Source organism: Pinus tabuliformis, chromosome 9 (assembly GCF_031772625.1).
Source record: "Pinus tabuliformis cultivar Carrire ecotype Pingquan chromosome 9, CPIR1, whole genome shotgun sequence".
Lineage (NCBI taxonomy): Eukaryota > Viridiplantae > Streptophyta > Pinopsida > Pinales > Pinaceae > Pinus > Pinus tabuliformis.
Window position 1 is genome coordinate 1702957074 of NC_142307.1, and position 144179 is coordinate 1703101252.

The 144179-nt window shown below is 39.3% G+C and overlaps 3 long non-coding RNA genes across 4 annotated transcripts; all 3 read right to left on the reverse strand.

Annotated features, from left to right (window-relative positions):
• Positions 1 to 14470: 14470 nt before the first annotated feature.
• On the reverse strand, positions 14471 to 63962 carry LOC149155449 (uncharacterized). The gene is made up of 9 exons (XR_016263592.1): positions 63857 to 63962; positions 62764 to 62861; positions 21549 to 21830; positions 21307 to 21408; positions 20840 to 20918; positions 20547 to 20623; positions 19974 to 20299; positions 19752 to 19833; positions 14471 to 14544 (listed from the first exon to the last, which is right to left on the reverse strand). It is a non-coding gene; the product is annotated as an uncharacterized LOC149155449 (long non-coding RNA).
• An 80-nt stretch (positions 63963 to 64042) lies between these two features.
• Positions 64043 to 64817, reverse strand: LOC149155450 (uncharacterized). Its single transcript, XR_016263124.1, has 3 exons — positions 64692 to 64817; positions 64333 to 64361; positions 64043 to 64096 (listed from the first exon to the last, which is right to left on the reverse strand). It is a non-coding gene; the product is annotated as an uncharacterized LOC149155450 (long non-coding RNA).
• A 113-nt stretch (positions 64818 to 64930) lies between these two features.
• On the reverse strand, positions 64931 to 101233 carry LOC149155451 (uncharacterized). 2 transcript variants are annotated; one of them, XR_016263643.1, is made up of 9 exons: positions 101114 to 101233; positions 100791 to 100976; positions 100584 to 100661; positions 100293 to 100401; positions 87825 to 87901; positions 87658 to 87734; positions 87299 to 87557; positions 87082 to 87161; positions 64931 to 64988 (listed from the first exon to the last, which is right to left on the reverse strand). It is a non-coding gene; the product is annotated as an uncharacterized LOC149155451 (long non-coding RNA). The 2 variants fall into 2 exon arrangements; XR_016263644.1 differs by lacking the exons at positions 100791 to 100976; positions 101114 to 101233 and having other exon boundaries at positions 100584 to 100683.
• Positions 101234 to 144179: the final 42946 nt, after the last annotated feature.

The following is a 144179-nucleotide window of genomic DNA, read 5'->3' on the forward strand; positions in this document are numbered from 1 at the left end:
CTCCATGCTATATCTCAAAATATATAAATCTTCTAAAAAAGATGTAATTCTAATAGATGATTCTTTTTGTGAGAGGGATCTAAACATATTTAAACATATTGAACACCCAAAATCATAGGGGCCACAAGGCAATAGTGTTGTCTATTAGTACAATAGTTGATTGGTTGAACGGTCGGTATGCTCGACCTTGGTCGACCTTGCCATCCTCCTCTCCAGGCCACAATGCGTGGGGCTGTGTGTGCGATGTGGAGCAAGAAAGCATATAAATTTAAACATACCATTTGATGTATATGTCAAACCACTAATTAAGTGGTACTACCCCAAAACCATGCCAGAAGGAGAAAACATCGAGCAAACGAATAATAATAACACTATTTTGATGGAAAAGAACGTGACTCACCCATCCTTTGTGCTACATCTACAATGCCTAGGGTATCTTCCCCACTCAACCCTCCTAGACAGTACAATTGTAATCAATCAGTGCACAAAGTAATATATATATGATATCACAAATAAACCACAATATCTTAAATAGCATACATACAGAGCAATGAATTAACCATACACATACCTGCCCTCGCTTTGCTAATATTATCGCGGTGACAATCATGAATAATAAGCCCTGAACATGTAAATCCTAGTATAACTTTTCAATTGTTTCATATCAAAGTTCTGGAAAAAGTCTTGAACCTCACACCCATGAACAAGATCATACTACCTCGAAACCATGATAAAATGATAAATCATTGTGCAAACAACAAAATATTTCAGCTATTCAAGGAAAAATGTATTTTGTAGGAAAAAAGTATGTCTCACCCATCCTTTGTGCCACGTTTGTAGAATATTTAGTGCATCTTCACCATTTCACCTCTGTAGATTATACAATTGTAGTTTTTCACTACATAAAGAAGATATATACAGTTGATTATGAGAGCATCAGTAAAACATATAATAAATTGAATAGCAAACAAATGAAGCCACAAATTAGCAAAAGTTTCTTTTAACTGAAGTGCATTGCATAGAGGTATGTTGACTCACCTTCATTTATAAACAATAATCTACATTTTTCTTGTCTGCTTCATCTCCATTTCCACACCCAAGACCAAAGTTCTGGAAAAAGTCTTGAATCTCACACCCATGAACAAGATCATACTACCTCAAAACCATGACAAAATGATAAATCATTGTGCAAACAACAAAATATTTCAGCATATTAAAGGACAAAAGTATTTTGTAGGAGAAAAGTAAGTTTCACCCATCCTTTAGGCCACGTTTGTAGAATGTTTATTGCATCTTCACCACTTCACTTTTGTAGGCTATACAATTGTAGTTCTTCACTACATAAAGAAGATATATATAGTTGATTATGAGAGCATTGATAAAACATATTATAAATTCGATAGTAAACAAATGAAGCCACAAATTAGCAAAAGATTCTTTTAACTGAAGTGCATTGCATATAGGTATGTTGACTTACCTTCATTTATGAACAATAATCTCATTTTTCCATGTCTCGTCCATTTCTGTTTCTACACCCAACAAACAAAACCAAGACCAAAGTACAAAAAATGTGCAAAAAGAGGAAGAAAAAGAAAGGAAAACGAGTACAACACAACCAAAAAAACGAAACCTAAACCAAACTACAAAAAGCAAAAACAAAAAAAACAAAACAAAGGAAAATAAGTACAACACAAAGCATGGCCATGCTCAAATTCAACAAAACATGCAAACAAGAACAAAGGAAAAATTGCAAACATCCCCTTTACACATTATCTCTCCTACAATGTGCTCTCCTCCTCTGAAATGAAAAAAAGTGGGCTGAAAGGTTAAAATGCACACAGTTAGTAATGGTAAGCATGTTTAAAAACCAATAATTATACATAAAAGGAAATTCACCTCCCCTAGAGTTTGTTTTATAACGATGGACACTCTCTTTTGTATTCCATTTGCTAGTGCTCATCACAACAAGCCATATAAAACAGATAGAAAATAAGATATTACAATCATTATATAAGTTAAACTGGAGAGTTGAATGCAATAATTAAGCATAATAGCAAATACACCTTTCTTTGACATTGTTATATAAAAGGGGAGAGCCCATTTTGTATTGCACGAATTCATGCCCGCTAGAACAAGCCATCTACAATAGATACAAAAAAAAATATAAGATTTCTAAAATACGTTAAACGAGAGAGTTTGAATTCAAGAACTTGTCATGCAACTTAGTCTGATTCTAGTTATCTTCCATGCTATACCTCAAGAAAATATAGATTTTCTAAACTAGATGTACTTCTACTAGGAATAATACAATGTTTTCGTAAGACGTAATCTTTTTGAGAAAATGAAAACATGACTCACCAATCCCCTATGTTGCATCCGCTTTGCCTAAGGTATCTTCTCCACTAAACCATCCCAAACGCTACAATTTTAGTTACTCACTACACAAATCAATATTATGTATGAGATCACGAATAAACCATGAGAAAAATTAAATATTAGGCACTATATTTGTAGTCACTCACGGCAAAAAGTAATATTATATATGAGATCATAAATAAACCATGAGAGAAACTGAATAACAATTACACAAAGCAATGAATTAACCATACACATATTTGCTTGCCATTGGCTAACATTATAGCACCAACAAGCATGAGCAATAATCTCTAAAAATGTGAAACCAAATGTAACTTTTCCCTTTATTTTGTATCAAAGTTTTCAAAAAATCTCAAACCTCACATCCATTAACAAGATCATACTACTCTGAAGCCATGAAAAAAGGATAAATCGTTGCATAAACAACAAATATTTCAATGGCTTAAAGCACAATATTATCATACAAGAAAAAAATATGGATCGTCGATTGTTCGTTCTGCGTTTGTAGAATGTCTAGGGTAACTTCACCACTTGACCTTCATGGACTATAAAGTTGTAGTCACTTGCTACACAAAGCAGATCAATATAGTTGAGTATGAGACCACATATAAAACACATGATAAATTGAAAAACAAGTGAATGGTGTCACAAATGAGCTAAAGATAATAGTTAGTGAAGTGCATTATGTATAGTTAAGGTGACTCACCTTCATTTATGAATGATAACCTCCATCTCATCACTTTCATTTTCTCTCCTTTCTCTATTTCTTTCCCTTCGCTCCATTTCTTTCCTTTCGCACACCCAACGAATAAAACCAAATACAAAACTACAAGAAATCCGAAAAAAATACAAAACAAAGGAAAATTAGTACAACACAAAGCATGGCCATGTTCAAACTCAACAAAAACAAAACATGTAGGCAACAAAAAATAAAAAATTACAAACTTCCCCTTTGCACATTATCTCTACTGCAATGTCCTCTCCTCCACTACAAAGAAAACAAAACAATGGGGTGAAAAAGGTTAAAATATAGACACAAATAGTGAAGGCAAGCAAACTCCAAATCCAATAGTTATTCATAATAAGAAGCATATATCCTCTAGAGTTTGCTATATAATGATAGACACTTCATTTTATATTCCACTTACTTGTGCTCACTAAAACAAGCCATCTACAACAGATACATAATAAAGATATTAGAATCATTATACAAGTTAAAGTGGGGGCTTGAATGCAATAATCAATCATAGTATGAAACATTCTTGCCTTCGAGTTCTATTATATAAAGAGGGATAATCCATTTTGCATTTCACGTATTTGTGCCCACTAGAATCAATCATCTACAGTAGATACACAATAAAATATTAGAATTTTGATAAAAGTTAAACTCAACAGTTGAAGGGATGAAATTGTCATCCAAATTAATTCCAGTCCATTTATATTCCATGCTATATCTCAAAAATATATAAATCTTCTAAAAAAGATGTAATTCTACTAGGAATAAGGAAATCAATGTTATCCTAAGAGATGATTCTTTTTGTGAGAGGGATCTAAACATATTTAAACATATTGAACACCCAAAATCATAGGGGGCACAATGGTTGATTGGTTGAAGGGTCGGTATGCTTGCTTGCTCGACCTTCCCATCCTCCTCTCTAGGCCACAATCTGCAATAATAACATCTCTTGGTGGAAAGCCCACCAAGATAGCTCAATAATACAAAAAGAAGCCGCTCATCAGTGCAAAATAGTAAACATAATGAGTCGTTGGGCCATTGAGAAGACCAAGTGGAGTCCAAAGTGTGCCAAGGTGAGAGAATAGACTCCAAACATGGTGATTGAGGGGTTGGCCCTTGATATCCAAGCAAGTCTCATGCGGTGTCCCCAAGTGGGTGTGGGGGCACAATGACATCCTCATGGGTCTCCAAGTGGATTGATAATGCATGTAAACCATATGTAAGGGAAAGGATGATGACATAAGCCCTATCTTTGTCTCCCGCAGTGAAACACATTTTCATCTGGACCCTAGAACCTCTGCCAAGTGTGTGGTACAAGTGTGAAGTCGGTTGGGCATTGTGATCCACGTGCATCATCCTCATCCAAAAGGCGGAACACAAGCAATCACTGAATGGTAATGGAATTCCTAGATACAATGGTAGTGTCTAGAATGTCGATTTGGGTTAGACTGCATAATCTTCCCCTACATTTCTGGCATCATAAAGTACTAGAAGACATTGGGAATCTCTTAGGGCGATACATAAAGACAGATACACAAAGAGTTGAAGAACGAATCTTCACTTTCGCCAGAATATGTGTGGAGGTGGATCTCAGGAAAGGATTGTTGGATTGCATCATCTTGACTCACAACAACCAGTGTTGGACACAGTATCTAGATTTTGAAAACACACCATTCCGATGTTGAATATGCTGAAAGACTGGACATCTACAAAATACATGTCCCGACATTAAGAAAGAGCCACGAAGGAAGAAGAAACCAGGAAAACAACCCAAAGGATGGCAATTTCCACAGCATCTGCCTGAAGACGACGAGGAAGATGAAGAAATGAACCGCTTACAAAAGAAGAAGTCCAAAATCCACAATAAAATGCAGAAAAGAAGGAAACACAACATGAAGTCTCATCAACACCAGATCCCACAGCGTAGCCTAAGGGGAGGCCTAAGTCTAAGGAATTGGGAGGATACAAACGTCATCACGTCTCAGAAAGCTCGGATTCAGATAAGGAAATTCCGAAAATGAAAGAAGAGAACAAGATAGCTCTTGTATCCACCACTCCATCTCAAGGAGAATGGCGGAAAGTGGAAAAAAGAAATGGAGGAAAGGGTAACTTGTTTCTCTACATATTAAGATAGTTTTTTTGTTTTAGCTCAGTGAACACCAGTCTCGACTGGCTTGATGAATGTTCTTTAAAAGCATCTACAACATGTAATTTTGTTTTCATTAATAAAATTACGATTTTTCCTGGGGAAAAAAAGAGAAATAATTATTTTGTAGAGGGATCTAAGCATATTTATTGAACACCCAAAATCCTAGCGGCCACAAGGCAATAGTGTTTTCTATTAGCACAATGGTTGATTGGTTGAAGGGTCAGTATGCTTTCTTACTCAACCTAACCATCCTCCTCTCTACGCTGCATCTACAATCCCTAGGGTATCTTCTCCACTCAACCCTCCCAGAGAGTACAATTGTAGTCACTCACTGCACAAAATAATATTATATATGATATCACAAATAAACCACAAAAGCTTAAATAACGTACATACAAAGCAATGAATTAACCATACACATACATGTCCTCCCTTGGCTAATATTATAGCAGCAACAATCATGAACAACAAGCCCTGAACATGTAAACCCTAGTATAACTTTTCCATTTCTTTCATATCAAAGTTCTAGAAAAAATCTTGAATCTCACACCCATGAACAAGATCATACTACCTCGAAACCATGGCAAAATGATAAATCATTGTGCAAACATCAAATATTTCAATGTATTAAAGGACAAAAGTATCTTATAGGAGAAAAGTATGCCTCACCCATCCTTTGTGCCACGTTTATAGAATGTCTAGTGCATCTTCACCACTTCACCTTTGTAGACTGTACAATTGTAGTTCTTCACTACATAAAGAAGATCAATATAGTTGATTATGAGAGCATAGATAAAACATATAATAAATTGAATAGCAAACAAATGGAGCCACAAATTAGCAAAATATACTTTTAAGTGAAGCGCATTGCATATAGGTATGTTGACTCACCTTCATTTATGAACAATAATCTCCATTTTCCATGCCTGCTTCCTTTATTTCCGTTTCCACATCCAACAAACAAAGGCAAGACGAAAGGACAAAAAATGTGAACAAAAAAAGCAAAACAAAGGAAAACAAGTATAACTCACCCAAAAAAATGAAATTAAGACCAAGCTACAAAAAACAATTTAAAAAAAAAAAAACAAAACAAAGGAAAACGAGTACAACACAAAGCATGGCCATGCTCAAACTCAAAAAAAAATGCAAACAAGAACAAAAAAAAATTGCAAACATCCCCTCTGCACATCATCTCTCCTACTGTGTGCTCTCCTCCGCTGAAAGGAAAAAATGTGGTCTGGAAAAGGTTAAAATGCAAACACAGTTAGTAATGATAAGCACATTTCAGAACCAATAATTATTCATAATAAGAAACGCACCTCCTCTAGAGTTTACTTTATAACGATGGACAATCTTTTGTATTCCGCTTCCTCGTGCTCATCAGAACAAGCCATCTACAACAGATAGAAAATAAGATATTACAATTGTTGTATAAGTTAAACTGGAGAGTTAAATGCAATAATTAATTATAATAAGAAACACACCGTTCTTTGAGATTGTTATATAAAAGGGGAGAGTCCATTTTGTATTGCACGTATTCATGCTCCCTGGAAAAAGCCATCTGCAATAGATACACAAAAAAATATTATATTTCTAAAATATATTAAACTAGAGAGTTTCAATTCATGAACTTGTCATGCAACTTAGTCCAAGTCTACTTATATTCCATGCTATACCTCAAGAAAATATAGATTTTCTAAACTAGATGTACTTCTACTAGGAATAATACAAACAATGTTTTCATAAGAGGTAATCTTTTAAGAAAATGAAAACATGACTCACTCATCCTCTATGTTGCATTTGCATTGCCTAAGGTATCTTCTCCACTTGACCATCCCAGAACACTACAATTGTAGTCACTCACTACACAAATAAATATTATATATGAGATCACAAATAAACCATCAGAGAAATTAAATAATAGACACTATATTTGTAGTCACTCACGGCACAAAGATATATTATATATGAGATCATGAATAGACCATGAGGGAAACTGAATAACAATTGTACAAAGCAATGAATTAATAATACACATACTTGCTCTCCCTCGGCTAATGTTATAGCAGCAACAAGCATGAACAATAAGCTCTAAAAATGTGAACCCCAGTGTAACTTTTCCTTTTATTTCATATCAAAGTTCTCGGAAAATCTTGAATGAACAATAACCTCTAAAAATGTGAACCCCGGTGTAACTTTTCCTTTTATTTAATATCAAAGTTCTCGGAAAATCTTGAACCTCACACCGATTAACAAGATCGTACTACCCTGAAGCCATGACAAAAGGATAAATCGTTGCATAAACAAAAAAAATTTAGTGTCTTAAACCACAATATTATTATTAAAGAAAAAATTATGGCTCACCAATTGTCCGCGCTACTTTTGTAGAATGTCTACCGTATCTTCACCACTTGACCTTCATGGACTATACAGTCGTAATCACTTGCTACACAAAGTGTATCAATATATATTAGTATGAGACCACATATAAAACATATGATAAATTGAAAAACAAGTAAAAGGAATCACAAATGAGCAAAAGATAATTGTGAGTGAAGTGCATTGTGTATAGTTAAGGAGATTCACCTTTACTTATGAATGTTACCCTCCATTTCGTCACTTTCATTTTCTCTCCCTGCTCCCTTCCTTTCCTTTTGAACATCCAACAAACAAAACCAAATACCAAACTACAAGAAATGAGAAAAATACAAAACAAAGGAAAATCAGTACAACACAAAGCATGGTCATGTTCAAACTCAGCAATAACAAAACATGTACAAAACAACAAATAAAAAATCACTAACTTCCCATTTTCACATTATCTGTTAAATTTGGACAACTAGGTCCAAACTCCATGTTCTGATGCTCAGATTAAGAGGCTAATATTTTTGTTGGATTCCTCTTTCTGAGAGGTGTAAAATCCATATAAAAATTGTCTTAATCCGATGAGCAGAACTTATATTTTGAATTTATTATTCTTAATAAATTATATGTGCAAAGGTCAGCCAGTTTTGTAAAGTAGGCTCACATGCCCAACAGATGTGTCACACACCCTCATTGATGGATATATATATATACAGGAAAAGTTGGAGAGAATTCGATCACAAAAAAGAAACAACTCACATCTTCCTCTCTCATCCTAAAAAGTACGAGCTACCTGGAGGACGAATTTCAGCCACACGTGGGAAGGACGAAGAGGATTTTTCTGCTGCTAGGGTTTCGCAGAAGTTTGACCAGCGTTGACTTTGGTCAACGCTTGGTCCAAACAAGCTGAAAACTTGTGGGAGGTTCGATTTTTGAAGGCCATACTACCTGGCACAAAAATCGAGGTCAAAGGGTTGACCGTTTTGCTGCTGCGCTAACTTTTAGCTTGCTGCCCCTGCGTTGACTTTTCAGGACAGCGTTGACTTTTGTAGAACTGACTTGGGTTGACTCATCTACTGGTTGGAGGGTTGTTGTGACACATGCTGGGCTGGCTGACCAAAGGAGACTTTGCTGGTTGAAGCATCCTGTTGACCGCCGAAACAAACACATACATTTTTCTTGTTTCTGATTTGTCTTCTGTAAGATCTGCTTATATGTTCTATCTGCATTTTGCTTATCTACTTGTATGATTGCTGTGAGAAAAGTGAAATTGCTCTTAGCATAGAACATCTACAAAACTTTACATGGTATCAGAGCTGAGGTGAAGACAAACTCTATCTATAGCAATCATCATCGAAGGAAATGGATTCCTCTAAGCTTGAATTCAGGGAGAATGACAAGCTGACTGGAAGTGATGACTTCCATGCCTGGAAGATGTTATTAGATCTCAAATTAGAAGATCATGATCTCCTAGATCATGTGACAGGGAAGATTCAAGAACCTCCATCAAATGCCTCTGCTGCTGTTAAACACAAGTATAAGAAGGGAGAAATCAGAGCAAAACTGCTGATCAGGGAATCCATAAATAAGAGTCTGGTTGCCTACATATCTGAACTAGGCACATCCAAGGAGATGTATGACAAACTGATACTTATGTTCCGAGTAAACAATGTGAACCAAGTGCTATTCCTCAAGAACAAGTTGAAGAATATGAAGAAGGGCCGAGACGAGTCTATTCAAACTTTCTTTATGAAGTTGACCGAAACCAGGAACAATCTGCTAGCTATTGGGGAGACAATAGCTGATCGTGAGATGGTTCTCACCGCACTTGGAGGACTTCCATATGAATGGCAAGTATTCACAACTACCATTCTCAACAATAATACCATCCCTAACTTTGATGAGCTTCTGTCTAGATGTATGCAAGAAGAAACAAGGATGAAGGAATTTGATAATGAAAGAAATGCTGCCTATGTTGCTCATTCCCGAAAGAAGAACTTTGGTGGTTCCAAGGACAAAGGAAGGACTAAGAGTCAAAAGAAGAAGGGTAAATGTTTCACCTGCCATAGGACTGGACACTATGCTAGAGAATGCCCCTTCCAGAAGAATTCTCCCGATAGTGACGACAACAACAACAACCGAAGGAATGGGAATCAAAGAAATGACAAATCCAAAGGAAAGAGGAAGGCTCACTTTGAAGGAAACCATCCACCTTCTAAAAGGACCAGAAATACCAGGTATGAGGAGTCTAATATTGTTGATAAAAGAAATGAGTATATTCTAATATCTGCTCTCTCAGCTGCATCTCCGCCCGACACTATGGATGTCTGGCTAATCGATAGTGGTGCCTCAAGACACATCACCGGATTCAAGGAAGCACTTTCTGACATGGTTGAAAGGGATACTAATCTAGAAATTACCCTTGGGGATAATGCCACTTATCCTGTGAAAGGGACCGGGACTGTGACCCTCCACTTGTCTCAAGGACAAGTCCTCCATCTACAAGATGTACTCTATGTACCCAAATTGAAGAAGAACCTTGTGTCTGTATCTGCCATGGAAGACAAAGGATTCAATGTAACTTTCTCTGATGGTAAGGTACTCATGTGGAAGAAGAGCTTCAAGGAAGCTATCTCAATTGGTTTTAGAGTTGGTACACTCTACCAGGTTGGAGGGAGTCCGTTGGGAGCTATGACTTGTGATACTATCCGTCAAACCGAACTATGGCACCGAAGATTTGGACACCTTCATTACAAGGCTCTTCCCGAAGCAAGGAAGGTGGTGACAGGGATGCCTGATTTTGGAAATAATCATAAAGGTGTATGTAAGGGCTTGCTGAAGGAAAACATACAAGGGGACCTTTCCCCTCAAGTGTCACAAAGACATCTGAGATATTGCAACTGGTCCATTCTGATCTTTCCGGTATGTTGCCTGTAACATCCCTGGGGGGATGTTCTTACTATATGACATTTACTGATGACTTCTCTCGCAAAACCTGGATATACTTCTTGAAGAAGAAGGATGAGGCTTTCATGTGGTTCCGTACCTTCAAAGCCTTGGTAGAAAATATGACCGGAAAGAAGATCAAGATTTTGAGGACTGACAATGGCACTGAATATGAGTCAAATGAGTTCAAAGACTTTTGCAGAGAAGCTGGCATTAAGAGGGAGACTACCACTGCATATACTCCTGAGCAGAATGGTGTTGCTGAACGCAAGAATAGGACTATTGTGGAAGCTGCCCGTGCCATGCTATGTGACCAGGGTCTTCCAAAGTTTCTGTGGGGAGAAGCTGCAAATACTGCTGTGTACATTCAAAACCGATGCCCTCATTCCGCTTTGGACTCCAAAACTCCCGAAGAGGTTTTCTCTGGTAAAGAACCTGATGTCTCACATTTTAGAATTTTTGGATGTCCTGTCTATTTTCATGTGCCGAAAGAAAAGAGAAGTAAGCTGGACGCTACTGGGAAGAAAGGAATGTTTGTGGGTTACAGTGAGACTTCTAAGGCATATAGAGTCTATGTACCTGGTCAAAGGGAAGTAGAGATAAGCCATGATGTCACTTTTGACGAAGATGCTTCCCTGAAGAAAGTAGTAGATCTTCCTAGATCTGAAGAAAACCATGAAGAAAGACCTGGAAATCTGGAAGAACCCCAGGATGAGACTATGCCTGATGTTGAAGAGCCAATGGACCCTATTGATCCTTCCCCTTCTCTAGGAAAGAGGCCATCATGGCTCAGGGACACCCTCGAAGATGCTGAGGGTCATGCTGCCCCAAGGGGAACATTCCGAGAAAGCAAGAAGCCGTGTAGATACCAAGGGTATCTAGCTGCCATGAGTACTATTATACAATCTGAACCTGGATCTTTTGAAGAAGCCATCAAGCATCAAGTCTGGAAGGATGCTATGCATGAAGAATATGAGGCTATTATGAAGAATGATGTCTGGGATGTGGTCCCGAGACCGAAGGACAAATCTGTTGTCACCGCTAAATGGCTCTACAAGATTAAACATGGATCTGATGGGAGTGCTGAAAAGTTTAAGGCAAGATTTGTTGCCCGTGGCTTCTCTCAAAAGGAAGGAATTGACTATGACGATATATTTGCACCTGTGGCTCGATATACCACCATCCGATCCATCATAGCCCTTGCTGCTACGCAAGGATGGAGTCTTCATCAGATGGATGTCAAGACTGCTTTTCTGCATGGTGCAATAAAGGAAGAGGTGTATGTAGAACAACCTCTGGGATTTGAAGTTCAAGATCGAGACACTTATGTCTGCAGGTTGAAGAAAGCCCTCTATGGGTTAAAGCAAGCACCCAGAGCTTGGTATGAGAGGATGGATAGTTACTTGATGAAGCTGGGCTTCACTCGAAGCAATGCTGATCCAAACCTTTACTTTAAGGTTGAGGAAGGAAAGCCTCTCATTCTAGTGCTGTATGTGGACGACCTCTTCCTGACAGGTGATGACCCTCTCATTCATCAATGTAAGAGGGAGCTTGCTGCTGAGTTCGAGATGAAAGACCTAGGACTGATGCACTATTTCCTAGGCCTGGAGGTCTGGCAGAGACCTGGAGAGATTTTCCTTTCTCAAGGAAAGTATATTGTGAAGCTTCTGGAAAGATTTGGGATGGTGGACTGTAAGTCCGTGTCGACACCAATGGAACTCAACTTTAAGAAGTTGAGTGGCAGCGCTGCAGGGCCTATCTTGGCCAATCCTACTGAGTATCGTAAACTCATAGGAGCTTTGATGTTCTTAGTGAACACCCGTCCGGACATATGTTTTGCAGTGAATACTTTGAGTCAACAGATGGTTGAGCCTCATCATTTTCACTGGGTTGGTGCCAAGAATCTTTTGAGATATCTTCGAGGCACGATAAACCATGGGCTAAGATACACTGCCGGGAGTGTGATACTCCGGGGATATACTGATGCCGATTGGGCTGGCAGTGTGGTGGATCGTAAGAGCACATCTGGATGTTGTTTCAATCTTGGTTCTGCTTCGATCTCATGGATGAGCAGGACGCAGAAGTCGGTGGCTTTGAGCACCGCGGAGGCCGAATACATTGCTGCTAGTATGGCCTGTTGTGAAGCAGTTTGGTTGAGGAAGCTCTTTAGTGAGCTGTTCCAACATGTGCTAGATACCACTGTAATACTTTGTGATAATCAGAGTGGGATTCGTATGACTGAGAATCCTGTGTTCCACGACCGATCCAAGCATATTGATATCAGGTACCACTTTATCCGGGATATGGTACAGCGAGGCGCCGTAAGGCTCGATCATATAGGAACTGATGAGCAGGTCGCGGATATTCTCACTAAGCCCCTGGGGAAGGTCAAGTTCCTAACCTTCCGTGAGAGTCTTGGTGTCGTGGAAAGACCCTATGATGTGGGTCCTGTTGGACAATGAGCTCTGGGAGCTCTGGGGGGATTTGGGGATAGCTTCTCAGAGCTATAAGCACTCATAATGCTTCTGCCCCACCCTTGTGATTATTGAGCTGGTTCGCCACTCATTTAATCTGTGCCCCGTATGCATCCTACCCATTGAGTTCAGGGCTCATGGGAAGTACCTCTCATTTGGCCAATGAGGTGTGGAAAAGCTAGAGACTATTAGCAAAGACTGATGGACGCATCAGAGATTGCCGTACTCTCTATCTAGGATGGCATGGTCCAACCACTTGATCTGGGATCAAGATTTGTGAGGTTTGGGACCTCTGGACTGATTATGTCAGTCGGGGAATGATGTCTTTGTGACTGACCCACTTCTGTTCTGAAATAAAGAAGCCAGCAAAGCAAGTTTCGGCGGGATGACTCACGATGTTAATTGCACTAATAGATGGAGTTCTCCCTAGTTGAGAGGGAGTGTTAAATTTGGACAACTAGGTCCAAACTCCATGTTCTGATGCTCAGATTAAGAGGCTAATATTTTTGTTAGATTCCTCTTTCTGAGAGGTGTAAAATCCATATAAAAATAGTCTTAATCCGATGAGCAGAACTTATATTTTGAATTTATTATTCTTAATAAATTATATGTGCAAAGGTCAGCCAGTTTTGTAAAGTAGGCTCACATGCCCAACAGATGTGTCACACACCCTCATTGATGGATATATATATACAAGAAAAGTTGGAGAGAATTCGATCACAAAAAAGAAACAACTCACATCTTCCTCTCTCATCCTAAAAAGTACGAGCTACCCGGAGGACGAATTTCAGCCACACGTGGGAAGGACGAAGAGGATTTTTCTGCTGCTAGGGTTTCGCTGAAGTTTGACCAGCGTTGACTTTGGTCAACGCTTGGTCCAAACAAGCTGAAAACTTGTGGGAGGTTCGATTTTTGAAGGCCATACTACCTGGCACAAAAATCGAGGTCAAAGGGTTGACCGTTTTGCTGCTGCGTTAACTTTTAGCTTGCTGCCCCTGCGTTGACTTTTCAGGACAGCGTTGACTTTTGTAGAACTGACTTGGGTTGACTCATCTACTGGTTGGAGGGTTGTTGTGACACATGCTGGGCTGGCTGACCAAAGGAGACTTTGCTGGTTGAAACATCCTGTTGACCGCCGAAACAAACACATACATTTTTCTTGTTTCTGATTTGTCTTCTGTAAGATCTGCTTATATGTTCTATCTGCATTTTGCTTATCTACTTGTATGATTGCTGTGAGAAAAGTGAAATTGCTCTTAGCATAGAACATCTACAAAACTTTACATTATCTCTATTGCAGTGTCCTCTCTTCCTCTCCTCAACTGAAAGGGAAAAAAAGTTGGGTGAATAAGGTTAAAATATAAACACAGTAATTGGTAAACAAATTTCAAAACCAATAGTTATTCATAATAGGAAACATACCTCTTCTAGAGTTTGTTATATAATGATAGACACTCCATTCTATATTCCACTTACTCGTACTAAACAGAACAAGCCATCTACAATACATACATAATAAAGATATTAGAATCATTATACATGTTAAACTGGAGGGTTGAAAGTAATAATCATTCATAACATTAAACATTCTTGTTTTCAAGTTCTGTTATATAAAGGGGGATAATCCTTTATGTATTTCACGTATTTCTGCCCACTGGAATCAACCATCTACAATAGATACACAATAAAATGGTAAAATTCTAATAAAAGTCAAACTAGAGTTGAAGGGATGAAAACTTGTCATCCAACATAATTCCAGTCCATTTATATTCCATGCTATATCTAAAAATATATAAATCTTCTAAACAAGATGTAATCCTACTAGGAATACGGAAATCAATGTTATCATAACAGATGATTCTTTTCTTGAGAGGGATCTAAACATATTTAAACATATTGAACACCCAAAATCCAAGGGGCCACAATGCAATAGTGTTGTCTATAAGCACAATGAAGGGTCGGTATGCTTGCTTGCTCGACCTTCCCATCCTCCTCTCTAGGGCATGTTGTGTGGGGTTGTGTTTGTGATGTGGAGCAAGAAAGCATATAAATTTAAACATACCATTTGATGTATATGTCAAACCACTAATTGAGTGGTACTACCCGAGAACCACGCTAAAAGGAGAAAATGTTGAGCAAATGAATAATAATAACACTATTTTGTTGGAAACCAACATGACTCACCCATCCTCTGCATTGCATCTACAATGCCAAGGGCATCTTCTCTACTCAACCCAACCAAAAGTACAATTGTAGTCACACACTGCACAAAGTAATATTAATTACGGTATCACAAATAAATAAACCACAAGAGCTTAAATAACATACATATAGAGCGATGAATTAACCATACACATATCAGCCCTCCCTTGGCTAATATTATAGTTGTGACAATCATGAACAATAAGCCCGAAACATGTAAATCCTAGTATATATTTTCCATTTGTTTCATATCAAAGTTCTGGAAAAAGTCTTGAACCTCACACCCATGAACAAGATCATATTACCTCGAAACCATGACAAAATGATAAATCATTGTGCAAACAACAAAATATTTCAGCTATTAAAGGACAAAAGTATTTTGTAAGAAAAAGGTATGTCTCACCCATCGTTTATGCCATGTTTGTCGAATGTTTAGTGCATCTTCACCACTTCACCTTTGTAGATTATACAATTGTAGTTCTTCACTACATAAAGAAGATATATATAGTTGATTATGAGAGCATCGGTAAAACATATAATAAATTGAATAGCAAACTAATGAAGCCACAAATTAGCAAAAGTTTCTTTTACCTGAAGTGCATTGCATATAGGTATGTTGACTCACCTTCATTTATGAACAATAATCTACATTTTTCTTGTCAACTTCATTTCCGTTTCCACAACCAACAAACAAAACCAAGACCAAAGTTCTGGAAAATGTCTTGAATCTCACACCCATGAACAAGATCATACTACCTCAAAACCATGAAAAAATGATAAATCATTGTGCAAACAACAAAATATTTCAGCGTATTAAAGGAGAAAAGAATTTTATAGGAGAAAAGTACATCTCACCCATCCTTTAGGTCATGTTTGTAGAATGTTTATTGCATCTTCAACACTTCACTTTTGTAGACTATACAATTGTTGTTCTTCACTACATAAAGAAGATATATATAGTTGATTATGAGAGCATCGATAAAACATATAATAAATTGAATAGCAAACAAATGAAGCCACAAATTAGCAAAAGATTTTTTTAACAAAAGTGCATTGCATATAGGTATGTTGACTCACCTTCATTTATGAACAATAATCTCCATTTTCCTTGTCTGCTTCGTTTCTATTTCCACACCCAACAAACAAAACAAGGACCGAAGTATAAAAAATGTGAAAAAAAAAAGGAAAACGAGTACAACACACCCAAAAAAACAAAAGCTAAACCCAAATACAAAAAACAATAAAAAAAAAAAAAGGAAAACAAGTACAACACAAAGCATGGCCATGCTCAAACTCAACAAAACATGTAAACAAGAACAAAGGAAAATTTGCAAACATCCCCTCTGCACATCATTTCTCCTACAATGTGATCTCCTCTGCTGAAAAGTGGGCTGAAAAAGGTTAAAATGCACACAGTTAGTAATGGTAAACATGTTTAAAAACCAATAATTATACATAATAGGAAATGCACCTCCCCTAGAGTTTGTTTTATAACGATGGACACTCTCTTTTGTATTCCATTTGCTAGTGCTCATCACAACAAGCCATCTAAAACAGATAGAAAATAAGATATTACAATCATTATATAAGTTAAACTGGAGAGTTGAATGCAATAATTAATCATAATAACAAATAAACCTTTCTTTGACATTGTTATATAAAAGGGGAGAGCCCATTTTCTATTGCACGAATTCATGCCCGCTGGAACAAGCCATCTGCAATAGATACAAAAAAAATATTAGATTTCTAAAATACATTAAACTAGAGAAAGTTTGAATTCATGAACTTGTCATGCAACTTAGTCTGAGTCTAGTTATCTTCCATGCTATACCTCAAGAAAATACAGATTTTCTAAACTAGATGTACTTCTACTAGGAATAATACAATGTTTTCATAACAAGTGATCTTTTTGAGAAAATGAAAACAACATGACTCACCCATCCCCTATGTTGCATCCGCATTGCCTAAGGTATCTTCTCCACTAAACCATCCCAAACACTACAATTGTAGTCACTCACTACACAAATCAATATTATGTATGAGATCACGAATAAACCATGAGAGAAATTAAATATTAGGCGCTATATTTGTAGTCACTCACGGCACAAGGTAATATTATATATGAGATCATAAATAAACCACGAGAGAAGTTGAATAACAATTATACAAACCAATGAATTAACCATACACATACTTGCTTTCCCTTGGCTAACATTATAGCACCAACAAGCATGAACAATAAGCTCTAAAAATGTGAAACCAAATGTAACTTTTCCCTTTATTTCGTATCAAAGTTCTCGGAAAATCTCAAACCTCACACCCATTAACAAGATCATACTACCCTGAACCCACGAAAAAGCATAAACCGTTGCATAAACAACAAATATTTCAGTGGCTTAAAGCACAATATTATCATACAAGAAAAAATAATGGCTCACCGATTGTTCATGCTGCTTTTGTAGAATGTCTAGGGTATCTTCACCACTTGACCTTCATGGACTATACAGTTGTAGTCACTTGCTACACAAAGTAGATCAATATAGTTGAGTATGAGACCACATATAAAACATATGTTAAATTGAAAAACAAGTAAATCGTGTCACAAATGAGTGAAAGATAAGAGTGAGTGAAGCGCATTATGTATAGTTAAGGTGATTCACCTTCATTTATGAATGATAACCTCCATCTCATCACTTTCATTTTCACTCCCTGCTCCCTTTCCTTCCTTTCGCACACCCAACAAATAAAACTAAATACCAAACTACAAGAAATGAGAAAAAAATACAAAACAAAGGAAAATGAGTACCACACAAAGCATGGCCATTTTCTAACTCGACAAAAACAAAACATGTAGGCAACAACAAATAAAAAATTACAAACTTCCCCTTTGCACATTATCTCCACTGCAATGTCCTCTCCTCCACTACAAAGAAAAAAAAAATGGGTGAATAAGGTTAAAATATAGACACTAATATTAACCATAAGCAAACTCCAAAACCAATATTTATTCATAATAATAAACCTACCTCCTCTAGAGTTTTCTATATAATGATAGACACTTCATTTTATATTCCACTTACTCGTGCTCACTAAAACAAGCCATCTACAACAGATACATAATAAAGATATTAGAATCATTATACAAGTTAAACTGGAGGGTTGAATGCAATAATCAATCATAATATGAAACATTCTTGCCTTCGAGTTCTATTATATAAAGAGGGATAATCCATTTTGTATTTCACGTATTTGTGCCCACTAGAATCAACCATCTGCAGTAGATACATAATAAAATATTAGAATTCTAATAAAATTTAAACTCGACAGTTGAAGGGATGAACTTGTCATCCAACTTAATTCCGATCCATTTATATTCCATGCTGTATCTCAAAATATATAAATCTTCTAAAAAAGATGTAATTCTACTAGGAATAAGGAAATCAATGTTATCCTAATAGATGATTCTTTTTGTGAGAGGGATCTAAACATATTTAAACATATTGAACACCCAAAATCATAAGGGCCACAAGGCAATAGTGTTGTCTATTAGCACAATAGTTGATTGGTTGAAGGGTCGGTATGCTCAACCTTGGTCGACCTTGCCATCCTCCTCTCCAAGCCACAATGTGTGGGGTTGTGTGCGATGTGGAGCAAGAAAGCATATAAATTTAAACATACCATTTGATGTATATGTCAAACCACTAATTAAGTGGTACTACCCCAAAACCATGCTAGAAGGAGAAAACATCGAGCAAACAAATAATAATAACACCATTTTGATGGAAAACAATGTGACTCACCCATCCTCTGCGCTGCATCTACAATGCCTAGGGTATCTTCCCCACTCAACCCTCCTAGACAGTACAATTGTAATCAATCAGTGCACAAAGTAATATTATATATGATATCACAAATAAACCACAAGAGCTTAAATAGCATACATATAGAGCGATGAATTAACCATACACATACATGCCCTCGCTTTGCTAATATTATTGCTGTGACAATCATGAAAAATAAGCCCTGAACATGTAAATACTAGTATAACTTTTCCATTTGTTTCATATCAAAGTTCTGGAAAAAGTCTTGAACCTCACACCCATGAACAAGATCATACTACCTCGAAACCATGATAAAAAGAAAATATTTCAGCTATTCAAGGAAAAATGTATTTTGTAGGAAAAAAGTATTTCTCACCCATCGTATGTGCCACGTTTGTAGAATATTTGGTGCATCTTCACCATTTCTCCTCTGTAGATTATACAATTGTAGTTCTTCACTACATAAAGAAGATATATATAGTTGATTATGAGAGCATCAATAAAACATATAATAAATTGAATAGCAAACAAATGAAGCCACAAAGTAGCAAAAGTTTCTTTTAACTGAAGTGCATTGCATAGAGGTATGTTGACTCACCTTTATTTATGAACAATAATCTACATTTTTCTTGTCTACTTCATTTTCGTTTCCACGTATTTTGTAGGAGAAAAGTAGGTCTCACCCATCCTTTATGCCATGTTTGTAGAATGTTTATTGCATCTTCACCACTTCACTTTTGTAAAATATACAATTGTAGTTCTTCACTAGATAAAGAAGATATATATAGTTGATTATGAGAGCATCGATAAAACATATAATAAATTCGATAGCAAACAAATGAAGCCACAAATTAGCAAAAGATTATTTTAACTGAAGTGCATTGCATATAGGTATGTTGACTCACCTTCATTTATGAACAATAATCTCAGTTTCCCATGTCTGAATGATTTCTGTTTCCACACCCAACAAACAAAACCAAGACCAAAGTACAAAAAATGTGCAAAAAAAGGAAAACAAGTACAACACACCCAAAAAAATGAAACCTAAACCAAACTACAAAAAACAAAAAAATAAAAGCAAAACAAAGGAAAACAAGTACAGCACAAAGCATGGCCATGCTCAAATTCAACAAAACATGCAAACAAGAACAAAGGAAAAATTGCAAACATCCCCTTTGCACATCATCTCTCCTACAATGTGCTCTCCTCCTCTGAAAGGAAAAAAAGTGGGCTGAAAAAGGTTAAAATGCACACAGTTAGTAATGGTAAGCATGATTAAAAACCATTAATTATACATAAAAGGAAATCCACCTCCCCTAGAGTTTGTTTTATAACAATGGACACTCTCTTTTGTATTCCATTTGCTAGTGCTCATCACAACAAGCAATATAAAACAGATAGAAAATAAGATATTACAATCATTATATAAGTTAAACTGGAGAGTTGAATGCAATAATTAATCATAATAACAAATACACCTTTCTTTGACATTGTTATATAAAAGGGGAGAGCCCATTTTGTATTGCACGAATTAATGCGCGCTGGAACAAGCCATCTACAATAGATACAAAAAAATATTAGATTTCTAAAATACGTTCAATGAGAGAGTTTGAATTCATGAACTTGTCATGCAACTTAGTCTAATTCTAGTTATCTTCCATGCTATACCTCAAGAAAATATAGATTTTCTAAACTAGATGTACTTCTACGAGGAATAATACAATATTTTCATAAGAGGTGATCTTTTTGAGAAAATGAAAACATGACTCACCCATTCCCTATGTTGCATCCACATTGCTAAGGTATCTTCTCCACTAAACCATCCCAAACACTACAACTGTAGTTACTCACTACACAAATCAATATTATGTATGAGATCACGAATTAAATATTACGCAATATATTTGTAGTCACTCACGGCACAAAGTAATATTATATATGAGATCATAAATAAACCATGAGAGAAACTGAATAACAATTACACAAAGCAATGAATTAACCATACACATACTTGCTTGCCATTGGCTAACATTATAGCACCAACAAGCATGAACAATAATCTCTAAAAATGTGAAACCAAATGTAACTTTTCCCACTATTTCGTATCAAAGTTCTCAAAAAATCTCAAACCTCACATCCATTAACAAGATCATACTACCCTAAAGAGCCATGAAAAAAGGATAAATCGTTGCATAAACAACAAATATTTCAATGGCTTAAAGCACAATATTATCATACAAGAAAAAATTATGGATCACCAATTGTTCGTGCTGCTTTTGTAGAATGTCTAGGGTATCTTCACCACTTGACCTTCATGGACTATAAAGTTGTAGTCACTTGCTACACAAAGCAGATCAATATAGTTGAGTATGAGACCACATATAAAACACATGATAAATTGAAAAACAAGTAAATGGTGTCACAAATGAGCTAAAGATAATAGTTAGTGAAGTGCATTATGTATAGTTAAGGTGACTCACCTTCATTTATGAATGATAACCTCCATCTCATCACTTTCATTTTCTCTCCTTTCTCTATTTCTCTCCCTTCGCTCCATTTCTCTCCTTTCGCACACCCAACGAATAAAACCAAATACCAAACTACAAGAAATCGGAAAAAAATACAAAACAAAGGAAAATTAGTACAACACAAAGCATGGCCATGTTCAAACTCAACAAAAACAAAACATGTAGGCAACAACAAATAAAAAATTACAAACTTCCCCTTTGCACATTATCTCTACTGCAATGTCCTCTCCTCCACTACAAGGAAAACAAAACAATGGGGTGAATAAGGTTAAAATATAGATACAAATAGTAACGGTAAGCAAACTCCAAATCCAATTGTTATTCATAATAAGAAGCATATCTCCTCTAGAGTTTGCTATATAATGATAGACACTTCATTTTATATTCCACTTACTTGTGCTCACTAAAACAAGCCATCTACAACAGATACATAATAAAGATATTAGAATCATTATACAAGTTAAAGTGGGGGGTTGAATGCAATAAAAAATGATAGTATGAAACATTCTTGCCTTCGAGTTCTGTTTATAAAGAGGGATAATCCATGTTGTATTTCACGTATTTGTGCCCACTAGAATCAACCATCTACAATAGATACACAATAAAATATTAGAATTCTAATAAAAGTTAAACTCAACAGTTGAAGGGATGAACTTGTCATCCAACTTAATTCCAGTCCATTTATATTCCATGCTATATCTCAAAATATATAAATCTTCTAAAAAAGATGTAATTCTACTAGGAATAAGGAAATCAATGTTATCCTAAGAGATGATTCTTTTTGTCAGAGGGATCTAAACATATTTAAATATATTGAACACCCAAAATCATAAGGGGCACATGGTAATAGTGTTGTCTATTAGAACAATGGTTGATTGGTTGAAGGGTCGGTATGCTTGCTTGCTCGACCTTCCCATCCTCCTCTCTAGGCCACAATGTGCAATAATAACATCCCTTGGTGGCAAGCCCACCAAGATAGCTCAATAATATAAAAATAAGCCTCTCATCAATGCAAAATAGTAAACATAATGAGTCGTTGGGCCATTGAGAAGGCCTAGTGGAGTCCAACGTGTGCCAAGGTGAGAGAATAGACTCCAAACATGGTGAATGAGGGGTTGGCCCTTAACATCCAAGCAAGTCTCATGTGGTGTCCCCAAGTGGGTGTGGGGGCATAATGACATCCTCATGGTTCTCCAAGTGGATTGATAATGCCTGTAAACCGTATCTTTGTCTCCCGCAGTGAAACACATTTTCATCTGGACCCTGGAACCTCTGCCAAGTGTGTGGTACAAGTGTGAAGTCAGTTGGGCATGGTGATCCACGTGCATCATCCTCATCCAAAAGGTGGAACACAAGTAATCACTGAATGGTATTGGGATTCATGAAGTTCTCTCTTCTATGGTGGAGGCCCATGGCTCTCTACACTCACCCTACAAGTGTCAATGTGGCCCTCTGGAGGGTTTGGACCCCGTATAGGGAGACCAAACCCAAAATGGAGACCCACCTGCAATCCTGCATAAGATCCAATGCGTCCCCTTGCCCTCCAATACAACAAATCATTAGAGTAATCAAGTAAAAGAGCTTACAAATCATGGAATCAAATGGACATTTCATGGTGGCATGCCCTTCCATAGTGGGCTTTGGCATGTATATGTGTCTCCAAGCTCAATAAGGGGGTTAAACAAGGACCCTATTAGGTGGTTTCGGCTTTTAAAGAGGGTAACATGTCCATGGTACATCCGTCAAGTGGTAGGTGGCATGTGATATAATGATGGGATGGAGTGGGGATCAGGGGAAGGATTTAAGCCACATGCCATGGTACATGGGTAGCTATAATAGGGGAAGGCCACACTTGGGTATATGAGTGTAGGAGGGAGCAATCGTGGTACATAAGTTACTTCGACCTTTTTTTTTCCACCCTTCTTCATATGCCTTTTGGTTTTGATTGATTTTTCTTCATAATTGCTTCGGGCTCCAGGGGATGAGACCATGATGTGTAGGATATAGCAGTAGATACCCGCTTTAAGGTGGGGCAGTTCATTGCCCACCAGGGGTTGGGACAATCATGGGTTCCTTAATGTGGAGGGGGGGGTTCATCTTTGACACATAGGAACTAGGGTGATGGCCATAGATAAGGGGTAGAGCTCATGTTTGGCTTTTTCCCACGTGCTAAATTTGTATGTCCCGACCATCTTTTGTATTTTGTGGTAGATTTTGTGTTAAGAGTGGCCAAATTATGCTTTTTCCTTTCTTTTTAGCTGCATCAACCTCCAGGACATTGTTCTAGGCCCGACCCAAAGTGTGGACAAGGGGAGGGGGAAGCTAACCCTTTATGGACCCAGTGGACAAATGTGGACCCAAATGTATATAGTGTCGGGAAGTGGGACCACGCAACCCAAATCAAGATTTCCCATGTAGTGTTAGCTCTAAAGCTAATAGCAAGTAAAGGAGATCACATGGGACTAAGATACAAGGCTAACCACCAAATCGGGCAGAGGAGACAAGAGTACAGACCTAGCCCACTCTTTCCGTCGAATCCCCACACCAATCCATGCCCAAAAGCGTCCATGATAAGTAAAAAAAAGTAATCAACTATACCAATGAAAAGCCATACCTTCAGGGTCGGGAGGCCCACCTTCAAACATATGATCATAATAGATGGGCGGAGGACCACGTGGTTGGCCTAGGTGGCAAAGATAGTGGCACATCGAGCTATCTAGTGGCTACAAGGAGTTGTTGGCTACCGACTGAGGACCATCTAGGAGAATTTTTTCTCCTATGGATACTACCCACTGATTGTGAGTAACAGGCACTACGAAATGATTTCGTAGCGCTCTAAAAAACTCTGTATTTCGGATTTTGGGAAGGTGAAACGATCCGGCCTTGTCCTAAATGACTTCCCACAGCCTTAAATTGCATCTTGACACAAAGAATGACTTCATACACCTTCCTTCACCTCTTCTCCAAGGTTAACTCGAATTTACTAGACAAGGACAAATCTCAATGGGTTTTGACAACATTCAACAAAACAGGGTGCTCTATTTTGTTCTACAACAGCGCTCAATCACTAACAGAAATTCATGCAGCCACTATTCCAGGGCGTGCTTACGCATTTTTTTACAGACTTTACAACGGGAATCCAAAAAAGACAAAATGGGCAATTGCACCATACAACTTTGCCATTCGAAAATCAGTCAAAGAGGCATTTTAATAGTGTTTCCAAAACATAATGCTATGTTCTACAGTAATAGTATTTAGTTGTTGTAAATCTCACACAAACACTATGTCAGAACATAGGGAACACTTTCCCATGGGGATTTGAACCAAAATACAAAAGAACCGTGCACAACTACACAACGGTTGAGGCCACAATATTCAAGTTTCCTTTCAATATGATCTCAGCATACAATATACTAGCACCAACAACATATCAATAGCAGGTACTCAGCTATCCATGACAATATAAGGCCCAATAACAGTATACCATCAATACATAGCATCTACAACCACTACGCTTCTCAACACATTCAGATTCTTAACATAAATCGACTCAACAAGTGCAGACAAACAACTTCATTAACAATATACAGACAGAAAAACAAACACAGAGGAATATGAACATGTTGCTCATTAACCAAATTCAAATATACATTCAACTAGCCAAATATACAATGTGGGCATGTGCAGCCTAGGCCTCTCGACCTCTGCCTCTTCTCCTCGCGCTGGAGCTTCTCTTCTTCTCTCTTCCTCTTTTGCCTTTGTTGCACTGCTCTTCTCAAACACTCTTCCTCTTTAAAAATAAAGCTAACATGGGACAACCAAGAGTCACAAGATGAATCGTTTCCCCTTCTCCACAAAATAAGGGAAACTGAAACTACATTTACATTAGGAAATAATTCCTCCAATTTATTCTAAAAACAAAACTCACTTCTTAATGTAAATATCTACAATTTCTTACAAAAACATTTAAATTTCTCCTAGCATCATCATGTGACCATCCCATCACATTAGCAAGCTTTGGTCCAGTCTTCATCAAATTTAGTCCTCCATCTATGCACTTGCATCAATGCCTGAGACATAAAGATTAGCACCTGGGCAAAAGCCTAGCATGAGCTCTAACTACCTCATATGGCCATCACCCGATTCCTGAGCACATGACGCTCCATTAAATTAAAGAGGAACCGTTACATGTCCCAACACCAATTAGCGATAAACTAACTCATCTTAAAGGGCTAATGAAACTATTATATCATACAAAGCAAGCTCTAACCCTTGAGCTATAAGCGGTAATACAAGGAATAATCAAGAAGAAGTAAAAGGCATACTATAGGGGTGGAAAAATCAGGCGAGCCAGTAACTTATGCATCCAAGAATGCTCCCTCCTCACATCTATACACTCAAGATGCGAACACCCCCATTAGTTGGTTCTTTTGACCATGAAACTTGACCGTGAAGTCTTCTACCCTCCATTGCCACATTATTATACACTAACACCTATGAATTGAAGGGCAGACCAAGGAAATGCCACTTCCCCTTAGGGGCTGGAAGAACCTAATAGGGTTGACCATTAGCCAACCCTACCAAGGAAGAAAACATCTTTGTGAGAACTTGGTCGTGATTTCAGAAGGGGATCTCTGTGTTAAGTAATAATATTCCCTTAACATTCAAGTTTGGTTCACTTAAATGCATTATTGATCTTAGTCTCTGATGAATGGTTGCTTTCACTAAAATCATGTTTTCCTTTTTTCAGGTGGTTCACTGCAACGCAATCCTTGGGCAGCCACTCCATAAGCACCCAAGCCCTTCAGAGAAGTACATGGCTAAAGAAAGTGTAGCATCGAGAGACTGGAGCCTGCTAATAGGACTAGCATATGACACATGTGCTAGAGTACCTCCAAGACCCAAGACATTGGTTTACTTTTGCCTGGTTTTGAGGATTCTTCATGATGACACTACTGGACCCAATATGCCCCCAAGTTAGCCTTGATGCAACCTGATGGGCGGGAGTTGATTGAGAGCCCAGATGAGGATGGTCTCCCATTAAGAGACTAGGGAGGGCTTGTTGCACCAGATGAAGCCCTAACGTTGGAGAAAAGGAGGCCTTATTTGATAATTGTAGACCCATGGAGACCACTTGATGGTGCCCCAAGTACCCTTGAGACCCCACAGGAAATATTGAGGTGGATTAGAGGGCCATCCCTCAAATTTTGGATCTCCCAGGCATCTTAACACATTTTGACACCTCATCATACTTTGGCATGGCATTTAGAGCATTAATTATGGATGGCGTCAGCATTTAGAGCGGCTACAGCTCGCACTTGTGGGTTATTAGGAGATTTGATCCTCATATAAATGGACAATAGGCTCAAATCATTTTCATCATCAGTTATGGATCAATTGGGCCTCTCTAAAAGACTTCAACCTAGCTAAAATTCACCATGTGTCTTGTGGAGATGTGATCTATTGTGGATTTTTTCTTATGGAGTTATTCTTTGATATTGGAGATGTCATTGTGGAGCAATAATGGATTGGAACATGCATTCTATCTTGTAAGTGTTCCTTATATTTGATATGTCTTTATATTTTGTGGCTATTGCATGGAATGGTTAATTGTATAGGGTTTCTATGTGCATTGTTGAAACAACAATATTATATGCATACCCATTGACTTTGCTCCCTTTTGTTAATATATCTTTCAACTAGCTCTCCTCATTGACTTTGCTCCCTCACAAAAATGATAGCTAGGATTTGGAACCTAGGGTTTCATGTTCCCTTACTCGTTATTAGGGTTTAGTATTTTTCTCAAGAGTAGGCATCTCATAAACTCCATCACCCAAGGTTAAGTCACTGGCCTTCCACATAGATGATCAAAACAAAATCAAGAACATCAAAAATCTATTATTTTTCTCCTCTTCCTAAAACATTGGCCTTGAAAATTTCGAGCCCTAAATCTTTGGCTCTACAATTTTGGCCCTAAAAGTTTTCAGTCCTAAATTTTTGTCCCTAAAATTCCAAGCATTTGAGGCAAGCCACTCGAATTAGGGTTTGAAGCAAAATTGAACTAGGGCTTGGACGTTGAAATGATTTGAAGTCTTTTCACCTTGTTGAGCTTTAGGACATCAAAATGTAGCAATTTGCATGGTTGAAATAGTTTTCCTAGGGCTTAACATTATCAACCCTAGGCAATTCAAGGGCTAGAAAGCCCCAATTCTACACTAAGGCTTCAACTTAGGTTCACTTGAAGGCTTTTTACTCCTTTTGTCGATCATACCAATTTTCATACGCCTTTTCTTGGTATTTTGTGCCAGTGTAAGCTATTATCATTGCTTATCCCTTAAACCCTAGGCCATAAGTAATTTTTGACAAGTCCCTTGGAGAGCACATTATTCCTTGTTTCACTGGATTGGGCCTTGTTCTTAGTCAAACTGCTCTCCTTGAGCCTTTTGTAGGCTACTCCTAAGGTACACTATTCTTTGTCTAGTACGATTGAGCCTTGTCCTTAGTTGGATATCTCAAGTAAGCCTATTCAACCTCATTTATAGGTTCCCTAGAGGGTACACTTCTTAATACATAGAATTGAGCCTTGTTCTTAGTTTGAGTACCCCATCTAAGCCTATTCAATTGTCACCTTTGAACTCCATACAAAGAGTATCCTTTGAGGTTACGCTTCTTATTACATAGAATAGAGCCTTGTTCTTAGTTCAAGTACCTCGTATGAGCCTATTCAATTGTCACCTTTGAATCCTATACAAAGAATATCCTTTAGGTGACCTTAACTGGGAAGTATCCCTTGTGGTGAAAATCCACTAAAGAGTCTTAATTTTACTAGTATTGATTCATTGGTCAGAATTGTTGTTGAAAAGGGGTAAGAGCTTGTGTAGTTCTAGACTAAGTTTGAGGCATATAGAAGCCGGTCATAGGGCAGACCAAGGACGTGATTTTGCATGATTGCAATTTTAGTGATGATGATGCAATAAAACAACAGTTGATCAGCAGCAATAATTGAGAAAGAGGATAGTGACAAGATTGTATAATTGTTGAGTTTGTTCAGAGTTGTCGTAATTTGGTCACTATCCTTAGTATGGCAGCCCAAAATTCTTGTTCTATTTTTTATTATTAAGGGTGGTTGGGTGGTGCTAGGCAAGGAAGTTGTAGATTCGTTCAGGAGGTTGTCGCCTTCTTCCAATGGGCGTTGGTAAATAATCAGGGGGTGTAGCTCCTTCCAGTAGTGGTTGATGAAACTGGAAATTCTAGCTTCCTTCAAGATATAAATAAATTTTTAATATAGATCTTGTGTAGCTTTGAAGTGACGTGTTTGGTTAATGTTTTGTGGCACTAAATTGTAAGAAAAAAGTAAAATACTAATTCACCCCCCCCCTCCCCGCCAGTATTTCCAATAGAAGCAAACTCCACCCTTTTCATAGATGTTAAGTCGGATGAACTTTCCAAAGACTTTGAAATAGTTGATCTCACAAATTCCCTAGAGATTAACATTTGTGATTTTCTGCATATCGAAGAAGGGAAGTGGGATATGAGTAGCAATCATTTTGATAAGGATCCTATTTATGATATTGATGATGATGTCAACAATGACCTTGTCCTCTCTTGCACTTATATAATCAGGAAGGTATGATTGTTGATGTATTTGAGCCATCATTAGATCTTTCTGATGTCGTCCCTCAGTCACATTCAAGTCCCATAAATTTTGAACATGATGAGCTAGCATTGATTGACCCTTTTGAATTTGATTGTTGTGACAAGCAACCTGGTTGTCAAGATCTTGTCCACCAACCAACTCCCTCACTAATACACTCCCAACATGTCCCGAAGGACATCAATGAGAGTTGTATGCTTGAGATAGCTATTGGGCAAAAGTTCATGAAATTGATTACCGATTACTCCATACTTAGGTTGCAAGAAAGGATTAGCAGCAATTAGCAAAATTTGGATTCCCCTTTCTCATCCTCTGCCCTCTCTTATGGTAGCTAAACTAATCCATGGACATTTTATTTTCCCACCTCCCACCCATGTGACTCAATATGTGAGTTCTATGATATTGATGATTGTGATGTTTTCTTGTTCTATCTCATGATTAGCCATAGGGTCATGAGGTGTGATATTGATCTAATGATATGTTGCATATATTGGTTATATAACTATACTTAGCTCATGCATTGCATGCTAGCATAGGTTAGAGTAGTTGCATTGCATATTATCAAAGCTTTCTAATATCATGCATTTTCATATTATGTTTTCATCATAGAATAGATTGCATTTAGAATAGACTTTATTTTCTGTATGGATTTTTTATCATCATATAAAACATGGGCGATACCCTACACCCAGCGCACATGCTCCCAGACAAGCTGATTTGAATGCGCAAGGTACAGGTCTACGAGCCCAGAGATTGTTGGAGTTCTCATGAACTCCCTGTTCGAGCATACGAATCATGCACTCTACGATGAACTCATGTCATCAAGTTGGAGCTAGATGTTACCCACTAAAATGGGTGACCCCATAGAAATAGATTTTCCTATTGATTTTCTAGTAAGTAGATAGACTAGAACAATTTTCAATCTAATAACTACTTCCACTGATGCATTTTAACTTCTTATAACATTCAAACCATCAAGCAATTCTACTTAGAAAATTTCAACCATTAAAATCAGTAGAGCGGTAGAGATCGCGGTGAAACAATAATATAAGAGGCACAGGAATTTCTTGGGACAAAACCCCACAAGTGGGAAAACCTAGTAATTCTTTCTTTATGAGAGAATGTTCAATTCAACGAATTTTGTACATCTGATTTATTCAGTCAAAATAGAATTATTCAACCAGATATATAGGCATAAATTGACTAATAAGATAACCTCCCACAAGTGCCAAGCCAATCCTTCAATATGCCAAGACAAACTTCCTCAAATCTGGTCTCCAAGAGGGCCTCTTCCTCAGCCTCATAATTTCGGATCACCACATAATTACAACATCAAAACTTTGCATCCTTTCACGTATGATGAGCCTGAAAACTTTGCATGATGATGAGCCATAGAACTTCATACAAATCCACAGACTTTGCATGAGTATAGACCCTAGAAATTTGTATATCACAAAGACAAATCTCTGCATATCGCAAAGACAATGAGATGATTCGAAGTGCCTTTTGGTGGAGTGATCACCTATATATAATCTCCAAGAGCGGTCAAATGGGTGCCTCCAAGCAACCAAACCAACTTGATCTAAGAAGGTTGACTTGGACGCTTGGGTAAATATAAATTCAAGTTTTCTCTTTTGATTTTATTGATGAAAATAACGACCAAAGCTACCATTTTCCAACATTTCTTTCTACATTTGACAACCAATCGGTAAACCAAACAGCCTGCAACCCCTGTCAGCCACCATTAGATGACGATATGACATCTTCCTCCGCCATTTGCATCATCCATATGCTTCTCACCATCCAACATTAACATTTGGATGAAGGTGGACTAATAATCAAAAGGTACTTTGATCATTTTGCAATCGGGTGCTTATACTTGTTTGTTTTAGGCATTTAGTATGGATAACGAGGTGATTTGGAAGATTGATATACCTTGATCGTAATTTTGTTGTCTCACCTTACCCAAAGGTTGGTTGGCTTTCAAATGTAGGAGAAAATTTTTCTCCTATGGGGTTATCCATTTTGGTGGGTAACAAGACCCTCTTTCCCTAACTAAGATTGTTAACTTGTTCATCATAGCCATTTTCCCTTGCATCAACTAATTAGTAATCTTATCAAATTTTGGGCAAAGACTTGCGATGTGGGATCAACCTGGGTACTCGACTTAGCATTAAACACCAATTTGGCTCTGGGTATGAAAGAAATCACTCTTAGATGAGGTCAGATTACATTCTATAGTTACAAAAAAAGCCTTGGCTTGCTCAATGGTTTGAGAGACTTTATCCTTTAGTCCATAAGATATATATCAAGAAAAGCATCCACATAAGGCAATGGTAGTTTGATCAGTAGGCTTATACAAGTTAGGCACTTCTTTGAGCAATTTATCGAACCTTTAAGTGAAATCCTTAACACTTTCATTATTGGTTTTTTTGCTTCCTAGAACTTAGCCAAGAGTTGCATGCCTTCCTTCATTGTGACCCATATCTTGTTAAGTGCTTCATGGAGTTGGTCCTAGTTCTTAAGGCTTCCTGCAAGAAAATCTAGGTACCAATCTCTCGCATTCCCTTCTAAGGATAAGGAAAACAACATCATGACTATTTCCCATTCTTCAATTAGCCTTCCATCAACACGCTAGTAAAACTCACGCATATGTTTCTCAATTGCGATTGCATCAGTCCCATTGAACTTAGGCAACCATTCATCATACTTTTCAGGAAATTTATGACAAGTATCTAGGAAGTCACAAATATCCAAGGACTTGAATGTAGCATTAAGCAATGGTGTGGTTGTTATGGTTGAGGTAGGAGAACTACCAAAGAGGTTCGTGACTATAGGGGAAATTATGGAGGAAAACAAAGAGGCAATGGTCTTACAAGTAGTTCTTCTCTTTGTAGGAGCAATGGCTCCTTTGGACCTATTACTAGAGGATAAGGAAGGGAAACTAGCTACAGGAGTCTCCAGACAAGAGGTTCTTGTTCCCTGCCAAAATGGCTAATGCCATAGGAGAAAAAAAATTATCCTATCTTCGACAACCAACCAACCAGCAGCCCTACACATTTACTTATTGATGACGATATGCCAGTTCCTCGACCATCTGCACCAGTCATACACCTCTCAGCATCAAGAATTCCTCTTGGATGAAGGTGGGCTACCACTCACAGGTACTTTGGAAATTTTGCAATCGAGTGCTTTTACTTAATGTTTTGCGCATTTGGTATGGATAAACGGGTGATCTGGATGATTGACCGATCTTAACTGTAAAGTTGTTCTCTCACCTTACAAGGGGGGTTAATCTTTAGCCCTAGTCCACCAGGATCTCTCCTAAGGCCTTAGGGTTATAGGAGGGATACTACATCGAAGACTTGAATTGGAGTAGTGTGCCCATTCCCCTTTACAATACTATTGACGGTGTTGGACTTGCCAACATTCAAGGGATCTCCCCGATATGAAGCCCCAATTAGACCTCACACTATTTGGTGTAGGAATCCCATCCGGTACAATGGCCTAGTTTCCATTTACTTGGTGATTTGCCTTAGCTCTTGTTGTTCAGCATATGAGAGTGTTACATTGGTGTCTTCAAAAAGCGAGGTGAGTGTGCTTGGTCACTGGTGAGTGTGTAATTTAACTGTGTCTAGGTTCTCTTACTTGCAAAAAGGGGAAAGTAAAGTGAGCCTCTAAGTGAAAGGTAATAGTACAACCCAGGAAGAGACACACGCAAACAAGAAGGGTTTGTCCAGCATCCAACAGAATAGTCCACAACGGATGCGGCAATCGTTAAAACTGAAGTACAAGGGAAGACCCATCCACCATCCAGTAGAGTAGTCCACAACGGATGTGATGGTCATTATAACCAGTAAACAAGGAAGGTTTGTCTAGTATCTTATGGAGTAGTCCACAAGGACGAGACAGTAATGATAACCAATACAACACATTCCCAACAAAGTAAGTACTAAAATAACCGAAATAGTTCAACTATCTTAGTACATGTGAAACAAACATGAATTACAAATGCTAAAAAAATAGTCTTACAAACATCTACAAAACATGCATGAAAACGTGTTGGCCTTAACATGCTTCTGTATTAAGCAAAAGTTCCAAGACACATATGTACACCATACATCACTAGCCCCAGTAGTGGGACATTGGAGCCACTCCTCGCTCCTCAAAGAACTGTCTGAAAACTCTCAATGCTTCGTGGGAGGAGCCAAGGTGAAAAGTCCTTGCTCATACAATGGGAGGGGTATATATAGCCAAGGGTGATGCTTGACCCTTGTGACTCTTGGACTACCCTCATGACCGTTCAACTTCCTATGACTTTTCAACTGACATGACTCTTCATATTCTTGTGTGTCCGTTGGACTTTCACTTTACATTACATTTGAGTTACAACAGATATGGCCCATAATAGTGATGTGGCCTTTGACAGCTCATGACACAACTTGACATGACACTGCTGACATGGACTAGCTGGTTGTGGTGGCAATGTCAAGTTGTTGTTGTTGCTAAGTGATGGATGTGTTCTTGGATGTGTTGTCTTTTCTCCTCCGCATGGCTTGATGTTGTGGGGCCTTCAATGATCTTGGTCTTGAAAAGCAGTTGCATGCATGTGTTCCCTTCGCTTGTTCTCGATGAGCTTCTTCTGTCCATCCAACTGCAAGCAAGTCTTCTAGCATGTTTGCTCCTTCTTCATCTCCTTCATCGTCTCACCATGATCTAACAGTGTACATGTTCCTGCAATTCACTCATGACAGGACGACATCAAATCCAAAACCTCCTAGTCTAAGATGCATGCATTGCTATCCATGGACTGGGCCCAAGACAGATGACACACTGGGAAGAGGGCTCAGCAACTACGCATTGTGCAATTGCAGGTGACAGGGAGGGAGATCGGTCACTGAGACTGCGCAGTGCACAGCTCAAGCTTGACTGAGGAACTCTGAGCACAGTCTTCACTGTCGGGAAAAATTGCGCAGAGGCCACTGGGAGGCAGGATTGTGCAGTTGAGATCATCAGTGGCAGCTACAAGATGAGACCCGAGGAGGCAGGTCTGTGCAATTTTTTGAGGGAAGACAGGACAGGGCAGCAGAGGGACCAGATAGGACAGTTTTGCGCAATTTCTGGGAGCAGTGAGTCTCGGCTGAGGGAGGACACTAGGGGACACCTCTGCACAGTTTTGGGAGGCAAAGCAAGCTCAGGTATCTGCGCATTGCGGGGTTCCAGCAGACAGGGAGGAGGCTTGATGACTGATCCTGAGAAATGCGCAGTTCAGGTCAGGCTTGAGGCAACTTCTGCGCAATTCTGGGAAGGAAGGCAAGTTGCTCAACCCCGGGATTGCGCAGTGCAACTGTCCTGGAGGACAGTCTCTGCGCACTGCGCAGTTCCAGGTAGCAGAGTAGCATCACTGAGGGCTGAGACTGCGCAGTGCAGCTCAGTCGGGGTCCGATGAAGTGGGGTTGTCCGGTCAGAAGGATTTTCAGGAAAATGGCTAAGTGTGGGAGGTAAGTGAACTTGTGAGGAACTTGACATTGTGATCACACACTTAGCATACTTCGACGACATGACAACATAGACCACCAGAACAACAAGACAAAGCATTACCCTCTGTGAGATTGTCTAGATCCAAAAGTGACAAGTGCGACACTTGAGATAGACCTTAGGACGACTGTGACGACACTTGTGCGACAGTGCTTACAACTTTGTGTATGAGTGCGACCAATGTTTACATAGCTAGGACAACTCAAACACACAAAGACAAACCTTCGAAATCACCAGAACAAGACCGCAAGCATGATAAAGCAATCAACATGCCAAAAGACGACAGTTGGTCAAACAAGCAAAAGGGGTGAAAAGACTCTAAGGGAGCTCACAAAATGAGCTCAAGTGTTTGCAACCATAAAGAAAAAACCAAGGAAGGCTCTAAAATTTGAGTGCAAGCCAAATTTTGGAGGGTGTTGCACTCAAATTTTAGAGGGTGTTACATCCGCTACAACACGTACTTAACACTTTCCATGTCACATTATTGTCCTTGATATCATCTCTATTCTCAGGTTAACTGTCATTGGTTCATTGGGATTTGGCAATCGCTTATCTACATCCTCAAGTAGGGCCGAAAAACATTTCCCTAGAGGTTGATGCCACTAAAATAATGGAAAAGCATAAGATGGACACAAAGAAAGAAAAAGAAATTTTAAAATGCAAAAGATGGTCGGGACATAAGATATGTTATTTTTGCATTATATCAGTGTGTTTACATTACAATGAGCATAGTGCAGTCTCTCATGTATAATCTAAAATATTTATTTATGTTCTTCGATATATATATATATATATATATATATATATATATATATATAGATATATTAATATATATTTCATGGTGTGGAGTCTTTGTTTGGTTGACTCATGAGTCTTCACTGAATCCCAAGACAAGTTTGGCTCTCCAGTATATACAAGTCTCATCCCAAGTAAAGTCTTGTGACTTGGTAAGTATAGCCTAGTATTGATATTAGGAGAACGCTATATGAAATTCCATACAAAATTTTATGTTGTTGTTACTTGTAAGTCATCATAAGATGCCTATGAACAAGACGGAGTTCTAGTTTGTTATTGTTCTCTTAGGGGATGGCATGTTGAAATTTGGTACCGGAGGACAGGTGGTTCCCTTAGGCTTTGATCTTTGGCCTAAGGAAAAGTGTCCAAAAGAATTTAATTTTTCTCCTAAAGTAACTTTATAATTTTTATAAAGTTAAATCTAATTTAAAAGTGACTTTAAGTGATAAAGTTACTACGTCTAATTTTAAAGTGACTTTTATAAAATCAATGAAAAATTAGAAATGAAAAGTGACTTTGGAAATAAATGACTAAGTGGGTCTTTATTAAAGTGGGGTGAATTAAAAAATAAAAAGTGAGATTTAAATGAGCATTTAATCTCAGCCTTAGATCTCAATCTATTTCAGCGATTGGATTTAGGGATCACCCAAAAGTCAATTGGATCACCCAAAAGTCACTTGGGGTTAGATTAAAGGAGGAAAATGAGAAAAAGGTCATTCATTCTTTCATGAGCAGATTGGGAGAAGGAGAGCAAGAGAGCAAGAGATATTTCTGAGCAGGGAGGAGAAGGAGACAGCAGCTTGGCACACATTCCAAGGCCGCAGTTGAGCAGATTTGTACAGCTGGTTCAGCACACAGTGAAAGGCAGATTTTGGCACGATTTTCGAGGAGTGGTTTGCACAAAAATCGAGCAGTTTGCTGATTTTCCTGCACACAAAACGAGGGCCATACAGCGCATTTATTGCAGTCCGTACAACGCATTTAATGTTGGTCGTATAGCAGCATTTAATGCTGAAAGTGGGCACGAAAATCGAGGAGGCCGTACAACATTTTTTGCTGTCCTGTTTGCTGTAATTTCCAGTTTGCTGTGAGGCATGGGAAAAGAGATAAGTTGTAAATTTGCTTGCTGATTTTTTGTTGAATATTTCTCACTGTGAAAAAGGCAATTTTCATAAATAAAGAAGAGCTCTCAAACTGGTTTTCCCTAAGAGTTGTAGGGGGTTTTTCCAGGGTCAAGTTGACCAAAAAATCTCAGTGTTTAAATGTGTTTTAATGGCTGTTTATTACTGCTGATTTTTATTTCTGCAATTTCCAGCATTCTGTAAAATTTCCAAAATTTGTGTTTTTAGCAATATTTTTTTTTTTCAGCTTGTTAAATGTATGGTTATGGGAAAGGGCATTTAACTACATGGGAGAAATAAGGTGAAACTGAAAACCGGGGTGGGAAAACAGAAATTTCTACATGGTATCAGAGCTTGAGTGCTGAAGGGCAGTTTGGGACAGCAAAAGGAAAAATTACAGCTGCTGATTTTTCACTCAGAAAATTCCAGCAAGCTGATTTTTTCATAAACAGCAGTTTTATCTTTACTACAGCAGTGCTATTTTTCAGTTTTAGGACAGCAGGATGTCATTGGGATTGAGGGTGGAGGATAGGCTGGATGGGCATATAAATTACAGCGTTTGGAAGGAGAGAATGCAGAGTATCTTTGAGGAGGCAGAAGTCTGGGATATCATGGTGCATACCACACAGAACCCTGTTGTTGTGCCTACTGATGCTACTCAGTTGGCTGAGTATAATAAGAAGAACAATAAGGGTAAGAGGCTAATTCTAGACGGAATCAAAGACCATTGCATTCCTCATGTGAGAGGAAAGAGCAATGCCCATGAGATGTGGACAGCATTGTCCAATCTCTACCAGAGTACCAATGAGAACCGGAAGATGGTCCTGAAGGAGAAGCTAAAGAACATTAAGATGGGTAATGATAGTGCAGCTGGATATCTCACAAAGATTACTAATGTGAGAGATGAGTTGGCAGCGATTGGAGAGGCCATTCCACCCACTGAGTTGGTGCGGATTGCAGTGAATGGCCTCCCCCGTTCATGGTTGAACTTTGCTGATAGGGTTTGTGCATGTGAGACCCTTCCCACATGGGAGAGGTTTTGGGATGATTGCATTCAGAAAGAGATCAGGAAAGGTCAGCTTGGGGCAGCCAAGCCAGTTGAGCAGGATGAGGATGTAGCACTGGTGGCAGGAGGCAAGAAAGGCAAAGGGAAGAAGCAGGCTTCCACAAGCAGTGGTGGGGGTAAAGGCAAAGGTAAAGGTAAACAGGGGAACACACAGAAGGACTATTCCAAGGTGAAGTGTTGGAATTGTCAAAAGATGGGACATTATACAGTTGTGTGTCCGGAGAAGAAGAAGAAGAAGGGGAAGAACCAGGACATGGCAGCTTCAGCAGAGATTGAGGACTTTGCAGGTCGTTTTGACCGGGAGTTTGCGTTCACTACGTGTGAGTCCTCTAGTGCAAGATCACCTGCCACACAGGTTCAGAGGGAGCATGCTTTTCCCTCGATTAGCGGAGCATCTTCAGGTATCTGGTATGTGGACAGTGGGGCTTCACGTCACATGACAGGAGTCCGTGAGTACTTCTCAGAGCTTTCAGAGAGTGGCACTGATATAGAGGTAGTACTCGGTGATGACAGAGTTGTTAGAGCAATCGGGGTGGGGACACTAACATTTCAGAGGGAGTCCAAACCTCCCTTGAAAATGTCAGATGTTCTTTATGTGCCAGGGATGAGGAAGAACCTCATATCCGTCTCAGCTTTGGAGGACAGAGGATATGACGTATTGTTCAGGGGAGGACAGGTGTTGATGTATCCCAGGGGCACTCCAGCTGATTCAGCTAGAGTGATAGGTGTACGCCATGCAAAGGTGTACAAGTTTGCATTCCAGCCCCTTTTGGCATTGAGCAATAGTACCAACAGCAGAGCTAGCAGTTTTGAGTTGTGTGAGATTTGGCACCGCAGGATGGGACATATGTATCATGGAGTCTTGAGGACATTGCGGGAGATCACTACAGGTGTGCCAGATTTCAGTACTGATCACTTTGACACTTGCAGAGGTTGTGCGATGGGCAAGTTTGCCAAATCCCCTTTCCCCAGCAGTGACAGCAGAGCGACTGGGATACTTGATTTGATTCATTCCGATGTGAGTGGTCGGATGTCTCATGTTTCCTTGAGTGGATATGAGTACTATGTTTTATTCATTGATGATCACTCCAGGAGGACTTGGATTTATTTTTTGAAGACCAAGAGTGAGGTCTTCAAGCGGTTTCAGGAGTTCAGAGCTCTTGTGGAGACACAGACAGGTCGAAATATCAAGTCCCTGAGGTCGGGCAATGGAGGAGAGTACACCCTTGGAGAGTTTGTTGACTATTGTGCGGAGGCAGGCATTAGGAGGGAGTTCATTGTTCCTTACAACCCCCAGCAGAACGGGGTTGCAGAGAGGAAGAACAGATCCATCATAGGGGCTGTCAAAGCCATGTTACATGATCAGGGGTTGCCATTGTTCTTGTGGGCAAAGGCCTGCAACACAGCTGTTTACTTGCAAAACAGGAGTCTGCATCATGCCTTGGGGCACATGACTCCGGAGGAGGCTTTCTCTGGGAAGAAGCCTGATATTGGTCATCTTCATATCTTTGGATGCATTACATACTCCTATATACCCAAGGAGAAGAGGACCAAACTAGAGCCCACCGCAGAGAAGGGTATCTTTGTGGGCTACAGTGAGACCTCAAAGGCCTTTCGGATTTACATTCCTGCACAGAGGAGAGTTGTTGTCAGACGGGATGTGAAGTTCGAGGAGGACAGGGCCTTTAGGAGGTCACAGGAGTTAGAGTATCTGGATCAGCCAGACCCTCAGCAGCAGTTGAGTCAGTCGCAGGGATCCAATGGGCAGGGATCAGGAGGATCCGGAGGTACATCTATGAGGATGTCAGGTCCGTCAGTGAGCAGTGGCTCATCAAGCCAGAGGGGTGGTGCTCCGGGCAGCATGCAGAGCAGTTCACTAGGGAGTCCACTAATGGACAGTTCACACGGTACCTCAGCTTCTACATGTTCAGGTGCAGGCAGGAGGACAGCAGACAGACAGTCAGGAGTTCAGGCTCCTGATGATGATGAGGAGGAGGAGTTTCATTCTCCGGTGGGAGCAGTGCACTCAGGGAAGAGGAAGCCCAAGTGGCTTCATGACACCTTGAGAGATGCCTCATCTGTCGCTGAGCCGAAGAGGCCGGTTAGAGAGAATAGACCACCTGAGAGGTTTTGTAGCTATATGGCGATGGTTACCAGCATCCTTCACTCTTAGCCTTCTAGCTATGAGGAGGCAGCTAGCCAGCAGGTCTGGAGAGAGGCCATGCAGGAGGAGCATTCTTCTATCATGAAGAATGATGTTTGGGAGGTGGTGCCGAGGCCTGAGGGCAAATCCGTGGTTACTTCCAGATGGCTTTACAAGGTAAAGCATGCTGCAAATGGCAGCATTGAGAAATTCAAAGCAAGGTTTGTGGCTAGAGGGTTCTCCCAGGTAGAGGGAGTTGATTATGAGGAGACCTTCGCTCCCGTGGCTCGATATACTTCGATCCGCTCCATTATATCGATAGCAGCAGAGATGGGTTGGAAGATCCACCAGATGGATGTGAAGATTGCATTTCTCAATGGCTTCATACAAGAGGAGGTGTACATTGAGCAGCCACAGGGCTTTGAGGTGCATGGGAAGGAGTCCCATGTGTGTAGACTGAAGAAGGCCCTTTATGGCCTAAAGCAAGCTCCCAGAGCTTGGTACTCCAGGATAGATACATATTTGCAGCGGATGGGTTTCACAAAGAGTGAGGCAGATCCGAACCTTTAATTCATTGTGATTGGTGAGGAGCCTCTCATTCTGGTGTTGTATGTGGATGACTTGGTCATTACAGGTGCAGAGAGACTCATAGAGCACTGTAAGAGAGATCTTGCGACGGAGTTTGAGATGAAGGACATCGGCTTGATGCATTACTTTTTGGGCTTGGAGGTGTGGCAGGAGGAGGGGCATTTCTTCCTGGGGCAGGGGAAGTATATTGTGGACATCCTTAGCAGATTCCACATACAGGATTGTAGACCCATGTCGACACCGATGATCACCAACTAGAAGAAGCTTCATGCTTCGGATTCCGAGTTGGTGGATCCCACATTGTACAGGCAGCTGATTGGTTCCTTGATGTATTTGGTCAACACTAGACCAGATATCTGTTTTGCAGTCAACACGATGAGTCAGTTTATGTGTGAGCCTACGAAGGTTCACTGGGTGGCCGCAAAACACATTTTGCGGTACTTGCAGGGGACAGTGGATTATGGTCTGGACTACAGGCAGGGAGATGGAGTGAGATTGGCAGGATACACTGACTCTGATTGAGCAGGTTGTGCTTCTGATAGGAAGAGCACTTCGGGGTGTTGTTTTGGGTTGGGTTCAGCAGTAGTGTCATGGTTCAGCCGGAAGCAGCAGTCAGTAGCACTGAGTTCAGCGGAAGCAAAGTATATGGCAGCCAGTCTAGCTAGTTGTGAGGCTATCTGGCTTCGCAAGATGTTGTTTGGCTTATTTGGTCTGCCGTTGAGACCTTCAGTGATTTACTCTGATAATTAGAGTTGCATTAAACTCACGGAGAATCCAGTATTTCATGACAGGTCAAAGCATATCGGGATCAGCTATCATTTCATCAGAGACTATGTTCAGAAGGGAGCTGTGACGCTTGAGTATATTTCCACTGATGAGCAGGTTGCAGATATTCTTACCAAAGCCTTACCACGGGGCAAGCATGTCTACTTCAGAGACAAGATGGGTGTGGTGAGGAACACCTTCCTCAGTAAGAGGGAGTGTTGAAATTTGGTACCGGAGGACAAGTGGTTCCCTTAGGCTTTGATCTTTGGCCTAAGGAAAAGTGTCCAAAAGAATTTAATTTTTCTCCTAAAGTAACTTTATAATTTTTATAAAGTTAAATCAAATTTAAAAGTGACTTTAAGTGATAAAGTTACTAAGTCTAATTTTAAAGTGACTTTTATAAAGTCAAGGAAAAATTAGAAAGGAAAAGTGACTTTGGAAATAAATGACTAAGTGGGTCTTTATTAAAGTGGGGTGAATTAAAAAATAAAAAGTGAGATTTAAATGAGCATTTAATCTCAGCCTTAGATCTCAATCTATTTCAGCCATTGGATTTAGGGATCACCCAAAAGTCACTTGGGGTTAGATTAAAGGAGGAAAAGGTCATTCATTCTTTCATGAGCAGATTGGGAGAAGGAGAGCAAGAGAGCAAGAGAGATTTCTGAGCAGGGAGGAGAAGGAGACAGCAGCTTGGCACACATTCCAAGGCAACAGTTGAGCAGATTTGTACAGCTAGTTCAGCACACAGTGAAAGGCAGATTTTGGCACGATTTTCGAGGAGTGGTTTGCACAAAAATCGAGGAGCAGTTTGCTGATTTTTCTGCACGCAAAACGAGGGCCGTACAGCGCATTTATTGCAGTCCGTACAACGCATTTAATGTTGGTCGTACAGCAGCATTTAATGCTGAAAGTGGGCACGAAAATCGAGGAGGTCATACAACATTTATTGCTGTCCTGTTTGCTGTAATTTCTAGTTTGCTGTGAGGCATGGGAAAAGAGAAGAGTTGTAAATTTGCTTGCTGATTTTTTGCTGAATATTTCTCACTGTGAAAAAGGCAATTTTCATAAATAAAAAAGAGCTCTCAAACTGGTTTTCCCCAAGAGTTGTAGGGGGTTTTCCAGGGTCAAGTTGACCAAAAAATCTCAGTGTTTAAATGTGTTTTAATGGCTGTTTATTACTGCTGATTTTTATTTCTGCAATTTCCAGCATTCTGTAAAATTTCCAGAATTTGTGTTTTCAGCAATATTTATTTTTTTCAGCTTGTTAAATATATGGTTATGGGAAAGGGCATTTAACTACATGGAAGAAATAAGGTGAAACTGAAAACCGGGGTGGGAAAACGGAAATTTCTACATGGCATCTATGGGAGGGGATGTTTCCACTACAAATGAATTGAAACATACCTCCTTGTACTCTTATTGTGTAAAAAGATGGGGTGGACCTAATAGGAGGTTGTTGGTTGCACGCTATTGCTCTTTCTCAATCACACTCTATTACAATAGAGTGCATGTGTTGGTTGAATAACTTTGTCTTCATTATTGTGATTGTTTTTTATCCCATATGATTTGGAGAAATTGAGAAATATTGGCTTCCCCAGGATATTTGAAAGTGATTGGTGTTTTCTTACTTGTCAAGGAATTTGTTCTTCCTACTTTCTTGGCACACACCAATCACATTCAAAACATTGTCATACTTTATGTTAAATTTCCATGAAACTCTGCAACTACTTAGATGAATAATTGAACATTGAAAACTAGTTTACTTTCACCAAGATACAGAGTTTCTTAACAATTCATAAGCAGTGGAATAAAAGCACGGACATAAAAACACATGCACAAATTGACACGCTTGTTTTCTCAGGAAAACCAACAGTGAAACCCTGCTTGCTTGATGTGGCTATTTTATTGATTATTCTTCAACACTTGGATCTATGACAAAGCAATTAGTCTCTTTGAGAAAGCATTATGCTACTCACAAAATTCTCAACCGATACAATTTATCTTGGTTGGCCTTGATCCTACTTGATCTCAACCCTCTAGCACACAATTGTTCCTTTGCTGCCTCCTTGACTTTCTCTACAAAACCTGCTCTCTTCTACTTGATCTTTGCGCATTAGAGGCTCCTTAATCCTTGCACACATCAGCCCTTATTCTCTAGGGCAAATCAACCATTATTTTATAGGGAAAATACCTATATCCTTGCGCATTTCCTCCCTCCTATTTCTTATGACCCAACTCCTCTTCCCTACGCACAACCAGCTCCTAAATCCTAGCACACTTGTGCCTCCTTTTTCTTAGGACAATTCTTGCACTCTCCACAATCAAGGCTTTCTCACAAACTCGTGAGCTTTATCTTTTCACAAACCTTTGTGAACAAAACAATGAATTTCCTTGTGCCTTTGTCCTCTTTATAGGCCCAATTTGAACATGCAAGGAGACCTAATTCAAATTTGGAACTCGAGTTCTTGATTGATGAATTATCTAAGAGTGATACTCTTTCTCTCTCCAATCAACACTAGAGTTCTTAACTTGTCCTTCCTTCAATCAAGATTGAAGGCTACTTCACTCTAATTGAACTACTAACTTTAAACTACCACCTCGTTCTGTAGTCAAATTGATGCAGACTCCTATATAACTGAAGCTTCAACTCTACACATGTTAACCTGATGATTATTCTAGTAAATTGGAAATAACTCATCCTAATTGAAGTCTAACTCATAAGGACAATTCGAGGTCTTCACTGGCTAAGGCACAAGCTAGAAAAGACCTTGCTCGCTACAATTTCAACACTCCCTCTTAGCGAAGAAGTTACTTCTGGAAGAACCTCTTACACCTAGATTTGTCTTCAACACCACCACGTTATCTGTTGTTGCAGTTGCTCCCTCTAAACTAGAAGACTTCCCTGCTTGTTATTGCAAAATATGATCTGAAGACCCATTGCTTCCAACCATACTCCTATTTTGCGAGTCTATCACCTCAATCATAAATGCCATGTATCTTTCTGGTTTCTTACTCTGCCTAAAGGTGGGAGTAGGAGGTCCAACTCTCTTCTAATCCTCCCTAAACAACTCTTCTGCCCAATTGGCTCGAACTCTCCTTGTACTGGGAGTCACTAACGGAGTGGTCGCCTCCACTTGCCCTGGTCTTTGCTCCTTGTCATCCTGCTGGTCAGCCCACTTTCCAACTAGCCAAGACTCAAACAATGATACTGGCTGAGGCTCCTTCTTGAGAGCTCTACCTTGCTCTCGCTCTAAAGACTCCCACAGAGTTATGCTCTCCTCCTCCCTCGTGTCTCTACTCTATGCACTTCTTTCCTTGCTACTCAAGGTTGTGCCTGTCTCAACCTATAGCAGGTGCAGATTCTTCTTCCTCACACCTATCTGCTTCTTACATCCAAAAGCTAAGTGCTAGAGGTAAGCCATACCTCTGCTGAAGATGACATCATAAACCTTATCCTCAAGGGTAGCTATTGAAACAAGGTTCTGCTTCAAGCCCACAACATAGTAGACACCTTTGAGATGGAGAGAGCTACCTGAATCCCTCTCAAAAATGATAGTACCAACTCCGTTGGTTGCATACTTGCCATCATCTCCTAGCTTAATTTGAAACTGTATGGCCTTCTCCTTCAGGTGGCTGAAATACTCCTTGTTCCCAGTCATGTGGAAGGATGCGCCTGAATCAATATACCATATACTGTTGTCTGTTGAGCTTGCCATGCAAGCTATCAATGAGAAATATTTCTCGAACTAAGAAGAAAACGCATTTACCTCAGCTGATGCAACCACATGATCCTTACTAGACTCCTGATTAGGACACTTACAGGCATAGTGCCCGAACTCATGGCAATGGAAGCACTTTATCTTGCTCAGATCCTTCTTCTTCTCCTCACCCATCTAACTAGACTCGGCCTATCCTTGGCCCTTCTTTCTCTTGCCTCTACTACCTTTGTCTGCCAAGGCAAAGTTCTCCTTGTCCTCTACTAGAGCTTCTATACTAGCTCTCATCCCTATCCGGATTTCTTCTTGAACACAATCACTACATAACCTTTCCCACTTGGGAATATTCTCTCTACCACTTACTGCATCCTGAAAACTATACCAAGACTTATGAAGTCTCAGAAGCGCAAGACTCACAAAGTCATTGTCTATTATAGTCACACCCACTCCACCTAGCTCATCTCAAACCTGAGTGAACTTCGAAAGATACATGATGATGGGCTCTCCTTTGCTCATCTGGATACTTCTTAGCTTCTCCTTGGGAGCAAGCTTCCTAGCATCACTGCAACCCTGATACAGATCTAAGATGGCTTTAAACATCTCATATGTTATCTTCTTCTCATGGAGATGAGGGATAATATGATCTTTGATCCCCTCAAGAATGATCCTCCTCGCCTTGGTGTCATTCTTGTTATGTTGGATCAACTCTTGGGCATCTTGAGGTGGAGCTATTCCCTGCTTCACATACTCGAGCACTACATTATCTTATAGTACCACTGAGATTTGCTCCTTTCATGAGCAAGAGTTTGAGGCTTCCTCTAAATTATGATCTGACCATAGTCCTTGGAACGCCATACTAATATCCAAATATTTGCTCTACTCTTGAAACTCTAGCGCAAGCCTTCTGCTTGATTTGCGTTGTCCACTAACTGGTCAATCTGGTGCTAGTCTTTATACTAATCTCTGCTTTGATACCATGTTAAATTCCATAAAACTCTGCAACTACTTAGATGAATAACTTAACACTGAAAACCAATTTACTTTAAGATACAGAGATTCTTATCAATTCATAAGCAACGGAATAAAAACACAGAGATAAAAACACATGAACAAATTGACACACTTGTTTCCTCAGGAAACCCAACAGGGGAACTTGCTTGCTTGATGTGGCTATTTTATTGATTGTTCTTGAGCACTTGGATCTATTACAAAGCAATCTGTCTATTTGAGAAAGTGTTATGCTTCTCACACAATTCTTAGCTAATACAATTGATCTTGGCTGGCCTTGATCCTACTTGATCTCGACCCTCTAACACACAATTGTTCCTTTGTTGTCTCCTTGACTTGCTCTACAAAACCTGCTCTCTTATGCTTAATCTTGGAGCACAAGAGGCTCCTTAACCCTTGTGCACTAGGTCGTTATTTCCTAGCGCACATCAGCCCCTATTCTCTTGCACAGATCAACCCCTATTTTATAGGGAAAATCCCTATATCCTTGCGCACTTCCTGCCTCCTATTTCTTAGGACCCAGCTCCTCTTCTCTACACACAACCAGCTCCTAAATCCTAGCGCACTTGTGCCTCCTATTTCTTAGGACACAATTCCTGCACTCTCCACAATCAAGGCTCTCTCACAAACTCGTGAGCTCTGTCTTGTCACAAACCTTTGTGCACAAACAATGAATTCCCTTGTGCCTTCGTCCTCCTCTTTATAGGCCCAATTTGAACATGCAAGGAGACCCAGTTCAAATTTAGAACTCGAGTTCTTGATTGATGAGTTAACTAAGAGTGATACTCTTTCTCTCTCCAATCAACACTGGAGTTCTTAACTCATCCTTCCTTCAATCAAGACTGAAGGCTAACTTCTCTAACTGAACTGCTAACTGCCACCTCGTTCTATAGTCAAACTATTGAAGACTCCTATATAACTGACGCTTCAACTCTACGAGTGTTAGCTTGATGATTATTCTAATAAACTGGAAATTCAAATAACTCGTCCTAACTAAAGTCTAACTCATGAGGACAATTTGAGGTCTTCACTGGCTAAGGCTGTTAAAATTGGCAACCAGGGCAAAACTTCATGTGGGTCATCTTATTCATGGCTGATAATATTTTTATTAGATTCCTCTCGTCGAGAGGTGTAGGATTGATATAAAGATCATCCGATTCCGATAAGTATTCATGGAGATATGAATTTATTTTGATTATGGAATTATTATCAAGCCGACCTACAACTCATGTAGGCTCAGAAGCCCAACAGTCGCATCTATTCACCCACCAATGTTGTGTATAAATATAAGAGAACTTTTCCTCATTTGGTCTCACTCATCTCATCACATCTCTCTCTCTCTACTGCGCAGATATGAGTCTCTTCTCTACTGCGCTGAAATGGGTCTCTCTCTCTCACACATGTGAAGCCGGAAACTGCTGAAACTGAAGCTGCAACTGCAGAAGTAAAGATTGACTTGCATGGCCTAGAAGATCGCCTCTTTGGAACTGCGCTGTAGGTTCATCTGAATCTCCTTTGAAAGCCGCAACTTTTGGTGGTGGAATGAAATCAATCCGACGAACGGTTTGCAAGATATCGACTGCCCTAGTTTGAAGCCGGAAACTGCTGAAACTGAAGCTGCAACTGCAGAAGTAAAGATTGACTTCCGTGGCCTAGAAGATCTCCTCATCTGAACTGCGCTGTCGGTTTATCTGAACCTCCTCTGGAAGCCGAAACTTTTGGTGGTGGAATGAAGTCAATCCGACTGACGATTTGTGAGATATGGTCTGCCCTAATTTGATAATGAAGCCACTAATGCTGATGCTACTGATCTAGGGTTTGCTACTGCTGATATGAATCAGATTTATTGTACTATTTCTCTCTGCTGAATTATTGAAGATAAAAGAAGATTTGATCAAAGGGTTTCCCCACACATTGTGGGGTTTGTCCCTGGCTAGCCGCCACATCTTGTGTCTCTTGTCTTGGCTTGTTTTCTGTCAATCGTTTAATGTTCTATCTGCACTTTACTTTATGTACATGTGATTGCTAATCGGTGGAATATAATAAGAAAAAGAAGTAAACTATTATAAGCATAGAACATACCATAACTTAACATGGTATCAGAGCTGAGGTGAAGACAAAGCCCGAGCAAGAGCAAGAGCAATCATTGAAGAGAAGATTGGCAAGGCTATCCTAAAAGAACTATGGCGTCCTCAACACTCTTTCCTGCCGAAAACAAGCTCCGTGAGAACGCTGACTATCACGGATGGAAGATGTCTATCGATCTAACCCTTGAAGATCAAGGAGTGTTGGACCATGTAAGAGGCAATATTGTTGAGCCTCCATCAAATGCATCCGCTGCTGCCTGGAACAAATGAAAAAATGGAGAAGTCAAAACAATAGAAGATCATCTGGGATACTATCGACAAGCACTTGGTGGCCTACATCTCTGAACTGGACACCTCCAAAGAAATCTACGACAGACTGGTGAGTTTATTTAAAGTTAATGATGCAAATCAAGTTTTGTTTCTTAGAAATAAGTTGAGGAAAATCAAGAAGGGTAAAGATGAAAGTATGCAAGCATACTTCTTAAGAATCACCGAGATCAAGAACGATCTCCTATCTATTGGGGAAACCATTACTGACAGAGAAATGGCACTCACAACTCTCGGAGGATTACCATCTGAATGGTATGTGTTCAGGACTACTCTTCTGAACAATAATGTAATTCCTAGTTTCGAGGAATTAATGGCTAGATGCATTCAAGAACAAACAAGGGTAGAAGAGCAGGAAATGCCCTTGCCTAAAGGTCCTCCTGTTGCTTTTTCTTCTCATGCTAAGAAAAGAAATAATTCTGGGTCTAAATCGAAAAGAAAGGTTGGATTTAAGGGTGGAAGAAAAGGACGATGTTTCATTTGCAATAAAGCAGGTCACTATGCAAGGGAGTGCCCTGATAGAAAGGACTCACACCGGGACAATGATCAAAATCCCTCTGATGGCAAATCAAAGGAATGACAAATTCAACAGCAAAGGTAAGAGGAAAGCTGGGAATCAAGGAAGAGGACAAGCATTCAAGAAGGCTAGAAATTCTAGGATGTATTAAATGCACCTGACCTCAAAAGGAACCTAGTGTCCATCTTGGCAATGGAAGACAGAGGCTACAAGGTAACCTTCAGCAATGGCAAGGTATGTATATGGAAAAATAATGTTAAAGATGCCTTTACTCTTGGGTTTAGTGTTGATTCATTATATCAGGTCGATGGAAGTCCGCTAGGTGTCATGTCTTGTGACATAACTCTTTATTCCGAACTTTAGCATCGGAGGTTTGCCCACCTTCATTACAAAGCTCTACCCGATGTAAGACAGATGGTAACAGGGATGCCCGAATTCCAAGTAGAGAAAGAAGGTGTATGTCCGGGATGTGCCAAAGGAAAGCTCAAAAAGGGGACCATTCCCCTCAAGCCAAAACAAGACCTCCGATATATTACAATTGGTTTACTCAGGCATACCTGAGGTTGGCATTAAGAGGGAGACTACACCACATACTCCTGAGCAGAATGGTGTGGTGGGAAGGAAGAACCACACGATGATGGAAGCTGTCTGGGCCATGCTACATGATCAAAGACTTCCAAAGTTTCTATGGGCTGAAACTACAATCACCGCCATATATGTACAAAATCGATGCCCTCATCAAGCATTGGGTTCCTAAACTCCTGAAGAAATGTTCACCACCGGTCAAAGGGAAGTCGTGATTAGTCATGATGTCACCTTTGACAAAGATATGGCTCTCAGCAAGGTGGACAATCTGCTGACTTTGAGTAGCTCTCAAGAAGCCGACACCAGGGAACCGAAAGAAAAGGATGATGAATCAATGCCTGATGTAGAAGAACCCATGGATCCGATTGATCCTCATCCACATGAGCCTTCCTCTTCTAGGAAGAGGCCTTCATGGCTTAGGGGGATACTTGATGATGCTGAAGGACATGCTGCACCCTGAGGAACCTTCCATCAAAGTAAGAAACTTAACAGGTATCAGGGATACCTGACCATCATGAGCACGATCATACAAAATGAACCTTCATCATTCTCAGATGTCATCAAGCATTAACTATGGAAGGATGTTATGACCATAGAATATGAGTCTATTATGGAGAATAATGTCTGGGAAGTAGTTCCCAGACCCTGGACAAGAAAATTGTTACTTCAAAATGGCTTTACAAGATAAAGCATGCAGCAAATGGAAGTATGGAAAAGTATAAGGTTCATTTTGTTGCTCGTGGTTTATCCCAAAAGGAAGGTATAGACTATGATGAGATATTTGCACTTGTTGCCAGATATACGACCATCCACTCGATCATAGCCCTTGCCGCTTCACAAGGATGGAACCTACATCAGATGGATGTCAAGACTGCGTTCTTGCATGGCTCGATCAAAGAAGAGGTCTACATGGAGCAACCCGAAGAATTTGAGATTTATGATCGAAAATCTCATGTATGCAGGTTGAAGAAAGCTCTCTATGGGCTGAAGCAAGCACCCCGAGCATGGTATGAGAGGATCGATAGCTACTTGATGAAGCTGGGATTCACTAGGAGTGAAGCCGATCCTAACCTTTACTTTAAGGTTGAAGATGACAAGCCTCTCATACTGGTATTGTATGTGGATGACCTCTTTCTAACAGGTGCAGACCCTCTCATTCACAAATGTAAGAGGGAGCTGGCCTCTGAATTTGAAATGAAAGACCTAGGACTGATGCACTACTTCCTAGGACTTGAAGTGTGGCAAAAGCCACGAGAAATTTTCCTATCTCAAGGAAAATATGTGGTGAAGATATTGGAAAGATTCGGTATGATGGACTGCAAGCCTGTGACTACCTCGAGGATCTTAACTTTTAGAAGTTAAATGGTAGTGATGTCGGACCAGACTTGGGAAATGCCTCTGAGTTTCAAAAACTCATTCGCATTGATGTTCTTGGTGAACCTCCGTCCGAACATATGTTTTGCAGTTAGCATTGTGAGCTCATATTTGGTTGAGCCTCACTCGATTGATGCCAAGAATCTTCTGAGATGTCTTCAGGACACAATCTCTCATGGATTAAGATACACTGCCGGAGATGTGAGACTACTTGGATATACTAATGTTGATTGGGCAGGCAGTGTGGTGGACCATAAGAGCACTTCCGGGTACTGTTTCACCTTGGGATCTGCTTCGATATCCTGGATGAGCAGGAAGCAGAAGTCGGTGGCTTTGAGCACCGCCGAAGCAGGATATATTGTTGCTAGCATAACCTCGTGTGAGGCAGTCTAGTTGCGAAAGCTCTTCAGTGAGCTGTTTGGATTTACATTGGATACCACTGTGATTCTCTGTAACAACCAGAGGTGGGATTCGATTATTGAGGAATCCCGTATTCGTCAATTGCTCCAGCAGATAGACATCATCTGGGATATGGTAAGTCGATGAGCAAGGAAGCTCCATCACATTAAGATGATGTACAGGTTGATACACCTTGTCAAAGCCCTGAGGAAAGATCTAATCTGTGATTTTCCAAAACGACTTGGAGTCGGCAAGAAACCTTTGTACAAGGGTCCTGCATGTTGCATACATTGAGCTCTAGGAGCTCTAAGGGCTTGCGGTTCCTACTGGAGCAACATATGACCACAGGGTGACTCACCCTCCCCTGGTGGTGCACACTGGAACAAGATGATTCGCTCTCTTGTGGGACAAGATGATTCGCTCTCTTGTGGAACAGGATGATTCGCTCTCCTGTGTAGCAGGATGATTAGTTCTCCTGTGAGGCCTGGATTGATGTGTTCTCCATGGCAGCCTGGATTGATGTGTTCTCCACGGCGATTGTAGCAGGATTGATGTGTTCTCCTGTGAGGCCTGGATTGATGTGTTCTCCATGGCAATTGTAGCAGGATTGATGTGTTCTCCTGTGAGGACAGGATTGATTAGTTTTCCTGTCGTGGCATCCTACCCATGCAGTCTGGGACTCATGGGAAGTACCTCTCATCTGATCAATGAGCAGGGAAATGAAGTTAGGGACCATAGTAGTACCGATGGACGCATCGTTGTAACTACCGTACTCCCTACGCTAGGATGACCTCCATTGATCTGGGATCAATGATACTGGTCTAGGACCAGTGGTAGGAGTTGTACCATACTATGACGCTGACTTCGGGTCGGTTGAGACTGGTCTGGGATCAGTGGTACATACTCTAAGACTGACTTTGAGTCAGTGGACGATGATATTGGTCTGGGACCATTGGAGTTGTACTCACTATGACGCTGACTTTGGGTTGGTTGAGACTGGTCTGGGACCAGTGGTACATACTCTGAGACTGACTTTGAGTCAGTATGATACATCCTCGATCATTTCTTCTTCTTCATAATTCGGACAAAAGCAGAGCAGAATAGAACAATGCAAGAGCAGAGCAGAACAGAGCAAAACAGTACAGATCAGTGCAGGGCAGAACAAGACAAAGCAGAACAGGCAGAATAGAGCAGAGCAGGGCAAGGGTCAGGCTGTACAAGGCAGTGCATTTGATGGATGAATAGTAACGACCGATAGACAGATTGCAGATGAAGTTCTCCATGGTTGAGAGGGAGTGTTAAAATTGGCAACCAGGGCAAAACTTCATGTGGGTCATCTTATTCATGGCTGATAATATTTTTATTAGATTCCTCTCGTCAAGAGGTGTAGGATTGATATAAAGATCATCCGATTCCGATAAGTATTCATGGAGATATGAATTTATTTTGATTATGGAATTATTATCAAGCCGACCTACAACTCATGTAGGCTCAGAAGCCCAACAGTCGCATCTATTCACCCACCAATGTTGTGTATAAATATAAGAGAACTTTTCCTCATTTGGTCTCACTCATCTCATCACATCTCTCTCTCTCTACTGCGCAGATATGAGTCTCTTCTCTACTGCGCTGAAATGGGTCTCTCTCTCTCACACATGTGAAGCCGGAAACTGCTGAAACTGAAGCTGCAACTGCAGAAGTAAAGATTGACTTGCATGGCCTAGAAGATCGCCTCTTTGGAACTGCGCTGTAGGTTCATCTGAATCTCCTTTGAAAGCCGCAACTTTTGGTGGTGGAATGAAGTCAATCCGACGAACGGTTTGCAAGATATCGACTACCCTAGTTTGAAGCCGGAAACTGCTGAAACTAAAGCTGCAACTGCAGATGTAAAGATTGACTTGCGTGGCCTAGAAGATCTCCTCATCTGAACTGCGCTGTAGGTTCATCTGAACCTCCTCTGGAAGCCGAAACTTTTGGTGGTGGAATGAAGTCAATCCGACTGACGGTTTGTGAGATATGGTCTGCCCTAGTTTGATAATGAAGCCGCTAATGCTGATGCTACTGATCTAGGGTTTGCTACTGCTGATATGAATCAGATTTATTGTATTATTTCTCTCTGCTGAATTATTGAAGATAAAAGAAGATTTGATCAAAGGGTTTCCCCACACATTGTGGGGTTTGTCCCTGGCTAGCCGCCACATCTTGTGTCTCTTGTCTTGGCTTGTTTTCTGTCGATCGTTTAATGTTCTATCTGCACTTTACTTTATGTACATGTGATTGCTAATTGGTGGAATATAATAAGAAAAAGAAGTAAATTGTTATAAGCATAGAACATACCATAACTTAACAAAGGCACAAGCCAAAAGACCTTGCTCGCTACAATTTCAACACTTTATTATTGAATGACATGCGATGAGACTAATTTGTACATTTTAGATCAACATCTTAAAACCCGGACTCAGACTCAGAACAGGCCGAGGGTCAACTCCGAGTCTCCGACTAGGTATCGACTCAGACTAGTTGATTCCAATGACTCTGCCTTTGTAAAAGTACATTAAATATTTAATTTTAATGAAAAATCATATTTTTAAAGATTTTCATTCATGTTTCCAAACTCAAAGCATTAGAATAATAGAGAGAAGACAACAGTTGATCAAAGCATGCTCATGAATATATCTATTATATCAAAATGGCACCGCACCAAGCGCACTCTCCAATACATGTAATATATAGAGGTCAAAACAAAAACACATAACCAATACTGCACCAAAAACCAACTCAATGTTGCTCCAAAGATTGCCCAAGAACCTCCTCAATGTTGCTCCAAAAACCAACTCCAACTGCTCACAAACTCCTCACAAATGATCACATAAATGCAATGAGATAGTTGTGAGGAAATATGAGGGGCTTGGGTCACCTTTATAGGCATGGGAGAAGGGTAGAGGGGCTAGGAAATAGTTTAAACACAAAAAAATTGAATTCAAGTTTGTCTATCCCATTTTTTTCCAGCCGTCGACACTGATTGGTTTAAGTTGGGCTCAGTCAGTCCGACCGGTCAAATACCGAATCGGTGACCAACTCGGTCGGTTCAATAACGGACCGACCGTAGAACAGGATAATTGACCTAGTCAATTTGGGCAGGGGTATGGCTTGGTCAACCAAGCCGATTCCGAGCCAGACCAACCTAGTTTTAAAACTATGTTTTAGATGCTTCACTAAAATATCATTCCTTGACAGGTAAGATGTTAAAATTGGCAACTAGGGCCAAACTCCATGTGGGTCATCTTATTTATGGCAACAGATATTTTTCTTGGATCCCTCTCATCGAGAGGTATAGGATTGATCTAAAGATCATCCGATTCCGATAAGTATTCATGAAGATATGAATTTATTTGTGTTATGGGACAATTCGTCAAGGTCGGCCAGCAAACAAATAACCCCCACTTGTGCTCAATGTTTTAGTATAAAAGGAGGTGGCTTGATAGTTATTTGGACACACTTCACTCTTGATTTCTCTCCACTTGTTTTGGGTTTTAGTGGAAGAGAAGTCTAAGAGGAGGAAGCCCTAGATGTAGGAGGAAAGGGGACTAAACAAGAAGCCCTAGCCACAGTCTGGTTGCAGTCAAGAAGAGATCTAATACTGCCCTAGCCGCAGTCCTAAAGAAGGTGATCTAACCGCCATTCAAACAAGGAGACTTAGTCGCAGTTCATGATGCCTAGCCGCAGTTCAAGTGGGGAGATCTAGCACGGTGAAGGAGGCCTATACACGCTACCCTAATACGCAGTCCTATCCTGCCCTAGCCGCAGGTCCTTCATGCCTTGGCCACAGTTCTTGTCACCGTAGATAGAGACTCTTTCCCTGTCCTTAAAGAAGGCTCCTCAACGCAGCAAGGAGGCCTTAGTCCTGAAGACCAACCACGTTGAAGGGAGAAGTCCCTTCAAATGTTTTATGAGGAGATCCTATACACTGTCACAAGCGGTTCTAATCAGCAGTTTAGGAGGGCTCTACTACGCTAGCTAGAGGAACTGCTACAGCATGAGAAACCTCCATACCTTGATGAGAAGAAGCTCTAATAGCACACAGATCAGCATTGTATTTCAGTGGCCACATGTTGATGATAGCCTTGTGAGTATCCTAGGACTGTGGGATCATAGTTTATCTTGTTGTTGGGCTAGGCCGTAGGCCATAGCTAGCAGCTAAGGCAGTGTGGCAGCATGACAGAAGTAGTGTCCCTCCTTATGCAGGAGGTGGACAACATTTTGGAAGATGCGGCACAATGGTTGGATACTACATGGTTGGATGCAACATGTTTAGATACAGCGATGGATGCAGCTACATATCTAGATGCAGCAGTTGGATGCAGCATGGTGTTAGAGACAGCAATGTAGTGCAGCATAGTGATTGAGTGTAGCCTGGTGATGGGAGCTTGTGATGAAGAGCAGCTTAGTGACAATGGTGCAGCATGATGAACAGTGCAGCATGATGATGAAAAGCAGCATGTTGGGTACAGCATGATGAGGTACAGTTCAGCAATGGAGCAGCATGGTGCAGCTCAGTGATGATGGACAAGGTATGATGATGCAGCACCGTGATAGGTATAGCAAGGTGATGGAATCACTTTAATCCATATCAGCTACCTCATGAGACATCTTCTTAGAGAAGATCTCTGCTCTTACCTTGTCTAGTCAAAGAGTTGACTTCTGATGTATATGTACTCTCTCTCTCTGTTGAACTATTGAAGAACATATAAGAAGAATTGATCAAGGGTTTCCCCACATTGGGGTTTGTCCCTGACTAGCGCCACATCTTGTGTCCTCTTGTCTTGGGTTGTCTTCTGCGATTTATGTTTATGTTCTTTCTGCAATTTACGATTACGCTGATGTGATAACTAATCTGGAAAAGTTATTGAGCTAATTGAGAAAATTGAAATAAATTGCTCTAAGCATAGAACATACCTAAAATTAACATGGTATCAAGGTTGAGGCGAAGACAAAGCCCAAGCAAGAGTGAAAGAGCAATCACCGAAGACAGTTGGAAAGGACAAAAGGATCAATGGATTCCTCATCCCTCTTCAAATTCACCAAGGGTGAAGTCGAAACAAAGAATATTATTCGAGTTGCATAGCGGAAGCATCTGATGGCCTACCTAAAGATCACTTCAATGGGAAGTCCGGATCTAAGAGTGGAAGGAAAGGCAGATGCCTTGCTTGCAATAAGTTCGGTCATTATGCGAAGGAGTGACTAAATGGTACAGACACATCACTTGATGATGATAACAATCATTCCATGGACATCTTCAATGATCAAAGGAATGCAGGTCATCAAGGAAATGGCCAACTCTTCAAAGAAAGCAAGGAACCCCAGGTATGAAGAATCAAATGTTGTTGGCCCTCTCCTCCAGACTCTTTGGGAATCTGGCTTATTGATTGTAGTGCTTCAAGGCACTTCATCAGATAGAAGGGTGCTCTCTCTAATTTGGTAGAGATGGAAACAATCGTGGGATTATACTTGGAGTCAATGCCACCTATCTCGGAAAGGGTGTAGGGAATGTTACCCCTCAATTGAATGAGGGTAACTCGATTCATTTAAAAGAAGCTCTTTATGTACCTGATCGCAAGAAGAACCTGGTGTCCATTTCGGCAATGGAAGTCAAAGGTTTCAAGGTGGCATTCATTGATGGAAAGGTACGTGTTTGAAAATGGAATTTTCAAAAATGCTTTTATTCAGGATTGGCAATTTGTATCAAGTTGCAAGAAGTCCATTGGGGACCATGTCAGTTCACACATCTCATCTATAGCACCAGAGGTCTGCTTATGGGGCCCTACCCGATGCGAGTCAGATGGTGATAGGGATGCCTGAATTCAAGAAGAGCATGAAGGTACATGTCTGAGATGTACAGAAGAAAAAACTTACAAGGGGACCATTCCCCTCATGTAGTAGGTCCATAGGTTTGGAACAACCCGAGGGGTTTGAGATTCATGATCAGGAATCTCATGTATGCAAGTTGAAGAAAGCTCTTTATGATTTAGAGCTAACACCCCGAGCTCGATATGAGAGGATTGATAGTTGTCTGATGAAGCTGAGATTCACTAGGAGTGAAGTCGATCCAAACCTTTGCTTGAAGGTTGTGGATAATAGACCTCTCATACTGGCACCTTCTGAGGACGACCTCTTTCTAACAGGTGCAGACCCTCTCATTTGAAAAAGTGAGAGGGAGTTGGATTCCGGATTTGGAATGGTGAACTGCAAGCCCGTGACTACCTCGATGGAGCTTCACTTTCAGAAGTTATGTGGTAGGGATGCCAGACCTGATTTGGGAAATGCCTTTGAGTTTCATAAACTCATTCTAGCATTGATGTTCTTGTTGAACTCTCGTCCGAATATATGTTTTGTAGTTAGCATGTTGAGCTCATATATGGTTAAGCCTCACTGGATTGGTGCCAAGAATCTTCTGAGATATCTTCGGGGCACAATTTCTCATGGATTGAGATACACTGTCGAAAATGTGAAGCTGCATGATTATTCGAATGCTGACTGGACAGGCAGTGTGGAGGATTGCAAGAGCACTTCTAAGTGTTGGTTCTCTTCGGGTTCTGCTACGTTATCCTGGATGAGCAGGAAGCAGAAGACGGTTTCTTTGAGCACCGCTAAGGCCGAATACATAGCTATGAGTATGACCTCGTGTGCCTTGTTAAGGAAGCTCTTCAGTGAGCTGTTTGGACACATGATGGATACCACCATGATCTTTTGTGTCAACTAGAGGGGGATTCGATTATTGAGGAATCTCGTATTCTATGATCGCTCCAAGCATATAGACATCAGGTACCACTTTATCTGGGATATGGTACATTGATGAGCAAGAAGGCTCCATCGCATTGGGACTGATGTGCAGGTCGCCGACATTCTGTCGAAGCCCCTGGGAAAGGTCAAATTTGTGACTTTCTGAGAACGACTAGGAGTCATGGAGAGACTCTCTCCTAAGGGTCCTATATGATATGGACATTGAGCTCTGGGAGCTCCGGGGGGCTTGGGGGTACATCGTGGAGCGATGAGCAACCATAGGGTGAGTGGTCCAACCTTCCCCTAGTGGTTTGCTATGTAGGCAGGATGAGTGGTTCATCCTTCTCCTGCCGAGACACAATCATAGGGTGAGTGGTTCAGCCTTCCCCTAGTGATTTGTTGTGTACAGGGTGAGTGGTTCAGCCTTCCCCTGGGATACCCCTTGCGACATGTAGGCAGGATGAGTGGTTCATCCTTCTCCTGCTGAGACATCCTACCCATGCAATCTGGGACTCATGGGAAGTACCTCTCATCTGGCCAATGAGCAGGGAAATGAGGATAGGGACCATAGTAGTACCGATGGACGCATCGTGTTACTACCGTACTCCCTATGCTAGGATGATATTGATCTGGGATTAATGAAACTGACTTCAGGTCAGTATGAGTGGTTTGAGACACTCTTTTGATATTGATCTAGGATCAATGAAACTAACTTCGGGTCAATATGAGTGGTTTGAGACACCCTCTTGTGATATTCATCTGGAATCAATGAAACTGACTTCGAATCAGTAAGAGTGATATAACTCACTCTCTTTTGGAACTGATCTAGGATCAGTAAGAGTGGTATGACACACTCTCTTCATATGGGACTGACTTCGGGTCAGTAGAGAATGGTATGAGACATTCTCGATCAATTCTTCTTTTTCATGGTTCAACAGAGCAGAGCAAAGCATTGCAGGGCACTGATGGCAAAGATAGTACAGTCTGGCAGATGGATCAGCGGATGGAGTTCTCCCTAGCTGAGAGGGAGTGTTAAAATTGATGGAGTTCTCCCTAGCTGAGAGGGAGTGTTAAAATTGGCAACTAGGGCCAAACTCCATGTGGGTCATCTTATTTATGGCAACAGATATTTTTCTTGGATCCCTCTCATCGAGAGGTGTAGGATTGATCTAAATATCATCCGATTCAGATAAGTATTCATGAAGATATGAATTTATCTGTGTTATGGGACAATTCGTCAAGGTCAGCCAGCGACCAAATAACCCCCACTTGTGCTCAACGTTTTAGTATAAAAGGAGGTGGCTTGATAGTTATTTGGACACACTTCACTCTTGATTTCTCTCCACTTGTTTTGGGTTTTAGTGGAAGAGAAGTCTAAGAGGAGGAAGCTCTAGACGCAGGAGGAAAGGAGACTAAACAAGGAGCCCTAGCCACAGTCTGGTCGCAGTCAAGAAGAGATCTAATATTGCCCTAGCCGCAGTCCTAAAGAAGGTGATCTAACCACCATTCAAACAAGGAGACTTAATCGCAGTCCTAAAGAAGATGATCTAACCGCCATTCAAACAAGGAGACTTAGCTGCAGTTCATGATGCCTAGCCACAGTTCAAGTAGGGAGATCTAGCACGGTGAAGGAGGCCTATACACGCTGCCCTAATACGCAGTCCTATCCTGCCCTAGCCGCAGGTCCTTCATGCCTTAGCCACAGTTCTTGTCACTGTAGATAGAGACTCTTTCTCTTTCCTTGAGGCTCCTCAACGCAGCAAGGAGGCCTCCATACGCTGTCCAAAGAAGCCTCAAATGAGCCCTAGCTGCAGTCTTCTATACCACTAATCCGCTGTAAGAAAGAGACATTGTTTACAGTCCTAAAGAATGTGTTTTAGGTGCACATCTTGGCCGCAGTCCTGAAGACCAGCCACGTTGAAGGGAGAAGTCCCTTCAAATGTTTTATGAGGAGATCCTATACGTTGTCACAAGAAGTTCTAATCAGCAGTTTAGGAGGGCTCTACTATGCTGGCTAGAGGAACTGCTACAGCATGAGAAACCTCCATACCTTGATGAGAAGAAGCTCTAATAGCACACAGATCAGCTTTGTATTTCAATGGCCACATGTTGATGACAGCCTTGTGAGTATCCTAGGATCATAGTTTATCTTGCTGCTGGGCTAGGCCGTAGGCCATAGCCAGCAGCTAAGGCAGTGTGGCAGCATGACAGAAGTAGTGTCCCTCCTTATGCAGGAGGTGGACAACATTTTGGAAGATGCAGCACAATGGTTGGATACTACATGGTTGGATGCAACATGTTTAGATACAGCGATGGATGCAGCTACATATCTAGATGCAGCAGTTGGATGCAGCATGGTGTTAGAGACAGCAGTGTAGTGCAGCATAATGATTGAGTGCAGCCCGGTGATGGGAGCTTGTGATGAAGAGCAGCTTAGTGACAGTGGTGCAGCATGATGAACAGTGCAGCATGATGATGAAGAGCAGCATGTTGGGTACAGCATGATGAGGTACAGTTCAGCAGTGGAGCAGCAATGTGCAGCTCAGTGATGATGGACAAGGTATGATGGTGCAGCTCAGTGATGATGGACAAGGTATGATGGTGCAGCACTGTGATAGGTATAGCAAGGTGATGGAATCACTTGAGTCCATATCAGCTACCTCATGAGACATCTTAGAGAAGATCTCTGCTCTTATCTTGTCTAGTCAAAGAGTTGACTTCTGATGTATATGTACTCTCTCTCTTTCTCTCTGCTGAACTATTGAAGAACATATAAGAAGAATTGATCAAGGGTTTCCCCACATTGGGGTTTGTCCCTGGCTAGCGCCACATCTTGTGTCCTCTTGTCTTGGCTTGTCTTCTGCGATTTGTGTTTATGTTCTATCTGCAATTTACTATTATGCTGATGTGATTGCTAATCTGGAAAAGATATTGAGCTAACTGGGAAAATTGAAATAAATTGCTCTAAGCATAGAACATACCTAAAATTAACATAAGAACACACCAATCACTTTAAAATATCATTCATACTTTCTTCCTAAATATATATCATCTACTTTCTTGGCAACCATTACTTTTGTTCATTTGTGTAAGAAATTCTATTATCCATCGACTCTTGTTTTTTTTGCATGCTTAATAGGTAATTGAATAGTAGGAATCAAATAACTTTTGTTAGCCCTACTCGCTTTCTTTCATTCATTATTTGACTCCATATTGATATAAGGCATCGGTCAAATACTTGGTTACTTTAATCATTCAAAACAAACATTTTCTTTAGTTTTCTTGCAAAAAAAGCAGCAAGCTTAACTTGCTGATATTTTATATTTATTGCAGAAAGAGAAAGGAGTTATACCCCTTCCTCTCCCTGTGTGCATAGGAAAACTTCTAAATACAAAAACAGCAATTAATTAGTGAATCCTTACATAAACCAGAGTAGAACAGCTTGTTGTTCATCTTTAGACAGTGATTAACAATTTTCAGTGTTGTTTTGCATTGGTCTATGTGCCTAGTTTAGATTTATATTTTCCTGCATAGTTTACCATGTGTTTTTGCATCAGTCTGTGCCTAGTTTAGACTTGTATTTCCCTGCATAGTTTACCATGTGTTTTTATCATTTTTCAAGTGTTTTCTACCCTCTGCCCACACAATTTACTACCAAATATTTACACAGAACAGCAGCTTTACTTATCTATTTCAGGTACTACTAATCATTAATGATTTCAAGTTGGCCTTTTATATCATCTAAGGATACCCCCTAAAGCTACTATGCCCTAACTTTGAAGTGAAAAGAATCCAACAAGGTGACAGTGGCTTGTTTCCTGTAGTTATCTGGACTCCCCTACATTTTGCAGCCAGGAATTTCCTTATGATAACAGGATTGGTTTGTACATACGAATCCAAACAATAACAGTGGCCTGCAGAAAACATTACCATCATTGGTCTAAAGTAAAGTATCTAAAATGTACAAACTAGTTTCATTGCAAGTCACGTAATATAGAAAAATAAATGTCCTAGAAAAGTATGACTCTATGTTGCTATGTGTCAATTGTAACCCAATGATACAGCTGGAGTTGTTTTGAGTGTCCTGCTCATTATCTGTAACTATAAAAACACCAACACAATTTGGATCGTATTATCTGTCAGTCTAGACTGCAACCATACGTGATATCTGAAAGCAAGGCCCTAAAGAACTGCTAGAGCAAAACTGTCCTTCCAGCAGTCAAGGCTAGAACATCTTTGTGGCTGCATAGAATCTGTGAATACATCAGTAGCACCACCTACCTAATCTATGTGTCATACAATGGCTTCATTTACTCTAATGGGTTTTTACAACGGATGGATCAATAGCTTAAGTCCTCTAGCAATTTTGGAAGACTCAGAAAGGCAGACAAGTGCATGCTCAATTCAGGAATAAATTGAACAAAGAGAACAAATAATTGAACAAACAAAATAAATGATCACCAAAGGTCACTGTAAATATACAAAAAGGAAATTCATTGACCTAAGGCATGTCGACAAGTAATTTATCTAATTGGAATACATGAATTATAGCTAGTTGAAAAAAATAGAAATTTAAAATAACTTTGTTCATTGTGGCCTTAAAATATGCAGAAGGGGAGAGACAACTTGGAGCATTCTACCCTAGATTAAAAAATAAAAATAAAAATAAAAAGAGTTAATTTTGGATATAAAAGTGGGAATTACCTGATTGATGTAGCTTAACTTTGAGACACCATCAACCAGGCTTGCAACATCATCTCCAAATTCCTGTTCTATGTTTCTCAGGTTTTCTCCAGCATCATCTATGACATCATGAAGTATACCTGCCACTATAGTATTCAGTGTTCATAGCCTACAAACAATTCATGCTATGTTACAAAAGTACACCAATCATGAATAAAGTACAATTGTGCAAATATAAAGTTGATGGCTTACAAATAGTTCATGCTATGATGCAAAAGTGAACCAATTATAAATAGAGCATTTAAAGAACCTGTGTATATTCCAGAAATTTCCACGGCCAATGCTTTTAGATTATATAAATGTGTGTGTAGATACACATACACATACACACATATTGTGTGTATATGGGTTGACTGAAAATTCTGTTGCAAAAAGCTACATAGTTCTAGGCTACAAATGCATAGTTCAAAGATATAATTTTATGCTCATCATACTCTTTGGCCATTGGATGGGACTAGAGCAGCTAGAATTTTTCTGGTATGGAGACAGTGAGTCAAATACGGACAATGTCACATGTTTCGGGTTCGAGTTCAGGTTCGGCAATGATTAGGTTTGGTTTGAGTTCGAATGTTTTGATGAGGTTCGCCATTAGGTTCGTCTATATATATATATATATAAATTTAAAATGAATTATAGGATAAAATAGTAAGAAAACAACATCAGTAAACATCAAAAATGTGGTTGAATTTAGGCTTCTGTGATCCATATCAATATTTTTTAGAGTTTTCGGCAGAAATCACATCATAATTCATTTGTCGACACGTTTCGAACCAACCAGTGTGGTTCATCGTCAGGATAGTGCGGTTGGTTCAAAACACATCGACAAATGAATTATGATGTGATTTCCACCGAAAACTCCTCTCAAAATATCAAAAATGTTATCATGGACATGGAAACTGCAGGGATAAATTACAAGCTTGAGTTGTGACATGAAGTTATGAGTTTTGATCTATGGACTTGGTCAATGGCTATGAGGTTCAATGAGGTTCATCGAACCTCAAAACAAATTTAAGGTTCGCCAAAATTCGAACCTCAAGGTTAAAGTTCGACGAACCTTGTGACATAGAATACGGATCCCCTGTTTTCCTCATCTGACCAGCATGTGCTTTTCTTGCAAATGTAATTGCTTTTTGCACCTGCAAAAACAACAATGAGAAGTAGTGAAGACTTCAGCCATAGAGGTGAAAAGTAAGATGGGTTATTTAAACTTTAAATAAGGGTGTTATCTCAATGTATAATGCCTCATTGAAAATTCCATAGTCTGCGATGTCAACTCCACCCAATTCAACAGAATCTGCCAATGGAAATGTGATAAGTAGTTTTCCCCCAATTTAAAAGGGATTAATAAGGAGAACTAGGAAATAAGCTATTCTGTCAATTTTTGGCAGCCTTCAAATAAATTTGTTCAAAATACCCAAAAAAAACTCTTTCATCACAATATTTAATACTAGAATGTTACACTTAGTATGGGATCCCACTGCAATAAATATACACTTTGCCTTACATCTTTCAGAGGTTATTGAAGTATACCTGCCACTATAGTATTCAGTGTTCACAACCTACAAACAATTCATGCTATGTTACAAAAGTACACCAATCATGAATAAAGTACAATTGTGCAAATATAAAGTTGATGGCTTACAAACAGTTCAGTTCATGCTATGATGTGAAAGTGAAGCAATTATAAATAGAGCATTTAAAGAACCTATGTATATTCCAGAAATTTCCACAGCCAATGCTTTTAGATTATATAAATGTGTGTGTAGATACACATACACATACACACATATTGTGTGTATATGGGTTGACTGAAAATTCTGTTGCAAAAAGCTACATAGTTCTAGGCTACATATGCATAGTTCAAAGATATAATTTTATGCTCATCATACCCTTTGGCCATTGGATGGGACTAGAGCAGCTAGAATTTTGCTGGTATGGAGACAGTGAGTCAAATACGGATCCCCTGTTTTCCTCATCTGACCAGCATGTGCTTTTCTTGCAAATGTAATTGCTTTTTGCACCTGCAAAAACAACAATGAGAAGTAGTGAAGACTTCAGCCATAGAGGTGAAAAGTAAGATGGGTTATTTAAAATTTAAATAAGGGTGTTATCTCAATGTATGATTACCTTAGCCTCATGGAAAATTCCATAGTCTGCGATGTCAACTCCACCCAATTCAACAGAATCTGCCAATGGAAATGTGATAAGTAGTTTTCCCCCAATTTAAAATGGATTAATAAGGAGAACTAGCAAAAAAGCTATTCTGTCAATTTTTGGCAGCCTTCAAACTGTAAATTTGTTCAAAATACCAAAAAACAACTCATTCATCACAATATTTAATACTAGAATGTTACACTTAGTATGTGATCCCACTGCAATAAATATACACTTTGCCTTACATCTTTCAGAGGCTATTGCAGACCTTGCAAGGACCCTCCAAATTTACGAAAATAATTGCCTCCTACTTTCAGCATATCTCAGCCCTTGGGGGTGATGAGTACCCTATAGGTGCTATACTCATGTTACAGTAACTTCTTCAGATAACATTCTAAAGCTCAATTGCAAGACCCATTGTGTAATTAGGAGAGGGCCATTGTCACATCTCCAACCTTCATCTCACTTTTAGTTGGCTTTCCTCTAGCTCAAGGGGGGTTCTCCTATTAGATCTTAGGGATTGAATGGCCCAGTCAAACCAAGTCAAGAGACCCCTAAGGATTCTACTTCTATTACCAGCAATCAAAGGATCGAACAATTAGGGTCTAAGGTGGAAGATAGGATTTCTAGGGTTCTTAAGGTAATTTCCATATTTGAGTTCAAAGGGTAGATCCACAAACATGCACAATCAAGGAATCACAAGATGATTTCAGAGAGTAAGCCCCAATAAAACATAATAAAGGATTTATGAAAGAAACGGGTGATGTAGAATAGAAGATCGGTGCCTAGCTTGCCGATATATTTTTTGGGGGCATATGGGGTCAAGGATCAACACACTTGAAGAGAAATGGAATGAATTAGGTTCAAAGACTAAGGGAGACCCACTTGTGTCCCTTAGAGGTTTGACCTACACGTCCTACAATCTACAAAGATGGATAAGGGAGTGAGCTTACAATTAGCTAATTTTCAAAAGAGCTCAATGAAGGACTTGTTCAAGAGGGACAATGAGATAAAAAAAAAATACCAACAAGTTGCAACACTTTGGTGACTATTTAATAACCATCAACATAAACACAACCAAGATGAAGAAAGAACACTTACTTAGATCACCATGCATCCATTCAAAGCTTTACAAATATTTGTCCATGAAAAGAAGACCATCCACATCAACAAATATCCTCTACTTATTCCTCCATAGCCAAATTTAAGAAACAAGATAAATTTCAGAAATTTCAGATTTGCTAAGGGATTTCTAAAATGAGAGGAAGAATCATCATGGTCCTTCTTTAACCACAGTGAAGAAATCCGCCCATGATATTGTCCCAAAATAGCTACATTATCCTTCATTGCTAGATGACTGCAACCAACGCATTAAATCACCCAATCCAGGCATCTATATTCATAAGACCATCCTTCATAAGATCTTGGCATAACACATCAAAGTGCCCAATGACCCAATCAAGATCAGAGTCCTCTTTGTTTCCTCCTTCAATACATTCTCCAAGAGGCACCACTGTCCTTCATGATTATAGGGGTTGTTGCAAGGGCTTGCTTCAAGATGCCACGTATTATCTTTCAACAAAAAAGGATATCATAGATCTATCCAACTTCTGATAGGACCTACTGATGTAGACTGCTTCAAATCTGATTATGTCAGGGTTTCTGATTCAATCCTGGCCCTTACTGTTCCTAACATCTTCTGCCACACTCTGGAATCTAGATAATGCATACCATGGATCAAGTGTTGCAGAGAGATTTAGTGTTGTTACAAAAGGATATGCCAATGAAAAACTGTGAACACTTGTTGTAGACTAGGATCAGTGACACGGTGTTCATCACACAGTGCAATACAATTTTGACTTTATTTCACACAGTGCTAATGGAGTTATCTGTATGTGAAGTACTTTCTGTCATAGAGGAGATCTGATCATAAAACAATCTTCAAATGTCTGTAGATTTATACACATTTAGGACTGCTGCTTTCAATGATCCTACTACAGGTCTTCAAGGTAAGTTACTGTATGAGACAGATTCTTCTGAAAACTGAAAGAGGATCAACAGCTTTTGTCTTTTGTACTCAACAAGCAACATCCTCATCCAAGCAAACCTTCTCTGCCATTACACAGTTCAAGCCAGTATGATTTCTTAAGTAACAACATCATCATATATACATCTCTTTGTTATAGTAGCAACAGCATACACTTGGCCAAATATGTGTAATAGCTATAACAGAGGCTTCAGCCTTACCAACACACTTATCATCTTAGCACACCAAACCATACCTTGTGCTCACACAATACTCTTTACTGACAAAACATTGATCAGAAGTAATATCAACCCCTGTAGCAGCATCCACTTTAATCGCATCAAGACCTGGCAAATATCAATAAGTCATACCTTGAGTAGTGTGTTGTTTATTTGTCAATAGGAGTGTTGTTTTCCTCAATAGCTTGTTTCCCAACAATAAAATTGTCCTACCTTCAGATGTGTCAAATGTGAATGCCTTAGAACATACAAGTTCCTAAGTCAACCCCCTAGACCTTGATATGTAGTTACGTCACTCCAAAATTATTCCACAAAATTTGTCAAGAAAGGAGCTTGGATAGTCATCAATACAAGTTCTGAAGGAGCCAGGAGACCTTAATAACTCAGCTGAACTTGTGCCACTCTGTAGGGCTTCAAGAAAATGCTAATCTGAGCCTCAAACAAGCCGAGAATGACCTCGGGAGTACTCCTTGGATTAGGGTACCTAAGACCAGGTTTTTTGCTCAAACCCCATTGTCATTCTCTTTAGCAACAATGTAATAAGTCACATCAACGATAAATTAACACACTTGTAACCTGACAAGTTTAGGCTCAATTAGTAGCACAATATCCACATTCTGTCAACAATGTTCTTTACAATACCTAGCTATGAAGACAGTCGAAAATTGTTTCATAAATGCTTCAGGACTAGCCTCAGAGAGAAGGGCCGAAATCTGAACCTGCTGAGCCGCAGAGATTAACCACAAAAAATACAAGAAACCACCTCAGAAGGCTTGAGCTGTCCCACTGATGTGCCATCAAAAATTTTCAAAATTGTCTCAGAATTTCAATAGACTTTTACAAAGAAACTTGGCTCAGCTTGTCATAAAAACTTAGTGAAGAAGTCTGAATTTTTTTTTGTGGCACAGAAAGGAGGTCAAATGTGGTATTCAATACTCGGCCACAAAGATCTTTGAGCATCTACAACAGACGAATAATTCATCGAAGAAATCCTTCATGAACTTGCTTCTGTTCTAGGGCTTAAATAGTCTCAGACGAAGGCTGATCTTGTGTCTCAAATAGACCCTAACCAGGACTAAAATTACAGCCCATATGATATAATTCACACCTCAGAAATTCTCTATATGCTATTGATCAAGACTATGTTTCTTCAGCAAATAGGCCCACAAAATGGCAAAGGAGAGACCGTAGAGATCATGGAGACTTGTCAACAAACTTCTCTTAATATTAATTATTAGGTCTTGATATTAATTATCAATTATTAATATTAATTATTTATTATTAATTAATTGTTAATATTGATTCTTAATATTATTAATTAATATTAATTAATTTTAATATATTAATGATTATTAATATTAATATATCTTAAATAATTTTAATATTAATACAAAATACTAATATTACTATTCATTAAATACTAATATATATTAGAAATAAATATTTCACATACTAAATTAAAATTAATAATATTATACTAACATATATTAAATATTAAATGCTTATATGAATTATTAGTATAATAATTACTAAATATTTATAATAATGATTACTACCTTAAGTATTAATATTAATTATTAAGATTATTATTAAGGTTTAGTGATATTAAGATTAAGGATTATAATAATAATAATTTCAATTAATAAATTAACTCATCAGTAAAAAATTAAAAATTAAATTATTCAAAAATCTACAATTAATATTATTAAAACAAGCTGACATTCATCTCATTCTTAAATCTACTCTCCTCATAACTATTTAAATTCCTCAATTAAGCTCTTCTAATATCATCATTCAAGAAGTCCTGATGATGGATCCCGGTTGGGATTTGAAACGTTGACGGAAAATGGTTTTTACTGTGGATTTTCCGGTAACTAAGTCAAAAGATTGCTTTCTCATTTACTCCTGCTTGGGCTTGTCCTCATGTAGCTCATGGAGACTTGTCAACAAACTTCTCTTAGTGATTGCTTTCTCATTTACTCTTGCTTGGGCTTGTCCTCATGTAGCTCTGATACCATGTTAATTTTGAGTTAACATGTTCTTTGCTTAGGTCAGTTACTCCATTAATCCATTATCCCACTATTAATTCCATTAATTCATTAGCAATCACATTAACCATCATATGACAGTAATTGATGAAAGAACATCAAACATAAATGTAGAAGACAAGCCAAGTCAAGAGGACAGCAGATTTGGCGGATGCCAGGGAAAAACCCCAAGATGGGGAAATCCCTTTGATCAATTCTTCTTATTATTATATCAAATATTCAGCAGAGAGAGAGAGTACAAAAGTCAAAATTGACTAGCCAAATCAAGGTTAAAACAGCCTTGTAAAATCTGCAGTCAACAGCAATCAAATTCTACCCTGACTAGAAAGTCAACGATGGTCAACGCAACAGCAAATAGTCCTCTATGGAGCTCAGTCATAGGCAGTCAAACTCAGCCTTCTGAAGTGGTCAAAGTCAGCCCAAAACAGTCATGAAAACAGTGATCAAACGTGGTCAAACTCTGTGGTCAACTCTACGGTCAGGTTTGTGGTCAACCCTGTGATTGGTCTGCAGTCAAAGTCAACAAAATGCTTCGGTTCCTGAGCCAAGAGATGCGGCCTGCCAAAAACGAAATTCTGGTACCAAAACCACAGTCAACGGAGGTCAAACCACCCCTGGTCAATGCTGGTCAAACCTGTAACAGAATCTGAAATTTCGGCCATGTAATTCATCCTACAATTCGTCCTTCTACTGCCACACGTGTGAGGAAAAGAGATGCCCAATAAGCTGTACGAACCAATCAGATGAGGATAAAGAAGGATGTGTGAGTGAGTGAGGTGCCAAATGAGGTTGGAGGTCTCTCTTATTTATACAAATCGTTGAGGGTGAAGTGACATGTCTCTTGGTCTTCATGAGCCTAGATGAAGATGTGGTCGACCTTGACAATTTGCACATGTTGGCATAAATTCAAAAATACATTTCTACTTGTCCAAATTTGATAATCTTTAGGTCGATTTTGGCGCGAAAAGAGGAATTCAACGCAATAATCTTCTCCATCAAATGAGTTGTCCAATAGTGGAATTTGGCCCTAGTTGCCAATTTTAACACCTTAACATTCAAGTTTGGTTCACTTAGATGCACTATTGATCTTAGTCTTTGATGAATGGTTGTTTTCACTAAAATCCATGTTTTTGTCAAGTGGGCCACTGCAGCCTAGGCCTTGGGCACCCATTCCACAAGTACCCAAGCCCTCCACAGAAGTATATGGCTTAAGCAAGTATATGGCTTGAGCCTCCTAACAGCACTAGCATATGACACATGTCCTAGACTACCTCCAAGACCCAGGACGTTGGTCTACATTGACCTGGATTTGAGGATTCTTCGTGATGACACCAATAGACCCAGTATGTCCCCAAGCTGGCCTTGACACAACCTGATGGGCGGGAGTTGATTCAGAGCCTGCATGAGGATGGTCTACCATTAAGAGACTAGGCAGGGCTTGTTGCACCAGAGGAAGCCCTAACGCCAAAGAAAAGGAAGCCTTATTTGACAGTTGGAAACCCGTGGAGACCACTTGATGGTGCCCTAGCTTCCCTTGGGACCCCATAGGAAATATTGAGGTGGATTAGAGGGCCATCCCTCAAATTTCAGATCACCCAAGAATCTACATCTAGTTTGACACCTCATCATACTTTGGCATGGCATTTTGACCATTAATTATGGATGACATCAACATTTAGAGAGGCTACAGCTCACACGTGTGGAGTATTGTCTATTTTTTCACTAGCTAATGGGTTGGATTGTAAGCCAATGTCATTTAATAATCAAACTTGCTTTTAGGGGTTTGTTTAGGGGATTTGTAGGCTAAAATTAGGAGACCTAATCCTCATATAAATGGATGATAAGCTCAGATTTTCATCATCACTTGTGGATCAATTGGGCCTCTTTAAAAGATTTCAACCTAGCTAAAATTCACCTTGTATCTTGTGGAGAGGTGATCTATTATGGATTTTTGCTTATGGAGCTATTGTTTGGAGTCAGAGATGTCATTTCGGAGCAATAATGGATTGGTTCATGCATTCTATCTTGTAAGTGTTCCTTGTATTTGATATATCTTTATAGTTTGTGGTTATTGCACAGAATGGTTAATTGTCTAGGGTTTCTATGTGCTAGTTATTGTTGATAAAAAAATTATGGAATCTTAACAATGGTATTGTATGCTCCCATTATAGAATTTGTGTGACAATCCCATGAGTGAATCTTTCAACTAGCTCTCCTCATTGAATTTGCTCCTCACAAAAATGATACCTAGGGTTTCATGTTCCCTTACTCCTTGCTAGGGTTTAGTATTTTTTCCCAAAGTAGGTATCCCATAAACTCCATCACCCAAGGTCAAGGCACTGGCCTTCCACATAGATGATCAAAAACTTCAAAAATCTCTTCTTTTTCTTCTCATCCTAAAACTCCAACCTTGAAAAAAAATTCGGGCCCCAACAATTTTGGCCCTAAAATTTCAGCCCCTAAAATTTCGGTATTAAATTTTTTGCCCTAAATTTTTGGCACCTAAATTTTTGGCTCTGAAATTTTTCAGCCCTAAAATTTTGGCCCCTAAAATTTCAGCCCTTCAAGGTAAGCCATTAGGATTAGGATATGAAGCAGAATTCAACTAAGGCTTGAGCCTTGGAGGTTGAACTGATTTGAAGTTGTTTCTCCTTGTTGAGCTTTAGAACATCAAAATTTAGCAATGTACATAGTTGAAATTGTTTCCCTAGGGTTGGCGTCATCAACCCTAAGCAATTACAAGTCTATTGTGCCTTTCTAAGCCATTGTCATTACTTATCCCTTAAACCCTAGGCCATAAGTACTTTTTGATAGGTCCCTTGGAGAGCACATCATTTTTGTTTCACTGCATTGGGCCTTGTTCTTAGTTGGAGTGCTCTCCTTGAGCCTTCTGTAGGCTACTCCTAAGTTACGTTATTCTTTGTCTAGTAAGATTGAGCCTTGTCCTTAGTCTGAGTATCTTGGATAAGCCTATTCAACCTCATTTATAGGTTCCTTTGAGGGTACGCTTCTCCTTTTTAGATAAAATCGAGCCTTGTTCTTAGTCTGTGTACCCCGTCTGAGCCTATTCAATTGTCACCTTTGAACCCTATACCAAGAATATCCTCTAGGTGACCTAAACAGGGAAGCCTCCCTTGTGGTGAAAATCCACTAAAGAGAAGGACGTGGTATGTTGTCGTGAGACTGTGGACCTCCACCTCATTGTTGTCCCTTTGTTTAATTCTTGTCTTGTGAGCTCCCCTAACAAGACTTGATAGATTTTGAGGTAACAAATTCAACAATGTATATTATGAACATATGTCCATGTATATTATGAATATATGTCCTCACTGATCCCGAAGGACAAAACACCGTAGGAAGAATTTACTAGTGAGAAACCTAAGGCATATCGTATTTTCATGTCTTTCATAACCTAGTTTATGTTCATGTTGTTGATTAGAAAAGAACTAAGTTGGGACCCTCAAGTATAACGGGCAATATCTTTAGATATAGTGAAGATGTTAAAGGCATACCGAATCTACGTTCCAATGCAACAGGTGACAATGGTGAGCAGCGATGTGTGGTCCGCAAGATCACAAGTATGTCCTGTCGTGATTGAAGGAAGTAAAAAGTTGTTTTTCCTTAATTTGATCCAAGAACAAAAGAAGATTACAGATCCAAATTTGATCAAAGAGGTTCAAGGGAAGAACGCTACCTTTGTACCCTCTACTTCAGCTTGCTAGAAGTTGAGGTGGCTCACTCAAAGATTACATAATGGTTACAAGCATGGACGAGCACCTGAAACTTCAATTAGGGCAAGCACTCCTCCTAAGTGATTTACTAACCATGTTGCACTGATTTCTTCCATTGGAAATCCTTCTAGTTTTGCCAAAGAGGAGTGGAGTGATGCCATGCTGGAGGAAAGGGATGTTTGTGAGAGAGCCCCAGAACATTTGGAGGAATTAGTTATTGATTCCAAGACTACAACAAACTTGGATTTGCAACTTGCAAGTAGAGTCGAGGTACCGGATCTACACTTCGACCCAACGGAAGACAACAATGGGTCGTGATGTGAGGATGTGTGGTACTCACGATCATAGGTATCTCCTTCAATGACTGGAGGAAATGCAAAGGTTGTTGTACTAGAATCCAATCCAAAAGTACAAGAATGTCTCATATGTAGATTTGGTGGAAGAGCTCCAAGGGAATGATCTCGCCTCCCTGCCTTCGATGTTGGCTAACAAGAAGGCGAGATGGCTTACACAGTGATTACAAGACAGATAGGAGCATATATGGGTTCCTAAAACTTCAATCAAGGGAAATATTTCTCATAACATATTTTCTAGTCATGTTGCATTGACTTCTTCCCGGGGTGATCCCTTTGGTTTTGCAAAATAGGGGTGGAGTGATGCCATGATGGTGGAGGAGAGTGATGTTTGGGAGATATCTCCCAAAACCTTTGCAGGGACCAACTATTGATTCCAAGACTACCACAGACTTGGATTTGCAGGTCACAAGTGACCCAATAAATCCTGACTACAACAAACTTGGATTTGCAAATCACAGGTGATTCAATAAATCCCTTTCCTGACAAAGAGGAGGTGTTAGCCATTGATTGCTTCAAAAGTGTTTTCACCTATGTAGGGGAGCACTTGATGTGATGTGGAGGTATTATGCTCCTCTACCCCTCTGTTTTTAGGCATTGCACTATGATATTATATTTTTGCTATAATTGAAGTAATTTTCAAATCTGTGTATTGAGATGGATCTTGACTTAAGAACCTCTGCAATGATGCATGCATGGAGTCTTTGAGGCATTTACACTCTTTAGTTTGCCTAGAAGTATTGTTGGGCAAATTTGAAGTTTCTTGCAAGGTTGTTGAAGAAATTAGTCTCGACACCAAGGTAAAAAAATGTACCAAGTAGATACCTAGCGGCTAGCTTCATAGAAGTGAGGTGGAGATTTCACATTGGGAAAATTCAAGAAATTTCTACATATTTGAAACCAAACATAACTTCAACAAGTCTATAGGGCTTGAACATCAAAACCATTAACTAAAAGATAAAACTCAAGGATTGTGACACAAGGCATAATCATTGTGCATGGAAGGAATATTTTGTTGGGTCGCCTAGTCATATTATTTTGCAGCGACAAGTCACTAATCAGGCATCCTCTTTTGTATGGATTGTCTAAGGTCTCTTTATCACTCGACTTTACACCTGAGATATATTAAATAAAATCAAGGAACAAGGAAAAAAGCATGGCTCCCATGGTAGCTCAACCAAATCTGCAGTCATGAAACATTCTTTAAGAACATGGTGTAGAGACTGTTGTACTTCAAGATCAAGAAGGATGGAGAATCCAAGGGGTGTGCACTTGGCAAGCATGCCAAGGTTCGTTTCTAAGGAGTAAGCAAAGATCGAGGGGGATTCTTTAGCCAATCCGTTCAGATGAATGTAGATCTATGCCTTCCTCTCCTTCGAAAGATAATTTATGTTATGTTACTTCCTTTAATGATTCCTAGCAAAAAAACCCGCATTTATTATATGAACATACAAGATGAAATGCTTTGCAACTTTAGAAAAATCAAGGCCTTAGTTAGAAACTAGAAAAGGAGAGAAGATCAAAGCTCCTTATTCAGACCATGGAGGTGAGTATACCTCAACAAAGATCAAATATTTTGCAGGGAATCAACAATCAATAGGATAGTGCCCTACAACTTGTGCAATAAAATGGGGTTGCATAGGGGAAGAATGGACCTATAATTGGCAATGCTAAGGACTTGATATGTGACACGGATTTTCTCCCCATGCCTTCAGTTGAAGGCATGCAATACAACAATGTAATTTTGAACATATGTGCTCATCTAATCCCGAAGAACAAGACACCGTAGAAAGCATTTACTGGTGAGAAACCCAAGGCGTGTCATATTTTCATGTCTTTTGCAGCCTAGTTTAAGTTCATGTTGTTGATGAGAAAACGACTAAGTTGGGACCCTCAAGTATGAGAGGTATTTTCTTTGAATACAATGAGACATTGAAGGCTTACAATATCTACATTCCAACACAATAGACGACAGTGGTGAGCAGCGATACGTGGATTGCAAGATCAAAGGTATGTCCTTTCGTCATTAAAGGAAGTGAAAAGGTTGTTTTTTAAGAATATGATCCAGGAATAAAAGAAGAATTCAGATCCATATTTGGGAGAAGAGGGCCAAGGGAAGGACATTGCCTCCTTATCCTTTATTTTGGCCTGTTAGATGTTGAGGTGGCTTGCTCAAAAATTACAAGATGGCTACAAGCATGTACAAGCCTCTAAAACTTCAATTAGGGAAAGCATTCCTCCTAAGTGATTTGCTAACCATGTTGCACTAGCTTATTCCATTGGCTAAACTTCGTGTTTCACAGAAGAGGAGCAAAATGATACCATGATGGAAGAAAAGGGATGCTTGTAAGAGAGCCCCAAAACCTTTGGAGGGATCAATAAATACTTCCAATATTACAATAGACTTGGATTTACAACTTGCGGATAGAGTCGAGGTACTGGATCTACATTCTAACACAATGAAAGACAATAGTGAGTAGTGATATGATGTTTGGTGAGGATGTGTGGTCCTCGAGATCAAGGCATCTCCTTCAACAACAGGAGGAAGTGGAAAGGTTGTTGTTCTAGAATCCAATCCAAGAGTAAAAGAGGATCTCTAATGCATATTTGGAGGAAAAGAGCCAAGGGAACGATCTCGACTCCTTCACCTCTGCTTCAACCCATGAGAAGTTGAGATGGCTTACACATAGATTATTGGGTGGATATGAGCATGTATAGGTGCCTAAAACTTCAGTCGAGGCTGGTACCTTCTCATAACACATTTGTTAGCCATGTTACATTGACTTCTTCCATTGGTGAGCCCTCTGGTTGTGCAGAGTAGGGTTGTAGTGATGCCATCATGGTGGAGGAGAGTGATGTTTGGGAGATAATGCCAGAACCTATGCAAGGACCAGCTATTAATTCTGTTATGTTCCTATACCAATAGGTGTCATATATCATGATTGACTTGGTTTATCTCTGTAATATGTACATACCTTTGCTTTCTGCAAATGTTTTCCATATTCAAAATAAAAAATTAAAAAATGTAAAGAGGGTATGCCCTAAAAGAAAAATCAAAGAGCAAAAAAGAATAGAAAAGGTCAAAAAAGATAAAAAATGAACCCCAAGAAAAAGAAAAAGACCAAGAAAGTGTGCAAGACCAAATGCCACTACTATTTTAATTTTTGTACAATAATGATTGTGTGCAATTTGTCACTTATGCCACAATCTATGGTAACCAAACAATTTAATCTTGGTTATTCCATATTTTCAATTTCATGCTCAGAGATAGAGAATAAAATCTGACCAAACTGTTTAATCTTGGCAGATAATTAGATTAGGTAGAGTGAATAAAAGGAGCTCAACTATTTAATCTGAGCCCTTGGATGTAATAAGGATAGACCTAGATAGAGTTCCATTGTAAAAGAAAAGAAAAGTTTGATAAGGGTTTGCCAGTTTAAGTGCACCCTAATAAAAGAAGTAAAGATGGTAGGATGTGTAGGTGGGTAAGTAGATGATTGGTTGCAGAATTATGTATGATGAATGGTTAAGTTAAAAGCTCAAATCATTTGCTTTTATCATTACATTACTTTGGTAAAGCATGGATGATAATGAAAACATTTACATCATGGACAAAAATCAAACTAATTAACCTCCTCACTCATTTTTCCCTAAATTTTACTAATTTCCCATAAGTACTAAAGGCACCAACAACCTGAAAGTTAAAAGGGCTTAAAGCATTTCTCTGACTCCTGGAGGGACCAGACCCTCGACCCAATAACTTGTAAGGCCTAAGTGCTAAAGCCCCTTCATCAAAATCCACCCCCTCCATAATTCATTCATTCCCTTCAAATCCTTTTCCTAGGGTAAAATCACTCTTTTACTTAGGAAAAATAAATGGTTCTTCATAAAAACCAGCCAAACACATTTTAGCCTAAGTCATAATGTTGGATGATGAATGTATTTTCATAAACATTTACTTAGCGCATTTTCTTTTCCCATGGTCATATTAAATTTTAATTCTTATTATTTAAATCCCGAAAGAAATTACCCTTTCCCGTATATATTATTAATAAAAATCCCAAAATAAATAAATATCCAATCCCTATGGTTTAAAAAATAAACCATAATAAAGTTAATTTAGTTGGATTAATTAATCGAACCGCGATTAATTAAGAGCCAAAACCCCTGACATGTTAAAAAGGGATTAATTAGTCATCTGGATTAATTAATAACCTATCCACCAATAAAATCATTCCCGATGTAATTAACGTCACTTAATTATGTTGATTGTGCCATCGGGTCCCCTCCATTAACTACCTATCACCTTCCGCCGCCGACTGTCGTTCGATCTGCCTTCCCGCATCCAACGACTCTCGCTCATATCGCACGGGCCTTTTGGTCGAACGTTAACCACCCGATATACGTTGTTGTGACTTTTCGCCGATGCTACGTGTCAACTGATGAGTGGAATCGTGCGGCCCTCCCTCAATACCACCAATCTCCCATAAGCGGTGCGATGAAACCCGCTTACCGCCTCCCATAAACGACAAAACGTCACATCGTCAAGATGACGCCACCTGTCTTTGTCGCTAACCCGCCAAAATATTGACTTTGCATAAAAAACAAGTGTAATCTATTCTTCATCCTTTATTCAGAACAATTCCATGCATGCACTCAATACGTCCAAAATCAACCAGTTTGTCCCCAAACTGTCAACTACCTTGAACGCTGCCTTTCAATGCCGCTCCAGTCCACTGTGTGCATCCTGTGAACGTGAACATCATAGCCAACCACCCAGGAATAGGTATTTACCAGATTTTCTCCCGGAAACCCTGTTATATACTGAAATTCCTCTGAAATTGCTTTAAAACCCAAAGTTTTCAGTATAATTGAGTTGCTAAGCTTAGTTCAAAACTTCCCAGGCACCTCTATTTAGACAATTTCATTGAAAATCCCAGTTTCGTCCCTGAAAACACAAGAACCAGGATGGAAACCCCCGTGGCCCTCAATGTACCTCCAATCACTACTCCTCATAGGGATTTGGATTACCTTCCCTTAGCAGATAAAGACTTCCAAATAAAAGACCTTGAACCTGATAAAAACCCCTTGAAAGTATATTGTCGATGCCGAGACGATTACATGAACAATTCAGATACCATAGGACTTTGGGAATCAAATCTCCCAAAGTACCTATTCCCTTTTGTGCACATTTTCCCGGACATTATCCATCAATGTCATGCCAATTATAATCCTAACCTCAGAGCTGTAATGTCCCCCGACCAGTCAGTCCTGTTTACAATTACTGTTGATTCAATTAATGAAATGTTACAGCTTCAGCCCGGCCAGAACCTCACCCCCATTTCCATTGGAGAATTACTAGAAAAATCCACCAAAATGTCTAGTTCTGAACTCAGTCGTATTTGCCATACTTTCATGGATAAGAATCATATACCCAAAGATCCCCCTCCCTACCTAACATGTTTCTTCACTGATATAGGCAAAGATATTGTTAATATGATTGCTGCCATTATGGGTTTCAATACTAGTGAGTTTGTTGATGAATTGACCCTAGTTTTCATGAGTATCTTCACCCCTGGTCAGCCTCCTGCTGTCAAATATGACTATGCTGCATTCATAGCTGACAAAATCCACGACCAATTCATGAGGCTAGAGAATGAGAGTGTTCAAGTATTCCGCAGTCCTATATCACCTCTTCCTTTACTACCAAACTGACAAATTCCCATTCTCTGTGCATAAGCTTGATACCAAAGGTAACCCTAGGTCAGTCATTTTCTGGACCTCTATTTTTCACCATTCACCCTCTTCTCCCTATTCATATATAGATTTCATTGATCAGTTTGTCCATCCTATAACTACCATGCTGACAGGAAGTTCTCCTCCTAGAATCAGTGATGATATCAAAAGAATCCTTCAGTTGTCAAAGCAGTATAGGATAGGTGACTGGTACTTATACCAGAATCATACTAAGATCAGAGTCTATGGGTGTGAACTGCCTCCCTACAAATTGCCCAAGTATGTCCCCATGAGATTATTTGCCCTGGAGTACTACAAGCAAATAATCAACTCTGATCAAATCCACTTCATGAAAGCAAAGAAGAAAGCCCAGCTAAGGATCAAAGACCACTTAGGCCCATTTGTGTGCAACAACAGAAAAGCAGGGCAAGAAGTAGAACAAATCATAGAGACGAAGATGCATTTAAAGAAGAGCTTTGCTTGGGCATATGATCCTCACAGTTTCATCTGTGATAGAAGGATAAAACACAAGTTGTCACCTTACATCCATCACCGGATCCCTGAAATAGAACAATATGCCAATTTAAATGAATGGAGGGAAGGAACATTGATAGAGCAAGATAGTGATAAAGTTGAAGTTGAGAATGTGATGAAAGATTTGGAGAAAAGACTTGACCTGGACTCCTTTGTACAGGTGCCTGCAGAGTCTCCCCAAAGGCCAGCACAGGAACCCAGTGCTCCCACAGCAGAGCCTTCACAGAGGCAAACTCAGGAACCAAGTCCATCTACATCAGAACAACTAGAAACAGCAGAACAGCAAGAGAAATCAGAGCAGCCCGAAATCTCTGAAGAGTTAGCTCCACCACAGCCACATCCAGCTCAAACTAATATGGGAAATCCTCCAGTGCTACAGACTCCTCTAAATGAGGAAAGAAACTTGAAAAGAGAAAGGGAAGTAGCTACCCCTCCAAGCATACCTACAGATCAACCCTTTGCTAAGAGGCAAAGGATGAATCCATATTCAGAGGAGGAATTCATTGGGGAGACTACAGAGAGCATGAGGAAGGAAGGGACAGATAGCTTACAGACTTTCCCAACAGGTGGGACACCCTCAAGTTCACAGAGGCAAGAGCTAGAAAGACAACCCAACACAGAAGTGTCATCCTTCAGGTCTTCTTCTGAGAAGATTATAGATATAAAGGGGAAGTTTAAAGAGATCAAGACAAAGAATGAGCAACTGAAGGCCCAAGCCTATGCTCAATACTTAAAAATGGCCCCTACAAACCAGACTAGACTGATGTCAGCCTTTGACATCAAAGAGGGAAAAATGCAAATGAGTTTCCTGAAGCCCACAGTGCTGCAGCCAAAATCCTTGGCAGATTATCTCAAAACTGATTTTGAAGTCATGGCTAAAGACATCCACCCTATCGACCAGATTGAACTACACAAGCAAACAGGTGAGATGGTCTATTCAACACTGACCAGCAAAGCAATGATGGCTCATAGATTGCAAAATTCATTGAGCAACACTACAACCCAATTGCAGCTAGAGAAAGCCTCCTCACAGGCAAAAGATAACATAATAAAATCATTGGAAGAGTTAGTAATTGAGTTGGGTCATGACCCAAAAGATGTTAAGGCAGCAGAAATCTTAATCAAGAAAAAGAATGAAGACATAGTTGCACTTAGAAAACAATTGAAGTTGCCACCACTCATTCACCCTCAGACTGCTGAGGTTATAGAGAAGAAAAATGAAGAAGAACTTATGGACTTGGTCCTTAAGTTAAATGAGCAATTAAAGGAAACAGAGCAGGAATTGGAGAAAGCAGTGCAGTCAAGGCAAAGTGAGTCGACCATCCAGCCCCAGACTGTAGTGCCTATAGTTTCAACAGCAGTCCCTTCCACTATGGCAACTGTTTTAGCACCAAACATTCCTTTGGCAACAGCCACACCAGTGGAAGCAACAGGTACAACACAGGTAGGTACATCAACACAGAGCACAAAGGACTTAATTAAGTCAATGGAAGAGATGAAACTCCAAGTAACAGAGCTACAAAAAGTGAAAGAGAAATTCACTACCTTGGAGCAAAAATATGATATATCAAAGATCAATTATGCAGAAGAGATAAGGAAAAACAAAGGCATGGCCCAACAAATTAAAGCATTGGAGAAGGATCTGACATTTGAAAAGCCTTTGACAGACATTAGGAAGATATTGTGGACCAATATCATTGATTCCATCAATGATATTTGGTCATCAATTCAAATTATTTTTGAACAGATTGATTTAGTAAAGCTTGCTCTTGAAGAAATTGAGAAGACTAGAGAAGAGCTGGGCAGGAAACCTGAGGAAGCTATCAGATTAATCAATTTTCTGAACAGTAAAAGCAGGCAACAATTAGAACAATTAGATATTGAGGATAGGACTGCTACCATCCTCGAACTGAAGAAAGTGTTGACCAAAAGGAATCTGATGCAAGGCCTAGAACGTAGATGTCAAAGCATGCAGGAAGATATAGATGAGTTCATGAAAAAATTTGACATCTTAAGAATTAAAGGACTCCCAAGCCCTTTAGTCATCAATGATAGACTAATGGTTCAGATTGATTATATTAATAAATTACATCAACAGGCTGACAGTCAGGCTAGTTCATCTTCAACCAAGGCATTACCAACAGGAAAAGTGCTTTACGATGGTTTAGAGAACCTCTTTTTCATTGAACATGAAGTAAAGCACTTATTCCCAGTACAGCCCAATTTTGTGAAGTATACAGAAGCAGATGAAATTTACAGGAAGCTGATAAGGACAAGAATACCAAAGGATGATTGGTGGACCAATATGACTGACATCCTATAAATTACCATGGTAAACAGTGAGGTAAATAGAAATATTTACCACAGTAAATTTTGGTAAAAAGGATGAATGCTGGTGAACAGGTAAAGAGTATCAGTTACAGGTGAAAGAGTATCAGTTGAAAAGATCAAATCAGATGTCCAGCACAGAGTTACTAGGGCAACAACAAGATGCAAATTCGTAGAGCATGCCTCCAGCTCCTTCAACAAAAACAGGGACAGCAACAATCAGTTCACTTTCTGTTTCTATATTCGAGACCATCTGTCTCTATATTTGTGTAAAAAGATATTTCATATTCCTAGAATAAATCTCATTTAGTTATGAGATATTTTGATGTAAATTTTGTATAAATACTTCTTTATTCGAAGTATTAGGGGTGGATTCAAAGACATTTCTATAGACATTTTCTTCTAGAATTGAAGTGCTATTGTACCAAGACTTGTATGGCTTGCTGGATCAAGGAATAAAGTAAAGACTGTTCACGGGATACTTGTGTCAAACAGAAATCAAATAAGTATTCTATATCTCTTGTTTATTATTGTTTTTCCTCTGTTTATTAATAATCATATGTGTTTTCATAAAACCTGAATGATAAACGAGTAATGATTTTTCAGAAATTGCTTTACTGCACTTTGTTTTAAATTGTTTATCTTCTCAATGTTTTCTGCTAGACTATCATAGTTAGGGAATTCTTGAATGCTCCCTTACTTCGTAGTTTATCCCTTTGGTCCAATTGAACAAAGAATTCTTAATTGCCCTTTGTTGATAGGCCTCTTCTGTTCCTCATTTTGACCCCGGTTAAAGGATTCTTCATTGCCCTTTCTCCCTGGTTAAGACCATTTCATCCACCTGAACCTGACATTTGCCTTTTGTTTTACTACCTTGCCCTGTGAGTTTTCCCTTTAGTAATTGATCTGATCCAGTTAAGCCATCACTCTATTGACTCCATAGCCCAATGGCTTGAAGACCTTGCTCTATCCATCTGTTCCTAGAATTCCACCACTCTCAAACAAAACAACCCTGAACATTAATAACTAGCCTAATATCACACCAAAACAAAGCTAAATTATAAAGAGAGAGCCCTCTCTGAGTACAGATTGGCTAGATTCTGTACTTAAAAGATTGGTTTGTGGTTACCTCGGACCCCTTTCCTTCTTCCCATAACTTCTAAGGAAAATCTGAGTGATAACAAATGCCAAGAAAACAATGACTTAGATTTGCAGGTTACAAGAGATTCAAGAAAGTCCTTTCCTCACAAAGAGGGAGATTCAAGAAAGCCCTTTCCTCACAGAGAGGGAGTGTTTGTTGTTGATTGCTTCAAAAGTGTTTTCATCAAAGTAGGGGAGCACTTGATGTGATGGGGAGGGCTTGTGCTCCCCCATCCCTATCGTTGTTTTTTTCATTAACTTACTCTCAAAGATCTTATTGGGTGTACGCATACCTTGGAGTTGGTGCCAAACAGGCACACTAATCGATGTGGTAGTTAGCAATCATGTGATGGTTTGACATCTTTTACAAGGGTGCACTTGTTGAGGATGCACATGGAGTAACCACCTTGAAGGAGGACATTATGCTCCTAGAGGCTAGGCATGAAGCGCTAGGGGCATTGGGGCCACCTTACACATGTTGAGTAGGAATGCGTGCACCACCTTGGAGGACAAATGATTGACACATAGACAACTAGCTTGGATGGAACACCACCTCAAAGATTAGAAAAATCCTAGTGTGACATGTGGGTACCTTGCTTTGAAGGGTGCACTCTATTTGGGGCTTTGATGGTTGACTTAGCCTACTTAGTTTTGTGTTTTGTTGTTGACCTTTTTGAAAATGTAACTAGGTTTGGTCTTCATAATTATATGTGTACTTGCATCAATATATATTTCATGTAAAAGAAAAAAGAAGAAAAAGAAATTTATTATTCCCATTATTTTCTAGTCAAAGCATGTTCTTCATGCATCTAGGGTTTATTGAGTCATATGAAAATTTGTCATGAGTCAAAGTCCCATTTGGACTATTTGTAAGAAAAGGAAAGATTTTATTTTGAGTCAAAATAGTCAATTTGTCATCCACAAGACCAAGTCGGCCCTGCATGAACAAATCGGCCCAGAAAAGCACCTATTCGACCTCCTGGATGTGTATATATAGAGCAATTTGACCTAATTAGAACCCTAACTCGTCTCATCAAATTTTGTGCCAAGAAAAGGAGAAAGAAGACTAGCGAAAGACAAAAGAAGTGACGGTCAAAGGAGAGAGAGCGAAGGTCAAAGGAAGGAATTCTTGTGTTTTTGTGCCCTAATTCTACCACGTGCGAAATTTCAAACTGTTGTGGGGGCCGAAAATTTCAGATATGTTGCAGGGGCCAAAAAATCATAGTTTGATCAGATTTGAAGGGCATTGACAAGTTTTGACTTTGTTGAATTTGACTTGCTTGAGTAAGGATTGAAGGAGGGTTGACTTGGGTCTTGTGGGAAGTCTTGGTATTGGTTTTTAGGTCTTGGATTTCTCACTTTGATCTGATTCTATAAGAAGAGAAGTTGTTTGGGTTTTCCCCTTTGTGGGGTTTTTCCCTGGCTTGGAGCCTACATCTTTGTGCTCATTGTCTTTTTTGATCTTCATGCTTTTGGTAATTGTTTGATGAAAACAACATAATAAAAGAAATAAGAAGCCAACATATATTCACAAGCAATTATCAAGAGAAATTAACCTTTATTTGCTAGCCTCTTGGTTTCTCAATAAGTCTCCCTCACCTTATGGAGGGGAGTATCTTTGTTAAGCACAACTACTTGTATCTTAGAGATTGATAGTTGCCATGATGCTCGCTACTTGGGGAATCTTTGGAATCACTACGTGAAATAACTTAAACTATATTAGATCAAAATAAAAGAAAATAAATTGTTGGAAGATCATGTATTACTTTTGTAACAAGGATTCGGTACTTGTGGGATGCTAGCACTAGTGTCCTTTGTCTTATGAGATGCAAGTGTTGAGTATCATTAGCTTGTGGGATGCAAGTGTGTGAATCTTCTTGATGGTTTGCATGATGCAAGTTGAACATCTAAGGATTTGACAATTCTTTAATACTTGCTTGTTTGGAAGACCCAATGATTGCCTTGTATAGCTTGATGGGATGCCTTTCTTGTCCTTTGTATCATTGGTTAAGATCTATAGAGATTATGGATGCCCTAGCTAGGGTTTCGAATGCAGTCAGTACTCCTTGCTTGAGATGAGCCATGAAAGGACTTGTTCTACTAAGTCGAAATGAACTATGCTCACTTTTCATTACTACAAGAATATGAGGTGTACCACTGTTATGCTATATTTGTGATCACAAATATGAATTCTTATGGATCAGGCAATTTTCATCGTTGTTTTAGTATGTTGATTTCTCGAGACAACAAATCACCTTCTTCTTGCTCCTGGAAAACCCAATGTAGACAGACATAATTCTGAACGAAATTCTCTAATTCTTGGAGATTCTTTTACTTAAATGTACAATCCATTCTATTCCAAGTTATAATCCCTAATTAGGAGTATAGACCCATGAGCAAGGGCACCTGTCATAATGAACTCAAAACAGAATTTGCAACTAGCATTGTTATCCTCTCGCCTAGCAAGCAAATACTTACCCCCATGGATGGAAATACTTCTTGATCTGGATCGATACTCATTATGCCTGGCATTGAACAGAGTTGGGATTGACCATATCAATTAGATTATTAATTCAAATCAGATCGACCTTCATCTTTGTCGTGTTATTGTTCCCATAATGATTGTGTTTCTCCAAAACAGAACCTTGTTGCTCTGCATCTTGGATGAGGGGTAGAATAGAAGTTGTCCATGGGAGAGATGGCCAAGTGGTTGACGGCTCCAATCAAGGTTGATTTCTATGTTGTCTTAGCATGCTTAATGATAATTTCACATCTGAATTGTCGATATTATAATTTCCTTGTAACTGAATTAATTTCCCCATCTATGTATGAAGATGGGTATTTCCCTAATGGCATATGCAAAGATGTATGTGTGAAGTCTTTATGGCATTTACAATATTGAGTTTTATTATTAGTAGTGTTGAGCAGATATGAAGTTTCTTGCAAGGTCATTGAAGAAATTAGTTTTGGCATCAAGGCAAACAAATGTACAAGTAGATGCCTAGCCTCATGGAAGTGATGTGGAGATTTCAAATTAGGCAAATTCTAAAAATCTCTACATATCTGAAAAACAACTAAATGATAATAGTTAGGCATCCTCTTCTGTTTAGATTGTCTAAGGTCTCATTACCACTCAACTTAAAACCAAAGATCTATTGTATAAAATCAAGGAATAGGGAAAAAGTGTGGCGCTCATGGTTGCTCAACAAATTATGTATTCATAAAACAAAGCAAGGAAATGATGAAAGAATTACAAACCTATAAACAAAAACATGGTGAGCAATGTTATATCAATGACGGGGAAAGAAGTGAAGCGCTTTATAGATCTAACAATTTAGTGATCGACAAGATGGAATTTGAAATAAGCGAAAGTATAGATGATACACACACTAGATGATAAGAAACATCACCATTACAACAACAACCCTCAATAGTAAGGACCAAACAACATAAACTTTTGAAGCCCAACATAGCTTAATCAATGTTACCAGATAAGTTCGAATGTCAAACCATAAATTGAGTGGTACTACCCGAGAACCATGCTAGAAGGAGAAATCATCATACAAATGAAGTATACTTCATTGAAATACATCATAATACCATTTTGTTGGAAACAACATGACTCACCCAGACTCTATGCTGAGATCACAAATAAACCACAGAAGAAATTAAATAACAGATAAACAAAGCGATGAAATAGCCATACACATACTTGCCTACCCTTGGCCAATGCCAACTCCTATGGAATCATACGTTGATCAACATTATAGTAGTGGCAACCATGAACAATAAGCACTGAAAAATTTTACCCCAATATAATTCTTTTCTTTTTGTCTTATCAAAGTTCCTAGAAAAACTTAAATCTCAAACCCAATAAAAAGATGATAGTACCCCATAACCATGACAAAACGATAAATTGTTGTGCAAGTAATAAATATTTCAGTGGATTAAAGGCCAACTTTATTTTTTTTGGAGAAAAAGATGGCTTACCCATTCTCTCCGCCACGTTTGTAGTGTCTAGGCTATCTTCGCCACATGACCTTCATTGAATGTATAGTTGTAGTCACTCACTACACAAAGCAAATCAATACAGTTGAGTATGAGACCATAGATTAAACATATAATAAATTAAATAACAAGCAAATGGAGTGATAAATTAGCCTAGATAATTTTAAGAAGTGCACTACATATAGGTAAGATGATTCACCTTTATTAATGAGTTATGACCTCTATCTCATCTCTTTCATTTTCTCTTCCTGTTGCCTTCCTTTCCTTTCCCACCCAACAAACCAAACCAAGACCAAACTTCAAACAATAAAGAAAAATGCAAAACAAAGGAAATCAAGTACAACACAAAGCATGGCCATGCTCAAACTCAACAAAACAAAAAAATGCAGACAACAACAAACAAAAAATTGAAAACATCCCCTTTGCACATCATCCTTCTTGTAGTGTGTTGTCTTGTACTGAAAGGAAAAAGGAGCATTGAATTAAGCTAAAATACACACAGATGGTAAAGGGTAAACATATTTCAAAACCAATAATTATTCATAATAGGAAATGTACCTCCCTTAGAGTTTGTTTTATAAAGATGGATAGTCCATTTTGTATTCCATTTACTCGTGCTGACTAGAACAAGCCATCTACAACAGATACATAATAAAATATTAGAATCATTATACAAGTTAAATTGGATAGTCAAACACAATAATTATTTGTAATAGGAAACATACCTCTCATTGAGTTTGTTATATAAAGGGAGATAGTCCATTTTGTATTTTGCATGTTTGTGCTCATCAAAACAAGCCATCTGCAGTGGATACACAATAAAATATTAAAATTATAATACGGCTTAAACTAGAGAGTTGAAGGCATGAACTTGCCATCAACTTACTTCAAGTACATTTATATTCCATGTTATATCTCAGATAATATAGGATAAAATAAGATAAGATAATTTTATTAATGTCCAACAAATGACCACAAAACTAGGTCAATGAAACTAAATGATACATCCAGTACGAGTACAATGTGGGAGTGCAAACGCAACTCCTAAAAAATTCCAAAGCTAAATCTAGGACAAAATGAAGTAATGAAGGATACAAGAATAGGACATCCTCATAAACAAGTACATAACCAAATCAAGTCCATTTATAAATTTTCTAAACTAAAAGTACTTCTACTAGGAATAATACAATCAATGTTTTAATAAGAGTTAAGAGTGATCATTTTTTTGTAAGAGGTAGCTAACCATATTTAAACATATGGAACACCCAAAATCCTAGAATGCAATGGGCGTGGCCACATGTAGGCAGTGTCATCTGTTAGCACAATGTTTGTTTGGTTGAAGGGTCAATATGCTTGCTTGCTCGACCTTACCCTCCTCTCTGGGGCATGATGTGTGGGGGTGTGCATGTGAAACAACAGTCAAATGTCTATCTTATTGTGTCTTGGAATGTGTGTGGAGCTAGGGGATGATGTTACCTACCATTTGATGGGATTGGGCGCCATCTTTTTCTGCATGCCTTCAGGTAGGTTAAATGATGTTTTGTTCCCTCTTGGTTTGAGGAAGAGCCTCTTTTAGCATCTCGAATCACAATTTTGCATTTTGTGTTGATGTTCAAAGGCTCATCACTAGACATTGGAGCTTGTGTTCAAGCCAAAGGGCTCGAGTTGGTTGCTTGTAAGACTATAAGCAAATCTAGTGTGATCTTTCGCATGGGCACTCTAGTAACCTACACCATGACCACCAAATGCTAATGTCAACTCTAGCTGACCCTTACAAGGAAATGGTATGGCTATTTGGAAAACTTGTTGGAGATAAGATAAGATAAGATAATTTTATTTATGTCCAACGAATGACCACCAAAATAGGTCAATGGGACTGAAGAAGGATATATCCAATACGAGTATAATGTGGGAGTACAAACGTAACTTTTAGAAAATGCTAAGCTAAATCTAGGACAAAATTAAGTAAAAAAGGATACAATCATAAGATAGCCTCATAAATATGTATAAAACCATATCAAATTATCCTAATGATGTAAAAGACTAAGTAAATAAGTCCAGGGTTGGAGGTTGATGATGTCAAAAAAGCCAGAGTCTGATAGCCAGCAACGAGGGGGGTGACAGTGGCGTTGGCACGCTATTAGAGTCCTCTCGATCCAACGATGTGTCTGGTTGCATGATCTTGGGTGGTGTAGGAGCAAGGGATATTCCTAGCATTTGAGGCCAAAGGAAAGAAGCTTTGGATAAGTCGTTGGTTGCCCCACAAGGACCAGGGAGGAGTTTGTTAGGGGCCCACCTTGCATGAGAACCATCTGGAACTAATCCCTCTAACGCTTTGGGTGTGAGTGAACTGATGTGATGTTCAACACCTCCGTAAAGGTCTCGAGGACACCAGTTGGCCTCACAAAGGAGGAGGCTAAGGGGAGACCCAAGGTCTCACTATTATACTATTTGAAATACCTTAGAACTCAGTTCGTCACTTGTTGCTCCGATCAACAGGATTAACCTAAAAATATGATGTGATCGTCTAAAACGGCCCCGAGTGAGGCAAGGTATGCAAGATTTGAGATCTATGTCGGAATATCTATCTGATGAAGAGGGCTATGCATGTCCAATCAGGATATTGAAATAAGGTAGAGAGGGATCCTCCTGAATCTCTATAGAGGCAGTGGTAGTGCCCTCTAATCTCATAGTATAGGGAGCACCTAAAATGAGGTGTTTCTCTATCTTTGGCTCCTAAAGGTGGCGCACCTAGTAGATCATATCAGATCTTGGTATATGGTGATCAATCTCTGCTCGGAGTCAATAAGAACAAACCCAAAGCTGGCCCAAAGGGATCCTGAGTGAGTGCAACCAATGTTTGCACATGTATGGTGGGCAAATGATGATTCCATCTTGTAACTCTAGGAAATAATCAAGGTAGAAGGACGTCCTCGAGCCCAGGCCCGTCGTGGGGAAGAAGTCCAAGTGACTTGAATGTACAATCTATAGATATCCTCTCTGATGGACTGATTCAATAATTGTCTGGGCAACATGAGATTGCTCAGTGTAGCAAGGGATAATATGAAGGGGGGAAGATGCTATGGGTAGATGGTCAGTGTCTTGAGAAGTTGAGAAACATTTGAGAACCAACCTCATGTCTGGATTAAGGGGTGAGTAGAAGCAAGGGCCTCTGAGGAACAAAGTGCAAGGTAGGGGAACTGGTCTCTCCCGACATCTAAATCTCTAAAATATGTGACTCTGTGGAGGAAAGGAACCAAGCAAAATATGACATCAAGGTGGAATCATGGAAGGGCTAGGCACCAAACTCTTCCTGAATAATTGGCTGCAAGAATGTACGTTTGCATCGAATGATGTGTCTAAGAAGCACAATATCAAATGCCTCCCTAGGCACAATATCAAATGCTTTTCTAAAGTCAACAAAACAACAATAGACTTTCAAAGAGCGATGACGAGCTTCCTCAATAATGGCTCGAAGTTGAAGATGTGGTCAATCATCTGGTAACTCGGGCGAAAGCATACCTGTCCGCTAGCTATGAGATGTCTCTCTAGCTCCTCAAAAAGCCATTGATGCAAGCCTATGGCATAAAGCTTCGAGAAGGTATGGCCCACCATGATATTCATGTAGTTGTTCAACTCACAACTGCTCCCTAATTTGTGGATCAAATGGATAACGTCTCTTGCCCAAGCAGGGGGAGAAGACAGAAGAAACTACATGGTCGAATAGATTAGCAATATAGAACTCAAGAGACTAGATGTGATGCTTCAGGAATTCTGCTCAAAAGCCATCCTCATCTACTGCTCTATTGATGATGATGGCTTTGACTACTCTCTTGATATCCCACTCAGAGAAAAGATGACATGAGGAGAGTATTCCATAATTGTAATGATAATGTGTGTTTTGTATGTTATTTACTACACCCTATATAGGGAGAAAATATTTGGGGATCGATAATTTGAGATGAAATAGCACACAAATTGACAAAATTCAAAAGTCCAAGGGGCTTCATGTTTACATATCTAGCTTTTGCTTTGATTTTCTATAACATTTTTGATACGTTGCCACCAAATGCTAATGTCAACCCTCACTGACCCTTACAAGGAAATGGCACAATTATTTGGCAAACTTGTTGGAAAGGATTCCATGCTAATGTCAACCCTCACTGACCCTTACAAGGAATAGCATAGTTATTAGGCAGACTTGTTCGAGAGGATTCCATAATTGTAATGCTAAGGTATGTTGTGTAGGTTAATTATTACAAAGGAGCAAGGGCATTTTCATGTTTACATATTTAGCTTTTGCTTTAGTTTTCTATAACCATTTTTTAGACGTTGCCACGTATTATCGATAAAATCATACGTTAAATTGAGGAAAGTGTTAGTTTTTGTAGCATCAGATGTGTTCTATCCACGAAATTTGGTGGAGAGGCTAGAATACATGAGATCTCCAAAACCCAGAAATCATTTCTGGAAATTCCGCCTAGAAATGACTCAATTAAATTATTAACCAATTTTTAAATATTTACTAAGTCTAAACTTAGGGAATATGGTTAATTAATCAGTATTAATTAATTCAAGGTGAGATTCATCTAGAAACTTACATGGATCGACCCAGAGATGATCCTAGCCATCGATTATGTTTTAATCTTGGTTGTTGATGCTCCAATAGAGGATTATAAGAGGAGGTCGATGTGGTGATGGAGATAGCACTTTAGCAGTTCGATTTCTGAGCAGATCGATTTCCAGAGTAGCAACAGTCAGTTGTCGGAGAGAGAGCTAGAGATCGAAGTAGTGAGAGAGGGGCAAAGGCAGTGAGGCTGGAGGAGGCATTCCAAATATAGGGAGTGCATTTGCAGAGAGGCAAAAGAGCCACAGAGAGGCTGACGCTTGGGCAGCGCAACAGCCTCTAGAGGCAAGATCGATTTGCTGAGAGGGAGAGACGTCTTCAGTGCCAGAGGCCGAGAAGGAGGCCCGGAAAGCCGGAGAAGCATCTTTCCAGCCAGCAAAAGGCAGAACGACTTCATCAGAGACCAGTCTGAGGCTAGACGTCAAGCATGTTGCGCAAAGCATCGCAGAGGGTCGGAGGGCTGAATTTTTGAAGGCAAGTCGTGTTGGGAGATTGTCTATGGGGTGAGGAAAATTCCGCACTAAAATTTTGTCAGTATTTTTTTCTCTGTAGGATTGCCAGATTTCGGCATCCAGTTGTTCTCAGAATTTCTCACTACTGCTTAATAATAAAACCCTCAGCTGTTGAACCGGTTTTCCCAAGTTGGGTTTTTCCGAGGACATTTGTCCAAAAATAATTGTGTTATTTTTATGTGTGTGCTAGCATTTCTTAGTTTCCAACGCATTATTTTTCCTCAGTTTTATTATTGAAGGTTGCAGTGTATTATTTCGATATTTGTCGTAGCAGATAAATTGTAAATTAATTAACAATTAGGAGAAATAACATCAATTGTTGCAATAGGATTCCAGTTTGGAATTTTCACCTGGTATCAGAGCGTAGTTGATCAGCCGGAGAGCTCAGAGGCGTAAAGAGAAGGAATTTCGCTACTCATTGTGGGCAACAGGCCGAAATTCCCAAGGGAAGCACAGTGATTCTGTCAGGAGGCCGAGTTACTTGTGGAGGTTCGATTTTTCTGAGTGGGGCAAAAAATTTCGATCTTGCCAGATCGAGTGGTTCCAGAGGCAGAGGGAGCAGCTCGGATTTTTTGTTGGGCAGATCTCTAGCTGGACGCAGTGGTTTTTGCAGCAGTTTGCTAGAGCAGAGCCAGCGTCGAGGTGGAAGAGAGAAGAGCACATACAAAGGGAAAATTTTCCTCGGGGAACTTCTAGCCTCAAGAAGTTTGCTTTTCCTTGCAGATCGACAGTAGTTATCAACAAATCTTCTCACTCCAGAAGGGAGTGTGAATAACAGAGCAGCAACCGAGCAGAAGGAAAGAGGAAGTTTTCGACAATTCGTTGAGATGGCCACTATTGAGCTTCGTGATCAGGACAGGTTGGATGTAGCTTCCAACTACATCATCTGGAAGGCAAGGATGTCCTTCCTTCTAGAGGAATATGGCTTGAAAGCCTATATTGATGCAATGGTGGCAGTTCCTCAGGATGCAGATCAGCTAAAAGAGTACAGAAAAGAGATGGCGCGAGCGAAGCGATTGATCCTGGACGAAGTCCAGGATCATATAGTCTCACATATAGCTAGCAAAGATATTGCCAAATAGATGTGGGATGCTCTCGCCACATTATATCAAGGTACTTCCGAGCAGCGGAAGATGTACCTAGAGGAGAAGCTGAGACTCATCCAAATGCAGAAAGGGGAAGGCATAGACCCCTTCCTTACCATGATTTAGGAGGTCCGAGACCAGTTGTCAGTTGTTGGGGCAGCGCCTCAACCCACGGAGCTAGTGCGGTTGGCACTCAATAGTGTCTCCAAGGACTAGCAGGTCTTTGTCCAAAGCATATTGGGCAGAGACAAGTTGCTAGAGTGGGACAGGATGTGGGTTGCCTTGCAGCAAGAGGAATTGAGGCGAGCTCTTCTAAGGAGCTCCATCAGTGGCAGCAGCAATGGATGAAAGCAGGTGAAGGAGGAGGAGAATGTGGCCCTCGCATCTAAGGGTCACAATCAGGGACAAGGGGGAGCAAAGAAAGAAGAAGAAGGACCTGTCAAAGGTCAAGTGCTTCAGATGTGGTGAACTTGGTCACTAAAGTACCCAGTGTCCTCTCAGGAAGAAGGGCAAGGAGGAGAAGCAAGACCAGCAGGCAGCTTCTGCAGAGATCGATAGGCTTTCCTCCAGGCTAGAGGAAGACTTCACCATGTTTATTGATATACCCCCAAGAGTCAAATGGGGTGACTTGGTTTTGTAGCCTCGGAGTGCTACAGATGGGCAGGATTCTTGAGGAGGTCCACCTCTTGAATCAATACCTTTGCTACGGGGCCCACAATATTTTGTAGCAGGATGGATCAGTGGAAGTAGATGCAGTCGGATGCCAGAGTGACAGATGCTGAGGAGCACAGTGCAGAGTTGGCAGTAGTGTAGCTGGCACAGTGCAGAGTCAACAACAGCACAAAGTCTTCAGTGGACAGTGCAAAGGCTAGTAGCAGTCAGAGACTCGGATGACAGATGCATTATACTGATCACGGTTGATTCAGTATCTTGGATGCTTTTCAGTTGCAGATGTTGCAGTTGCAGCTGCAGCAGCAACAGATGAGAGGAGTTGCAGTGCAAATGCAGTGTTGGCTGCAGTATGGCAATTTCAGTAGCAGCACAATGCAACGTATATCAAAGTTGCGTAGTGGTTGGTGGGCAACAGCAACCAAACATCGACAGCATGACAGGAGATAATACAGAGACAGTGTGTTAAGGCAAGGAGTGCAGCACTAGAACACATTCCTCGCTAAGAGGGAGCGCTAGTTTTTGTAGCATCGGATGTGTTCTAGCCACAAAATTTGGTGGAGAGGCTAGAATACATGAGATCTGTGAAATGACTTTATTAGATTATTAACCAATTTTTAAATATTTCCTAAGTCTAAACTTAGGGAATATGGTTAATTAATCAATATTAATTAAGTCAAGACAAGAATCATCTAGAAACTCACACGGATCGATCCAGAGATTATCTTAGCCATCGATTATGTTTTAATCTTGGTCGTTGGTGCTCCAACAGACGATTATAAGAGGAGGTCGATGTGGTGATGGAGATAGCACTTTAGCAGTTCAATTTCTGAGCAGATCAATTTCCAGAGCAGCAGCAGTCAGGGTCCGGAGAGAGAGCTAGAGATCGAAGCAGTGAGAGAGAGGCAAAGACAGTGAGGCTAGAGGAGGCATTCCAGGTCCAATGAGTGCATTTGCAGAGAGGCAGAAGAGCCACAGAGAGGGTGACGCATGGGCAGTGCAATAGCCTCTAGAGGCAAGATCAATTTGCTGAGAGGGAGAGATGTCTTCAGTTCCAGAGGTCGGGAAGGAGTCCCGGAGAGCTAGAGAAGCATCTTTCCAGCCAGCAGAAAGCAGAACGACTTCATCAAAGACCAGTCTGAGGCTAGACGTCATGCAGGCTGCGCAGAGGGTCAGAGGGCCGAATTTCTGAAGGCAAGTCATGTCGGAGATTGCCTGTGGGGTGAGGAAAATTCCTCACTAGAATTTTGCCAATATTTTTTTCTTTGTAGGATTGCCCGATTTCGGCATCCAATTGTACTCCAAATTTCTCACAACTGCTTAATAATAAAACCCTCAGTTGTTGCACTGGTTTTCCCAAGTTGGGTTTTTCAAGGACATTTGTCCAAAAATAATTGTGTTATTTTTGTGTGTGTGTGCTAGCATTTCTCAATTTCCAGCGCATTATTTTTCCACAGTTTTATTTGTGAAGGTTGCAGTGTATTTATTTCGATATTTGTCGTAGCAGATAAATTGTTAATTAATTAACAATTAGGAGAAATAATATCAATTGCTGCAATAGGGTTCCAGTTTGGAATTTTCACAGAAAGTTGCAACCCACATTTGTAGAATCCATGTGGAACGTTGGTAGGTCACCCGCTGTCACCTCAACAACCTACCTTGCTTCTTTAGGCCGACTTTGCTCCAACTTTGAGGGGGACTCCCCTAAGACTCATTGTGGCATAAACAATTTGGAAGGTGATATCACAAGTAACCTCAGTGAATAAATTGGGTTTTTAATAGATAAAGGGGAATAGGGGTGATGGAGGGATGTGAAGACCAATGCTAACATTCAAGGGCAATGGAATCAAAGGAATGTTAGGACGAGAGGATATCAAGAAGCATGACCCTCCTTAGGTCGATTGTCCAGAATAATGGACATGAACTAGTATCAAAGAGATGGGTAGCTTCTCGGCCATCAAGGTAAACTACAAGGTCAAGAACCCACTAGAGAGGGATCCTCAATAGGATTTCCCTCAGACCAAGGATCAATTATAGCTTAAAATAATCCAAGCATTGACTAAGGGGACCCCCAAAGGTCTACCTAGCAAACAGGCTCGGTGACTACTTCAGGCCAACAAAGGAGATGTCAAAACATGTGTCTATGACACCCCCTTCCACGTTATCATTGTCCCTCAATGGATCGATCTCACTACGCCTTCTAGTGGCATTGAATCCATTACGATTTAAACCTTAAAAATTTTGCAAATGGAATGAAGAAAAGAAGGCATGCTAGATTGAAACGTAGTAAACACAAAACCCCAATGGCACCAAAAAGATTTTCATTAAGCTCTCGGGGGAGGAATACTCCTGCTATCCAACCATGACATCCAACCATGACTTACAAATGCGGAAGTCCTTCCTTTATATAGAGGTAAGGACTCCCTTTTCATTAAAATAATATTTTTATAAAATCTGTTGGACCTGGTCTAAATTCTAGAACTATGTAATTAAATATAAAATAATAAAAAATGCAAGTGGCTTTGCCACATGTACAATAAAATATAAAATGAGGCCCCACGAAAGATTTGTCAAGAAGAATTCATCCTTTCACATCCATAACATCATTTTGATCACCTTGAAAAGAGATTCCACTACTTAATTAGAATATTGGTCATCTTGGAATAAAATTATTGCAACAGTTACAACTTAAAACAAAGTCCAATAATGAAATCTTTACAAGAATTTATAGGGAATGAAGAATTCAAAAGAAATATGTAAATAAAATGCATTAACATGTCAAATAAAATTATTTTTTCAAATTAATTTTCTATATAAGAACCAACTAATAATTTAACTCTTTAGTGTAACTTTTCATTCATCATCTATAATTTGAGACAGACTACTAAATGTTTAAACTTTCAGAATAATTAAATATAACTTTTAATCAAAAAAAAACAAAACTATATTGAACATGTCTCTTAAATATACACTAAAGTTTCATATTATATGTAAATTTCTTACATATACACAAAAGTTTCATACTATATTTAAATTTGAGGCTGGTCTAAAGGATTATTTATCACTCATTTACATTAATAAATTAGTATGCAAATGGTAATATCCCACCTTAATCATTTAACCCCATCCCATTAATACTAATAAATAATTAGACTAGAAAAATAAAATAATTGTAACAAAACCCTTTCACAGATTTTACATAAGTATTATAGCTGGATAAATTTGTGAATTCGGGGAACAACTCCAACATAATGTATAAAATCAAGATGTATAAATCTGTTCCTAGGGATGCTGTGATGCAGCTTACTTAGCAAATTTATTTACATATAATTAAGCATAACTTTTCTTAAGTTGCAGTAAGGTATATTATTAGACCAAGGGACAGATGGGGAATAAGATTTTCTTAGGTGTCTTCCAGATTTGAGGAATGAACTTAAAACAAGTGTGGCTGTAAGGTGCCATTGGTGCTCTGTGGTTAATGGACAACGCTACAAATTTCAAGTTTAACCAATGTAATGCTTGCTGTCCTAATGTCCAGAAAATGTATTAAAGAAGTTTGCTACTGCTGTTAAGCTCAAAGAGTACGAAGTCTAGATGTACCAAGAAATGATCACATGTGCATACGACCAAGCAAGGAGAAAGATAAATATATTCCCATGAACCCTTTCAGTGATAAAGACTCTCATCCTTGTTGAGCTGAGTTTTTGGGAGATGTTTTCATGTGACAACACTGATTTTATTTTATGTATACTTGATTATATCCAATCAAGCTAATAAAAGGATATCCTTTATTTATCCATTCCTAGGTTAGATCTGGGGAATAAACTCCAATAATATTATTTTATTGATGGAAGGTTTGAACCAAGAACGCTATAAAAGCAAGTCTACTCCATTTGTAATGGTTGTTGGAAGATTGAGTATTTGAGGTTTTGGTGCATTTTGTACTGTATCTGTCTTAGTTGTTGAATGGTTTGGTAATGTACCTTGGAGAATAAGGATGCTATCTACTGCAAACAACGAAATGTAGATATAATAGGCATAAACAGTAGATAGCATCCTTATTCTCCAAGGTACATTACCAAACCATTCAACAACTAAGACAGATACAGTACAAAATGCACCAAAACCTCAAATACTCAATCTTCCAACAACCATTACAAATGGAGTAGACTTGCTTTTATAGCGTTCTTCGTTCAAACCTTCCATCCATCAATAAAATAATATTATTGGAGTTTATTCCCCAGATCTAACCTAGGAATGGATAAATAAAGGATATCCTTTTATTAGCTTGATTGGATATAATCAAGTATACATAAAATAAAATCAGTGTTGTCACATGAAAACATCTCCCAAAACTCTGCTCAACAAGGATGAGACATCCTCCATGTGATATGTATAACGTATGTCCAAGGAGGCTAGAGCAATGAAGACAATGATCTCCATCATATGTAAACTTGTTAAAGCAAATCTAACCATGCTAGAACCATATGACAGTGAGGAAAATAATAGACAGACCATCAATACATGAAACATTCACACAACTATAGCATACTATCAAATATGTCAAAGGGATTGCCTTACACATCCTTGACATGCAGATCAAATCCCAGCACTAATGTAACTTTGGTGCATAAATCCATCAATCAGTATGAAAGGCACGCACATAAACTTTGCAATTATTCATATTTCTCTAGATGTCATAGCATCAACCATTGAGTAGTAGTCACCATATAGGTAATACCCTGGATTCTTACAGGCTTAAACTTTACAGCATATTGGGTTTTATTCCAACAGTTTGTAGTAGTAATAAAACAACTTGCATTGTTACCCAAAATCTTGTAGTGAAGTTGTATATACAAGAGTTTTAAACAGAGGATATAACAACATTTTTATAATAATGCAATTGCTACAGCTATTGCTGACAGTTCATGAAATAGCAACGTATTAAAAGGTAACAGCATTTTCATATCAGCAGTTTGAAACAATACTTGTCAACTACCTATGTGCGATAGCAGATTGCTTGTGTTCTTTCGTTGATCTTATTAACACATTGAGACCGTGCAATACTAGTGGGTTAATTCATAATTCAAAGTTGCAAGAATCACTTGCTGTCACGAGTTCTCTCTTGCTATTTATGTGAAAAGGCCCAAGTTATAACCACAGTAATTGATTCAGTATGAGTCTTTTTCTTTTCCACTGTAGACTTATATACAAGGAGATTAATAATTGCACAATCATTAGAAAGAACACGTGTTACTAGAACAATTGTAAGAGAATCTCAGCACTGCAAATTGCCCAGAACAGAGTTATATTAGGTCACAGTCAATGCACAAAAGCTAGCAATGTACCTTTAAATAATTTTGATGTATTCTTCCTATCACACTCAAGGATTAGACCACCTCCCTACTAAACCCAGTAGGAAAACCCTGATTTTAAGGTGTTTAATTCCGAGTGACCTAGATTGGTAATAGCATCAGGTCCCTAATTCTCCTCCCAACCATTGACAGTCTGCCAATAGAGCAGCTGCCACCCCCTAGCTTAGGACCAAACCAGGGATTCCAGAGGTCCTTTTCCACCTCCACCCTGCCTATAAAGGTAAGCTTATACCAGGTCCTCCACCCATCAGCCATTAAAGGGATTCCAGAGATGAAATTTCTCTACCCTTACCTGATTCAAGGATTACAGAGTGTCTCCACCCTGAAATTGCAGCTTCAGTACCTCCACCCTATGTTGGGAATCCAGAGGGTACTATAACTGATTAATCAGTAAGAGAAACCAGTGTAGGCCTCCACCCATTAGATACTGACGGACTCCAGAGTATAATCCTCCACCCTCGGGTTAGCTAAGAACCCTAGAGAACAAAGCAGTAGCTATGCTTAATGGAAGTCAAAGGGTTCCAAAGTTATTTTGCAATGTTATGGGATATGAGAGCTATCCCAGATATTCTCACATTTCACCTGTTAGAAATTACTAGCCAGCAGAATGGCTGTAAGTTTTCTGCCCCAGGGAAATTAATGTCAACCAAGCAGTAGCACACTAGGACATAATAACCCATCCATTCATTAACATTACTAAAGGACCATTCCATACACGGAGAGTTTAGGAATTTCATCATCCGTTTACATAGTGTGTATGGGCAGCCAGGACAATGCCAAAACTAATATGAACAGCAAGAACGTTGCCAAGGATGGTATAAACCATAGAAATCACAAACAGGGTTTCATTTATCGATCAATACGCCTCTTTCATTTTTATGAGCTGTTAATTATCAAGGGTGAATTTCGAATGGACCTGACTCACCTCTGGCGCTTCCACCTTCCAAGTCACGTTGGTCTGTCCTCCTGCCTTTCTGACCTGTGCGCTTTCCTTTTCTCCTGCCCCGATTCACTCGATGTCCTGTCAAAGCAACCTGAAAATGGGCATAAAAATAAATGATAAACCAATCAACTGAAAATCGAAATTCTAAATTGGACTCAGTTACAGAATCCCAGAAGAAAAATTAAATGCCATGACACCAAAACCTTGTTCCAGAAACAAATCTATAATGTATAATCAGTCATAGGGTAGAGAAATTTGATCTAAAGTACTCACCATTATACGAAGTAGCAGGATGAAAATGCAGGGGCAAAATTCACTGGTCGGTTGTTTAACAAAGTAGATTCCCATCACCTAGAAATGCAGAAAAAAGCAGGGGTGAAATTCACTGGTAATAAAAAGAGAGAGTAAAGAATAATCCTCATGGCGTGGAAGGGGCATCGTCAATATTGATGATATGCATGTCCGAAAGAATCTGCTCACCTGGTAACATGTAAAGATCAAGATGGAAAGGCAACTTCAAAGAGAAAATGCAGCAATGACCCCGAGACTGACGAGTGGTAAATAAAACGCAGCCTAGTGGTAAATAAAACGCAGCGATATATCTGGAACCCCAGACGGAAATCGGTTGCCCGTTGCCAGAGGAGATGGATGTCCCGTCAAACTACCCTGAAAATGAAAATGTGTTACAAAACTGCACTGTCTTAAAAGCAGTTGCAGCATGGAAAGCAAAGCATGTAGCAAAGATTTATGGTATGGAAAGCAAAGTATACAACAAATATCTGGGGTGGGGTTTGGCAATTTACAGGGGAAAACTGGGCAGTTTTGTGGTTTCGGGTGCTTAAGAAGCCATGGCATCGTGTAAAAGCTCGTGCTCCGACAGCAAGCTCCTGTACAACAATCTCCTGCATTGGAAAACAAATGTCATCTCCCACAAATTGCGCGCTCTCCCAGAAATGTTATATAGGGTTCTATTTTGAAACCGACGACACCCGACCCCGCGCCCGATCGCCTCTCTTGGGCCCCACATTATAATAAGTTAAATTACAACTTTTATTGGCCAGTTGTGAATGCTTTTTCAGTTGATAATAAAAATGATTTTGTTAAAAGTTTTAAATAATTATAAAGCTTTTTTCAAATTAATAAAAATGATTTTGTTAAAAAATTATTCATACATTTTAAATAGAATGAAAACGATTGGTAACTGATACCCACCTCAGCTCATTAAAATTTCTGTACACGATCAGTTCAACGAAGCCTTTGTCCAGGATATTCGCTATACGTGTGGGAAAGTAAGGTGGATGGTGGAGAATCTTTATATAAAAAAAATATTATTATTCTTTATGTAATTTATTATAACTTGATAACGCTTTTTTAAGATAATAAAAAGATCCGGTTAAGCATTTTACAATATTTTAAAGTTTTTTCAAGTTAATAAAAAAATTATTAAAAGCTATTAATATTTTTAAATTAAATGTGTCACTAATATACACGTCAGCTTATTGGAAATTGTGCTCAACGGTTAACTTATCGAAGTTTGCGCTGAACACCAATCAGTAATATTCTCAACACCTTTCCATGATTAAAATCGGAGGAGTTTGCTCTGAACTTTTTTATCAATAATATTATCGAAGTTTGCGCTGAACACCAATCAGTAATATTCTCAATACCTTTTCATGATTAAAATCGGAGGAGTTTGCTCTGAACTTTTTTATCAATAATATTTTCAACATGTTTTTCTAATTAAAAATTTATTTGGCGATTTTTTTTGTTAGAAATTGGACTTGATGAATGAAGATGTAGTCTTACCAAACTTACAAAAAGAAAACGCATAGTCTAACAAGGCGGAGGAGTTGCCCTGAAAGTTATGGAAATTCTGGTCATATTTAGAGAAAATCCGGTAAGGATTTTTGTAAATCAAGATATTGTGGTTAAACTTCAAAATTTTAGGTGTCCTAGACATTTTTGATGGTGTTGAATCCATCTCCACCATCAAAAACACGATTCAAACACTACCTCTACAAGATTTTTTGAAATTATTTTTGCCCAGATTCCAGTCACTTTTGACCGTCTGGGAAATTCCTACGCCTCATTAAACAACTCCAAAAGAAAATATCTGTGGCAGCTAAAATGGATTGTGAAAGACATAAGTGCCAACCAAAATGGATGACAAAGAGTATTTTACAAGGAAAAAATTATTATTATATATATAACTGATAATGAATTTTGTTGAATAACATAGTTTTCCATCATAATTATTATTATATATATCACTGATAATGAATTTTGTTGAATAACATAGTTTTCCAAACTGATGGAACATTTAGTAGCTCAATCCTTTCAAAATTTATTTATTTTGTTAAATTAATATAAAATATTAATTTTAAATGATTATATATATATATATAAAAGTAGAAATTAAATGAATAAATATTTTATTTAAAAAATATTGTAAAATTGAAATTAATTTTTAAAAAATAATTAAATAGGAATTAATTAAGGTCAATAGGATTTTAAATTAATGGTGAATAAGAATATTGTTAAGAATGGACATGTTAGTTTAAAAAAATGATTAAAATTTTATGATATAAAATAGAGTTGTGTTTGAATTTTACATATTTATTTTTTTTTATTTTTTTTTCCGAAGGTGGTAAAACCTATCAACTCAGGTGTCAAACCAACAGTGAGGACAGCCATCTCTGGCTGCTATCCGCAAATGCTGGGTTTGACTCATCACTGTTAAATAGGAAAACCACGCCACCTGGCATAACCCTCCTGGTGGTTCGTAATCGGGAGCAGGCTCTCACTCCTGCGAATTTTACATATTTATTATTGATATGGTTGTTTTTAAAAGTTTTATTTTCTTAAATTATATTATAAAATTTATTTTTTATTTTATTTTAATTTATTACAAATACAATATGTGACGTATTATATAAGATATATTTTTTTACGAAAAATATCTTTGGTCCATTTTGTATAAAGAAATAGATTTAGTTGTTGATGATGATTACTCTTGGAGTCTCACTTTACATGCTTGTTATTATGGTAACTTTTCTTAGATTATGTCTTTATCATGACTTCTTTTTAGATTCGTCACATTATGTCCTTTATAGGTGTATTAATTAAGGAATAAATTTTAAATGATTAAAATATTATGAACTAAAATATAGTTATGTTAGTTTATTTTTTTATTTTATATATTATTATTTTTATGGGTTTTTTTTTACATTTTGTTTCCCAATTTTGTATTATAAAGCATAATTTTTATTGTATTTTAATTTATTACCATTATATTATATGACATATCACTTCCCTAAATGCAATGCATATTATACAAGATAAGACTTTGTCATGAAAATTATTGTTTGTTAGTCTTGTATAAAGTAATGGATTTAGTTGTTGGTGTTGATCACTCTCAAGTCCCAGTTTACATGCTTATTACTATCATGGCTTCCTATAAGATTCATTTCATTTGTTCCCAAGAGTAAACTCAGCTTCTGTAAAGAAAATGAGTCTTGTTCATTATCATGTATTCGAACTAATATAATATTGTTTTTGACATATATGATATTTTTCCTATATGTGCATCACTAAGACTCGCATGTAAAATCCATCATGCAGTGGATGTGCTAGTCTAGTTAACTTTCCCATTGCTCTTTAATTCATTTTCACACGCATTGACAGTGTTGGACCTGCCAACATTCAAAGGGGCCTCCCCGATATTTTGTCCCAATTAGACCTCACACCATTTGGTGTAGGATCCCCATCCAGAATACGGCCCAGTTTTTGTCTACTTAAAGATTTTCCTTGGCTTTAGTTGTCAGCGAGAGAGAGAATCACATATGTGCCTTCAAAAAGCAAGCAAGTGTGCTTGGTGAACGTTCAGTTGTAGGTGCATCAAGGTTCTTCTACTGCAGAGGGGGAAGAAAGTTTCTAAGAGAGAGATAATAGTACCACCCTAGCAGAGACGCACACAAACAGGAAAGATTTGCCTAACATCCAGCGGAATAGCCTACAAAGATGCAATGATTGTTACAACCACTATAACATGTTCTCAATATGATAAGCATTAAAATAACCGAAATAGTTCGACTACTTTAGTACAAGTGAAAGCAAACATGAATCATAAAATTTATGGGATAGTCTTACAAATATTCATAATCCATGCATGAAAAACATGGTGGCCATCAGACTTCAAATATTAAGTAAAAGTCCCAAGATGCATGAATACAACGAACATCACTTGCTCCAATAGTGGAGCATTGGAGCCACTACTTGCTCCCCAAAAGTATTAACTTGTCTCTCTGATGCCTTATGGGAGAAGCCAAGGTGAAAAGTCCCTTGCTTATACAATGAGGGTGTATATATAACAAATGGGGTGATCCTTCACCTCCCCTGTGACTCTTGGACTACCCTCATGATTGTTTGACTTCCTTATGACTTTTCAACTTTTACATGACTCTTTACATTCTGTACATGTCCTTTGGACTTCCACTTTACAATACATTTTCAAATAAGAGTTTACATAATCCACAAAATGATGTGGCACATGATGACTCGTGACATAGCATTGATGCCATGGACTGCATGATGACATGGCAATGTCAAGCCATTCTTTGTCGTTGCTTGCTTTGCGTCTTCTTGAAGATAGAACATGATCTCTTCTTCCACCTCCATATTGCTTAGAGATGAGGAGTCTTCAGTGTTATTAGATCTTGAGTTGTTGTCGTAAACTGATGTCCCTTTGTTTCCTTCTGATTAATCAACTTGTACTTGCAGCTACAGAAGTGTCTTCTAGCATGGTCTCCTTCTCCATATCCTTCTTCATCATCTTGTCATAACATGATAGAGTACCTGCACTTGCAATTCACTCATGACAAGATGACATCAGTCTGATAAACCCCTAGTCTAAGATGTTGCATGATGATCCAGTGACTGAGCTAGAACTGGGTGGCAGGCTGAGGTAGAGACTCAAGGACTACGCAATTGCGCAACTCAAGCAGTCAAGTGTCAAGACAGAGCCTTGAGACTACGCAATGCATAGTTCAAGTTGAACTAGGCTTGGAAATTGTGCAGTTGAGGGATTCAAGAAGCCAAGTTGGGGGCTTGAGCACTGAGTTTTCCCACTGCGCAGTGTCGAAAGGACAGGGAGGCCAAGTGATTGCGTAATTGTGAAATTCATGAGCTCAAATTTGAGGCTTAAGGACAGAGATTGCACAATGCGCAGTACAGGCTTGGCTAGAGGGAAAGATTGTGCATTTCTGGAGCTAAGAGGTTGGGCTTGAGCACTAAGATTACACAGTGCGCAGTTCTGGGAGGCAAAGATTGTGCATTGCGCAGTGCCAAGAATACACACTTATATTACTTTATGACACAACAAGGAACACTCAGAACACATGGATAACATACTTTCCTCAATGCGAACTTTGTGATGGATCACACCAAGTGCGACACCAAAGATACACTTTGTGATGATCGTGACAACACTTGTGCAACAGTGCTTGAAACTTTGGAAATGAGTGTGATATATGTTTTCATGATAAGAACAACTCATTTGCATAAGAATTACCCCCTAAACACACCAAAACTAGCTTGTGTTTAATGTGCGACACTTAACATCCTAGAAGATGACACTTTAATCTTTTCACAAACACTACAACAAAACCTTGTGATTAGCATCCCTTTTTGCTTCCTTTTTTGCATCTAAAGACCATTTTTGGTGCTATTTGTGTCCATTTATCAAATATGGTGCAAAACTTGATGCAAAGTTTTCACCAAGTTTTGCACCAAGTCTTACATCAAGTTTAGCACCAGGTATTGTAATAGGTTTTGCACCAGATTTTACACCAAGTTTTACGCCACGTTTTATGCCAAGTTTTGTGCCATCCTTTGCACCATGTTTTGCATCAAGTTTGGCACCTAATTTTGTTTCACCATCTTTTGCATCCTCTATTGCATCCACTTTTTTCACCTAAACTTGCATCAAATTTTGCATCATCTCTTGCATCCTCTTTTGCGTAAATTTTTAAATCATTTTTTGCATCCATTTTTGCATATTTTTTGCATCCCCTTTGTGCCAAGTTTTGTATCGAGGTTTGTGTGTAGTTTTTGTATCTAATTTTCCATCTACTTTTGTTGCATTGAATTTTACATGTTGTTTTGCATCCATATTTACATCCTCTTTTTCATTTGTTATTGTGTCCACTATTGCATCCATTTTTCTTGTGCCATAATTTGCACCTAGTTTGACACCTCCCTTTGCACCCTTTTTTGTTTCTAAATTTGCATCCACAATTGCATCCTCATATACATCTAGGTTTTCATCAACTTTTACATCTATTTTTAATCCCTTTTTTATATCCACTTTTGCGTCAAGATTTGCATCAGGTTTTGTGTCTCGTATTGCATCTACTTTTGCATAGAATTTTGTTGCATCAAATTTTGCATCCTATTTTACATTCATTGTTGCACCCATGTTTACACCCACTTTTACATCCCTTTTTGCATCCTATTTTTCATCTTCATTTTCTTTCTTTTTTGCATCTATCATTACATCCACTTTTATTGTGATACAATTTGTGCCATGTTTTGTACTTACTGTTGTACCCACGTTTGCTTCCAATTTTGCATCCATCTTTGCATCCTCTTTTGCATAAAATATTGCATCCACTTTTGTGTTGGGTTTTGCGTCTCATTTTGTATCTTCTTTTGCATGTACTTCCATTGCATCCATATTTTGCATCCAATTTTGTTTCTCATGTTGCACCCGTGTTTGCATCCACTTTTACATCCCTTATAGCATCTTGTCTTGCATCTAAGTTTGCATCTTTTTTTGTGTCTATTATTACATCCACTTTCTCATCCACTTTTTTTGTGCTATGATTTGTGCCATATCTTATGCCTATCGTTGAAACCCACATTTTCTTCCACTATTGCATCCACATTTGCATCCTCTTTTGTGTCCAAGTTTGCATCAAATATTGTTTATGTTTTTTGCATCCCATTTTGAATCTACTTTTACATCCACTTTTGATTCATCCAATTTTGCAACTAATTTTGTGTTCACTATTGCACCCATGTTTGGCCCATGTTTACATCCCTTTTTTCATCCAAGTTTTCCTCCTTTTTGCATTCAAGTTTGTGTCTTTTTTTTTACATTCATTGTAGTATCCACATTTGTTTCACCACAATTCATGCTAAGTTTTATGCCTACTATTGTGCCCATGTTTTCTTCCACTTTTTCATCCATGTTTGAATCCTATTTTGTGTTCAAGTTTGCATCAACTATTGCATCTACTTTTTCATCCACTTTTGTGTCAATTTTTCTGTCTTGTTCTGCATCTACTTATGTTGTGTCCACTTGTCATCCAAATTTACGTCTATTTTTACCCCTATTTTTTTGTTCATTTTTGCATCCCTTTTCCAACACACATCATATTTTTTGCATTGATGATATTTCTTATGACATTGGAAATTATGAACAACTGATGACAATGTCAATAATTATAACAATGATGATAATGAAGACGATGATGATGACATGAATTGTGATTGTTATGATAATGACAATGATGATAAAGACGATGGGAGTTACAATGACAATGATGATGATGATGCTAATGACCTTGGCCATTCCTCCCAATTTTTAAATGTTGTCATGGTCAAAATCATAATAATTATCTTTGGCGTCATCTTCCAAGTCATCATCATCTGATCATCATTATCATTATTTTCATCTTGGTCAGCATCAAGAACAATAATGGCATGAATGATGATTATGATGTTCATGATGAAGATGACAACAATTATGATAAAAATTATATTAGTTATGATGATGGGGATGATGACAATTATAATGACGATGATAATGGTAGTGATGATGATCATCATCAATCATCTCTAAAAAATAAAGTTGTTATTTTTCTTGCATATATCATGTGTCCTAACAACCCTTTTCGAGCACTCGTAACATTTTTTAGGTTGATGATATTTCTTATGATACCTATAATTATGAACAATTGACGACAATATCCATAATCATGATGATGATGATGATGATGATGATGACATGAATGGTGATTATGACGATAATGAAATGATGACAATAATGGTGGTGATGATGGCGATAATGAAGATGATGACCCTCCCTCTAAACTAGGGAGGTACTCATAATGAGACAAAAAAATACTCTCAAGTTGAAATATTCATATAAGAAGGGATCTGGATTGATAAGCATCAATGATGATTTACATCATCATAGCCAACATTGTCAAAATAGTAAGGCCTTAACTAACAAGTTTATCTCTCCTTTAGATTAGAGCACAATGTTGGGAGGCATAAATTTGGCCACCACTGCCTCTCTAGGCACTTACCCCACTGGGATTTTCACCAGGTATGTCCTCACATGATCATTTCCTAATCCACTATCATAATATTTGACACCAGGAAATGTCAATCCTCACGACTATTCTTATATTGGATTAATGTACTTGACTTATGGTGATTAGTCCTAGTCAAAGTCCAAATTGTCAAAGAATATTGGTCCTAGATGTTTATCCAATCCACCATTCTCCCTACTAGTGTCTTTACTAGGCTTACGATTGTTAGTCCTGGCCATAGTACATGACACGTGGATAATATGGTGTCTACCCTCACTCCCTCTCAACCAAAGAGGAGACATCCATAAGCATAAGATTTTCTCAAGAATACCCATCATTTTCATAGAGAATAACATCATTAATTTACTTTCATCACATGACGCCTTTATGATTAAGCATTCATAGATTTGTGGCAAAATATTTCCCCTTTTATCATTTGTGATTAAATAAAATCAAAAAGTGAAAGCCAAAATCATTAAAGATACACTATATTGATTTATCTAAGTCTAAACTCTAAGGTTGAAGTGAAAATTCATGTAAATCTTATATCTATGAGTTGTGCCAAACTTATGAAAAACTTATTCCCTAAGTCCTATATATGAGAAAATGAAAAATAAAGAAAAATAAGGGCCAATGAATGGTAACTCATGTATTCACTTCCTCTTTGGAAAATATATGAATATATACACTCCTAGTCACACTTGATCACATGTTTGTGATGGTTAAATCATGAATTCCTCTTTTCTCCTTGCATTTTCATTTCATCATTTAAGCACCTAATTGAGGATCTAGGGAATGTTTGTTGCCTAAGGATTTCATGTCTACTCTTGGTTTACTTATGTCACACTACTGTCAATTTATGTGACAAAGTGAAATACATAAGTTTGTAGAGTTATTAGAGCAGTGTATTAAGTTAGTCACCACACATGTATTGCATCTCATTGATCCACATGTGTGGGTTGGAGACTCATTGCTTGACAACTTTAATGGAGACTACATTATGGCTTTAACGGTATAGCTTACAAAATATATTGTTAAACATTGCGATTCATCCTTTCTTTTCCTCGAGACACTTGATAATATTGAAGTCACTCCCAATAATCCATGGAGATGGGGAGTATAAATTACTTGTGCTAGAAATAGAATTGAGAAATAGAGGTTTTCCATTTGCAATATTGGAGTCATAGACACTAGATAGATGGTAGTAGTCCTCGATGTCAATTAACTGATATTGTATTGTCATAATGCCAAAAGAGGTAAACATATTGGTAACCTTAATGTCTTGATCATTTCAAATAATAACCATTCCACCCAAGTATCTCTAAGCATCAATTGCTACTACTTGGAAATTCCTCCCCCATTTTCTAATTATATGAGGTAGAACCTCACTTAATATTTTTGCTTCTTATATCAACATTATTGATGGGTGCTTTGCGTACCATTTTTCTTTTAGGAATCTTTGTTTTCCTTTACTATTGAGGCCCCTCATGTTCCATGAGACTATTTTCATCGAGAATTTACATAGAAAGGAAGTATAATGTGACTAAAAGAAAACATGTCTCAAGATTTAAATGCTTGGACAATTCCACTTCAGGACTCCTATATTTCCTTAACCTGGGACCGAATGGTGAACTTGATGGCCTTAAGGGAAATTGACCAATGAAAATCTAAAAAAGAGGTGACTTTTGACTTTATCACATAAAATTTAATATACTAAAAAAAATATCCATAACAATTTCATCAATCAATGAATCATTAAAAAAAATATCCAAAAAAATTTCATCAAACAATGAATCATTGCATTATAAAATACAATCTATAAACATTTTGGGAACGTTTTGCTAAAACATGCTCAAAAAACAACATATTTAATATTAATATTTAATAATAATATGGACAACAACACATTTTGATAAAGTAAATAACATATTATCAAGCCTAAAAAATGTCACTAACAGAAAACTATAAAGCATGCAACTAATGGAAGTGACCACTCAAGGCCACCATAAGACAATTAATCTATTAAAACCAAGATTAATGGGGACAAAGATCTACAAAGGACAAAGGCAAACCTATTTTAACTTTATTGTTTTATTAGCTTGGTTCAAGATGAACATTTCAAGATATCATGAAGAACATAATTAGTTTTATTGCATTAAGAAAACCCAAGCACATTCTATAACTTAGCAAGGAAGAGATGTATAACACCCATCTCAGCCACACAACACATGGCATTAAGTTACTTTTTTATATATAATTTAAACTCCTATCATAAAATCACAAATTTAGCATGAATGTAATGTTTAAAATCCATTTTTATACAAACAAAATATAATTTTTCTTATGGAAAAAAAAAATACCAAAAACTAAATATTTCTTTTTAGAAAATAAAAAAAATTCTAAAACTAAATATATATTAAAAAAAACTAAAACATAAGCAAACTAGAATTTGAATTTGACACTCTTGTTCACTTTCGGAAACTCATATGGTGGAATGTGATCTCTTTATTCTCATCTTTAGCTTTTTCCTAAAACACAAAAGCATACAAAAGCGGGAAAGAGCCATAAAACATGGGGAAGCTTTTTCCTAAGCACAAAAGCATCTAAAAAGTGGAAAATGCCATTTTTATATGAGGAAACATTATTCACCCAAAAGATTTTTCCTAAATTGAACTAATGAGGAATTTGGGAAATCTTCATATCCTTCACTTTCCTATATATTGGAGGCTTGGCCATTGAAAAAATTATGGGAATTCTTGTATTGTCACGTTGTTGAGATCTATCTTGAGAGGGAGAATTTTGGAGCTACGAGTTGGGGGAGGTGGTGTTGCAACTACATCTGATTGTTGTAACTTTCCTCCAACTCTTTTATTCATATAGATCAATTGTTCTTCCTTCCATATGTTTCTATTCATTCTTTACTTCTTCTATTTAAGTAATGGATGTATGGGATTTTGGTTTATATTTATTTATTCAATAATATTTATATGTTTCTGATAGTTTCGATTATCAAGATATTATGCTGTAAAGGTTGCTTTATTCTCTCTCTTATGTGTAGGACCAAGATTTGGAGCTAGCTAGGAGTGCTTCCTAGATATACTAAAAACTCCAAGAAGACCTGCATGCAAGGACTCACAAGAATTCATTCTCTTTTTCTTAATCTATACTCTACATCTTGATCTACTAAGAATCCTAAGCCTTAGAACAACCTTTCTCTTAATTGGTTTGTCCTAAGTTTCTGGGATAAACTGAGAGGGTTTTATTTTCATCTAACCATGCATTAAATCCTACAGCAAAATGATATTTAGAAACTTTAATATATTTCATTATGTAAATGAACTTAGTAAAATGAACCCATAGAGGGGGTCATAAATGGAAATAAAAGTAAAACTCTAAACAAGAAGCCAAAAGTGGATTTAACCATAGATGCAAGATTGGGAGTAGAATTGGATGTTAAACTAGCCATAAAAACAAGATGCAAACAATGACACAAAAAGGGTTTTAAAGTAAAATTAAAAAAGGGTGCAACACTAGACACAAAGAAATGAACAAAATAGGGCATATGAAAGGATACTAAATTGGGTGCAAACAAGGATGCAAAAATGGACACCAAAATGAGGATGCAAAGAATGGTGTAAAATTAGAATGCAAAAAGGATGTAAGAAAAGACACAAAACAAGATGCAAAATGGGACTAAAAAAGGGTGAAACCAAGGATGTTAAAAATGATGCATAACTAGATGAAAATTCAAACTAAAATCTAGGTGCAAAATGAGATGCAAATGTGGACACAAAATGTGGCAAGAAAAAATGATGCAAATTTGGAAGCCAAAAATGATGAAAATTTAGATACAAAAAAGAATGCAAATTTGGACATAATAATGGTGCAAAATTGGACACAAAAAGAAGAAAAAATGGTGCAAAATGGGCATAAAAATGGCTCAAATTTGGATGCAACATTGGATGTAAAATGAGGTGCAACAAATCAGTCAAAACTTGGTGCAAAAACAAATTCAAAGTTAGATGAAAAAAATGGCTCAAAATTGAACATAAAAATAGACACAAAATGGGATGCAAAGGTGGATGCAACATATGGTTCAACATAGGATGCAAATTTAGATGCTCAAAAAGATGCAAAATTGGATGCAAGAAATGGTGTTAAAAATGATATTAAATTGGATGCAACAAATGATGCAAAATTAAATGCAAAATATGGTGTGAAATGAGATGCAAAAAAGGGAGATAAATAAAACAGAAAAGTGGATGCAAAAAATGGTGCAAAAATGCAAGAAAAATTTGGCACTAAATCAGATTCAACATATGGTGCAAAATTGGATGGAAAAAATAGTGTAAAAAAATGCAGAAAAACTGGCACAAAAATAGATGTAAAAATAAGAAAAAAATTAAAAGCAAAAAATGGCATAAGACCGCCCTGAAGAGATGGAGCAGAGACTCCGGTCGGAACCAGGATCAGGCGCAGGTTAGGGTTCCAGTAGGTGGTCACAGTTCGCAGGTGTAGGTATAGGAGGGAAAGCGACAGGAGGACTGGCAGCTGGAGGTCAAAAGCAGCTTAAGCCAACAGCTGGGGGGTCATTGCACTGCGAGCTCAGTTTCTTCGTTTTCCTGAGACAGCAAAAGACAGGAGTTTTTTTGTGCTGGCATCAAAACCGTTCCGGCGACCTTCCCTGAGCGGTCACAGTAACCATGGTTAATCCAAATGAGCTGGTGGACCTTGACCCGGAAATGGAAGATATTCTGTCGGTTTGGGGGAAAGACCCTACTGCGAGGAACATAGAGCGCTATTTTGGAGGTTATGAGTCTTCAAGGTCTGAAACCCTCTTGCAGAAATCGACTGAGATCAAACTTTCTCCTCTCGAGTTATCCAAGGAATGTGAAGGAAATGTCTTCAAGCATCAGGAACCGCCCTTCTCACAGCAAACAGGCAGACTTGTTGAGGATGTGCGGCATGCAAGTTATCCCCAGGGCTACAGCAACAAAGGCAAACCCTTCTTGGCCGGGCGTTCTCCCTCAGGAGGTATAGAGGACATAGCAAATTTAGGGCTAAATTCCGGGCAGGGAAGTGCAAGGGGACCTGGAAGGGTTTCAGCGATTTCTAGGGTATCTTTTATCAAAGATCAGGTCCGCCCTAAAGGAATAGGAGAACGGTCGGCGGAAGGTTTTGAAGTCCCTCCTGATTATCAAGCGGTAGGAGCAGAAGAAATTGAGGGTGCACAGGTTTGTAAACAAACCCTAGCCGATTCCTTCCCTGATTTCACAAGTTTTTCGAATCCTCCATGCTCGGAGTTCGAAACCCCTCCGATTCCGGACCAGGAAGATCCAGCTAGGAACGTTATATATAAGGAGACAAGGGAGGTAGTCGCAGGGAATAAGAAAAAAGGGGAGAAGAGGAAAAACCAGAGGCCAATCGGTTCACAGGAATTGGAAGGGAACTTGGTATTGGGCATGGATGTGACAATTGAGGAATCCTTGGGGGTGGCAGAATGTACTTTGGTTGGCAGGGCGAGAGGGAAGAAATTTACCTCATGTTTTATCCAAGCTTGGGGAGAACAGAATTTTATGTCTGACCAAATCAAAGGTTTTGAAGCTTCAAACCTTGCAAAGGGATGGTTCATGTTCCGCTTTGAAAATAAAGAGGCAGCAGACTGGGTTCTAGAAAGGAATTGGGCCATAGGAAACATTCCAATGCCCTCATTTCTATGGGTTGAATCAGTCTTCAAAGCAATAGGGAATAGGTTGGGCACCTTTCTGGAAGCTGATATGTCCTTCATTGAAACCAGGAACAAGGCTATGGCTCGGATTTTAGTGAGTCTAAACCCCAGCAGAGGCCTTGCAGAAAAGATAAACCTTCAATACAAAGATTATGTTTTCGAGCAGATACTGGATTATGAATTCTTGCCTTTTCGGTGCCATAGATGCCATGTATATGGTCATTTGGCCAAGGAATGTCCTTTGGGCAGGAGAAGAAGGCGTTTTCGGAGGACATCATCTCACTGGGAGAAGGACATCAGACAATCACATTTCAATCAGGAGAAGGAGGGGTTCGTGGATCAAAATGCTGAAGGATTGGAGACAGAGGTTCTTCAGGAAGGGCAGCCTCAGGAAGCACCTCAGCACAGTGACTTGAACAAGGACCTGGAGCCGGACCTAGTTAAAGCTAAAGAGGAGATCTCTGGGGAGCCGGCAGCTTCTCAAAAACCATCTGATAACGAAAAAGTAATGGATATGTGTTTAGACTCTCCCCCCTCTCCCATTCTTTTTTCAGAACCAAATGATGATAGACAGCCTTTAAATTCTCCTTTCTTTTCTTCCATTCATAAAAAAGGCTTAATCGAAAATATTGCCGTATCACCGGTGGGAACTGGTATAGAATCTATATCGGCTGCCATGCCCTCCCTAGATCTGAATTGTGAAGATGACTTGCCTCATCCTACCTCCTCTTTTCTCCAAACTCCATGTCCATACAATCTTAGATCCCATGATTGTAAGCCTGTTACTTCAGATTCAGTAGGTGGTATAGGTCAGCTCCCCTCTCAAGGCCAAATCAAAAATAAAAGAGGAAGGAAGTCTAATCTAGCCAAGGCTAAAATAAAAGCAAAATTTGATGTAGCTGATGGGAAACAACAGTCCATCACTGGGGTTCTTAGAGCGGTGCAGACCCCTGAAAATGTTATAAAATGATATTGACAACATGGAATTGCAGGGGTCTGGCCAGTAAACCTAAAAGACTGGCCCTTAGAGAGTTGATTCAAAATTCAAATTCAGAGATTCTTTTTCTGCAAGAGACATTAGGGAACGGAGCCGAAGTAGAACTGACACTAAATGCTCTCCTTCCAGGCTGGAAATTCTCAGCAGTAGATTCAGTGGGTCATTCAGGGGGTTTGGCAATAGGTTATAAGGAAGGGAGAGTAAAGGTGACAAATCAGTGGGGGATGAAGCAAGTGATGGGTATGGAAATCCAATCCCCTGATTTCGCATTGCCTATTACTATTCTCAATGTATACGGGCCCTGTCAAGGAAGGGAGCTTTTTTGGAACGATTTGATGTCCAAATCTCTGTTGAAGACAAATCATTTGGTGTTGGGAGGAGACTTAAATTTTTCTGTTGGGAGAGCAGAGGCTTGGGGACCGTCGGCCAGGGAAGACCCTTTGACGGACTTTTTCTTAAACCTCCTAACGGACAGCAAATTCATAGATGTCAATCCGATAAAACTAAAGCCGACTTGGAGGAATCGGAGAGCAGGGGAGGCTAGAGTGGCGAAAAGACTGGACCGGTTTCTCATCTCTGAAGAATTAGCTTCAAAGGTTCCTATTTTCAGGCAATGGGTTGAAGAAAAGGGGTCTTCTGATCATTTCCCTGTTTTTTTAGACCTCTCCATTCCCCCTCCAAAGCCTCCTGCACCTTTTAAGTTCAACTCTTCATGGTTGCAAGAACCTTCTTTTATCAATCTTTTCAAAGAAACCTGGATACATCCGGATAATAACTCAAGAGAGGATAAAAGTTTCCTATTTATGGAAAATCTCAAGAGACTGAAGAAAGCGACAATCCTCTGGGCAAAAGATAGGAAGGCAAAGCAGAATGAGGAGCAGCTCAGGATAAGTGAAGAACTGAAAAAACTGGAAAGCATAGAGGAGGATGGATATGCTACCCAGGCTTCAAAGGAAAGGATCCTCCACCTGGAGAAACTTCAGAACCAAATTCTATTGGCAAAGGAAGAGGAATGGAGGCTCAAGAGCAGAGCGATTTGGTTAAAAGCTGGAGATGAGAACACCAGCTTCTTCCACAACTATGCAAAAGGGAGGAAATCTGCAAACACCATATGGAGCCTTAAAAACGAAGAAGGGAGGGAGTTTCGGTCCTTCAATTCATTATCAGGCCTCGGACAGAGACATTTTCAGAGTTTATTTGCAGATCCAGGTGAGGCTACCATTGCTGAGGTAATAAAGACAGCTCAATGTTTCCCAAGATTTGTTGAGGAGGAAGAAGCAGAGGAGATGTTAAGTCCGGTATCTAAGGAGGAAGTAGAGTCAGTAATGAAATCTATGGCAAAGGAAAAAAGTCCTGGGCCGGACGGATGGACTATAGAGCTTTTCCTTCATTTTTTTGATTTGATTGGTGCAGAAATAACTGAAGTAGTAGAAGAATCTAGAAAGAAAGGAGAAGTCTACAGTCCTTTCAATGCTACTTTCCTAGCCCTCATCCCGAAGAAGGAAGTTCCTGAGACTTTTGAGGATTTCAGGCCGATTTCCTTATGCAACTGCATATACAAGATCATCGCTAAGGTGATAGCAAACAGAATCAAGCCTATTCTGGCGAGCCACATCTCAATGGAGCAGTTTGGGTTTTTAAATGGAAGACAAATTCATGAGGCCATCGGAGTAGCCCAAGAAGTCTTACACAGTGTCAGACAAAAGAATAAGAAGGGTGTAGTAATAAAAATTGATCTATCCAAAGCATACGACCGGATTAATTGGATTTATATTCGGCTGCTTCTAACTCACTTGGGTTTCAAACATGACTTTATCAGTTGGATCATGGGGTGCATCTCAAATGTCAGCTATGCAGTTCTAATTAACGGAGCAGCATCACCTTTCTTCAGAGGTCAGAGAGGTTTAAGGCAAGGATGTCCTTTGTCTCCGCTGCTTTTTCTCTTAGTGGCAGAAGGCTTAAGCAGGCTGATCCAAAAGGCTAGAAGGGAGGGGAAGGTAAGAGGTATAGAGGTAGCAACCAATCTATTCATCTCTCATCTTCTTTTTGTTGATGATATATTGATTTTCACAAACGGAGCTCCTAACGAACTTAAGGAATTAAAATCCATTCTAGATTTGTTTTTGAAAGCAACTGGAATGCAGATAAATCCTAGGAAATCTCAGATGTCAGTGGCAGGAATGGACAGACAGGAGAGGATTCATCTGCAAGCTCTGTTTCCTTTTCAATATAGCTCTATGGACTCCACTTTCAAATACTTGGGGTTTTGGCTAAAACCAGGCGCATATAAAAAAGAGGACTGGAACTGGCTGATTGCCAAGATAGAATCCAGAATCTCTCACTGGAGTTTCAAATGGCTTTCCAGAGCTGGAAGATTGACCCTTATTAAATCTGTGCTTCTGGCCATCCCAGTCTACTGGGCAGCATTAACCTGGGTACCTAAAGGAGTTATGGAGAAAATCAGAAGAATATGCTGTAGATTCTTGTGGGATGGCTCAAAAGAGAACTCGGTGCTTCCTTGGGTGGCCTGGGACAAACTGGCAAGGCCAAAGGAATGGGGAGGATGGGGGATAAAAAGGCTTCCTGATTTTAGTCTCTCTCTGGCAGCAAAATCAGGGTGGCGATTAATTTCGATGGAAAATTTATGGACTAAAGTGGTGAAAAGGAAATATATAGAACCAGCCCCCTTGGAAGATTGGATAAGGAGCTCCGTAAAGAATAAGAAGAATGTCTCAGTTATTTGGAAAGCAACGGTGGAGGCGTTCAAGGTGATTGAACAAGGACTGGCGTGGAAGATAGGGAATGGAAGGAACCTGAAGATAGGATTGGACCCCTGGGTAGGTTGCAATGAAAAATTTGCACTATCCCCAGGGCTTATCAGACATCTAGAAAGTAAGGGCATCTCTACTCTAAACCAGGTGGAGAAGGAAGGCCAATCTACTATGTGGGGACAGGCTTGGAAAGATGGGGAAGACCTAGGAATGAACATTAGATGGAGGAACGAATGGAACTCTTACATCCAAGAACTCAATCAATCCAATGTCAGATTAAAAGATGGTCCGGATACGCTGATATGGGCTCATGGAGAAACTGGAGAATACACTCCTAAGTGTGGATATAATTTTATTATGTCAAGGAAAGGATGGGGTGATCCAGAATGGTGGTCGAAGCACATCTGGAAGCTAAAGTGTCCGGCCAAGGCTAGACTTTTCTTCTGGTGTCTGTTAAAACGGAAAATTCCAACCTGGGATATTCTTCAGTCAAGGTACATGTACGGCCCAGGGAGATGTCCTGTGTGCAAATCTGATGAGGAAACAATTAACCATCTTTTTATCCACTGTAATGAATCAAAAAAGATATGGGGGGAGGTAAGGAAATTGCTAAACATTCAGGCAGAATGGGGGAATGGATCCTTGGAAGATGTTTGGGGAAATTGGTGGCAAAAATACCCTGATGGGAACATGAGAAATCTTCCCCTCATTTTCTGCTGGGGGGTCTGGATAGCTAGGAACAGGAGCCTCTTTCAAGAGAAGGAAACTCCGGTAAATGTCACTGCTATTCATTGTGCCTCCATCTACTCGTCCATCCCTGTTCCAGATCCTAAAAATCAACAAGCCCATCACAAGCCTGTAATCATTAAAGAAGGCATCCCCTGGGCTTTTTTTGACGGAGCATCTCAAAACAACAGGGCAGGAGCAGGAATGGTCATTCACATAAATGCAAATCATTCTTTAAAAGCCTCCGTAGGTCTAGGGACAGGATCCAATAATTTCGCTGAGCTGTCAGCACTGAGACTTCTCCTCTGTTGGCTTCTACAAAGAAACATCTTCACAATTCAGATCTTTGGAGACTCCCTAAACGTTATAAATTGGGTCAATGGGAAAAGTTCTTGCAAAAATCAAATTTTGAAGCTTTTGTTGGAAGAATTGCAGGAATTAAAATCATCCTTTAACAGCCTCTCCATATGTCATATTTTCAGGGACAGTAACGCCTCAGCGGACCAGCTTTCAAAGGAAGGTTTGCAGCAGACTATGGGAACCTGGAAAGTTGTAGAAGACCGGCAGGGACAGATCCATCCATCCGATCAGCCACCTTTCGCACTTCAGCAATGACTGTGTTTTTTGTTTTTACTCTTTTTCGTTTTTTTCTGCCACAGTTTTACATTCGGACTCTATATCAGCATCAAAGTCTTTCTCAAATAGAAACTGTTATCTCTTTCTCGTTTCTTCATGGACACTATGAACATACAGATTTTGTAATGGGTTGTTTTCCTCTTTCGAGGAGACCCTAAACGCTTTTTTTGGTTTTTATTTGGATGCTCTCTTAATGAGAGGATGCTCTTACAGTCAAAAATCTGAACAATATATCAGCTGCTTATGATACTAATTTACAGCTGATTTTTTTGAGGACAGCCAGATAAAAATGGCAGAAAGTTTTGTATCTTATCTGATTGCAAAAGCAGTCAAACAGAAGCATCAGAAATGCTCATAGCATATGCAATGTAACTTTTTATTTTCTTAATAAAAAGTTCACTTTTTATTCGGAAAAAAAAATGGCATAAGACCAAATGCAAAAATTGGCACAAACTAGATGTAAAAAAAGGCACTAAATCAGATGCCAAAGATGGTGTAAAAATCGATGCAAATTATGACACAAAACTAGAAGCAAAGAATGCCAAAAAAGAGGAAGCAAAAAATGATGCAAAAATAGATGCAAAAAATGGCACAAAACTAGAAGCAAAACCTATTGTAAAACCAAATGAAAATCTTGGTGCAAAATATGATGCAAAATTTGGCGTAAAAAAGATGCAAAATTTGGTGCAAAAAATGACGCTTTAAAAATTGTACAATAGAGCCAGATTTAGCGCCAGGCTGCTCATCCTGATTGAGAAAAAAATGCACTAAAATCTAGTGCTAAATCTGGCGCAAATTGCCTGTTTTGTTGTAGTACGGGACCAGAACACTTAGAGAAAACATATGCACTGACTCTTAATATTTGCGATAACAACATTCAAAGTCAAAGTAGGCTTCAAAATATGGATGTAGGCCAGAATTTGGGAGGGTGCTCTAACAACGACAACACTTGGTGACACACTGTTAGAATTCCATCTTCTCTGCCTTGGTTGATTCTTTTATGCATTGTCTAGTTCTTCAAGGAGTATTGATTCATCGTTCACATCACTTTGGTTTCCACACTTACCCCATGTATAAACATAGTCCCCTCTGTCCTTTTTTGCTTAAACATAAACATAATACCAACAATATCTCAATGTTTTGAATAAGGAAAGGGTACTATAGTTCGTGAGATTTAGATTTTCAGACTATAGTTTTTCATCTCTGGTGTTGCTCCACTTCCAGCAAGTCTGGACAGTACCCCAACGGAGTCACTACAGGAACACAAACATTACTCTGCTGCCAACGAGCCTGGACAATACCCCGCCATAGTTGCTTGCTTCACTTCCTTACACAAGAAGCCTTTCCCTTTTTTTGCCCTTTATTTATGTATTTTATATATAGGATTGTGCATAGGAACTTATTCATTTCATGGGTAAAAGAGGGATCCCGCTTATTGAGAGAAGAAGAGATTGTACCTTTATAGAAGCATATGTGAGACCTTTAATTTTGGTTTGCTCATTTAGATTTTCCCCTTGTACTTCTCTACTTGATTGGATAAGCGTGGAAAACACCGAAACATAAAGAACCAAGTGCAGGTGTAAGGTTTCCTAAATAGACACAGATATCATGGCTCAACACAAAGCTCTCCTTATGCAAGGATCATATTTTCCGTCAGAACATCATTGACCAAAAGGTGTAACCAAAACGAAGAAGAAGGACTAGAGGTTAGCCAATTGTTGTAGTGCCACAAGACTCTTTTCAATTCAGCCACATGCAATGAAGCCAAAGAGCATGTTTACACATGACACTTATTTACATAAATGAAAGGAAACAACAACGCAAGACTAAACAAAACAAACAACAAAAGAACATACTATGTACATAAAGTAGGGCACAACCCTAGACCGTCATTGAAAATATTGCTTTAAATCTTGGCCATTAATAGGAAGAGAGTCAATCTTCCCATTTAAAGATTGGAGATGGTAAGTGTGATGGCCAAGCTTCTCGTGCATGGTATACGGTCCAATCCACAAGGATTGGAAATTAGTATGTTTACCTTTGTCTTCGTGGGCTTTGTCCCAATTCAACACCAGGTCACCCACACTGAATTTGTTTTTCCCTGCAGACTTCTTGTCAAACCATCTCTTAATATGACTTTGATGGAAATAATTTTTTTCTTTAGCTTTCTTTCTTTCTTCCTGTAGTTTGAGAAGGGTGTTTATCCTACTCTAAATATATAGGCATGGCTTACCCTCATATTCTTGTGAAAGTTGAAGGACAGGCAAATAGATGTTCATGTGTAAGACGACTTATTTTCCGTATACCAGGGAGTAAGGGGACATATTCAGAGAAGGTTTAGGCGTGACTCGGTCAACCCATAGGGCATTCATCAGAGCAAAGTGTTAGTTCCTTTGTTCAGAGAAAACAAACTTTTTAATGATATGAATGAGGTTCTTATTGGTTGACTCAGCAAGACCGTTTTCCAACGGATAATAGTTAGATGAGTGTTTCAGTATAATGCCATTTTCCAATGCAAAATCATATAACCTTAATGATGAAAAATATGTTTCATTGTAAAAACCAAGTGAAGTCAGAACACCAAACCTGGTAATGATGTTTTGTTTAAGGAATTTGATGACTTGATGATCATTCACTTGATTGAATGGAACCGCTTCTACCACCACGTAAAGTAATTTGTAGCAGCGAGTGTAAAAATTCCTTGTAGATTCAAACTACTAATTGTAATATGCTAAAACATAGACTCGAATATACTCTACTCATAAGCATAAACAATTAAACGATCACGAAATCACGAAGCATACAAGGGAAAGAATTTAATCAACACATTACATAATGATTTCCTGGGGAAAGCCACAACTAAAAACCCATGTTATCTGTATATTGCATTAGTCGGAAAATATAAGAAGATTACAATGTTTTGCTCAAGCCCGAGCAACCTCTGCACTATCTCTATCTATCTCACTACTTCCTAGGATGACTATGGCCAACACTTAGCCAATTTCCTAGCCTTCCAAGCTCCTACGTCCTTGTGTTGTTCAATGAGGAATTAGGCCCCTATTTAATGGGAATTTTCCTCCATTGGATTGTCCAGTTCCTTTAGGCTCTTCATATGACTACATGCACCATTTGTACAATTCAGATGATTATAAAACTGATATTACATTGTCCCTGAACTCCAATCTCAACTGGGTCTTTCTTTGATATGACATGCATGAGTTAATTATGAGTGAATCTTCAGTTTATTGGTTGATCATTGTAGGCAGCACCACACTGCACTCAGCACCACACTGTACTTCAAGCAACACCACATTGTACTTCAGGCAACACCACACTGCACTTCAAGTAGCACCACACTATAGTTCAGGCAGCACCACACTACTAGACCTCCCACTAGTTCCTCCATTAGTTGGAACTAGTTTAACTGACTTTAACTTAGTTAAACTGAATTAATTAATTACAACTCAAAATAAACTCATCCAGGGCTCCTATAATGTCGGAAACACTCTACATGACTCTAGTTAGACCCTCAACTTGAATTAACTAAGCCAACTAAGTCAAATTAACTTAGTTAACTAATACAAGTTGTCATGAGTGTGGAATTACAATTATATTCCTAATTTAATTCAAGGACAAAATTAAATCAGGATCTTTCTTAATGCAATTTTCAACACTCCCTCTCAACAAGAAAGGGATTCACATTTATCCTGATCCAATACCTTTGGAATGTTATGCATGCAACACTTCTCATTGTTGTTGTTGCTACGACAACATTTGCAACTGAAAAGCATTCAAAAAATAAATAAAAATAATCATTGAATCAATTTGCAACTGTCTACTAGGAAAATTGTGTTGCTACTGACTCTGCTATTGAGCCTCCTGCTATACTGTCAACATTGCTTTGCACTCCTTAGTGTTTGACTAACATTGATCCCTGTTTACTGGGAAAATTGTGCTACCGCTGACTTTGCTACTCAGCCTCCTGCTTCGCTGTCAACTCTACTCTGCACTCCTCGGTATCTGACTGACATTGATCCTCCTGCTACTGAATATTGTGGGCCCCCATAGCAAGGTAATGATCTATAAGACAAAAACACCTCAATGGACCCTGCCCAAATTTCTGTAACTCTTGGGACTATTGCTTCACATCGCCCCACCTCACACGTGGAAGTATTGTTGCATGTGTTTCCTCTGTCCACTTGGCTCGAAATTTCCCCCTACTGGAGGTCTTTGCTTGAGTGGATGTCTCCACTCAACCTCCTCTCTACTTCTCCAATTGTGGCTACTACGCAACTTGTTGAGGATTCTTCTGACGATGCGTGTTGAGAGATAATTCATGCTCCCTCTCAACCACCAAGTCTCTAACCTTTGCCTTGCTCTTCAAGGGTTTGCATGCATGAGCTAAATCTGATCTACTCATATTGTTGTTGCTTTTGCACTGCTGCTACAACTACTACAATAATGAGTCTGATCTCCCCAGATCCTGAAGTACTAGCTTCCGTATGGTTGCTCCCTCTGAAACTAGACTCCCTCTGAGTCTCAATTTCCCTATGGTAAATCTATATGCTCCTCAATCTACCAATGTCAATGATCACAACTCCTTTTTGTGTCACTAAACATTGGCTCGTTGATCTGCTGACTAGCAACCTTCTAGCTCCATTAAGAGGTCTACACATAGGGTCTTTTGGATCTTCCCTGAACTAGAGCTCCATCAATCTGCAATTTGAAATTCTTCTCTTCTATCGTGATTTCGGCTCCGATAGTGATTCCTGCTCTGATACCATGTAGAAGTCCTTGTAGATTCAAATTGCTAATTGTAATATGCTAAAAGAATAGACTTGAATCTACTCTACTCATCAGCGGAAATAATTAAACGATCGCGAAATCACGAAGCATACAAGAGAAATAATTCAATCAACGCATTACACAATGATTTCCTAGGGAAAGCCATAGCTAAAAACCCATGTTATCTATATATTGCATTAGTCAGAAAATATGAGAATATTACAATGCTTTGCTCAAGCCTAAGCAACCTCTGCACTATCTCTATCTGTCTCACTGCTTCCTAGGCTGACTCTGGCTAACACTTAGTCAATTTCCTAGCCTTCCAAGCTCCTACTTCCTTGTGCTATTCAATGAGGAATTAGGCCCCTATTTAATGGGAATTTTCCTCCATTGGATTGCGCAGTTCCTTTAGGCTCTCCATATGACTGCATGCACCATCTGTATAATTCGAATGATTATACAACTAATAGTACATTGTCCCTGAACTCCAATATCAACTGGTTCTTTCTCTAGTATGACATGCATGAGTTAATTATGAGTGAATCTTCAGTTTACTGGTTGATCAATGCAGGCAGCACCACACTGCACTGCAGGCAGCACCACACTGCACTGCAGGCAGCACCACACTGCACTTCAGGGAACACCACATTGTACTTCAGGCAGCACCACACTATACTTCAGGCAGCACCACACTGCACTTCAGGAAGCACCACACTACGCTTCAGGTAGCACCACACTATTGGACCTCCCACTAGTTCCTCCATCAGTTGGAACTAGTTTAACTAACTTTAACTCAGTTAAACTGATTTAATTAATTACAACTCAAAATAAACTCAACCAGGGCTCCTATAATGTAGGAGACACTCTACATGACTCTAGTTAGACCCTCAACTCGAAATAACTGAGCCAACTAAGTCAAATTAACTTAGTTAACTAATACAAGTTGTCATGAGATGTGGAATTACAATTTTATTCCTAATTTAATTCAAGGACAAAATTAAATCAGGATCTTTCTTGATGCAATTTTCAACATTTCTTGTTGCAATTTTCAACAATGAGAATATAGTGATGCTTCTTCGATGAGTGCGTAAAAATTTCACCGACAACATCCAAACCCCATTGTTGAAATGGTTCTTCCACAACGATGGGTTGCAACGGGGCGGCTGATTTGTTTCCTCGGTTAACACATTTCTGACAGATCGGACACTTTCAGGCATAAGCGTGAGCATATTTGAACAATGTGGGCCAATAAAAACTGGCCTGCATGAATTTGTGCATTGTGGTATCACCCGCGAAGTGCCCTCTGGCTGGTCCATCATGAAGGTCACGCAACACTTTTTCCAAATTTGGTGCTTCTAAGCATCTAAGCAGGACTCCATTATGGTGCCTTCTGAAAATCACCCCATGTACCAACTAGTAAGATAAAGCTTTCAATATGACTGCTCTCTTTTGTCGTGCCGATAAATCAGAGGGGATAGTATCGTGCTTAAGATATTGTCGCATGTCCACGTACCAAGAGGTTGGAATGTTAGTTGGGCGAGCTCACTCCACATTGTACATCTCGATCTCCTGCTCCCATCCAGATGAATCATGTTATGGTGTATTCATTGCTTTTGTTGCTAGCTGGCATAGACCATGACCCTTGATAGTGTGAACTGGTTTAAATTAGAGATCATATTCCTGTAAACCATTCATCCAATTCGCTCTTCTTTCACCCAACTCTTGTTGAACAAACAACAATCTGATTGTTGGGTGTGGGACAAAGATAATACAATGATTCTTCAAAAGATAGGGTTGAAAGTGTTTCACTGCCTTGTAGACCGCATAAGCTTGTTTATCAATGGCAGGATAGTTAAGCTCAAGTCCTTTCAAGCTGGCACTTATGAAGGATATAGGTTGCTCATTATTCTGATCATCTTTCTGCGTAAGCACGACGACAAGAGAAGTATCAGAAGCAAAGGTGTAGAGCAGGAAATCCTTGTTGAAATTTGGGTTGTACAAATCTGTGCTTTTGCGATTTCTTGCTTTATATGGGAAAATACATCATTTTCCCTTTTATCCCTCTTGTATATTGCATCCTTCTTCACCATCTCCTACACAAGTTTCACTATTTGAGCATAATCGGAGATGAACTTGCAGAGAAAAAATATTTTCCCCAAGAAGGATTGCATGGCTTTCTTATTCACTAGGAAGGCAATTTGTGTGATGGCCCTGACCCTTTCAAGGTCCACTTTAATCCCACTTTTTTCTATGATGTGGCCCAAGAGATTACCCTCGGAAATTGCAAAAGAGATCTTCTTGAGATTAAGAGATATCCCGTATTTTTTCCATCGCTCAAAAATTTGCTTCAGATGGCGCAAGTGGTCAGATCTATTTTTAGAAAACATCATGACATCATCAAGATACACCACCATGTTTTGACCAACATGTTGGAAGGTTGCACCAACGTTAACCATCCCAAATGGCATTCTCCTGAAAGCAAACATGCCCCACTTCGTTCGAAATGTTGTTTTTAGTCTGTCAGGTTCTGATACTAGAACCTAGTTGTCTAACCTCAACCAGCGACCAGCAGCCCCTTGCAGCCACCAGATAGCTCAATGTGCCACTATCTCCGCTACTTGAGCAAGAGATGTGATCCCTCGCCCATCTGTTATGATAGTATGTTTGAAGGTGGGCCTCACAACCCCAAAGGTATGGCTTTTCATTGGTGTAGTTGAGTAATTTGTTTACTTATCATGGACACTTTTGGGCATGGATTGGTGGGGGGATTCGGCAAAAAGAGTGGGCTAGGTCTGTACTCTTGTCTCCTCTACCCAATTTGGCAGTTAGCCTTGTATCCTAGTCCCGTGGAATCTCCTTCAGTGGCTATTAGCTTTAGGGTTGGCACTACATGGGAAATTCTGATTTTGGTTGCGTGGCCCCACTTCCCGACACCATATCAATGTTTTAAAACTCCAACTCCGACTCGGAAACGGATGAGGGTCAACTCTGACTCGGTATCGACTCGGCCGATTTGATTTCAATGACTCGGTCATTGTAAAAGATACATTAAATATTTAGTTTTTTTATAAAAAACATAATTTTTAAGATTTTCATTCATGTTTCCAAACACAAAGCTTTAGAATATAGAGAGAAGACAACATATGATCAAAGTAGGCTCATGAATATATCCATTATATCAAAATGGCACCCAGTGCATTGTCCAATAGAAAGTTCATACTTAGCCACCAATGCCAGGATTCTTTTTTGCCTCAGCCTAAGGACAATCACTAGACTACAACAACAATAATACCAATTCTCTGCCCCTAATAAAGTCTCAAAACCCTTGATTTAATTCTGGTCAAGCTCCAAAACAATCAGAGGTAAATATGTATTTATTAGTCCATTGCCAGAACGTTTGTTTTTTTTAAAACATTGTATGGCTCAATGCATTGTTTCAGTTTTCTAATTCATGCCACTAGGATAACCATACTTCGACCTTGTAATTTTCAAAACTTTCTCACAATGATAGATTACTTTAGGGCTATAAATATGCAATAAACAACAACCCAACCATTGATATGTAGGAGGTGGAACAACTTTTGACAAATGTGCTTCAAGATTTTTGTCAAAGAGCCGAACCGGCCGAGTTGTTACCGAGCTGGCCAAATCATTACCGAGCCGGTCGAGTTGTTACCGAGTCGACCGAGTCAATCACTGGCTCGGTAACAACCCGACCAGCCGTTCTGTTTCGACCACCGAGCCGACCCAGGCAGGGATTGGCTCAGTCTGACTCGGCCGAGTCGGAGTCGACTTGGCCATTTTTTAAAACAATGCACCATATACATCACTCCCCTCCACACACTTTAACCCCATTTCATCACTTCCCCATCTGTGTCCACAAAGGGTTAGCCTCCCCCTCACCCTCCCCTTGTCCACACTTTGGTCGGGCCTCAAACGATGCCCCGGAGGTTGATGCAGGCATAATTTGGCCACTTTCAACAGGAAAAGTACCACAAAATGCAAAAGATGATCGAGGCATACAAATTTAGCACATGGGCAAAAACCAAACATGAGCTTTACCCCTCATTCACGGCCATCACCCTGGTTCCTATAATCCATAGATGAGCCCCCTTCACACTACGGAACTCATGATTGTCCCAACCCCTGATGGGAAATTAATTGCCCCACCTTAAAGGGGGTATCTATTGATATATCCTACACTTCATGCTCTCATCCCCTTGAGCCCCGAGAAGTTATATAGAAAAATCAATCAAAGGCAAAAGGCATATGAAGAAGGGTGGAAAAACAAAGGTTGGGGTAACTCATGTACCACAATTTGCTCCCTTCTACATTCATATACCCAAGTGTGAGCTTCCATCATCATAGCTACCCTTGTACCGTGACATGTGGCCTGGAACCTTCCCCTAAGCCCCACTCTGTTCCATCACTATATCACATGCCACCTACCCATTGATGGATGTACCATGAACATGTCACCCCCTTTAAAGACTGAAACCACCTAATAGGGTCTTTGGTTAACCCCCTTATTGAGTTTGGAGACACCTGTACATGCCAAAGCCCACTATGGAAGGGCATGCCACCATGAAGTGCCCAATTGATTCCATGATTTGTAAACTCTTTTACTGGATTACTCTAATGATTTGTTGTATTAGAGGACAAGGGGACGAATTGGATCTTATGTGGGAGTGGGCCTCCATTTGGGGTTTGGTCTCCCTATATGGGATCCAAGCCCTCCAGAGGGTCACATTGGCACTTGTAGGGTGCAGGTAGAGAACCATGGGCCTCCACCATAACAGACAACACTTCATGGATCCCCAACACCATTTAGTGATTGCTCGTGTTCCACCTTTTGGATGAGGATGATGCACCTGGTTCACCATGCCCAGTCGGCTCCACACTTGCACCATACATTTGGCAGATGTTCCAGGGTCCAGATGAGGATGTGCCCCACTACAAGAGACAAAGGGAGGGCTTATGTCATCATCCTAGCTCTTACAGATGGTTTACAGGCATTATCGATCCACTTGAAGACCCATGAGGATGTCATTGTGCCCCAACACCCACTTGGGAGCATCACATGTGACTTGCTTGGAAAACAAAGGGCCAACCCCTTGTCCACTATGTTTGGAGCCTTTTCACTCAACTTGGCACATTTGGACTCCATTAGGCCTCCTCCATGGCCCAATGACTCATCATATTCATTATTTTGCCCTCTTTGGAGGTTACTCTTTGTATTATTGAGCTATCTTGGTTACTCTTTGTATTATTGAGTCATGTCATTATTATGTATTATTTTATTATTTGGGGCTAAATTAGGCCAATTAGGCAAATTGAACCCCCTTTAAAGTTGTATAAATATGAGAGAGGTTCATTCTAACCTCTCATCATCACTTGGATTGGATTAGTATGTCTTGAGAGATTTTCGTACTTTTTGTTGGGATAAGCTTTTTGGAGTTTCTTGATGCACTATGATGTTTGGATTTTCGTTGTTGTCTTTGGAGCTTCTTTCTAATGCAAAGTTGATGAACGATATACTCTCTCTCTCATGTAAGTAAACTTTGAATGCTAATCTTGTCATCTTGTCAAATGCATGTATATCGTTATCATTATTCTTGTATGGGTTAATGTAATGCAAAATTCTTTTGGGACCTTGAATAAGTGATTTAATGGATGTGTTGCTCTCTGAGGGATTGGGTGAATGTTCCTAGAGGAGCCTCTTAGGTTGAAAGACCTCGAAACTTCATCTCTTTGGCAAATTTGAAGTATAAATCTCTAATTACTTAGTTGTCGCCCTTGAATAAGCTAGTGAAGGTTAATTAGGGCTCCTTAGCTCACGAAATTCCTCGATCTAAGTGTATCTGGACTCCATTAAGCCCCCTAAGCTCCTCTTGGTGATCAAATTTATCTTTCTTTTCTTCACCCTTCCCAATTCTAGGCCTAACTGTTAAAATTGGCAACTAGGGCCAAACTCCATGTGGGTCATCTTATTTATGGCAGCTGATATTTTTATTGGATCCCTCTCATCGAGAGGTGTAGGATTGATCTAAAGATCATCTGATTCCGATAAGTATTCATGGAGTTATGAATTTATTTATGTTATAAGACAAATTGTCAAGTAGACCAGCAACTTGAGTAGGCTCAGAAGCCCAATAGTCGTGTCTATTCATCATCTACGTTTTTAGTATAAATATAGAGGACTTGAAATCATTTGGAACACACATCCTCTTCATGTGTGGTCTCCTCCTCACCACGTCTTGGGTTTTTGGTGAAGGAGAGACACACAAGAAGATACGTTGGATGATGCCCTAGCTTATACGCAGATGCCCTAGCTTATACACTGTAATGGAGACACCTAGCCGCAGTAAGAGAAGGAATTCATACGATGTAATGGGATACGTTGTAATCATACGCAGCAATATATATACGCACAGACATTCATACGCTGTAATGAGATACGCTGTAAACATACGCATATCTATATATATATATATATATATATATATATATATATATATATATATATATATATATATATATATATATATATATATATATATATATATCTATATATGTATATGTATATATCTATATATATATATATATGTATATATATATATATATATATATGTATATATATGTATATATATACATATATATATATACATATATACAGATATATATATATATATATATATATATATATATATATATATATACGCACAGCACCTCACTCGCTGTCATGAAAACACTTTCCACGCAGTCATGAAGACGCAGTCTATACGCAGTCAATAGAGACTCTCACTCACTGTCATGACGACTCTTATACGCACCAGCTGCAGGTATAACGAGGAACCACTGACAAGACATATAGCCGCAGGAGAACGCAGTCATGAAAAGGAGCCACAGTCATCTCCGCATGGTAAAGCGTTTGACTGCACAGCTTAGGGGCTTGAGGAACAGTAGCCTCAACATATAAAGATGTAACTCGGTGCTCTCATTCCATACGCAGTCACAGTGAGGAGAACTCGGATTAATGAATTACTAAAAGTCTGGGTACAAGGAGAAGCAGTGACGAGGGTTTCTAGCAATGTCTCTATTGAATGAAGATTATGCTAAAAGTCAGTCCTGGCATAACGAAATAGGTCTTTGATGATGGTCAAGAGATCCTTGGTATACCTGTAAAAGGACTCAGTCTCGACATAATGAAAATGATAAAGATGGTGTATAATCCTCTCATCAAAGCAGTATTGTATGATGATGAATGAAACAGTGGGCATGATAAATAATGAGCAGCATAATGATGAGAGCTGGAGCAGCTCTGTGATGATGAATGAAACAGTGGGCATGATAAATAATGAGCAGCATGATGATGAGAGCAGGAGCAGCTCTACGATGATGAATGAAACAGTGGGCATGATAAATAATGAGCAGCATGATGATGAGAGCAGGAGTAGCTCTATGATGATGAATGAAACAGTGGGCATGATAAATAATGAGCAACATGATGATGAAAGTAGGAGCAGCTTAGTCATCAAGTACAACATGGTGTCACATGGTTATGTGCAGCAAATGAGCGAGAGGCAGCACTATGATAGGTGAAGGAGTCACCTCAGAAAATTAGTTGAAGCAAGATGTCTTCAACTGATCTCATGCGATATCAAAAGTCAAAATATTGGCTTCTATTGTAAATGTACTATCTCTCTCACTTTCTCTGCTGAATTTTGAAGAACATAAAAGAAGAATTGATCAAGGGTTTCCCCACATTGGGGTTTGTCCCTAGCTGGCGCCACATCTTGTGTCCTCTTGTCTTGGCTTGTCTTCTACGATTTATATTTATGTTCTATCTACAGTTTACTTTAATGCTGATGTGATTGCTAATCTGGAAAAGATATTGAGCTGACTGTGAAAATTTAAATAAATTGCTCAAGCATAGAACATACCTAAAAATTAACATGGTATCAGCGCTGAGGTGAAGACAATGCCTAAGCAAGAGTGAAAGGATCAATGGGTTCCTCATCCCTCTTCTAATTCACCTAGGGTGAAGTCAAAGCAGAGAATATTATCAGAATGGTGCATCGGAAGTTTCTGATGACCTACCTAAAGATCACTTCATTAGGAAGTTCGGATCTAAGGGTGGAAGGAAAGGCGGATGCCTTGGTTGCAATAAGTTCGGCCCTTATGTGAAGGAGTGTCTGAATGGCAGAGACACATCTCTTGATGAAGATAGTAATCATTCCAAGGACATCTTCAATATGATTTGAGGAATGATAAGTAATGCAGGTCATCAAGGACACGGCCGACTCTTCAGAGAAAGCAAGGAACCCCAGGTATGAAGAATAAAATGTTGTTTCGGATAAGATAAAGAAGCGTTATCTTGTATTGGCCCTCTTCTTCAGATTCTTTGGGAATTTGGCTTATCGATTATAGTGCTTCAAGGCACTTCATCGGATAGATGGGTACACTCTCTAACTTGGTAGAGACGGAAACAATCGTGGGATTATACTTGGAGCCGCTGCCACCTATCCCGAAAAGGGTGTGGGGAATGTTACCTCTAAATTGAATGAGGGTAACTCGATTCATTTGCAAAATCTTTTTTATGTACCTAGAAGAACCTGGTGTCCATTTCAGCAATGGAAGTCAAAGGTTTCAGGGTGACATTGTCGATGGAAAGGTACGTGTTGGAAAATAGAATTTTCAAAAATGTTTTTGAGTTCAGGGTTGTATTAAGTTACATGAAGTCCACTTGGGACCAAGTCCATTGACACATAGCACCGGAGGTCTGTGAGTTAGATGGTGACCGGGAAGCCTGAATTCAAAAAAAAGCATGAAAGTGTCTAAGATGTACCGAAGGAAAATATTACAAGGGGACCATTCCCCTCATGTAGCAGGTCCACAACAACACGAGGGGTTTGAGATTGATAATCAGGAATCTCACGTATGCAAGTGGAAGAAAGCCCTCTATGGCTTGAAGCAAAACACCCCGAGCGTAGCATGAGAGGATTGATAGCTGTCGGATGAAGTTGAGATTCACTAGGAGTGAAACCGATCCAAACCATTACCCGAAGGTTATGGATGATAGATCTCTCATACCGGCACCTATGTCTGACAGGTGCAAACTCTCTCATTTGTGGAAGATAGAGGGAGTTGGATTCCGAATGTGGAAAGATAAACTGCAAGCCTGTGACTACCTCGAGGATCTTAACTTTCAGAAGTTATATGGTAGTGATGTTGGACCAGATTTGGGAAATGCCTCTGAGTTTCATAAACTCATTCGCGTTGATGTTCTTGGTGAACCTCCGTCCGGACATATGTTTTGCAGTTAGCATGGTGAGCTCATATTTGGTTGAGCTTCACTGGATTGGTGCCTAGAATCTTCTGAGATATCTTCAGGGCACAATCTCTCATGGATTGAGATACACTGCCTGGAATATGAAACCACATGATTATTCGAATGCTGACTGGGTAGGCAGTGTGGAGGAACACTAGAGCACTTCTCAGTGCTGGTTCTCTTTGGATTCTGCTTCGATATCATGGATGAGCAGGAAGCAGAAGTCGGTTGTTATAAGCACCGCCGAGACCGGATACATATCTACGAGTATGATCTCGTATGAAGCTGCCTAGTTGAGGAAGATCTTCAGTGAGCTGTTTGTACGCATGATGAATACCTCTGTGATTCTCTGTGACAACCAGAGGTGGGATTCGATTATTGAGGAATCCCGTATTCGATGATTGCTCCAACAGATAGACATCAGATACTGCCTTATTTGGGATATGGTAAGTCGATGAGCAAGGAGGCTCCATCGCATTGAGATGATGTACAGGTCACTACACTTTGTCAAAGCCCCAGGGAAAGATCAAATTTGTGATTTTCCCGAACGACTTGGAGTCGTCGAGAGACCCTTGTAAAAGGGTCCTGCATGTTGCATACATTGAGCTATGGGAGCTTTGGGGGCTTGCGGTTCTTACTGGAGCAACATACGACCACATGGTGACTCACCCTCCCCTGGTGGTGCGCACTGTGTAGCAGGATGATTAGTTCTCCTGTGAGGTCTGGATGATGTGTTCTCCATGACGATTACGTAGCAAGATGATTAGTTCTCCTGTGAGGTCTGGATGATATGTTCTCCATGACGATTGTGTAGCAGGATGATTAGTTCTTCTGTGAGGCCTAGATGATGTGTTCTCCATGGCGATTGTGGAACAGGATGATTCACTCTCCTGTGGGCCAGGCTGATTAGTTCTCCGTGGCATCCACTGGACAAGATGATTCGCTCTCTTGTGGACAGGATGATTAGTTCTCCTATCGAGGCATCCTACCCATGCAGTCTGGGACTCAGGGGAAGTACCTCTCATCTGATCAATGAGCAGGGAAATGAGGATAGGGACCATAGTAGTATCGATGGATGCATCGCTGTATCTACTGTACTCCCTATGCTAGGATGACCTTCATTGATCTGGGATCAATGATACTGGTGTGGGACCAATGGTAGGAGTTGTACCCACTATGACACTGACTTCGGGTCAGTAGAGGACTGGTCTAGGACCAGTGGTACATACTCAGAGACTGACTTCGAGTCAGTAGAGTACTGGTCTGGGACCAGTGGTAGGAGTTGTACCTACTATGACACTGACTTCGGGTCGGTTGAGGACTAGTCTGGGACCAGTGGTACACACTCTGATACTGACTTCGGGTCATTGGAGAATGGTATGACACATTCTCGATCAATTCTTCTTCTTCATGGTTTAGCAGAGCTAAGCAGAGCTGAGCAGAGCAGAGCAAAGCCAGCAGAGCTGAGCAAAGCCAGCAGAGCTGAGCAGAGCTAAGCAGAGCCAGCAAAGTTGAGCAGAACTGAGCAGAGCCAGTAGAGCTGAGCAGAGCAGAGCTGAGCAGAACAGAGCTGAGCAGAGCAGTGCAGGGCACTGATGGCAGAGATAGTACCGTTGGACATATGGATCAGCGGATGGAGTTCTCCCTAGTTGAGAGGGAGTGTTAAAATTGGCAACTAGGGCCAAACTCCATGTGGGTCATCTTATTTATGGCAGCTGATATTTTTGTTGGATCCCTCTCATCGAGAAGTGTAGGATTGATCTAGAGATCATCCGATTCCGATAAGTATTCATGGAGTTATGAATTTATTTATGTTATAAGACAAATTGTTAAGTCCGCCAGCAACTTGAGTAGGCTCAGAAGCCCAATAGTCGTGTCTATTCATCATCTACGTTTTTAGTATAAATATAGAGGACTTGAAATCATTTGGAACACACATCCTCTTCATGTGTGGTCTCCTCCTCACCACGTCTTGGGTTTTTGGTGAAGGAGAGACACACAAGAAGATACGTTGGATGATGCCCTAGCTTATACGTAGATGCCCTAGCTTATACACAGTAATGGAGACACCTAGCCACAGTAAGAGAAGGAATTCATACGATGTAATGGGATACGTTGTAATCATACGCAGCAATATATATACGCACAGACATTCATACGCTGTAATGGGATATGCTGTAAACATACGCATATATATATACGCACAACACCTCACTCGTTGTCATGAAGACGCAGTCTATACGCAGTTAATAGAGACTCTCACTCACTGTCATGAAGACTCTTATACGCACCAGCCGCAGGTATAACGAGGAACCACTGACAAGACATATAGCCGCAGGAGAACGCAGTCATGAAAAGGAGCCGTAGTCATCTCTGCATGGTAAAGGGTTTGACTGCACAGCTCAGGTGCTTGAGGAACAGCAGCCTCAGCATATAAAGATGTAACTCGGTGCTCTCATTCCATACGCAGTCACAGTGAGGAGAACTCGGATTAATGAATTATTGAAAGTCTAGGTACAAGGACAAGCAGTGACGAGGGTTTCTAGCAATGTCTCTACTGAATGAAGATTATGCTAAAAGTCAGTCCTGGCATAACAAAATAGGTCTTTGATGATGGTCAAGAGATCCTTGGTATACCTATAAAAGGACTTAGTCTCGACATAATGAAAATGATAAGAATGGTGTATAATCCTCTCATCAAAGCAGTATTGTATGATGATGAATGAAACAGTGGGCATGATAAATAATGAGCAGCATGATGATGAGAGCTGGAGCAGCGCTATGATGATGAATGAAACAGTGGGCATGATAAATAATGAGCAGCATGATGATGAGAGCAGGAGCAACTCTATGATGATGAATGAAACAGTGGGCATGATAAATAATGAGTAGCATGGTGATGAAAGCAGGAGTAGCTCAGTCATCAAGTACAGCATGGTGTCACATGGTTATGTGCAGCAAATGATCGAGAGGCAGCACTATGATAGGTGAAGGAGTCACCTTAGAAAATCAATTGAAGCAATATGTCTTCAACTGATCTCATGCGATATCAAAAGACAAAATATTGACTTCTATTGTAAATGTACTAACTCTCTCACTTTCTCTGCTGAACTTTGAAGAACATAAAAGAAGAATTGATCAAGGGTTTCCCCACATTGGAGTTTGTCCCTGGCTGGCGCCACATCTTGTGTCCTCTTGTCTTGGCTTGTCTTCTGCGATTTATATTTATGTTCTATCTGCAGTTTACTTTAATGCTGATGTGATTGCTAATCTGGAAAAGATATTGAGCTGACTGTGAAAATTTAAATAAATTGCTCTAGCATAGAACATACCTAAAAATTAACACTAACCCTAGCGGGTCACCTAGGGCATCAAGTGAAATCATTTGTATCCATCCAAAAACCTTGAAAATTGGTCCACAACTACGTTAGGGTCTTCTCAAGGGGTCCTCTAAGTTTGAGCACAATCCGATAGTGGAATCCCGAGATATAGCAAACCCTAGCTATAAGACCATCTCTATCCATAGGTTGATTTGGGTTAGTGTCCTCACTAGGATCATTGCATTCAAATCTCAAAAGAAAACTTTTCCTTTGATCCTATTCTCTCCCCTAATTAGGTCAATCCCCTCCTTGGTTGATCAACTTCATACCCTTGACCTAGTTTGGGCCCACTTGGGTTCTTTGTGGTCCCACAACTCTACAACTCAAATTCCACAAGGATTACATAGAATCCATTTCTTCACAAGGATCCTTAAGCCTAGGAAGCCCCTTGTCAAGGCATATCCTCCAACCCTAGGTCTAGGTATCCTCATAGCCCTTCTTAGAGAGTCAATCACCTTGCTTTCAAAGCAAGCAAGCCAATTACTTGAACATCTTTTATGAAAAGGCTTTAGGAATCACTCCTTATACCATCATTGACCTATTCATCCTTGTGATTCCTCTCATACCGGGACTCCTCCCATCGGTGAAAGTTCGTAAAAAGTAGGGAGCTTTAGTCGAGTTGACAATGGGCTATCACTCTATTGTTGCCCCTCGACCTAGTAGTTTCTCTATAGGATCCCCTTCCAGGGCCCTTGCTAGTTTGAGCGGTAAAACATACCTTAGCATATGTTCTAACACTTAAATACTATCATCCATCATGGCTTTCAACACCAGCACCTAGGAGGGAGTAGGAGAAAACCACACCTAGATACAAAGGTTCTATCTGGTTATATGTTATGTCACAAGGTTCGTCAAACTTCAACCTTAAGGTTCGAATTTTGGCAAACCTTAAAAGAAAATTGAGGTTCAGCGAACCTCATCGAACCTTATAGCCATTGACCAAGTCCATAGATCAAAACTCATAACCTCATGTCACAACTCAAGCTTGTAATCTATCCTTGCAATTTCCATGTTCGTGATAGCATTTTTTATGTTTATTGATGTTGATATCTTACTATTTTATCCTATATTTCATTTTAAAGTTAATATATATATATATAGAAAATGTATATAGACGAACCTAATGGCGAACCTCATCAAAAAATTCAAACTCGAATTGAACCTAATCATTTTTGAACCCGAACTCTCACACTCGAACCATGTGACTTACGTTGTTATATAAAAGCATTGGATAAATTAGTCCCTGATGAGGAGGAGTCTGCCATGCTATGGAAACATTTGAGCAACTATACGCTTAGCATTGGTCCATTTGGGAGCATGCATGCAATTAGAGATCAAGAGAATTTATCTTCTCTTGAGTGGTGGAACATGCATGGAGGTGCTACTCCACTTCTACAAACTTTGGCATTATGGGTGCTATCACAGGTGGTAAACACTTCTTCTGCAGAGAGGTGTTGGAGCTCTTATTCTTTCATCCACAATGTTAAAAGGAACAAGTTAAATTTAGACCAGGCAGAGAGCTTGGTTTATGTTCACTACAACTTGCGATTGTTGTCCCATTACTGTGATGATGCAAAGACTAATAAAGACCTTAAGGTTTGGGACAAAAATCCAGAGGAGCCCAATTTGGAGGATGGAGTGTTGCGATTAGAGCAATTGGAGGATGCTCTTATCCAGGATGATGATGATCGAGTTGAGATGCCACCCCCATTTGATCCCTTGGTTCCCAAGTTCCCAGGTTCCATGCTTCAACACCAATAGCAGGGGTTTCATCTTCATCAGTTCCACTACCACAACTTCCAGAGCCACCATCTTCACCATCTTCTTCATTGCCACCACGTGGAGGCTCACATCTTGTTCGTGGTGGAAGGAGGAGAAATTAGTAGATATATTCACAGTTTACTACTTTTGTCATAGATTAGACTTGTAGTCTTGTTGTGAATTTGAACTTTTTTGTCTTACTCTTCCTAATTGAGTGTGTACTGAGTCTTGGTGGTGGCCAAGTGGCCTATTTTGTAAACATTATTATTTGAATTTTGGACATGACTCATGTTGACAATTGCTCACTTGCTAGATAAGTTACTTGAATGTTTGATGATTTTATCTTCTAAATGTTTTATGTTTTATGATATGCTTAAAAATTTGATGTATGTTTGTAATTGCTAGAATCTAGATGGTTGATGCTCAAATAATTAATCATTGATGTACAATGGAATCATGGATGCCATATCTATCTTGATTTATGTATAAATATGCATGTTTTCATGTCTTTTACAACTAATTTGGTATTTTGGATGTTTTTTTAATATAAATGCAAAAAATATATTATATATATATAGTAAACGCTTCACTTCCTAGATTTTTGGGAAATGACGCTTTTGCATCCCCGCTTCCAAAAAACATCCCCACTTTGTGCCCGCTTCGTGCAACATTGATACTAATTACTCACTAGTGGGGCCTTTCCCCTGCACTGCCATTATAGAGGTATTTATGTAATAGAACAATTCCAAGATGCACAAATGTTGGCCATACCCAACTTATTTTGATGGGAATTTTAGGAAAGGATATGAAAGAGATACTATGGAGTAGCCCCTCTTTGATTCCATGGCAGCCATGCTTATGTTGACTTTACCTTATAAAATTAATCATGATTGCATCCATGGAGTACTGTTAATCAAGGATTTTATCCAATTTATTTTAATGGGTATTTTAGGAAGGGATGTGAAAATGGTACTGTAGAGGATTGTCAATCAAGGATTTTTTTTGTTATGCCACATAGAGGAGAAGAGGGAAAGTTGAGAAAGCAAGCATACTCATATTGCAACCATTTAACCATTATGTTAGTGGGAGGCATAACTGCCCTGTGGCTGCCCCCATTGGCATAAGGATTATTGCATGTTGGGGCTTCTATTGTGTCCAGTGGGATAATTCTGTCAACCAATGTGGGACAGCAAGTTTTGTTTAGATAAAGAGGCATATGTGTCATAGAAAAAACTTCAAAGAGCACAAATAAGGCATGCATCCAACTTATTTTAATGGGCATTTCAGAAAAGCATGTGAAAGGGCTGATGTGGAGTACTATCAGTGAAGGATTTTTTAATTTTTGTGGCACAGAGGAGAGGGGAGGGTTCTACAAGAAAGCACACTCCATAATAAGAATTTTACAAAGTCACAAAACTTGACGCATATGTACAAATGCATATCATATGGTGCATTTTATTTATGTCATGTGACAAATGGCACCTAAGTATATATATATATATATATATATATATATTTTGACATTTCCCCACAATATTTTCCTTGGAAAAATAAATTTTAAATAGCTAAATAAAATTGACACATTGTTGACTTTCGTGTAGCATTGGGAGGTATTATTGCATGCCAAGAGGCCTCCTAAGTCTGCCTAGAAAATTTATGGAAATTAAAATAAAATAATTTTTTATTTTTGGGTTTCATGTAGGCTCAAAAAGAACAAATCAGCCCCACCATGAAACGGTGTGTCCCTTGGGGTAAATGCACCCATTGGACTTGTATATATGCACATGATGTGACACTTTATTTGACTCACTCATTCATCATCTTTCTTATATAGAAGACACCCATGGGAGCAGAAAAAGGATGAAAGGGCTAAAGTTTGCATTTGGTTTTTGGCACAGATTTCTAGGTTTTTGGCACAAATTTCTAGACATTTTATTGTAAACCTTGCTGAAGAAGAATTTCTCCTAGAAGAAGAGTTGTTGAGTTTTCTCCCAAGTTTGGGTTTCCAAGGGAAAATTTTGTTGTCTCTATTGTGCATGGCTGTCTCTTTATGATCTTTATTGTTTCTACTGTTTTCGCTTCTTTACTGTTGAGATTATTTGGGTATAAGTGCTTAATGATATATGTGGCACAAGATAAATTAATTGAAGATCATTGGAAGTAATTATCAGATCAGAAAATTGGTTTCTACTGTGTTTATTGTAGAAAAATCAACATGGTATCAAAGCTAGGTCTCAAGAGTGAGCCATCCAAGAGAGGGTGAGTTTTGAAGCTAGGTATCAAAATTGTAGAAGCCAAGTTTTGAAGCTTATCTGTCTGAAGAGAAGGACGAGTAGCCATCCAAGAGAGGGTGAGTTGTTCTGTGTGCTGGACGGAAAAAGAGAAAGCTGGTTAAAAGGTCACAGGACACAGGGGTTGGAGGGCCTGCCTGGGCAACCACAGTGAGTGTTGAAGAGGGCCGGAGGGCTCAGCAAAATTTTTGAGGGCCAACCCATATAGATTTTGATTTTATACACCTGTCTGGTGTACCTTTTCATCATATTCGATGTGAAGCTTCTTAAGAGCAACAGCACTTAACTAGGTTCAAAAACCAGCAGCAAAGAAACAATTCTCAGAGCTCTCACACGAAATTAAGGCCAGCACTGTTTCCATCATCAGACAGAAGCTAAAAGATGTATTTCCAGTTGTTTTGTATCTAACATCTCAATGGGAGCAATAGATCTGGTTCCTGGGCTGACATACGGTTTAGAAGTAATTATCAGATCAGAAAATTGGTTTCTACTGTGTTTATTGTAGAAAAATCAACATGGTACCAGAGCTAGGTCTCAAGAGTGAGCCAAAGACCTAGAAGGAAGCTGTAGAAGCCAAGTTTTGAAGCTTATCTGTCTGAGGAGAAGGACGAGTAGCCATCCAAGAGATGCTGAATTGTTCTCTGCGCTGGGCGGAAGAAGAGAAAACTGGGTTAAAGGTCACAGGAGACAGGGGCCGGAGGGCCTGCCAGGGCAACCACAGTGAGTGTTGAAGAGGGCCGAAAGGCCTCAGCAAAATTTTTGAGGGCCAACCCATATAGATTTTGATTTTATACACCTGTCTGGTGTACTTTTTCATCATATTGGTTTTGAGACTTCTTAAGAGCAACAGCACTTAACTAGGTTCAAAAACCAGCAGCAAAGAAACAATTCTCAGAGCTCTTACGAAATTAAGGCCAGCACTGTTTCCATCATCAGACAGAGGCTAGAAGATGTATTTCCAGTTGTTTTGTATCTAACATCTCAATGGGTGCAATAGATCTGGTTCCTGGGCTGACATATGGAAGGAATGTCCATCTTGAGGAGAGATTGACAGAGCAGTCTGACCAGCAAAGAAACAAAGGCAATTTTCTCTTAGGACGTAGAATACTTCCAAGGGGAATTTTTAGCATTAGGTTGTACCCTTCTTATGACCTCTCATTCAAGGGACTGGTTAGAAATTTGGGGCTGCATTCATATGCAATGCATTTGAGCTGGTAAAAGATAATGTATTAAGTCAAAAATCAAGGTGATTGGAAATATTATTTTTCCAGTATGAAAGAAGGTGAATTCTAGGCTGTCTAAAGGTACAAGCCAGAACATAGTCAAGCAGTTATGGAACAGCCACCAGATTCAACGAGATGATTCAGAGGATTACACCAGCATTATTGAATGCCTCTAGAAACATTTTTCCAGAAGAGTAATATACATGTAGGAGACCTATAAAAACAGATTTAATTCATCATCTTGAAAGTGCAACTCTGTATAATGATCAAATCACCACGCTTAAGGAATTTGACATCAACAGTTTCCTGTAGCATCATAACAGAGCATGGATTTCGATGCCAGACCGGATTTCATTTTGAAGAAGAAGCAAAAACAATACTTACAATCTGTTGTGGCTTTTATGGCATCCTTGTCTATATATATATATATATATATATATATATATATATATATATATATATAAATTTTAAACCCAGAGGGAGATAAGCTGCAAGGCACCGTTGACTTTGGGTAGAACTCTTTATCATCTGAAAGAGAGCAAGTCCATGGCAGGACTTTAGATGAACTGCTGGCTTTGTATGGGCACAAGGGTTCACTGGAAGATTACGAAGACGATAATGGTCGAAACACTTATGGAGTTCACACTAAGAGGTTTTGCATAAACTACAGTATGTCGAATCTTGATGACACTTTTCATTGTGATATGTGTGGTGAACATCGTGAGTCTGGAACCCTCAATGGAGGTATTTAACACCTCAATTTGCACCAGCAGAAGTGTCCAGTTCTTCCAAATTATCTCTGGAGATGCCCGAAAATAGCAATGGAGTGGCTACTTGTATTACACCTACTCCAACCTCTGCAACTAGGGAATTGTCAACATTGTCGTTACCAGAGAGGCGTACAGTTATTAGGTTTGACAAAAAGATGTTGCTTCATTCAGTAGATACCAAAGGGAGAAAAGATGCTGGTCACACTAGTCTGTTGGCAGATTCTACAGCAAAAGGTTCTTCCGGATCTGATTCTGTTAAAATTGGCAACTAGGGCCAAATTCCACTTTAGACAACTCATTTGATGGAGATGATGATTGCACTGAATTCCGCTTTTTGAAAAGACCAAAATTGATCGAAAGATCATCAAATTTGAACAAGCAGAAATGTGTTTTTGAATTTATGACCACGTGTAAATTGTCAAAGTCGGCCACATCATCACGTAGGCTCATGAAGCCCAAGAGACATGTCACTTCACCCTCAACGACTTGTACAAATATAAGTGATCTCTCACCTCATTTGGCATCATCATCACTTACACATTCTTCTCTCTCCTTCTCTCGTTGGTTCGTACAGCTATTGGGCATATTCTTTCTCTCACACGTGTGGCAAGGAGGACGAATTTCAGACAGAATTACAGGGCCGAAAATTTCAGTCTTTCCTGCAGATTGACTAGCATTGACTTTGACTTTCCAGGCAGATTTTGAGTTTGATCTTTTCGGCAGTTTTCTGTTTGGGCAGGCCGCACTCTTTGGCACAGAAACCGAGGTGTTTGAGCACTTTGACTGCAAAGTTAAATTGCAGGTTGATCACAGATTTCAGGGCAGAGTTTGACCAAATTAGACCACTGACTTTGGGAATGTTTTGGGCTGACTTTGACCTCCTGTTCAGGCCGAGTTTGATTGGGTAGGACCAAACTGCCTTAAGGACATTTTGTTGCTACTTTGACCAGTGTTGACTTTCTGGTTAGGGCTGAATTTGACTCAAGATTTGACAGAGTTGTTTTGACTTTGATTTGGCAAGTCAACTTTGACTTTTTGTACTTTCTCTCTCTGTTGAACATTTGATATAATAACAAGAAGAATTGATCAAAT